This window comes from Haliotis asinina, chromosome 6 (genome assembly GCF_037392515.1).
Source record: "Haliotis asinina isolate JCU_RB_2024 chromosome 6, JCU_Hal_asi_v2, whole genome shotgun sequence".
Classification (NCBI taxonomy): Eukaryota; Metazoa; Mollusca; class Gastropoda; order Lepetellida; family Haliotidae; genus Haliotis; species Haliotis asinina.
The window spans coordinates 6,828,001-6,946,028 of NC_090285.1; the positions used below are offsets into that span (position 1 = coordinate 6,828,001).

General features: G+C 38.5%; 6 protein-coding genes across 10 annotated transcripts; 3 read left to right on the forward strand and 3 right to left on the reverse strand.

Annotated features, from left to right (window-relative positions):
• The first annotated feature begins 3,144 nt into the window (after positions 1–3,144).
• On the forward strand, positions 3,145–46,001 carry LOC137286909 (spondin-1-like). 2 transcript variants are annotated; one of them, XM_067818931.1, is made up of 10 exons: positions 3,145–3,307; positions 15,194–15,260; positions 25,082–25,207; positions 26,991–27,134; positions 33,979–34,128; positions 36,931–37,098; positions 38,933–39,067; positions 39,672–39,815; positions 41,465–41,611; positions 42,520–46,001. In XM_067818931.1, the coding sequence occupies exons 2-10, from the start codon at positions 15,194–15,196 to the stop codon at positions 42,648–42,650; spliced, it is 1,212 nt and encodes a 403-aa protein (XP_067675032.1). In that variant the 5' UTR covers positions 3,145–3,307; the 3' UTR covers positions 42,651–46,001. The 2 variants fall into 2 exon arrangements, with proteins under 2 accessions (XP_067675032.1, XP_067675033.1); XM_067818932.1 differs by lacking the exon at positions 36,931–37,098 and having other exon boundaries at positions 3,156–3,307.
• A 2,675-nt stretch (positions 46,002–48,676) lies between these two features.
• On the forward strand, positions 48,677–70,976 carry LOC137286993 (neogenin-like). Its single transcript, XM_067819068.1, has 18 exons — positions 48,677–48,743; positions 50,008–50,130; positions 53,543–53,695; positions 53,998–54,147; positions 54,513–54,692; positions 56,377–56,570; positions 57,464–57,614; positions 58,054–58,251; positions 58,753–58,842; positions 61,093–61,401; positions 61,846–61,947; positions 62,379–62,576; positions 62,906–63,013; positions 63,495–63,692; positions 64,066–64,401; positions 65,259–65,369; positions 65,685–65,891; positions 66,947–70,976. Exons 2-18 carry the CDS (start codon positions 50,031–50,033, stop codon positions 67,102–67,104), a joined length of 2,943 nt encoding a protein of 980 aa, XP_067675169.1. The 5' UTR covers positions 48,677–48,743; positions 50,008–50,030; the 3' UTR covers positions 67,105–70,976.
• A 2,660-nt stretch (positions 70,977–73,636) lies between these two features.
• On the reverse strand, positions 73,637–75,476 carry LOC137286482 (uncharacterized). Of its 3 annotated transcripts, none has more exons than XM_067818373.1 (2): positions 75,193–75,476; positions 73,637–74,697 (listed from the first exon to the last, which is right to left on the reverse strand). In XM_067818373.1, the coding sequence occupies exon 2, from the start codon at positions 74,674–74,676 to the stop codon at positions 74,287–74,289; it is 390 nt and encodes a 129-aa protein (XP_067674474.1). In that variant the 5' UTR covers positions 74,677–74,697; positions 75,193–75,476; the 3' UTR covers positions 73,637–74,286. The 3 variants fall into 3 exon arrangements, with proteins under 3 accessions (XP_067674474.1, XP_067674476.1, XP_067674475.1); XM_067818375.1 differs by having other exon boundaries at positions 73,640–74,697; positions 75,420–75,470; XM_067818374.1 differs by lacking the exon at positions 75,193–75,476 and adding an exon at positions 75,071–75,125 and having other exon boundaries at positions 73,646–74,697.
• Positions 75,477–79,066: 3,590 nt separating this feature from the next.
• Positions 79,067–84,233, reverse strand: LOC137286484 (poly [ADP-ribose] polymerase tankyrase-1-like). The gene is made up of 2 exons (XM_067818376.1): positions 84,115–84,233; positions 79,067–81,277 (listed from the first exon to the last, which is right to left on the reverse strand). The coding sequence occupies exon 2, from the start codon at positions 81,273–81,275 to the stop codon at positions 79,635–79,637; it is 1,641 nt and encodes a 546-aa protein (XP_067674477.1). The 5' UTR covers positions 81,276–81,277; positions 84,115–84,233; the 3' UTR covers positions 79,067–79,634.
• Positions 84,234–86,289: 2,056 nt separating this feature from the next.
• Positions 86,290–96,607, forward strand: LOC137286382 (uncharacterized). The gene is made up of 4 exons (XM_067818215.1): positions 86,290–87,142; positions 87,691–88,089; positions 90,016–90,129; positions 91,279–96,607. The coding sequence occupies exons 1-4, from the start codon at positions 86,416–86,418 to the stop codon at positions 92,253–92,255; spliced, it is 2,217 nt and encodes a 738-aa protein (XP_067674316.1). The 5' UTR covers positions 86,290–86,415; the 3' UTR covers positions 92,256–96,607.
• An 8,982-nt stretch (positions 96,608–105,589) lies between these two features.
• Positions 105,590–116,056, reverse strand: LOC137286847 (uncharacterized). Of its 2 annotated transcripts, XM_067818858.1 has the most exons (4): positions 115,966–116,056; positions 113,487–114,890; positions 110,917–111,066; positions 105,590–107,821 (listed from the first exon to the last, which is right to left on the reverse strand). In XM_067818858.1, exons 2-4 carry the CDS (start codon positions 114,886–114,888, stop codon positions 107,085–107,087), a joined length of 2,289 nt encoding a protein of 762 aa, XP_067674959.1. In that variant the 5' UTR covers positions 114,889–114,890; positions 115,966–116,056; the 3' UTR covers positions 105,590–107,084. The 2 variants fall into 2 exon arrangements, with proteins under 2 accessions (XP_067674959.1, XP_067674958.1); XM_067818857.1 differs by lacking the exon at positions 115,966–116,056 and having other exon boundaries at positions 113,487–114,956.
• Between the last annotated feature and the right edge of the window lie 1,972 nt (positions 116,057–118,028).

Here is a 118,028-nt window from a genome sequence, read left to right on the forward strand (position 1 = left end):
GGGCCGTGAACTGTGGTGAAATCCATTAGAATTTAATGATAAATCAATCAATCTCAAGATCCAGGTTAAAGACCGCGACTCCGCAATTTTCTAAAAACAATGACGTTTTAGGCCACCATGCATGCCAAGGATCTCGACGAATGGGGAATGTTTTTCATTACCATACAACTCAGTCTAGTCAGATGAATGTTGATAATCTAGACATTTACAGTGGAGGATGGTATTCCATTGGAACAGAGAAGAAATTCTACCTCATTCATAAACTGTTGTTGGGGCAGATATTTCACTCCTGTCTTTGACGCACGGTGTGTACTGAGAGGCAGAATATCAGGCTACAGTCCTGTTAACTGAAATGGTTATCTAAGCTGATCTGACAACTTCCCTTGTCTACTGTTGTGCACTTGAAACTCACCCTAATGCTTCTGTACAAGAGTTCCGCTTGACTACCAGCCATGTACAAGCATAAGACCTGTGGTTAGCCCACTGTGAAGTGCATGCGTTAGCTCATTGTGGTCTTGTTTAGCTCTCCGTGGTTAGCTACTTGTGAAGTGCATGTGTTAACTCATTGTGGTCCTCTTTAGCCCTCCTTGATTAGTTACTTGTGAAGTGCGTTAGCTCATTGTTGTCCTGTTTAGCTCTCCGATTTCTTCATTGTCGTATTTAGTTCTCCGTGATTATAGCTCTTTATGAAACCCATTAGCCCATCGTGGTTCTGTTCGGATTTCCGTGAATAGCCCCTTGTGAAAGGCGTTAGTTTCTTCGTTTCCTGCTCATCTATTAATGGTTAGCCCCTTGTGAAGTGCGTCAGATACTAATGCATGGTTAGCCCCTTGTGAAGTGCATTAGCTACTAATGCATAGTTAGCCCCTTGTGAAGTGCGATAGGTCTTCGTAGTCCCGTTTAGCTACTAATGATTAGCCCCATGTGAAATGCTTTAGCTCATCGCAGATCTGTTTGACTCTCCGCGAGAAGTCCCTTCTGAAACGTGTTAGCTACTAGTTGTCAAGTTTAGCTTTCAGCACGGTAATATATTACCAATGATCTTCAACTTGTATTATTTATTGCATTAAATTTCCACTCTATTTCTTAAGATACTAGCATGGAGCTGTGAGATATGTGCATTGGATGGTGCACCCATTATGTTCTCCCTTCTCAGCCCCTCCATTTTGAGGTGATACGGCATAAAGAACCCGCTTGTAAATCTTGTCTAGTTCCTGAAAACATATCTAAGCTGCTGTAACAAATAACAGACACAGAAAATTTGTTTGCTCTACAAACCCAAATAAACCTGCAGGCAGTCTCAACCCGAACGCTGATGGCATCGCTCCTTTCACTTAATTGAATTCAGTTCAGGAGCGCAGTCATAGCATTGGGCTCACGTTCCAGCACTTAAGAGCGTATGTGAGCGTGATTTGTATTTCTGATATACTGTACTCTTGGCGTTGTCACTTGATAAAGTAACCATTATTCGTCCAGTTGTCTAAGGTAATAGGGGTGTCATCAGTAACAGGGACAGGTATACGATCAGCTGAACACTTTATGCTTCACATACACGTTAATCAGTTATTTATGCCTGTAACGTCGAATTTAGGAGACTTGAGGTTTTGAACGGTCGTGAAAATATATATAATGGACGACAAGAAAGGCAGAGAGGGGTATGTGACGATATTCGAACAAAACAGAAAGTCACGTCGTTTCAAATATTTCCGGAGTTCAAAGTCCACGTGTTTTTCTTAGAACAGACATTCACGTGCCATTTTAGAATAGACACAGACCCCCAATAATATTAACCCCACCCCCACCCCCATCCCCCACGCCCCCACACCCCCACCCCGTATGACTTAGACCAATATATACATTGTAGTATACAGACACCCCGAAGTATTGTGTGCTTTTGTATTTCATGGTTGCCCTTTGTATTTTCCTTAATCCTATCTTGACAAAGCATGAATATTTTACTGAGGACATTGACATAAACGCTGCTGGGAAGACATATCAACATCCGCCATACACTCTCCGAACATTCACGTGCATCCTTCGGAATTAATGTGTCATACTGACCCTGGAACACCAAAATCCTGTACAGCCCACGCAAGCGTATACTGTTTTGTAAGTCTAGATTACGGAATGTTTAATTTCTGAAAAACAGAGAAAAGTGTTTCATCTTGCTTTTAATGTAATACTTTATTAAGATCATATAAGAACCTTTTTCTGTAAAATACGTTTATTTTAGAGGCTAGTCTTCCTTCGGAAAGTGACTCACGAAACGCCAGTTTTCCCATCGAGGAAACAGACTAACAGACAGCATTACGCGTGTGTCAAAACCATTGTTAATTTTATGGTCTGTGGCCTGCTTATACACTCCATATCGTTGGCTAGTAATTACGCAATGATGAGTGTGGCGTGATAGAGTCTAGACCAGAATTTCATCAACTATTCATAGGAGAGGATGCAAGGGTGCACACCCTACTTTTGTCCAGAAATTGTGTTACATAACCAATGAAACGGGTGAAAATGAAGTGTACACCTCCGTTTTCTCAATAGTGTGTACACCTTTCTCATCAAGCTGTAGCCGCTCCTGCTACTATCACTGATGGTCACCGTATATTCTCTAAATATAAGTGTCATGACCAACTGTAGCTTGTGTCAGTTGTTATCAACAAATATTTATACTGAAATATAACTTTTATATAATATCAATAACTTAATGTGTAAGGAATGCTTTTGGGATATATATCACATAGCCGGTGCATGTTATTTCAATACAAATTTGCGAATAGAGAATGGTGCGCAATTATGTTTCCATGAAAACACAATGTTGTTAATGATATGCTTATTGTACAAGAGGGTTTTTAATACAAACAAAATAGAGAAACGAAAACAATACATGACATGTAACAGGTGGTGACGTTTCATAAATTGCCGAGAAAAGAGTTCCAAAAGTCTTCTTTACAACAAAATGAAGTCATCATGAAACAGAAGGTAAAAAATCTGTAATTTTCAAAATTGGTGGATTTGTGAAAATTTTACTTTTCTCCTTTTTTTCCACAGCATGTTTATATAACTCAAGACAAAGTTGAAATGAATTCTCTTGTATTAAATTTCATGTTAAAAGAAAGATCCCTATTGCCATGGGCTATCGCCACCAGAGCCGTGACGTCACGAGGTGCGCGCGCCCGTTCGCCCAGCTCGTGGAGGCTATTTATATTCTGCAGTTCTCGTCTGCTTCCACTGAGCGGCGACGGAGGATTCATCGAGTTTGCCACGGCGGGTAAGCAAGTTGAAGAGGAAAACCGCTGTATACAAGGTATAAGTCGTTATTGATAGACTTTACATCCTTTGTTTCAGTTTCCTTGTGTGGTGAAACGCAACCTGGTGCTACGATGGAGAAAGAGCGATACGCTCCCTTTATTTACCTGGTGGAGCAATTATTTCCCTCTCCACACACCGACTATAGATGGCTCCTCATTTCGCTATTTGATAATTCTCTAAAATAATATTATTTTTTATTTCTTCAAGGTGAATATGACAACCATGTTAAATAAATGTAAATGGGTTTTGAAAATATTTCAAGTTCTGTTTGCTAATAAATAAATGTTCGGAAACGCATATTGAGACACAGGTCTTAGTACCGTAAATGTGGTGATTATTGACACACCGTATAGCGCAATGTCATCAACGTTAGTATTTAGTCCCAAACCATTAAATCTCATTGCTTTATAGTATTGTATACGTGTTCATGGGTAAAGTTCCAATATTGTTTGTTAGGTTTTTACACCTTTTACTTATTTACTTATTTATTTTGTAAACTTCCACTCTAAATTAAAGAGAAAAACCTTTGGTTATTTTCACATATGTGTGTAAATAGATTAGTTTTAATTTTATTTTCAAGTGTTTGATTTGTCACCTTTACTGTTGATAATTCAGACAGTATTTGAATAAACATACCCAGTATATTCTAATGATTGGTCAGTCCTTCATGCTTCTCTTTGTTTGAATTAAACCTTTGATAAGAACTTGGTTTTATGTTTTATTAAATGTCCTAATCATTGACCAATTAACACAGAAACGTCTGTTAAATACAGACTTGAAATATTTACAAAGTCATGGAGACTAAAGGGTGCTGGGAAATGTGCACTCGAACATTTCAAGAACACATTACTGAGAAAAGGAGTGGATACAAGCATAACTTAATGTGTTTTTAAAGAAAATGTTGTCCTAATGTTTGCACTAATAGCAGTAATAATACAAGGATTGTAAACCATTTTAAAGAAAATACCATGCATGGTTAAGCATGACTGTTTAAAAGAGATGATAACTTTGATAGTGGAGGGTGATAGATGAGTTTTGTGAGTGGTCTGTCACTGTAATGACTGGCTTACCAAGACGCTTTTTCTGTCCCAGTGATGATTTAAGGGAGATGTCTTTGTCAGACAGCTCCTTAAACACTGACAACACACAATGCTTCTTGATCATAATCACCAAAAAATGCGAAAATATTGGAAATGATGAGTATAATGTATTTTGATTGAGCTGAGACAGAACGATGGGGTAGCCTAGTGGTTGAAGTGTTCTGCTTTGAAGACCCTGGTTCGATTCCCAACATGGCTACTCTGTGTGAAGCCTCTTTCTCTTGTCCCCCACTGCCATACTGCTTGAATATTGCTAAAAGTGGTGTAAAACTGAACTTACTAAACTGGGACCACAGTAATTTTTATATCTCATTACCAGTATATTTGAAAAGATAGGTTCAGCCTTTGAATGAACCGAAAATATGATTGTTGGTGACATTTAAGCATTGATCTGATGCTAAACAGATTCTGAGTCAGATAAATGAAATATTTGAAATTGGTCGAAAACCATGTTGGTTTTACATTTTTGATGTTCTGAAAGGATTAGAAATAGTTTCACACCATTGTTGATAATACAAGTCCCTCTGAGATAACATTATCAAGTTCTTATGATGGGAGTCTTGTTCCTAAAAGTATTTGACTTTAAAACAGTGCGAAATGATGCACTAGTTGGTCATGAAGTTTCTTGTGACAAAACAAAATACAATATATTTTTCTGTATTCACGCGATACACTTGCTAAATTACTTCTAATGCTTTGACATTATTGTGTAAGTTGAATGTTGCAAAACAAATTGTAATAGTGTTTTAAGTTTACTACCGAAAATTGCTGTGATCTACAGGTTTTCCTGAGGAACCTAATCTAAAATAATTGTGGTCCAGTTGTTTCCACCCGATTAGATGGGAATCTGCATATTACAGCATTTATCATATTTTGACCTTTGTTTGACCGCTGCAAACTAAAGAGGTTTCCATACTATTTGGGAAAACATACTCACTGTGTTTCCAGACCAGTCTAATGAGATTTCCAAACTGGGTTTCAAGACATATGAACATATAAGTTTCCGTACTCTTTGCATTTCCAGATTAGCTGGCGTTTTGTTTGAATAGGGTCTCCAGAAAACACAGGTTTCCTCAGTAACAAGATAAACAGACAAACTGGATTTTCATACCAATAGGGTGTCCAGAAAACAGGGGTTTCCTCAGTAACCAGGTAGACAAACTGGATTTTCATACCAATAGGGTGTCCAGAAAAATAGGGGTTTCCTCAGTAACAAGGTAGTCAGACAAACTGGATTTTCATACCAATAGCGTGTCCAGAAAAATAGGGGTTTCTAAGTAACAAGGTAGGCAGACAAACTGGATTTTCATACCAATAGGGTGTCCAGAAAACAGGGGTTTCCTCAGTAACCAGGTAGACAAACTGGATTTTCATACCAATAGGGTGTCCAGAAAAATAGGGGTTTCCTCAGTAACAAGGTAGTCAGACAAACTGGATTTTCATACCAATAGCGTGTCCAGAAAAATAGGGGTTTCTAAGTAACAAGGTAGGCAGACAAACTGGATTTTCATACCGATAGGGTGTCCAGAAAACGGTTTCCTCAGTAACAAGGTAGACGAACATACTGGATTTCCATACCAATAGGGTGTCCAGAAAAAAGGGGTTTCCTCAGTAACAAGGGAGACAAACTGATTTCCATACCAGTAGGGTGTCCAGAAAAAGGGGTTTCTTCAGTAACAAGATAGACAGGCTAACTGGATTTCCATACCAATAGGGTGTCAAGAAAACACAGGTTTCATCAGTAACAATGTACTTAGGGGAAGCTGGATTTCTTTAACAACAGTGTGTCTCCCACAACCCCCACACCCCAAAAATTGAGAGTCTTTGCAGTAATGAGGTATACATACAAGCTGGGTTTCCATACTAAGAGGGTGTCCAGAGAAAAAAAAGTTTCCTCAGTAATGAGGGATACAGACAGACTGGATTCTTTACTGACAGGGTGTGCAGTAAAACAGGGTTTCCTCAGTAATGAGGTATCCACACTGTCTGCATCCGGAAAAATGAGGTTTTTTCAGCAGTGAGGTATACATAGACAAGCAGGGTTTCCAGACTGACAGGGTGGTAAGTAAAGTAGTGTTTTACTAGATAATGAGTTTAACAGCCCAGCAGGGTTTCCATACAGACAGGGTTTCAAGAAAAGTCGGGTTTCTTCAGTTAGGAGGTATACGGACCAGCTGTGTTTCCATACTGTTATCATCATAATCCCTGTAGTCATGCAGAAACTTTTGAGTTAACATTTCATTATTTACTGTCATGTTGACATGAGATTATGTTTGAATATTGGGGTCAGATTTCAAAGGTCCTTTCTTTTATTGGACCCTGTGTTCTTCTGACATTTGTTGGAAACATATTTTATGGTAGTCAGATGTTATATAGGTCAGGTGTTTCTGCTGCTAGTTTCATATTCTCTACAACTTTACTTTCAGTTAAAGAATTGTACAACCCAGTGCTTGATACATGTATCAATTGTTGTCAGTTAAACACATTTACAGTTATCTATGGTTTAGCATCAGTCACAAGGACTGCATTTGGACTGCTTAAATTTGTGGAAGAATAAATACTCGTATTGCCCAGGGTTTTCCGTTTTCTTTAAAATTGGTGGGTCATTTTGACATCTTGGCAGCAGGAAAAAAATTGGAGGCTTGAGTAAACAGACCATGAGTAACAGGTTATGACTGAAGTGAGGTCTCTGAAATGAACATATGGTTCCAAAGTTAGTTTTGAAAAATATGATATAAAGGCAACCAGACTTTGTTCGTTTTCTGAAACAGTCATTTAGACTTGCCACATACTGTAGACTTACATGGGCAATGCTCAGTATATTTGTTTCAGGATCAGTATGACAGAATATAATGGTTCTTCACTTTCAGTAAAAAATGAAATGTTTCAATTTAAGTATTGTTGTGAATTGGTTAAAATCTCACAATTGATGATTGGTTCTTTACAATCAATGAATCATTGAAAGTAATTGGATGGCATCATTTGTCAAATGTTCCTGGATATAAGTTTGTTAATGGAATGAAATGTACAAAATTATGTATAGTTCTTTGGGTTTTTTAAAAAACTGTACAAAATGCATTTGCAGAGGGATAACTATGGTATGTTAGAAACAAAAATTTCCTGGTGTTTTTAAGATAACTTCAATTATGACTTGGAACATGCTTGTAGTGCATATGAAATGTGTCAGAGACAGACAAAACCAACTTCGTGATAAATGTTGTCAAAAATTGTTTGCATTTGATTTTGAGAAAACATCAACTGTTTGGTCATTTAGTCATTGCGATCAATCTTTGATTTTTTCAGTCAGTTGAACCGCTGCTATATTTAAGGAGGAGATAACTGAACATCTTGAAGTTAGGTTTCCAGGTTACATGCAACTGTTGATAATATCCTGGATATATGCATAATAATACCCTGGCATTGTCATATGTGACAATAGGTAGAAACAAAAAGTTTCTTCTGAACTCTTGGAGCAAGTAACAGAGAAATTAGAATAGCAGTAAATCTAAATATATTCACAGACCAGAGACAGTTGATTTAATTTGCTACTTATGCTGAAGTTCACCCCAAACAATTGACATTCTTTCCTTCCATTCTAACTGTCCACTAGGCACATTGATAAGTATTTCATCGTTTCGAATCTCCATAAACATTGATAAAGACCAGTTGTTCTACAAAAGCCTGGGAGACATGCTAAAGTGTATCAGGTGCTGCAGGTGTAGTTGTGCTGTATTGTCATAATATATAGTATTCCCAGAAATTATTGAGAATCATGTTGCGTCATGTAACTCATTACGTTTATTAACTTCTGGCGTTTTACTTACATAAAGATGTTAAAACATCATCCTTTTACAGTCTCAGTCTTGTTTTTAGTACTTTGTTAGACCTCCTCACTCAGCAATGCATGCCTGAATATGCCTAGGCACACTACCCATCAAAGTTTGTAGGTAATCGTGTGACAGGGTATCCCAATATTGGACCACCTCGGCCTTCATATCTTCAATATTTCTCAGTCCCTTTTGGTTTATTCTGTCCTTCATGACTCCCCACACATTCTCAATTGGGTTTAGGTCTGGGCTGTAACTGGGCCAGTCTAAAACTTGAACATTTTCGCCCGACAACCACTGTTTTGTGTAGCGCGCAGTGTGTTTTGGGTCATTATCATGCTGGAAAATCCAATCATCTTCATACAATGTTTGTGCTGTCGGAAGAAGGTGACCATTTAGAATGTCAACGTATCTTTCTTTTGTCAAGTTTCCCGTGAAAACACACAATGGCGTCACTCCGCGAGCCGATATGCCACCCCACATGTGAAACTTCGGGCTGTGTTTTTGGTCGCTGGTAGATAGGTTTGACAGTATCTTTGGTCTAAATTTTCACACAATTAGGGAAAAGCCAAACAGAACTTTTATCCGAAAAGAAAACATTATCCCAATCTTGATTTTCATGAGCCCGACAACAGTTTAAACGTTTTTTCCTTTTGTGCATCTTTCATCAACGACGAGGGAATTCCACGTTTTTTCACCCAATTAAGTCTCTGTAATTCCTGCCTAACTGTTTCATTGCATACCTGAGGACTTCCTCTGCTAATCATTTCATTTCTGATGTTCTCAACACTTTTCAATTTGCCCCTACTCACAATCTGCCCAAGTCTTCGGCGATCCACAACACTGAATTTCCTAGGCCGACCTGCCCCTGCTTTGTGCTCTATCCCGGTTCCTGTTTGAATATTCTTCAAAGTTCTGTATACTGTAGACAGAGGAATACCATGTCTACAAGCTAACACTTTAGCATCAGCCTCATCCCTTTCAAAATCATCTGGAATGAGCTTTCTTTTCTCTCTTGCTGTAAATTCTGCCATGTCAACACAGGAAGCCATCTGCTCAGACAAGGGAGATTACTCTTGACGTAATGAGCTGCCTTCTAAGCCTTCAAGAGTTGTCTCCCTTATTTAGTATGCTTAGTGCATAGTGAAAGCCCTTTTTCCAATCTTAGCATCATTAGAAAAAAAACAAAGATTTTCTCAATAATTTCTGGGAACACTGTAACTTATGTTATACACTTAAAGAGAATATTTTACATATTGGTTTGGAATTGGGTTGTACCAAATGAGCAGTTAATTCCTGAATCACCTAAACCATAGATGTAGTGAGATGGGTTAAGCACAATGTGGAAAGGTTAGTGGCTTGCTTTGCTTGATCGATCACTCACTCACTCACTCACTCACTCACTCACTCACTCACTCACTTACTCACTCACATGGCCTTAGTCATAAGAGGACCAATGAATTGTAATGTAACTTAAAAACTAATACGCATAACATATTCAATGAAACACTGGTCATACTCAAAACATATACCAACTCTGTGAGGTTTGTGCATAATTTTTGTCCTAATAGTAAAAAAAAGTTGTTTAACAAACTACCATTACAATATTGACACAGCTCACTGTTTATTGCGAGGGAGGAGCGCAGAGAAAGGCAGAGCCAGGTGTTCAAGAAGCACATGTATAAGTACCGAGAAAGTTATATATTCATTAACCTGTGCTGTGCTGTCTCCATGCTTCCTCGCACACCTGGCTGTCCCTTTCTCTGTACTCTTTCCCTCGTAACAGATAGGGAACTGTGTCAATATTTTTAATAATTGTTTGTTAAAGAACTTTTTTATTTAAGGAAAAATATTCTGCAAAAACCTCACAGAGTTGGTATGATGTTCTGATTATGATCATCGTTTCTTTGAATATGTTATGTTTATTTGTTTTCAAGCCAGACTGCAATTCATCGGTCTGCTTTTGAGCCAGACAAACTATATAGACTTCGAATCTGGACTAAGCATTGCAGGCAGGGCAAGGCACTAGGGAAAAATAATGTGAACAAGGACTGAAACAAAGTAGAGAAAGTGATATGGTTCTGGGAATGGGAGGCCACCATATCCACACTGTGTCAATAATCTAAGTTCCTTTTCACTTACCAAATGGCTATTAATCAAGCAGTAGGATGCCATGTTAATCCTTCTTGTTCATGGACACAGATTTTATTTGTTGTTTGTCATCCTGAATGCTTATGTTGTCATATGTGTGTAGGTTGGATAATATTAATTATGTAATCAATGTCATATAATTTCAGTCTCATCCATTTTGGGGTAGGCTGACAGCCATGGAGAGTTCAGGTGTTGTCTACAGGCAGGAGCCCTAGGGCATCACCGTTATCATACTGTACTGACTGGGCACATTGTTGTTTAGATGAACAGCTAGTCTCTAAAATGAACATATTTTACAGTAAAAAAGGTTCATAGTGAAAAAAATAAAGTGTAATGAAAAGGAGCCCTGACAATTTTTTTCATTGTTAATTTGGAACCATACATGTTCGTCATTGAGAGAAGTCCGAGTGGAAATCTAAATTTATACAAGACTTGCATGGGCTTTCTTGGATATGTTTGCTTGAGGGTCTCTATAGCAAACTAATTGTTGTTGCTTTGTACAGTTAGTTGGCTTTGATGTTGGAAATGCTAGTTGCCGTTTCTCCATTTTCCTCACAATGTTGTTTATTGTCTTTTATCGTACTTAAGTGATATATTAATTATTATGATAGAGCACTTACTTGACACCTAATTCAGATTTTGTCAGGCATCCTTCTGTTGCAGTTATTGATTACCCTGCCTGTTAACTCAGCCAGTGCCACATGTTCTCACATGGCACTAATTATGTCAAGTCTACACTGAAGCAAATGGGGGAAGATACTGGTTGTCCTACTAGTCCTGTTTAACTATTCCATTATGTTTTTTCATAGTTAGTTAAACACTGACCGGTAAATATTTTTTGCTGTTTGTCCTGAGGGAGTCTGTACAAGGGATAAATTGTTTGAGGGGCACTTAAAAGGTTGGAGCAGTAAGGAATGGTAGCAATATATAGATAACAACTTCTTTATTACAGTGAGACTGACATTGTGGTTTTAGTTCTAACACTGTTACAGAGATTGGGAAAGGCAGGTGCCATGGGCCATTATGCACATGAAAAGAAAAAATGGCCCATTAAAATTTTGAAGTTTACTATTGATAAAAGGGCAGTGGCCCATTCCATTTTCAGAATATGGCTTATAATCCTGAAAATGGCACATTGTCAAAATTCTCTTTCCCAATTCATGCTGTTATGAAGCAAGGGTTGAACAGAACAAAGATTGAAAGGCATATATGCAGGTATGTGGAAGTGTTTACACAGCACAATGATAGGGTGTAAAACTCTCCAAAATTTCATCCTGATGACTGGGCTGGTTGGATGTAAAACTTGTGTGCCCTGACCAAAACTTACCTGTGCACAACTGAGTTAGGTGCTGTAGTTAATCATCCAACTGGAATTCATCATTTATTTTTATGGGTTTATATCCTGATTTATTATCCTGAAATATGGTGAATATTTTCATATGCATATTTAAATTTAGATACGACCATTTAGCAGGTGGATTTGAGACCCTGGCTGTCCATGTTGAAAATAACCTGCCCGAGCAATCAGACAGGCAGGTATTGTGAATGCTGACTATGAGCATTAGTTTGAAGGAAACCATTTATTCCATTTTCTAAAGCTGATCCAACTACAATGATATTAGTTTTGCTGATCCATCTCATTGTTCACTTCCTTTTGTGTTCGGAAACTGGTTATGTTAAAAAAAAATGGTAAATTTTCTGATAATTTATTCATTTATAAAAAAGAAATTTTATTGCAGTTGAATAAATTTTCTTTTTTATTAAGATCAGACCAATATTTTTTTTCGTTTTATGTATCTGATGATCATATTTTTTTAAGAATAAAACTAAAAATTGATTTTCCAAACTCAAAAATCAAAATCCTAATGTTGATGGTATTAGTGAAATATCATTGAAAACAGAATGAAACCTAAATTCACTCAATATATTCATAGTTGATATAAACAAACCAAAAGAGTTAACTTGGAAACTCGTGTGGTTTTTGCTTTGACTGGAGATTTTTAAAACAAATTTTTCCATCCTGCTGTAGGTTTTCTGAGGACAAAGCTCTATACAATGAAAAGAAAAATGATCAGGGCTAATAAATAAGTTAGCAGAAATTTTGCAAAATTTTGTCCTGAATATCAAAGCCATCAAACAAGACAGACATCCTGGTTCTGTTCTGACACTTAAAGGGGATGTTTGGCTTATATGGCTGAATATTATATAACATTCCTGTGATGACATGACCCAAGCTATATGAGAACAACTTGTGTGTTGTAGAATAATGTGGAATGTTATGGCGATAATAGAGCTATCGTCTACATCAAATGAATTATGATAGCTTTCCTGGAGACATGTCATGACCAGACAGTTAACATGGCCTGTACCGCACACTCAACACAGTGTTGACATTTAGCATTTCAAACAATTTGTGTCAAACCGGATCTAGCCAAAACATCAGCACAGGTCCAGACAAATAACCCAAAGTTCTCTGAACTAGTTTATTGCCCAATTTGTTTGTGGGCAGAATCAGCTGCAACATTCATTGTCAGTATGGAGGGGTAATCAGTCTTTTACCTTCATCTACAAAACTGAGACTCAAGTCGAACACAACTAATTTCAAGGATCCTCACCGGAAACATGTCTGCTATGATGAAATGAAACTATGTAACTTACTTTCAAACAGAGCATACCACATTTCTTTTTAACTGTTACATAATTTCTGCATACTGGCTTGTAATGGCATCAAAATGTTGCTACATAATGACCACAGAATCAGCTACAGCCACAATATATTTTGATCTATGTATATGATTATTTATCATGCACAATTGTGTTCCACAGGAAATATTGATTATCTGAGATCGAATGATTAATGCCCAGTGATATTATTTGACAGTAGATTTTGTACAAAACCCTGACACCATCTAATACATAACTCGTAATGCTATGACATAAAAAAATCTGATGTCGCTGTGCTATGACATCAGTGCACACAAGTCTAATGGCAGCACCATATTCAGAGATGCTCATTTTTCAGTGATAACTAATGAAGAGTGATTTTGATGAATCTTGTCTTTGTGTCTTATCATTTCAAATGTATCATCATTTGTTGATAAAAGTAAAAATACCCTTGGCAAGCCTTGGATATTTGTAACATTATCAACTCGTGATGATATGTTTAATACCAAGAGACACTTGAGTGAAATTCTCTATGCAGTTTTAAAGTTTTGCACCAAAATAATTAAATGTTACTTCAGATTCATGAGTCTTCAAGTAGTAGGATAATCAATAATACAAGCATTTACATTGCCCATAGAAAGTGTGCCCAATGGAAATTGATCAAAATAATCCCCAACTACTATTTTGTGAATATTTACAACATTTTACAATTGGGTATGCTTTTCGTAAGAGGCGACTAACGGGATCGGGTGGTCAGGCTCGCTGACTTGGTTGACACATGTTATCAATTCCCAATACGCAGATTGATGCTCATGTTGTTGATCACTTGATTGTCTGGTCCAGACTCGATTATTTACAGACTGTCGCAATATAGCTGGAATATTGCTGAGTGTGGCGTAAAACTCACTCACTCACTCACTCATTTTACAGTTGCTTATTTGGAAAAAAAAGGTAAAGTTTTGAATCTTTTGAACTTTCGGACATTCTGCAATGATAATGATATGTGCTGTACAGACAAAGCTTTTGACAAATTAACTTCTTTTCTCCGAACATACTGACAATGAAACACAGTGAGATTCTGTTTATGAAATACGGAGTTCATTATGGAATTTCTTATGCCTGATTAAAAGTGATTTGGAGTTTTGAACAGGATTTAATTAACATGGCTACTGACATAGTTTCACTTGCACATGGGGCAGTGAGGTAAAAAGGAAAATGGAAACGTGCGCTCATCACACTAAATATCCAGATTTGATTCCCCACATGGGTACAGGTGTGAATCCTATTTCTGGTGTTGCCGTCATATTGCTGTAATATTGCTGCAAGCAACCTAAAACTAAGCTATGTAATCACAGACACCTTGTTTTGCTGGGTGTCTTTGCTTCAGTTCTGAATGTTTGGCATGTGGTTTAACAACTACAGCTGTTAGTGGCTTTTCATAGTATGGGAAATATGAATATGGGGCTGAGTGCTACATATAGAGTGGCTGAGGTCTTTGTGCTATAAGTTAAACACATTCTTGATATGTGAATGTAGTTATACATCGCCATTTTAATATTGCCAGCAACCAATTGGTAATAAATGCTTGTTCATGGCATGAGAGACAGTAGCTGTCATTCAGATCAAATGTCCATTGCTAACCTGTGAATGGTAATAACACAACATGCAACATGGAGATAACTCAAGTCCAAGCAAGACACACTTAACAAGATGAATGTTAGAAGCTCAAATATTGGATTAATACTCTTCAGCAATATCTTTAAGAATCATTGTTGGAATCTTGATTGAGTATGTTTTACTCTGCTTTTAGCAATATTCCAGCAATATCAAGATGGGGACACCAGAAATGGGCATCACTCATTGTACCCATGTGGGGAATCAAACCCAAGGGACTTCTTTCTTGAAGCATCCTTTGGTGGTGTTGCTTGTGTCACTATGTGTAGCTGTAATTCCCATTCAGTATGATTGCACTAAGGTTACCTCTGTGACCTAAGATCCCATTAGTGCTATGTGAAAGGAGGCCCAGCCCTTCAGCATGACAAGCAAATGCTTCAACCATTTTGCTACCCCACAGCGCCGAAGCTCAGAACCTCCGTCACAGTTGTCAACCTGATCAGACCTTTGTTTTTTTTGTTACAGATGAAGACATTGTCGACTCTGGTGGTGTTGCTTGTGGTCCTTGTGGCTTCAGTGTCTGCTGAGCACAGTATGTAGTTTACTTTATAACTTTTGTGTGTGGTGGCAGTGTTCCCGATAGCATTCTAATTTATCGGTCCCTGGGACCGGAAGCAATAAAATATACCAGTCAGTTCTAAAGTTTTGCCGGTCCTATAACTATCACAAATAATAAAAACGTATTCATTTGCATTTACCAGTTTTATTCTTCTGTCATCGTTAGAATAGTCCAGATTATTTTCTCACAGGACAGACTACAATCTTTGTTTCTTTCTACTCTGGAACATGGCTTTTGCCATTGCCAAGTCATGTTCACAGACACTGTGCATATTTAATGTCATCGGATTGTTCAACCTTCACTCAGAAAGTCTATTTCGACTGGCACTGTGTATTCTATTTTGTACGCTGAAATCATGTTCAGCTGGAACACTGCTGACTGGTATGGATAACCCTATATGGGCCAGATTAACATAATCAGGGAAAGTATCACCATAATCCTGGATGAGTACTTTGCATGTTTGTGAAAATGTTGTGCCAAGGCCAGTGACGACACGAACTGAAGGAAATCCCACACAGTGCGCTCTCTGCTGATTGGCTGATTATCAGGCAATTCTGTGACGTCATTCACAGGACTAAAATGGCCTGACAAGACTGAGGGATTCCCTGCCATACTCTCGTAATTCGTCAGCATTTTGGAGAAATTTACTGGGGTTTAGCACCTGATCAAGTGCAAAGAGAACAGACATAGAGTCCTGTGGAAACTGGCGACGGAGAGAAGCAATGAGATCTTCAATGAAACCAGGCCTCTTTGCTTTGAATGCTATGGTAAATATCTCGTTAGCGTAAGCCAGCTTGATGTCACGAAAGGTTTCGTCAGCAATATTGTTCATAAAGCCTTGTTCAAAGATGCCTGTCTCTGTCAAGGTCTCGAGGCATGTGATTGTAGAATTAACCATTGGGTGAATCTGAGATAAGTTCAAATCGTCTCACTGAAACATTGTAGCAGAGTACTCATACAATTTGTGTAGTTCATTCAGTGTGTTGCGATATTCAGGCATAGATTTTGACAGCTTTACCACATCTTGCGATGCCAGTGCCACTCTGTGCGCAATGCAGTGCACATGTACTAAAATGGACAGTCACTTGTTCTAAGGCAAACTCCAACACCATTTCTCACACCTGTCATAATGCTTGCCCCATCTGAACCGAGGCCTACAATTTTATTCAAACTAATTCCCCTTTCAGGCATTATTTCCTGTATCTTTTCCCTGATCAAGTGGGCAGTTCTTCCACTGACAATAATATTTCCTAGAAAAACAGTTTCTGCTTTTCCACCAATCACAGCATGAACAAACATTATCAATTTTTTATCGACAGTGATATTAACAGTTTCATCTATTATTAGTCCAATGAATTTACTTTTGGAGAGTTGTTCTTATAAGCATTCCAGAGTAGCGTCTGCAAGAGCTGTCTCCATTTCATAGACTGATTCACCCTGAGAGTAAACTACACTGCTGAGTGACTGACACCCAAGTTGTTTTTGCAATTCCAAAATACTTGAAAATTTACTTGCAGGAATATTTACCTGTGCTAAAAACAGAACTGTTCTCATCATAGCTGATAATGGGTCGTCTGTCTTTTCTTTAGCCGCTGTCATGTGAGCATTCATAGTTTTTCTGTTTGAATAAAACAAACACTGCATCTCTGTGACTTACACTGTCTCTATGTTCTTTCATTGCAGACTTCTGCATATTAATGCAGCTTTTTGTAAAGCCATGTTTTTGATGCTGCCTCACATATCCTGCAGTACATTTTTTCGTTGTCCCCATAACGCAACCACTGAAACCCATTCAGCCAGTCCTCCTTGAATGTTCTTGTTTTAGATGTGTTTTTTTTTTTTTTTTACTAGACTCCTGTTCGGATTGTCCATCGATACATATTTCTGCGTCACTCTTGTCATGACTGGTTTTCCTTTTACCTGAATCAGTCCCTGCTTTGCCCCTGAAGAAAAAGTTTAAATTTGTCTGCTTGGCTGCCATGCTTGTGTTAATAACCTCAAAGCAAAGTTGAATGTATAAAGAAACGTTTTGGTTCGAGACTACACTGGCTACTATGATCTAAAAATGGTATAGTGGGAAACCCAGTTTCGTTTTCAACAAACAACGTCAGTTGAGTAATAATTTATTTTAAAACTCAGAAGCATTTTATTCAAAGAAGATTTGTGATGGATTTTTAATGTGAGCTCTCAAATTGAAACTGCTGGTTCTTGGGACTGGCGGACATTATACATACCAGTCCTTGTGAAATTTTACCGGTCACATACCGGAATTTACTGGTTAACGGGAACACTGGGTAGTAAGTCTATATTGCTTTCACCAACAGGTTCCTTGTGTGCTTAGAAGAAACTCTGCACAGCTAATTAGAGATTTATTTTTACTCTAATTGTCATGTTGCTAAAATATTGACCTCCATAAAAATCTTCGACTACCTATGTATGTAACAACAGGCAACTAATGGGATCAGGTGGTCAGTCAAACAGATATGGTTGATGTATAATACCCATCAAAAGTATAGACTCACTTATAGCACTCACCCTGTGTGCGTGTGCGGTATTGGCAGAGCCTTTGCTTTGGTATACCATAATGCGATCCAAAAATGCTGTATGTTTGCTTTACATACTTTTTATCATATCAAAATGTTCATTCAAAATAGGACCCGTGAAGGTCCCGGGGTAGAATAGGCCTTCAGCAACCCATGCTTGCCATAAAAGGTGACTATGCTTGTCGTAAGAGGCGACTAACGGGATCGGGTGGTCAGACTAGCTGACTTGGTTGACACATGTCATCGGTTCCCCATTGCGCAGATCGATGCTCATGTTGTTGATCACTGGATTGTCTGGTCCAGACTCGATTATTTACAGACCGTCGCCATATAGCTGGAATATTGCTAAGTGCGACGTAAAACTAAACTCACTCACTCATTCAAAATAGCAAAGATAATGGTTATTGGATTCGATTTTATCAAACAGTGGAAGGTTTGGCTCCTGTTGTCAGAGGGCAGTGGGATAGCCTCATGGTTACAATGTGTGAAGTCCATTTCTGGAATCCTCCGCCATAATATTACTGGAATATTGCTACAGGGTGCGCATGGGCCTGAAAAAGGCCTTAAATTGGACTGTTGCCTTGAAAAGACCTTAAATTTAGCATTGACTTAAAAAGACCTTGAATATCAAAATATTGCCTTGAAAAGGCTGTAAATTTGATCTTAAAGATATTTAAAAAAATAGATCTAATACAATATGTTATTGAAACGTAAAAGATTGGAAGTTGAACAAGAACCATAGTCTACTTCCTACTTGTTACGCGCCCCTACATCAGCATAAGTAAACTCGGGTTTACATGTAAACACGGGTAAACACAGTTTACATGTATGCATTGACTAATCACAGTTTGCTTCGTCACAGTTCGGGAAACCATGAACATTCACGGAAATACATTATAAGTTATCACATCGTGTTGAGGGAAATACAGGGTTTTATCAGTCCCGAGTAAGGTTGTATTCCCCCGGCCAGAGGTGAGTATGCAGTACACCAGTTGATTTGGGTGACCTTGAGCTTATTTTCAAGGTCACCATGACTCTTAAACCACTTGTCTAGCACGTCTGATAAACTGTTATACCCAATGTCTTCAAATTTGGTGATAGCCTACATTGGGGGATTACATAGACATCAGTTTATTTGGGTGACCTTGACCTTCTTTTCAATATGACCACGAGACTTTGTTCACTTTTCAAACTTATGTTACATATCTCATAAAACACTGCAAATGATGTCTTCAATTTTGTCGACATGATGATGTTATAAATATTACAGTCTTCTTCAGTGGCAAGGGACATTGCCACATTAGTGGCACACACTTCTTGTTTTTGTTTTGAAAATTGCACAAAATGCATTTTCAGATTTCACATCTTGAAGGACTGGAGCCTTTAAGATAAATTCATTGATGGTTTGAAACAAGCATTTAATGGCACAGACAAAACCAAACAAGTGATAAATATTGTTAATGCAAAGAAATGTTCATGAATTGTTTGTGTTCGATCATGAGGAAACAAGATCAATTGCTTGGTCATTTGGTCACTGCGACCAATCTGTGATCATTTCAATACATTGGACCACTAACTATCAGAGTTAAAATTCTTCCAAAAAAGTACTTGTGGGGAGCTCAGAATGTGACTTTTTGAAACTCATTTTACAGGGGCAATCATAATTTATTCTCATTTGGGGATGGGGGTGATGATGATAATAATGGAGTTGCTTGCACAATGTGAATGCCTTACCCCCCTTAAAATTAATGCACTGAGTAAGTGACCCTCCCCTCCTTGTCATGTAATTCACCATCATCATCATCATCATCATCACACCCCTACTCCCAGCCCCACCCCCTCACCACCACCACCCATGCACACACACACAGCCATAAATTATGAACGGTCCCTAAGTTCAGTTTTTGGCCACTAAGTAATAGAGGGACTTCAAGTTAGATGTGCATGTTTTGATGTTGTTTCATGGCATGGTAAACTGCTGTTAATGATGTGCTAATCCACTTCGAAAATGTGTTAATAACACAAGTAATGAGTAGATAAGGTAAAATGATCGTGGAATGACTGGCAGTAAAAAATATTTTCCACAAATTTAGGGGAACCTAACTAAACTTTATTGCATTCGTCTGTTCTAGCATTCAACATGTCTTGAAACTGAAAGACAGTTGTTGAAAAAAAATGTTTACATTCACTATCACGTCTTTAAAACGTTGCATCCCTTTAGCATGAGGGAAACACTTTATGGCCTCCTGGTCCACCACATTACCTTTCCATCTTGGATGGCTTGTGGGTTTCTGTATTTTCCTCCCTAGTATAGATGACATGGCCTGATAAGGGTGAAACGGTATGCTCTTACCCCAGTATGGGATGTATTGTGGTACACGGTTTGGTATGTTTCGGTTTGATACATCAGATACGATCATAATGCAGAAAATTGACTGACAAAATCGTTAGTTTTCAAGAAAATCTTTTGAAAGGTTAATAAAATGACAGTATGAAAAGCAAAAATACAGGATTTTTGGATTGCATGAAGGTATAGCAAACTAAATGCAACATCAGTGGTTCTGCCATATTCCAAATCACCCCTGTATACTGGTAGCTGGAATAGTGTTGAAGGATGAGTTAAACCCAGCTTATGTCCTCTGTTGGATGCTGTTCTTAATATCAGCTGCAACATGAGTACAGTGAAGCCAGTTTCTGGTTTGCCATGACAAACTGATAAAGATTGAATACAGCCAAGGTGGCGTAAAGCAATATTCACTCACTTCTGAATAGGAGTCTGACAGTATACCATGATACTAGTAGAACCCCAGTATTTTATATCGGTTCGGCATACTGCAATGCAGTCTAAAACTTCACTATTTTCAGTTTTTATACCGCATTTCTATCTGGTCATAAAATAACAGTTTTGTTCATTCAAATAACAAAGGTTATAGTTATTTTTTTCCATGATAATAAATGATATAAGGTTTTGCTCTTGTCACTTTTCTGCATGGTGATTTTATCTTATACAGGGTGCAGATACAGAGGGGTGCATGTTATTGAGGAAAAATGGCGGAGTTTCAATGGTCATTTAACAAATTTCAGGACAAAAGTGGGATAGCACCCCAGCACATTACACCACACCACACCACACCACACCACAACCCCCCTCTTTCTCCTCTCTTTCTCATTCCCTTCCTCCCTCTGTCTTCTCTCTCCTACCCCGACCAACAATGATGGACCTATGTCATGTTATGTCATATACCAGAGAAAAATGGAGGAGGCCTTTTACCGCACTACCGTGGTAGGAGTGTACTGTTTCACCCCTACTTCTGAATATTGTCATGACTAGTACTGTTATTGAGGTTAGTGAAAATGTTGAACTGCTTATTTTGTCAGATATTTATCTTACAGAACAAAATGTGGCACTACAAAATGAGCCAATACCTAGTCAGATTTCTTGTGTGTTGTCTATCCCAGCTTATAAAACCTGTTTAACAATCTGCTTGCTGTGTGTTATGCTTCCTTATCGAGGAACTGGTAGGTGACGGTTTAATAAAACTGAGCTGATACGGTCTGGTGAAGTTAAATTAGCGAAACCTCCCATAGAACACATTGTGGATGAAAAATAGAGATACTAAGATGGGCCAGTTGTACTTCATTTCACAGCTGTGTGCCTTGACTTCAGTTTACAACTTAAAAACAGATCAACTGATTTTTTCCAAATCCTGTAGTTAACCCGTCATACTGTCGGTAGGATATTTTGAAACACTAGTTCAGAAAATTATGTTCTCAGTGACAGTTGAATGTAAAAGTGTATATGTATGAAATAGAAACATTTAAAAAGACAATGATGAGAATGTTGAAAGGTTAAATCAACTTATGAATTTGAATTAAGAAACTGTAAGACACAATGTCTTGCTTTTTTGACAATAATTCCTATTGATACAATAAAAGACTCATTATCCCTTACACAGCTTGCTTGAAATCTGCAACCAAAATTGTGAGATGAACAGCTTCCAAACAGATAAAACTTGCCATATATGTAATGTCATTGATATCTCTGTACATTGAAAACTGTTACATGTTTCCTGGCCTGAATCACATGTTGCGTTACAAGATATTGGTAAAGAGCGTTTCATAGGGACTTAACTCTACGGGATTCGCTTGAAATAGAGTTTGGTCGGTAGGGAGCGTGAGAGTCAGTTTAATGCAGTGTTGCATTAACTTGTTTGAACTTCATAATTTCATATTGTAATCTTAATGAGTAATGAGATAAATGCAATATTGATATTTAGAGAAGTGTGGCGTGATAGTGTACCTGTAATAACAAAGATCTGGGACATTGAACATAAAAAAACATAACAATAACATGTAGGAAACGGGAAACAAAAGAACAATATAGTCACATCTTTGTGAGTTTCAGACTCAAATCAGTTCGAGTGATCTATGATTTAAGAATATTTTTGAAGTGGATATCACTTTATGAGATTTTTTTCTTATTGATTACTTTAGTTTTCATGCAATGCCCAATAGAATATGAAAAAAAAACCATAATAGATTCACAAAAATAATCTTCATTCATTCCATTCCTGTTCATATTTACACATGTGAAAGACTGTCATGTGAGAACACTTGAATAACTTATTGCCAGTATGTATTGGTAATCACCATAAATATATTGGCTGAATCTTATTACCAACAATCTTATGTTGGTTGGGGTAGAGTGGGGTTCATTATCCCACATGGACGAAATGTGTAGAGGCCATTCCTGGTGTTTCCCTGTGATTTTGCTGGAATAATGCTAAAAGTGGCATAAAACTAAAACTCACTCAAGTTGAGATAATTCCTCATAGCAAACTGAGAGGGAAACCAGCTTCACATTCTGCATAACTACTCGTATTCCTGCTTTTCTGGCTGAACGTTTTGACAGAAGACTGATTTTTAACTAACATTTTCATTTATGAATTTATTTTTTTTCTCTGCTTTAACACCAAAAATGAAAGTTCAAACATACAGCTTTATGGATTACAACTTCTTGATTAATACGTTGAGCAACGTTTCAATGTAGATTCTTACATCGTTTTCAAGCTAAATGTGAATACAACCAAATAGTGAGAAGCTTATATACATTGTATGTTGTGACAAACAGAGGATTAACATTAAGAATATTTGCTCTAGCAGCAACGACCTACAACAGGAACTCAGCCACCATGTCTTTACCAACTTCAACCAGTATCCATCTAACCTAGTCAAGAGTACCATCTCCACCACGCTCCAGGACAATCCCAAACTGAAGAAGCAAGAAACCCATTAGAATTACTCTTCCTTACATTGGCAAGACCTCCCATCAAATTAGCAGACTCCTTAAACACCAAGCAGGCATCGACACCATCTTCTCTGGATCACCAACCCTCAGGACCATCGTCCAAGCCAATGGCCGTAACCTACCCTCCAGCATGCAGCCCCCAAAAGGAGTGATTTACTAGATCAACTGTGAATGTGGCGATTCATATATAGGTGAAACCTCTTGCCCTGTGGACACCCGCATAAAAGAACACAAATCCTCTATAGCCAAGGCAGACAGCAAATCGGCTCCCTCAGACCATCAACAAAAATTCCCCAGTCATCGCATCAAGTTTGATGAATTCGAAGTCCTGTCAACCAAAAACCAGGACTTCACAAAAAGGAAACTGTTGGAAGCCTTCGAAATCCGCTGCCACAAACCTTTGACCAAGGATACTACATACCATCGGCCTATGAAGAACTGATCAAACCATAGGCTATCTAAGCATTATGTCTGTTTGTTGTTACTATTCATCCCACTCATTGGCTTCATCACTAGTGCTCATTGTTGTTTTAGTTCCCTACTGGCCTCCTCCAAATATGTACCGCTTGTTTACTCTATCACATGCTGTTGTTAATGTTAATCCGCTGTTTGTCACAACATTCCATTTATATAAGCTTCTCACTATTTGGTTGTATTCACATTTAGCTTGAAAACAATGTAAGAATCTATATCGAAACATTGCTCAATGTAATAAACAAGAAGTTGTAATCCATAAAGCCATATGTTTCATTTTCATTTTAGAATGCCCATTAAAGAAGTGCTTTAACACCAGTTGGAAAATGAGCTTGTCCACCATTACAATTGATGAATTGCACAGTGACCTCTGACCTTCATGAAATGTCACCAGATTGTGAACAGTGATTGGTCGAGATAACTGATTTGTTTTCATTTTTCACTACGGGAACTAAGTTACCTGATGCACACAATAGGAAATGACCTGTTTCATTCGGAAAATATATACCGATAAATGCTGCCATGAGTAATCTGGCAAGTTCTGTGATTACAGTATAGAGTTGCATCCAAGGCAGATTCTAAGACCTGTGAAGATCTGGGGTAGAATAGGACTTCAGCCCATGCTTGTGACAAAAGTTGACTATGCTTGTCGTAAGAGGCAGATGATCAAGCTTGCTGACTTGACCCATGTCATTGTATTCCAATTGTGTATACCAATGCTCATGCTGTTGGCCACTGGATCATCCTCCCACCACAAGGAGACTTGCCATAGTGTGATTTGAATATTCAGGGATTGATTTAGTGATTTGTTACTTGCACTGTTGCAGCCCATTATTACAAATCATAACCTAGTTCTTACTTTAACTTCCACCTGGTGCAATCAATTTTTGAATGGGAAAACTTTTGAATAGAACATCTAAATATTTGCATCTACGCATTGCTATGAAGCAGTGCAACTGGAATTTCACTGGTGCAACTAGGTTTTTATCTTAGGTTGCACTTGATGCAAGTAGGTTAACAGCTCTTAAATTGAGCTCTTATATTTTTCCAACACATTCAAAGCAATGTTAAATTCCAACTCACTCAAAAAGCAGTTGTAGGCTGAGCATATCAAAACAATTGTAGAACCTGATTAAGGTTGCTAACAAAAGTTTAATGGACAGTCAGGTAACTGTAGATAATGGAATGATGCATTGTTCTGTTGTTACACAATGCATTGTTCAGAATGTGTTGTGCTGTTGTTTTGGAATAATTTCTTGTTCTGCTTTTGAATTGTGCACTGTTCTATTATTTTAGGGAGGTGCTTTCTATTGTTTTGGAATGATGCATTGTTCTGTTTGTGTGTAGAATAGTGCATTGCTTGGTTATTGCAGAGTAATGTATTTCTTTGTCTCTGGAGAATGATGCATGTTTTGTTTTTAGGAAGGAAGTGTTGTTCTGTTGAAGAATGATGCATTGTTCTGTTGTAGAATGCAAGTATGAGAGGCAGGGAAAGTGGTCTGAATGTGAGAACGGCAAACAGACTGTGACAAAGGTCAGACAGGAAGGGTCGGACGAATTATGTCCTCCGAAAAAGGTCAAGACCCGAATCTGTGGTAGGTATTTAAAGCAGTGTTTTGTGATTCTTACTACATAACAGCTTAATAATCATTTGTTTAGACCTGTGAAGATCCAGAATACGTCTTCAGCAACCCATGCTTGCCACCAAGTGCAAATAACAGGATTGACTAGTCAGGCTAGCTGACCTGGTTGACACATGTCATTGATTCCCAGATACATGATCACTGGATTGTCTGGTCCAGACTTGATAGTCTACAGACCGCAGTCATATAGTTGTAATATTGCTGAGTACTGCATAAAAATAAACTCACTCACTCAATCAAGTTTGATTTGCTTTAATGACGATCACAACAGTTTGTAGTAACCATTGAATCATGCAAGAATTCGCTAGACTTGAAGGACTGTGTTATAGCACGTGAAACTTGTGAGAATCTTAATATAACCAGAGGTTTGTAAAAACAACTGTATTACTCATGAAGGTTCTGCAAGGAGGAACAAACCCAGTTAATTATATTCTGTTTGCAATTAAAACGTACCGATAAATTTCACTGAAAGGAAAAAAGTAAATCGAGTAAAGTGGAATCAAGATTGCGAATCCTCATAATTTTACCTTGCCAATTGTATTACAAGGAGGTATGCACATTTAATGAAACACTGAGATCAAGAAGGGTTGGTCTAAGTCAACGCTCATCATGTACGGCACATGCATTCATTCCACTGTTCCAACTACTGAACTTATCCCCTTCTAATTTAAACCAGTAATAGCAATTTGAATCCATGATAGTTAATTATTCAACTTGAATAGAATTCCAATCTTTAAATGTTCATTTTGCAAGGTAAGATTATGAGGATTTGCAGTCTTAATTTCACTTTATTTCATTTGCTTTTTTGTATAAAGTTAAATTCATCTGTATGTGTTCACTGCAGACAGACTATAATATATGCTAAGGGACTATAATTCTTGTGATAACATTTCCAAATTTCTGAACATATTATATACACTCCTGGGTACCAATCCTCAATGTGTTCGTAACATTACGAGATCAGAATTATTTTGTTTATTGTAAGCTTACATTGATGCAGTGCTCTGATTGCTTTGTGGATTGGTCCTGATAGAACACTCAAATTGTTCTGTCTTATGTTTAATTTACTCTCATTTTCAACAGCACTGACTTAAGTCCTCCAAGTGTATGCGACAGCAACTTATGGCGCTGTGATATGCTGTAGAGAACATGTAAATGCTGTAAAGAGAATATTCCTTGGACTTGGCCCATCAGTGCAGAGATGGAGAAATAACTTGTGGCACATGTAAAATCACTTGTGATAATTTTTTCCCTATACCTGCCGATTTTTTGTTTATATTTTATGTCATTAACATTGGAAAGTCAAGTGTACACTGGTACAGATGATATACAAATTTGCTTACCTGACAGAAAAACACTGTGGACAGGGACATTGGCCAATGGGTAATTTCCACCCCATGCTGTTGTTCTTACTAGCCAATGATATATTCACTCTGCTAGTTCTGCTGAGTGTAAAATTTGTAGCCATGTACACAATAGGTGTTCAGGGTGATGCCTAGTTCTTAAAGCATTTACTCATCATGGCAAAGACCCAGGTTTCGCTTGCCTTGATATTGCTGGAATATTGCTAAAAGCAGTGTAAGACCATATTATGGGTATTCCTCCACTGTTGAGGTGAAATGGTTCTACAATATTCAAATACTGTTCATGATGGCTTTGAACCCATGTACCTCACTCACTTACAAAGTTAGGGTCAGAATGGATAGCTTGAATCGGCAAATGTTGCACATTACAGTTGCAGGAGAGAAATGCAAGTATGAGAAAAACGACTGGAGTGAATGCAGTGAAGAAACCAATCTGCAAACCCGTACCATGACCCTGAAGACTGGCAGTTCGCGATGCTCACCTGTAAAGACTATAACGCGCAAATGCAAAAAAGGTCAGACAGCATTGCATGCCATCTTGTACCTGTGCTGTTCGCTGCTTTGCGCTACAAAGCCAAATTTTTTCTTGGTTTATTGAAAGTGTCTGTTACGGTCATTCTTTTGGTCAGATCATATGAAACACTTGTGATTAATCTGCATTTTGATTGGTTGAAACTGGAAACCAAGAGAAGGTTACTCAGGCTTAGCTTGTCATCAGCGTATGAGAGGAACAAACATGTAACCAACCCAAATAAGAAGTGTGCTAAAATAGTGCTTAGATCGAGGCTTCTTTTTTTGGTTGGTTGACATTTATGTTCTGCGAACTAAGAGATTCCGACTTTGCACAATAATACCATTCAGTTCCAGGATGTCATTATGATTATAAGACTCATTATGGCAAATGTAATGAAACAACATACACTCGGAGCCGTGTCCTTAATCTCAAAAAAGCTGTAAAAGATGCCACGTGTGAAGAGGAATTGAAGGACACTGTTCCATGCAAAGGTGAGACTCATGTGCGCTATTTTTTTTGTTAATGTGACAAAAGCACAGCAAATTGTTAGACAGTTCATTAAGCCATTTCAGAGATTAAAATGTTAGTGTTGGGAATTGGTTAAAATCTCATGATAGATGATTGGTTCATTCCAACCAATCAATCAGTGAAGATAATTGGTTAGTGTCATGTATCAAATTTTCCTGGTTGTTTGTGCATGCATGAAAAAACGTGTCTTTCATCGGGTGTTTTCTTGCAAAGTTTTGCAAGTATGTTTGGAACATAAATTTTGTGAATTCTTTCAGGTAACTTCAGTGATGATTTAAAACAAGCTTGTAGCACTTATGAAATGTAACAGATAAAACCAGCCTTGAGAAAATGTTGTTAATTCAAACAAGTGTTCTAAGTTTGTTTGAGTTCGATTATGAGAAAACATGACTGATTGCTCAGTTGTCTAGTTATTGCAACCATTCTTCAATTATTTTAATCAATTAGACCACCACTGTAACATATGCTCTGAAACTGCCAGGTCTACAAAGTGTAAACTTCTGTTTGATATGAAGATTTTTTGAAAGATTCCTTACACAATGATTTTTTATGTTAAACATGGCTGCTGTGGCAGCCATATTGTAATTTAATTGGCCACTGCTTATCCATGCTTCCATGTTTCATTTTGAAATTTCATGTACAGTTGGATTACCTAATGCAAAATAACATGTGGCATGTTTTGGCTTTGATCTGTTTAACCCATCTACATCCTTTGATGTTCGTACGCTTCACATGGTCAATATTCAGGTTGTTGGTCCTGACTAAAACATGTAATTTAATCAGTTTGTCTAAACACTGAGCTCAAAGTCTGATAATATTTTCAGCAAGGCAGTTGTGGCATCCTTATATTTACATTGGCATTCATATTTTCGTTAAGATATACGGTATGTCCAATATGGGCACATGACATGCTGCTCAAAAAATGTTAAGTTGCTCAACAAGCTGAATGTCCAGGTATAATGCTCCACCTTGGCACAATGTGTTTAGCTCAGTTCTGGTTTCCCGGCCAACTGCAATATTGCTGGAATAATTCTAAAAGGCAGTGTAAAACCATCTTCACTCTCTCATATATCATCTTTTAGGGAAGAACTGAATTGCTACATTGCAATCGTTTTAAGTTTTAATTTCCTGTCACTTATGTGTCTGAAGTCCTTTATGCTGTTTTTAGAGATCCATGTTAAAAGATTGAATTGTCATAACATAACAGTTGTGTTATTGTTGTTATTTTAGGAAAATGCAAATACTCTAAAGCTCAGTATGGAAAATGTGATGCTGAAAAGAAAACAAAAACCAAGGTGAGGCACTTGATCTCAGGAAACAAGGATATGTGTGACCCTGAAAGAACCCAGACAAAGAAATGCATACCTGGGAAACATGGGCATGGTCACAATAAACATGGCAGACATGGAAAACATGGCAGACATGGAAAACATGGCGGAGAGGAAACTGGAGGAGAAAACATGTGAAAAGGATGACTATACCTCTCTACGCTTCACTTTCATGATCTTTCAATACTCTCCTCGAAAATGGCCTTTCAGAAGTTGATGAACAAGGGAGAGAAGTCTATGGATATATAACTTCTTTACATAGTGAACACAGTGTTGTCACATCCTTGTTAACAGTGTTAGTATTTATACTGAATGTTGGGATTCAATGTAATGAAGTTGTTGTAGAGCCCTAGAATTGTCTCCCTTGTTAATCATACTATCTTATTGGAAAAAGGTGTGCTGATTTGAATTTAGGTGTTTTGACAAGAAATCAAGAAATATTATTTCAACAATTTTTTGTTTTTGGTGAAATTTACACGTAAGAACACCATTTAGATTGTTAACACTTCACCCATTAAGTGAAACTGTTAATGAATGAAATATATCGTAAAACCTTTCTTATTTTGTTCAGTACAGTAGAATCAAACTAAATATATCTTAAGCAGTATTTTACATGTTGACTTAATGAAATTATTTATTTTTGGGTTCTTTTGATATTAAAGCAGTATGAGAAAGGTGGCAACACAGACATGAAAACAGTATCTTAGGTGATTATTCTAAGTAGGCCATGTCTTAAGGTCAGGTTACGAAACAGTCTTTTTTTCTTTTCTTTTCTTTTCTTTTCTGTTCTGTTCTATTCTGCTGCAATAAAAATATGCCTGAACATTTGATGTTTGTCATAACTGGTGGTGTTCTAGTATCAGACATGTGCATGTCTTAACACACCTTAACACAAACATACTTGCACACACCTGGATGGAATTAAACTTACTTACAAACACAGGGAAACAATTAAGCATACTTACATGCACCTGAACACCTCAAACACATGCAGGGGTGGTAAGGTAGTCGTGGAGTTAAATCATTCGCTTGTCACACCAAATGCTTGGGTTTGATTTCCCAAATGAGTACAATGTGTGAAGCTCATTTCTGGCGTCTTCCTGCAGAGGTCTGGGCTAGAATGTCGGCTTTCAGTAACAATGCTTGTTGTAAGAGGCGGTTAACTGAATTGGGTGGTCAGACTTGCTGACTTGGTTGACACGTCATCGGTTCCTAATTGCACAGATCAATGCTAATGCTATTGATCACTAAAACTAAACTCACTATGGTGTCTCTTGCTGTCATATTGCTGGAAGATTGCTAAAAGTGACATAAAACTGAACACATTCACTCGAGCACATCTAAACATACCTTAAGCACACCTGGACATATCTGAATATATCTTTACTCAGTTGAACTTACTTTCACACACCTGAAATCATTTAAGCATACATTGATAGAATTAAGCATACCTAAGCACATATGAACAGAATTAAGCATACCTGCACACACCTGAATGGAATTAGACTTATTTAGAAACACCTGAAAAGAATTTTTCAATCAGAGATATCTGCCCAACAAAATCAGTCAGTCTGTTTAGTCTTTGTCTGACATTATAGACAATTGGTGTGTTTAGGCACAAGTGTGTCTGTCTCAACCAATCAGGTGGCATCATTGTTTCACTGACCATCCTGACGGTGACAGGCAAAACATCAGACTTGAACATCATTTGGACAATTTCATTTTACCATTTAGTCAATAATCAGGTAGGTATATTTTGTGTCTTTTGTAGAGTGTAACACTATTCCTACAATTTCCAGTTTATGAGGAGGTAAATATATGATCAAATGCCACTTTTGTTTAGTTTCAGTCGTCATGATTAAAAGCATTTACAAAAAAAAAAAATTTGAAAATATGAAAAAGGAGGCAGAAAAAGATATCCAGATGGGTTCTGGTAGTGCTATCATGGGCACCCTTGGTCCAACATCTGCATCCATCAAAACACGATTTTGCATACCTACTATCAGATGAACACATCCAACACATATGCTGACCCTCATCTTTTACACTGTTAAACATACCTGAACACTCATATTCATACCTACATGGTAGTTTACAACTGAAAGGGGTGGTAGGGTATCCAAGTGGTTAAAGCGGCTGCTCATCACGCTGAAGATCTGGGTTCCATTCCATACACGTGTGAACCCCCATTTCTATTTCTGGTGTCCCTGGGATGATATTACTTGAATGTTGCTAAAAGCAGCATTAAACTTCACTCCCTCGTAACTTAAAGTACCCATACATATCAGCACCATTTAACACATGGACCTAATCCAATGTATCTGCTCAAACTTAAACATGTAGACTGTTTGATACATGTACACAGATCTACATTAGTTATTTCCCACAAACATGTGATGCCATAAGTTAAGAGAGTATCAGTACCTATATCTGCTTGCACTGGTGCTAACCACAAGGATCTGTCATTGCAGACTGGCTCCTGTGTGTGAGTGAGGTGTGTTGAGTATGGTTTCGTATCTAGTGGGTAGGCTCTCTTAAATACTTACTCACTCATTCACTCCATAAGACATGCATCACTCATAATAAAGTTGACATTTTGTTATGTTTTTGATGTAGTGTTCAGATGGATTCTGGGGCTGTGGGGTAGTCAAGTTGTTAATGCATTTCCTTGTCACACTGAAGATCAAGGTGTGATTCCAGACATGAGTACCACGTGTGAAGCCTATTTCTGGTGTTCCCCACCGTGATAGCAACAAGCGGTGAAAAACTTGATCACTCACTGAAATGGTGTTCAAACATAACTGACCCTAGCCTTGCTCCCAGGTTGTATTGAAAAATAGGTTGGTGGATAAGAAAGAAATACTGTCCTTGAATGAGAAAAGCGGACTGTACTATGGTCACCAGTCTTAAGCAGTTACATCTTGTTTTTTATATTTATTTTATTTGGAAATTATCACTGAAATATTATTGCCCTGACGACTGGTGCACATCTGAACAGCCCCAGTCAGTGTTGGATACATGTCTAATAGACTGTGGGAAAATGGTCATCAATTCATGTTGAGACACTTCTCAAACAGGAAACTCAGAATTGTAGAATGATGCTTGAAAACTTTATTTACGTATATTCATGATTACAATAATAATATGACCTTAAATATTGAATACAGTATAACTATCTGAAGCTGAAAGCATGAGGATGTCAAGCTGGATATGCCACAGTTCACAATGCAGATAAGAGTTACATAAAGAGCATAAAGATTCTAACCTCATAGTTCGTCAAGAGTTGAATGAGATTTGCCTCTGATTATTATGTGTGGATGGTGATTGACACAGAAAGGTGTTAAGACGCCATCACCCGTCTCTCTCAAACTAAGTATAATTGTGTGCATAGAGGTTTTGGTCGTAGTCTCTGTCATGCCTAATATTGTACTGGTGCCTTTTGATAGTCTTAGATTCCTTAATAAAATATATTTGTGTGTTTTCATGACAAGTTTGACTTTGACTGAATGTGATGGTAGTGTTTTTTTCCAGAGCAGGACTGTAAAACCTTTCAATGTTTCTGGTGGTGTACGTTTGCCTTGTGGGCAGTATTTTCAATACTCTCCATCCACTTTGTCAAAACATTTGACATGATAACTAGTAGACATTTTCATGAAGACTATTTTTCCATATTGGGGGATATTGATGATATAGTCTTCTAGTACTAACCAGAAACTATAAAGGCTGTGAGGTATAACCCGGATACCCGGTAAGGGTGGGTAATGAGTTGGACCCAGGTATCCATCAAGACCCATTATTATCATGTGACTATATTATTCTTTCATGATTGAAAGGTTGTATTCCTTGAAGGTTTGGATGCAATTACAGTTACTTTTTCTGAATGTGATAGATGGTTAAGAAATTGAAAACTCAAAATTTTAGCCTCTGAGCAGAAGAATATTTCCATTTCTTTCAAAATTTGATGTCAGGAGTTAATAGGACAGATATCTGGGTAGCGTAGGGTAATAAGGGTAAAACATTTGGACCCTTCCTAACCCTAGAGACCATGTATGAGTATATATCGTCTCTATATAAACATTTGAAGATTGATCCAAAGTGTGTAATCAGATGTTGTGACATGACCTTTGTATGGCACATTTGGACATCATCGTCCATATTTCAAGGGTTTTCGTTAAAACCTGGAGCCATTGCTTGGCATCTCATCCCATCCTGTAGTTCTTAATCACATGTCACCATTGATTGGTGGTTTGTTGGGTGGCAGATAATGGGGCCAGGTGTGAAACAAGCCATTTTTTTGTCTAAGTCCAATAGATTGCAAAGCTCTATATTTCGATTGTGTTGAGGGCTTGCCCAACAGTCATGTGTAAGGGCAGGCTTTTTTTTTAAATAATGGCAGCTATGCCCCTTGGTACAATTGGAACCATCAGACGGGTTAGTGTTTGTCAAAGAGTGTAGCACTGTTTGTTGTGGGTCAGTAGGAGCTTGAGTGTGTGTGTGTATATGTTATTAGATACAGTGGGTGTTAACGGGTGGTTTAGTCTGTGGAAGTGGTGGCAAGAATTTGTGCCAAGTCCCAGAAAGTATTCATCCAGATGTGATGTCATAGCTATGTGCAAAGGAACTGACTGACTAACTGACTTAATCATCTTTACCAGAACTGACTAACTGGCTCACTTAGTCATCTTTACCAGAACTGACTGATTCTTACTCATCTGAACCAGGACTGACTGACTCACTTACTCATCTTTACCAGAACTGATTGACTTACTCACTCACTCACTCGTCTTTACAAGAATTGATTCACTTACTCATCTTTACCAGAACTGAATGACTTGCTTACTCATTTTGACTAGAACTGATTCACTCACTCACTCATCTTTAACAGAGCTGATTCACTCACTTACTCATCTTTACCAGAACTGATTGACTCACTCACTTACTCATCTTTACCAGAACTGATTGACTCACTCACTTACTCATTTTTACCAGCTTGCAAGTACCAGAAAGGAAACTGGAGTGAATGCGATCCTATGACAAAGAAGATGACTCGGACACTAACCCTCGTCAAAGGCAGCGGCCAGTGTGCACCAAGCAAAACCAGGCAGAGGCGATGCAGGAAGCGGAAATCCAGTAGAAAAGGTATGCTACCTTGAAATATTTTTCTGCTAACAAATGTTGCTTGTGCTGCTAATGATACATATTTGCATGACTGCTTTGACATTCGTAATTTATACATTGTGTGATATTTAAAGATTACAGTGTCCAATGTCAGTTTATTATATTAAAAAATGGTCATATTTTCTGTAAATAGGAAATTTTAAGTTTTAGGTTACAATGTCCACAGTAGTTGCATGTCCATAACATTTCATATTTAGGGAGTCTGGTGTCCCCATTTTGTCACAATGATCACAGACACAGATTCCACCTCTGTGTCATGCAGATGTGCCCTTAGTTTCTTCACAAAATAGGGCGGTGTGATAGCATTGTGGTTAAAGTGTTTGCTCGTCATACTGAAGACACAGGTTTGATTCAGAGGTACAGTGTCCAGTAATCCAGTCCTTCAGTTGGATATGTCATGATTATAAGAGTTAGCAGCCATGTTCTGACTAGAAATATCAAAGGATATGATTGGCTAAAATTGAAGGCCCCGAAGTGCAGATCGAGAACATCTCATTGGCTACAAATACAAAGTTTTCTGTTTTAAATTCGCACTTCATGTGACACATGTTTTGTTCATGGGAAGTGATAGCATTAAACATGAGGCCTAGATGTGAATTAAAGTTGATCTAAATTTCCCAAAGCAGAAGTGTAGCCATTCAATTTGAAGAGTGTATTACTTTCTTGTAAAGGTTGCTACAGGTCTTTCTGGTTAAAGAATCTTCCTGAAAAAAATATTTAGCTCTTGTACTGGGGATAAACTGACATACTTGACTATCTGACCATGCAAATATTCCACAAGGAACAATTCTGAGTCAGGCATGGCACAGTCCTCTACAAGCTTTAACAAATGGCCTTGTGAAATTTTTATCTCACTTCTCATCTGCCTAGGCCCATACATTCCTGTCCCTATGTAGTCAGCGACACCTGTCAGTCAAAGTGTGACGTGAAAGTCCACTCGGTCAACACTGAAACAGTGATGAATGTTTTGGGGATACCTATCATCACCATTAAAACAGTTTCAGTGTCAGTCTACACAGCTTGTCACCTTAGAGACATAAATATTGTGTGTTCAGTAAAGAACCCCTTCTCATCCAATTCAGTTTAAAAGAAACATTATCATCTTCTCTCTGTGCTTGATGCTTCTAATTATCTGCTTTTCAGCTGTTGAATTTGACACTAAAGGTTCCAAACTTAATTTTTTTTTTTTCCTTCTATAGTCCATCCTCAATATCTCCAGAGTATACGTTCCAATAAATATCCACTATGCCTTAGATGCATCTGTTACTCAGCCTGATCATTTCATTACCTCCCTTGGCTGGCTTTTTATCCAACCAGGTGTCAAGTTCAGCGTACCAGTCACAAATCACTTTTGCATTTCATACAGTCAACGCCTCATCTGCCTGTCCGTCAGTACGTAATCATTTTGTTTTCGGCACGCAACTCAAAAAACATTCAATATTTCAACTAAATTGGCGCATATATCAAACAGCACCTTTTGCTATTTCCAGATTTTGTCATTTTGGTTTTATCAGTTTCCATTTAAATGATTCAGATTTAGGCTCCAAACTGAAGAATGGCTCCTGTTTCAAGAGCACAACTCAAAAACTATTTGATATCTTTCAACAGAACTTGGCAGATATTTGAGGCAATCCCTAAAGTGGTGCCTTTTGCTATTTGCAGCTGTTGAAAATTTTTCTTGGTTTGAAGAAACAATTTGGATTTAGTCTCAAAAGGGAGGGATGGGCTCCATTTCCTGAGCACAACTTGAATACCAATTGATATCTTTCAACTGAACTTTTCAGATATATGAGGCAGATTTTGAAGTGGTGGCGTTTGTTCACTGATATTTGGCATTTATATTTTTCATGATTTCCATGAAAACGATTCAAACTTAGTCGAAAAATACATCAACTAACTGATATGTGCTTCCAAAATGTGGGAGCTAGGGGGATATGTCATCTTCTGATGACTCTTCTTTAAGTGTTTCGGATTTCACAATTAGTCTGTGTGGTTCCCCAAAATCTTAGTTGCACTGCGAACAAACCTTCATAGCTGCAACTGCTCTCTTTGTTGACACTGGCAAGCTTGGTTGTAATGGCGGCTTAGCTGATTAGCTACTGTGAGAATGTGGAGCTAACAAAGGAGGTAATAAAATTATCAGGCCGAGCCGTAGATGGATGCAATGTAGGACTGAACGGGTTATGGTGGAGATTTATTGGAATGTATACCCTGGAGATAGTGAGGATGTTTATAGTTTGTTTGCTGTGATAAGATACTAATGAATTTCACTTTAACTGAAGATGTAAATTAAATGGAGTAAAATTAAGATTGTGAATCCTCATAATTTTACCTGACCAGTTTAACAGTTAAATCTCAAAAGTTTATTCAACTTGGGATAAAAGTTGCTTAAAAAAACAATAACAGTTTCAAATCGCTGTTTTGTGTTTGTATTACATTACATGAAACACTGAGAACAAGTTGGTTTGGTCTAAGTTACCACTCATAATGTACTGTTTGAACTACTATGCCCCTATTTGGAATACAATTGAAATGAAAATATTTGACCTCTAATTTAAAGAGAGAATGAATCAAGGGTTATAATTAATGACTGACAGGTTGGAACACTCTCATAATAATCAGTGATAAAAAATATCACTGTATTTTCTAAGTCTGACAATACACTCTTAGTCACTTCCTGTATATATGTTAACTAATGCTTCCCTCCCAGCACTTACACATCTGTGTGCTTATCCCTTTGTTTGTACCATTGCTTGATTGCAGCCTGTAGGTATAATCGGGGCCCTTGGAGCCAGTGTGATCCAGTTACTAACAAGATGCAGCGCACGATGACCCTTAAAAGAGGCGACCGAGATGCATGTGATCCAATCAAAAAGGTCAACAGAGACTGCCATCATAGAGCAGCTTTGTCTGCTGCTAGAATACACACGAGTAAGTAAAAACAGGAAAATCTACACCTTCCTCCCATGGGATTGAATAGACCCCTGAACACTGGTCCCTTGTCAACAGACTAAAATCAGTTAATTAGTGAGTATGATGTTATGTCACGTTTAACAATATTCCAGCAATGTCATGGACACCAGAAACTGGCATCACGCATTTTACTCATGTTGGGAATTGAACCTGGGTCTTCAGCATTATGGGCTGATGCTTTAGACTCACAAATCTTTATGTTTATGGATTTAAATCCTAGTTTGTGCCGATTACAGTTAGTGGGTGTGTTGGTCACAGATCTTGTGCTCTTGTGTTTCATGAATGTAGTAAACTTTCAAAATCTGCATCACATCAGAGATGACAGGTCATAGAACCCTGAAGACTCACTCACTTTCTCTCTAACCTTTTCTAACACGTTACAAGATTGTTTGAAAGGGTCCTTGTTTTTAAATGATGGAATGCAGTGACGACAGAGATGAATAGTTCAATAAGCTGACAAAAAGATTTAGTGCATCAAGCTTTCAGACCAACAGATGTATGCACCCATTACTGATAGGTTTTCAGAAATCATGTACATTGTGTACATGGTGTCCTTGTTGAGCTGTACATTTGATGTTATTGTTTTTAGAATAGAATAACCGATCTACATTTATGTTTTTGGACACTTCCATCTTTATTCACACTAGCCTTCATGCAATCAAAATGTGCATGACATGTGGATGGGCTAATATGTTCATAACATGATCCACCTAATTTGCATGCCAGCGTAAGTAACATGTTTGTGCTAACAAACTGGTTGTGATGGTGTAAGCTTGTGGGTGCTAGGAGGATATAGACTTGTCTCCCTTACATTAAAGGCAATAGTTGCATTTTTATGAGTTTTCTTAACCCTTTGCTTCAGCTCTCATTACACTTTACTAGGTAGGACTGAAACGGTTAATGTGATTAATACTGTAGCAAATACTGCTATTTTATGAACTTACTTTAAAAGCAATCCATAATGTAAAGTGGAAGGCTGTTGTATGACTCTGTACTAGTCTTTTATGGTGACTTCAAGTGAAGGCGATCTGTTTTTGGTTTGGATAAATATGAACCAACAGTGGGACTGGCTCTGTGGTGCGTGCGTGCGTGGCGTACGTACATAAAATTGTTCAATATTTTTTCACCAAACATTGCACATAGATTTGGTGGTGTACTACATCCTCAGTATCTCCAGGGTATACGTGCCAATAAATCTCCACTATACCCTGGATGCATCTAAGGTTTGAATTTTACCCTAAGGATTTCTGAATTAAATATTTTTGTTTCCATGGCAAGAAGTTCAAATGATTTTGATGGTGAGCAGGAGCAGAACTATAAAACCTTGTAATATTTCTTCAATAAAACTTTGCAGATAGATTGGTCTGGTGATATACTAGTGCCTTTTAATAGTTTTTGAATTCTGAATAAAATATTTTTTGTGCTTCCATGCCAACAAGTTTGGCTTCAACTGAATTTAGTGGCAGTGCTCCTTTCTGGAGCAGAACTTAAAACCTTTGAACACTCTCCTTCCACTTTGCCATATACACACCAAAACATTTGACACCATCATAACTTGTAGACATATCCATGAATAGTGTTTTGTCTTTGCGGGGGAATATTGATGTCTGTGTCTTCTTGTTAGAAGTCAGCCATGGGTTTATCTGCATCAGATACCATTTTATCTGTTATAATTATTGCAGTGCTACTGATTACAAGTAAACATACAAACTTAACTTTTTACATAATCTTTTCTCTACCCACCTGTCCTCTCTAGTTTATCTCACAGTGTTGTTTTTTTTTTAATTTTCAGAATGTAAGTACGAGTTTGCAGACTGGCAGCAGTGTGATCTACGAACCAACACTATGACCAGGATAATGAATCTGGTCCAGGGAGATCCAGAAAAATGTGCTCCGACAAAGGAATTGAAACGCAAATGTAGGAAACGTAAGTATGCTTCAGTTATTTGATCTTTTGCCATTATTTGGGAAACAGATAATTTCCAAATTAATGTTTCATTGTGAAAGCTTGCAGTTCTGTAATGAGTAAGGGTTGAAATTTCATGAATTAAAGAACCTTTAATCTAAAACTGAAGATGAGCAGGGGTTTGAGGGAGGTGGATGGGTGTCAGATTAAAGGTGAAGAATGGGGGATTAATGTCTGGGATGTTTTGGTTTCTTGGAGGAAGGGGGAGGAATATGTCTGAATGGGTGGGGGAGGGATTTCTCCTGGATTCCAGCAACCCAGGCTTGTTGTAAGAGGCGACTGATGAGTTCGGGTGGTCAGGCTCACTTCAGGTGGTACATGCCATTGTATCCCAGTTGCATAGATTGATGCTCGTGCCATTGATCATGGGATTGTCTTGTCCAGACTGGATAATTTACAGACTGCTGCTATTTAGTTGGAATATTGTTGAGTGCAGTGTTGAATATTGCTGAGTGCAGTGTTAAACAACACACCAACCAACAAAATGGAAAGGACGTATTTGTTGTTGTATATGTTGATATTGCTTTGTGGAACCGTATTCTTTCATGTCTCCTCACTCTTTCAGCATGCAAGTTCCGTAAAGGGAGCTGGTCTGCCTGTCACCCCACAACACATCTTATGACAAGAATGGATACTTTAATCAAAGGAGATAAAAAGTTCTGTTCAAACAAACGTCAGATCACTAAGAAATGTAAAAAAGGAAAGAGAAGTAAGTGTGTATGACAGATTATCTTTACCGTATTCAGTTTACAGGGGTCCAGATGTACTGTAGATATGTACAAAATACATAGTGTCAAGTTAATTGATGTAAGTGCTTGCATGCCGACATATGAACAGTATGAAAGCGAAAGTAAAGAAAAGAGGCTGTTTGTAATTACCAGCTTGTGTACCTGTATATTAGTCATAAGAGGCAACTAACGGGATCGGGTGTCCAGACTCACTGACTTAGTTGACACATGTCATTGTATCCTAATTGCCTGAACTATGGTCATGATGTGGATCACCAGATTATTTGGTCTTGTCACAATTTTACAGCCTGTTGCCTTCAGCTTGAATATTGCTGAGTGAGGTGTTATAAAAAACAAACAAACCTGTATATCTGTATATGTTCAGTGATTGAATGAAGGCAACATGTATGATTATAACATGTTGCAATGAATATTAAACAAAAGTGACACATTTTACTGAAATGGTATGCCACATTATTTTGTTTTCAGGTTGATACACTGAAATTCCCTTTCAAAATACGGTACATTCTGTATGTATTGGATGAACAAGATTAAGTAAAGGCACTTTCATTTGGGTCCCGATTCCAAGGAGATTTCTTCTTGCAGCTTTAGCCAAACTGACAGTGCCTTTCCACAAAAACGTTTATCCTATTAAATTTTGTTGTTAATGAACTGAACTGAATTGTACGGAACCTAGAGCTACGTACCACGATAGGTACAAAATCATGGCATGGTGTATGGTTATATACCTATTCTCTAATCTTACCTATAGTCTGTGAAGGTCCAGGGTTGAACAGGTCTTCAGCAACCCATGCTTGCCATAAAAGGCGACTACACTGGGTCGTAAGAGGCGACTATCTGGATTGGCTGGTCAGGCTCACTGACTTGGTTGACACATGTCATTGGTACCTAATTGCACATATCAATACTCACGCTGTCGATAACTGGATTGTCTGGTCAAGTCTCGATTATTTACAAACTGCTGCCACATAGCAGGAATATTGCTGAGTGCAGTGTAAAAACGCACTCACTATCGTATCAATGGACTTAGGAGAGCTGTATTGTCAATATGTATATTGTGAGTGATAACCAACAGTAGTCTAAATGTGGCTCTTGGTCTTCACTTGTCATATGCCCGTCATGTCACTTTGTTACCACCTGAGGCAAGTACTGAATTTCCACGTTTTTCTTTTATGATGTTTTACAAATTATTAGGTATCCAAGTTGGACATCAAATGAAGTTTTTTTCTTTTCAGTTCACATTTGATGGACAATTTCTTACTTGCTTGACAAAACTTTGAAAGTTCTTCAGGAGTTGCAGATTAAACGACCCGCTTGGAATTCTGGGTACACTGCAGTTGTGCTCGGATCTCCAGCAACCATTGAGAGAAATGGCTGGATGGATTAGTACTTGGTTGATTGTGTCACATTTTGCCCTCACAGAATGGGTTTCTTGCTCTCAAACCAGTGTAAATTAGAGACAAATCATTGATCTGTTCATGACATTCTTGCATTACATTATCTTATTTGTTCGTTTCAGTTTTACAGTTAAGATAATGTTTAGAGGGGTAATGTTTAGTCACATAATTGATCACATTAGATGAATGTTGAGTATTGCTTTCTGTTGTAGAATGCCAGTATGATATAGGTGACTGGAGTGAGTGTGATGCCACCACCAACAAGAGAACTCGTGTGAAAAAACTGAAAAAAGGCGACCTGAAAGTGTGTAAACCTGAGATTGCCATGACTAAGTCATGTAGCAGACCAAATGGAAAAGGTAAGTCATGATCAGCAATCTTTCGGCTATGACTGTATTATAAGATGGGGAAGTTACTTTCACCAGACAACTATGATCATTTGTTGTGCAAGGTGATGCTCTTGCTGACGTGGTTGACACATGTCATCATATCCCAATTGCATATATTGATGCTCATGATGTTGATCACTGAATTGTCTGGTCTAGACTCAAGACTCAGACTGTTGCCATATAGTGGAATATTGCTGAGACACTCATAGATATGTCTGAACAATAACATGTAGTTCTTGGCATTAGATAACCAACCATCAACGTTATCTTAATGCTAAGTCTGATTCCTTAGCATTGCTTATGACAGTTTTAGCAGTCAGGTTGCTTCGTACAATTGCACCATGGGCCAGGGCTTCAAAGATTGCCTAATTTTTCTGTATCATCCTAACCACACCAATATTTTCTCCTGCAAGGATAAAGTACAATTATTAGTAAGCCCCTTTTAGTCATTACATTAGAAAATACTGTGCAACTTGTATTTACTGCCATATATGATCATCACTCAGTAAATTGTCTATAATGAGCATCAAATATCTCAAATAATACCCTTACTGTTATTGATAAAGGCCCCACAAGAATGAGGCTACTGGCATAGAATCGGTGTTATGGGTTTTATGTTCACATTCATATCATGTAAACAAATTTCTTTCTCTTTCTTCCTTCACCCCCCTCACTTTATTACTCACTCATTTGTACGCGCACACACACACACACACACACACACACACACACACACACACAGATCGACAAATGGAGTGTACTGTGTAATTTATGATGACAGTTATATTCAGTCAGTATGTTGCGAAACTGTGTATAAAATACTCATCTGTACATATAAAATCTTTTGGAAATACATCAAATGTTACTTTCCATTCCAGAGCGATGCTTCTTTGGAAAATGGGGAGAATATCTTCCATGTATGAATGGTGTGATGACTAAAGCAAGGGAGCTAATCCAAGGTGGAACTGAGTGTGAAAGGAAGGCTGTGAAAACCAAGGCTTGCAGTTGAGCCACTTTGTAAAAGCCCCAGTGGCCTGGACATTTGCCAAAGACTTGACTGTATTATCTCCCTTCGAATGCTCAGCTTTGCTATAGCTGCTCAACCAATAGGCTTTCACCTTTGCATTCCTCTTCATCTGCATAATCTAGGTGCAAGGGAATATAAAAGAAATATTGACCTCACAGTGTGATACAGGAATCTTTGTATGCTGTTTTCTGCCTGATCATGTTAGTCGGAAAAGCTTGACTTAAAACATATTAAAGTGTGACATATTCCTTATCAATATCATATTTCTAAGTGCAGAAAGACTGTCCAGTCAAATAGTTCATTCAGTATTACATGGATGGCAAGTCAACAAAAGGTTTCTAACAAATTAATTCTGAAATTATACAGTTCTTCCTAAACTACAGTCAGAACTAACTTGCTGAAAAAAACATGATAGTCAAAGACATTGCCTCATTCTGCATATGAATATGGTTTGCACTAAATAAGCAAGATCAGAGACACAGATGCCAATAGCTTTTGGAGTTTATGTGTTGCGAGCAGGGTAAATGAGATGTTATAAGTCACTGTTTGTATTTAGGATAGGTATGTTCATTATTGTGAGTAAATGTTCTCCTTTTACAGGACATTTCAGACTGCTGTTACTTCAGGAGTTTCCATTTGTTAAGCAGTGGCTTATTCAGACATTCAAAGGTTCTCTGACATCTAACCAGTCGTTTCACCTTATGAAAACCTTATTGTTGTTAGGAAATTAATTATGTGAGCGTTTTCACCCCTCGGACCTTTGTTCAAAACCACTGGCCATTTCCTGTAGGATGGCATATTTTGTAAAGACGCGATCAGACCATTGAACAAGAAATATTTTATGTCCATCTCAGAAGAAATTAATTGATTTGTTGTGTCTTGGTTCCATTGCTTCCTTCCTTCCTTTGTTGTTTTGTGAATGAATGTTTTCTAGTCATCCATAATGGTTTCAGCCTGGTGCTTTGTCCATAACAGCATTATATGTGAGCTGCAACCTCCAGTGTTGATTATACATGATTAGATTTATTATATACAATATTAATGGTACTTTTAGATAAGTGTATTCATTTCTAACAGAGACTATATAACAATATATGGTCTCTGTTTCTAGTTTAGATATAGATATTTTGCTTTTATAAAACCTGTTTGTGTTGAGATATTCTGCTTATCCTTCAGCTGTTAATGCTTCAGTTACATTGTTGAACATTTATCTGAATGTTTCCATTTGCTGTCCATTTAGTCACTGTCATAATATGTGTGTATATTGGCATGCACATTGACAACAATTTACAAGGTTGATTTACTGAATAATTTAATACTACATGTTTTGGGTATATTTTCGCTTAATGTGATGTGTTTGGACAATGGCCTCTTCAATATAAGTTTCCAAATGTACATGGCAATACTAGTTATGTAATCATGCTGCTATAGGTATTATACTTCACTTGCAAGTCCTGCTGGAAATGTTCCATATATTGTTAAAAACATGCATGATATATATTAACTCTGATTTCAATCTTTACGAGTCAGATTTTGTCGTAATTTTGCTGGGTGTTTTTGTTGTTTGACCAAAAGCAAGTACTGAAGTTAACACTCTTAAAATGTGTAGACTGCTTATTGCACCAAAGATCATTTTCTACAGGAATCAAGGTGTGTGTGTGTTCTCACTGTGGGATCATTTTATCCACAACCTGGTTGTATAAGGAATCAAAGGGTTAAATAATTTAGAAGTCATATTTCGTGTGTTTTTATTGTGTCAATAATTTTTACATCTCCCAACAGGTCTAATTTGTCTTAGCACTGTTGCCATATTGTGTCAGTTATGAAACTATTTTACAGCATGGTTGCGTCCCTGTATTTCATATGTTTATTGATATAAATTTGCATTTCTTTTCAAAAGACAAATTCCATAGAATACCTTTGTCATTTAGTGTGTGAGTTGTACCTCTTTACCTGTATTTATATTGTGCATTAGTATTTTGATTTGTGTTTGTCCTACAGTTTAAGGATTGTCAAGTGTCTTCAGACTCTCATCATGAAGCCGGACTGTGCTTGTTGATTAGTTTCCATAGAGTGTCCACTTACTGGACACTTTATATAAGTTTAATAGGTGCTAATGCTTGAAATGTATATTGTTCATGAAAAACGATTCCCATGTTAAACCTCAGCTGAAAAATATTGGGAATATTCTTTTTTGATTAAATATATGGTGTTAGTTTGTTTAATATAAGTGAATGCTTTTTCTTTAACGAATGTGATCCTGTTGGTCCAAACTATTTAATTAGCAATAAGAAAGATGCTGGGCATTATAAGAATCTTGTTTAAGCTTTTATTGTAGTTTTGGCTTTAGTATCTTACGAGATAAACTTTCTGGAAACACATATTAGATATGTGTTAGCCATCATGACAATAGCACATTGACCTGTGTTCTGACTGACTTAAAGGTTTTATGCCACTTTCAGCAATATTCCAGCAATATCACGGCAGGGAACACCAGAAATAGCCTTCACACATTGTATCCATGTGGGGAATCAAATCTTGGTCTTTGGCATGATGAGGGAATGTTTTAACCACTAGGCCTCCACACCGCCCACATGTCTATGTTTAAAAGTCACAGACAGCTCCGATAAGCTGCTAAATTGAACAATCAATGTAATTAACTTAAACACAACACATACATTTACTTTAAAACCTCTTATTAAAAACTAACATTTGACACCAGATTTTGGTTGTTACTTCAAAAAAAGTATCAGTATTATCAGGAAAAGTAGTCATGACTCATGAGTCAATGTGCAGTAAATAGATTTATTACCTCCTGTTCTTTGTTATTGCATCTTCCAGTATAACACACTGCGTGGCACAGTCAGAACATCAATTGTTACTGCACGTCCTGACCATAGACCGTGTTATAAATGTTTATCCCCATGGTCACAAATTTACCATAGGCATAGCAGAGTGATATGCACTGTTCAGATGGTTCAAGGTTATCTTTTTTTTTCAGATTTGTTATCTGTTAGTCACATTCAACTTGAAACCACGAAATGACAATCATACATCAGTCAAAGGTTTTGAAGTATATATTTATACAATATACATACAAATTGAGAATTTTATTCAACTTGTCTTCCATATTGGTTCTTTTTTTGTAGCTCAATTTTCTGATTTACAAACACATAGCATTATAATTGTTAATAGATATGTGATGGTCAGAGTACTTTGTTCAGTGATATGTTCCATAATAGATTGTTCCGTTTAGAGTGTACCCTAGGGTTTTTAATTATTAGTTTTAATTGGAACATAATGTTTACATTTAAAATAAAGTGTTATAGTTAAGATAATGTATGGTGTTGTTTTTAAGAATTTCTTTTCAATGAAAGGGTGATTGAGAGAGTGAGAATTTAACTGTGGAATTGATTATCAGGGTATTGTACAATATCATGTTAGCAGTAACGTGCAGCTCCCCTACCTTAACACAGACTTAGCCCTAGGGTTGATCTGTACAACAGCACGTATATAGCCATTGCAGTCTTATGTCACACTTATAGGTTGCTGTGGTTGGAACAGTCATGAGTGTGGGGCACTGAGCGCAAAGTGTTCCCAGGAAATATCAAGAGAATTGAATGAATGAAAAGAATATTTCTGTTTATCCTGGACCTGGGATGCATCAGAGTGCATTACACCTGTTTCCAATAGAGAGCACCATGGAAGCAGATGCAGACCACGGCACACAGAACCTTTGTGAGTGCATGATGTACTTGGGAGGTTGAGGGCAGGGATTTGAGAGGGAGGTCTCAGGGAAGGCTTGTGTGGCATTATCTGAAGTAATACAGCTGTACATCTTTACCTCACATGACTTGCACAACTTGAAGGTCAGGTCATTCCAGGGATTGGCAGGAAATATGATTATAAACCTGTGTTATGTGACAAACAGCAGATTGTGAATAGATGTAGTTCCCTCCTTATAGTTATATATAGTTACTATACCTGTTTAAAGGTTTCATGAGGAGGAATCACTCTGCCAGAGTTGGTGGGCATGTAGATAAATACTATTATACTAGCATGAACTAGGGAAATATAAAGATACGCACCTAGAAAGGTGTCACAAGAAGGGGACGAAATCACCAATCAGTAGTATATTTTTTCGTTATTCGGGCCCCTCACCAGGCAACCCAAGACAGTTTAAAAATATAACTGTTCATGTTACATGTAGCATTTACCTTAGTGTAATGCTAGCCAACACGAAACATTGGTTTCACATAAGCTGGAACAAATTTACAAATGTCAAAAGTACTTTTGTAATATTGTAATGAGGCAAGACAAATTTCTAATAATTCTGTAAGTAATTGTTTTTACATTGTCCGTGTTATTCCATGACTGAGACTAGGGTAATATTCATCTATTGCTTGTAAATCTTGATCAATAACAAGATGTTGCAATGCCCATCTGAAACACCAATATATAATCGGCAAATGCAACATGAAATATTCAATATTAGGTAATGGATAATCTACTGTTAGTCTCAATGGTTTGGTCTACATGATCGCAAGGCGCGACTGTGTCTTGCAACAAGCTTATTAATGACAAAAATCTGAACATGGTTCAAACATAGCCTCGGGTTAACCCACATGATGTCTTCGAAATAGACATTTCACAGCAATGGACTTTCATGACACCTTTATCGGGAAGAGGGTAAATGTCATATATACATTCCTGGAAAAGTCAGACGCTTTTCAGATATTAATGAGCACGCAGAAAATGCTTGCAGACATATCTAGTACTCTACAACTACAATACGATCAATACACGATCAATTTCTTTTAGACACCTGCCTAACATTCTGAAGTATATGCCTTAAGATGATATGAAAGAACTCCAGCACAGCATATCTAAACACTGGCGTTTTGGTGAAGATGATGAAGAAGTAAAGTAAGTAAATATGCTCCGGAAGGTATTTGACATCAGTATTTTCTTGTGTATCAAGCTTAAATGTCACTCGAAGGTTGGCATTATTATTAGGATATTAAAGTGAGTGTTTCAAATACATAACTTTAAGGGAAAAAACGTATTTCCGAAATAGGTTATCAACGTGAATCCCAGACCAACATTTATGGTATCAAAAGGTCCATCCCTTTCAAGAATACTTACCAGTACTTAAGCCTCTGCAAAACACAAGAGAAGACGAGTGAATATTTTATGCTCTTTATGTGTCCTTAATACAGAATACCAGTTTAAAATGGGGTTCCTAGGTCATAACTCGTCCCCAGTGGATGGGTAAGTGAATGAGTGAGTGAATTAAAACAGCTTGAATGTATTTGCATTGCCGTCTGTATTCACGATCTTTTAAGATATAGAGCTGAGTGTAATTGTATTTCTAACGTGAATCGGGTATATATGTTAACGCACTACATATGTCAATCCGCCTATCTTTTCCGTGATCAAGTTAATCTGACACTCTATCTATGATAACTGTAATAATGACTGCCCCAAAACACGATCCGAACATTTTACCGTGATAGAAGTAAGGCTTAACTGAACGGTTGTGGTGCCCTTAAACGCACAATGGTCTTAACTGCACAGAAAGCATTAATATTCATCAGAGGGACCACTGTGCATTTAAGGCCACAACAAACGGTTGTAATTCCGCTAAGGAACTGGGTTACAGAGACTTGTACAGTTATAAATGCTTGCTTTCCAAATGATTTGTGACCACATTAATGACGTTTTTAGGTTTTGAAACATGACGGCACGTTTAGTCTGACGTCATGAAATACATGTAATACTGAAAACTGGATATCTCGATTATCATTCAGTACTGCATAATTATTCCCTGAAAACAGTCACATTGAAATTCGATGCTGCTGACTAGAATGAGGGCACATTTGTTTATTTCATCTGAAGTTAATGGTTTTAACCGCGTTTCATAGCACGGATGTATTACTCTTCATAACGTTTCTCCTGACGGTGAATTCATTGTTCTTTTTAGCGGTATGTATTGATGTGTGGAGAGCAAAGTTAGTTCCCTTGTTTACGGAAGTCGGAAGTGTAAACAAACTCCTGCAATGGCCAGATAAACAGGTGCGTTATTCGAGCAGTGATCTAATCTAATATTTGTAAAAAAAATGGAAGGGGAACGTTTGCATTTGAATGATTCACAAATTATCTTATAGTAAAGATTAAAGTGACATTTTCAGTGTTTGTATTAAATTGGACAAAGGCGAAGACGGGCAACAGGCTGAACAGTAACTGGGGTTCCCAAACTAGAAGTGGAATGAATTTTACGGTTTTACTGAAGTTGCCCAATCAAAAACATTCCTGTTCTGTACAAAAGGAACCACAGTGTAACAAAATAAGGATCAACGTCTCATGAAGTTCAAATAAACACCATTGTTTTGAATTTGATAGTCCACAGCAAAGTAAAGATGCTTTTAGAAAAACAATGTTTTGTTGGCCCCACGTGGAAACATTTGTTAATGTTTTGAACACCTCGGCGTGATTGTAGTTTATTGGCCGTAGATACACAATGCTGGTTCACTGAAATCCTACTTGTTGCTGTAACTTCACTTACCTCCCATACCTCTTGGGTCGTTAGGGTTAGGTGTTTTTAGAGTTCAGCTTCGTATCCTCAGCCTTGGATTTTCTTACCTGTCAAGTATTCCTTTATGATCATTCAGTATAAGTATTCTTTTCTGGTCAAGAACCCCCTCCTATAAGTTAATCATGGTGCAAGCACAAAATGGGTGTTCATGGGAAGGAACAAATGACTACAAACAAAGTATATTTTTTGAAGCCTATGAAGGTAGTCAAACTTGTAACATGGTGGTAAAGATTACATATCATAGACCCGTGTTACAACACAATGAAAACAGGAACAAGTAATTCCCATGAATGCTCTCTTAATAAAGGAAATATAATGAGAATATGTCAACTTAAACAAGGGAGAATGGCACTGGCACCATAAACATAAACTTTTAGGTAATGAGACAGGCTTATAACAAACAAGAGAGAGTGGCTGAAACTTATTGACACTTGTCATGACACATGGTCAATGTTTCAGCCATTTAGCATGTTTAGCATATAGTACCAGTATGTAACAGGTAATAGAAATAAGTATGTATGCCTAATGCAAAGTGTTAAAAACACAGAATAAACAGGAAAAAGATGTGCTCCAGCCTAAATACAGTAAATCACCTAAAGGATCTGCAGTGGGCAGATTGGGTATGAAAATGGTTTCATAGCAACAACCACTGACCGGTTTTGACTTATGTTAGTTTGGATTTTGATGATAATGGATTAACATGTCTAGTTTGCTTGTTTCATGTACTTCATGTGATTGTTTCAGAAACATTGCCAAACCAAGCATCCATGATGCGGGCTGGTAGCCTTATAGTAGTGCTGGTACTGTTGCTAGGTAACACTGACCATGTGGTTGGGAAAAAGAAGAACAAAGACTTGCCACTCACAGGTAAGTATTCAGGGTAATGCTCTCATTAACTACACTATGTATACAAAAGGCATGGGCTGGGTCCAAATTTTTTACTGGGGTACCCCACCCCCTATTACCTTACCCAACCTGAATACCTGTTATGTTAATTCCTGTCTTAAAAGTTGTAAGAAATGACAGTATATTCTTCAACTAAAATATAGAGTTTTCAATTTCTTAACCATGTATTATATTTATAATAGGTAACTGCAAATTATCTCTAAATCTTCAAAGCCAATACAACCTTTTAATCATGAAAGAATAACACAATGCATTGTTAAAGGGGCACTGATGCGGAGCAATTTCCGTGGACTTGTGTAAACTTTTGTTATTGTTTTTCTCCCGTTAGTACCTGGATGATATCCCAGAATTCGTGACTGGTTCGTGACCTCTGCTGCGCAGTCCGTAAGCGCAATTGTTAGTTTAATTATAGACAGATCAACTGAGGTGAAGTCATTTGTACTTCATTACAAATGTATTAGGAAAACAAATGAAACACTTTGAAGGTTAATCATCTGTCAATGGTAGAAATGGTAAAAAACTATTAGGACGGAAAAATAACGAAGCCAATGTACGTCTCTATATTTTGTCTCATAACCCTACTTAGTTTATTGTCATATTTGTATGATTCTGAAAATTAATAATAGAGCACACGATTTGCTTATACTCATAGTAAATTTCTAACATAACAGCAACATTTATACCTTGTATAGATTGCCAATGTGGATCCTATTTCACACACTTACGCGATCTAAGTGTGTGTTTTCTGTCATACAGATTCTGCTGAATGCTCCAACAAATAAATTAAAACAAATTGCAAATAATGAATGTAAAACAGACTAATTTTATAGCAACAATGTCAGGCTACTACCTTGTTCAGGAATGTATCCCTCAATATCCACGTAAAAGAAATCGTATTCCATTCATCTGCAGCTGGTAAATAATCCTGCTCTGTGTCGCGTGTCTTACAACTGTCTCATTTGTGAAAAAGTAACACATCGTTTCACATCTTTCGTTGGTGAAAACTAGATAAACCTCTCATTGGTCTCCCAAGATAGCACACCTGGCAGCTAATTGTATGATGTCCACTATTCTAAGTAATTTAGTTAACCAATATTGAGCAATCAGTCAATCAACGCAAGGGTGGTTAATTCTTTGAAGGGAGGATGTTGTTTTTGCACTCACACTTTACGACAGGGTGTAGTCATCTACACACAAGCCTTTTGACAAATCCGCTAGAAGATAAAAGTAATTAAACAATCAGTGTGTTATCGGTTAATCCTTTGATCGATGTTTGTTTTTGTAACTCAGCTGATAAACCCTCTTGCATCACTTACATGCACATATTACATAACATACAATACATTTGCCATTACAGACCTTAATTTATAATGTTGAGTATTTACTCCAGACAGGAGAAATGCCAAATAGGAACCTTTGTTGAGTAACCGAAGTGGTGTTGCTACTAATTATACCTGTTATAAATTCATGAATTGACCATCAAGAGAATGATGACAAATAACACGTGTAGGTTTACACCATCAAACGCGAGTTACAGCAAGGAAGATGTAATCTCTGTGTCGCATGCAGCCTGAAAACACTTATGGGCCGAAACTGTTTTGAGGATACCAACGGAATTTCGTTACATAAGGAATACATACAGGCATTTGCTGTGTACTTGGGTAAATAGGTGAAATAAGTTTTTTTTTACGTAAGACAATTTTCAGATTTCTCTACCAAAGGCAAAGTCATCGGGTTTTTTTTGTTTACGAATTCAAATAAATCAACTGTGTGTTTTATTATCATAAATAATAAACCATTGTAGCGACTATAGCTACCAAAAGTTACGTATGCTATTTGCTATCACAGCTGAACCAACACTCAAAACTACCTAAATATAAAGCTTTGCAGTCTTCCGTACTGAAACAAATGGGTTGCTACGTGCCTGTAGACATCATATTTGCATGTAACATGATTAAATGTCGAGGTTAAAAACACAGAAATAGGATCAAATTGGATCAGTAAGTATACCATCCAAGCATCCGAAAAGAACTACACTGCTGGGATATTTGGTTACGATCAGACAAGGAATACCATGGATATTTTAAACAAATGGCTTGTGATGGGCATCCAGCCTCCTGACTGTTTAGGTGAAGAAATTCTGCTAATATGGACAGGAGCCCAGTTCCTTTGTCCGTCACGGTCGAAGGAGTGGGCGCTGACCAATTTGCGGTCTGTTTTCGTAATTAGACCATTGGCGAGAAGCATTATTCGCTCCACATCAGTGCCCCTTTAAATCTATCAGTCACATGATCATAAACATTAAACATCCATCCAGGGTATCTGTGTTACCCATTACAACCCCACTATAGAACGATCAGGTAACAATGTTGGAGAAACTAGTTTCTTCAAAGTAGAGACACCACAAGAGGTCCCCATCCCATATGTATTGCCCTCAACACAAAGGAGTTTGGTATGTTCAGGGAAGTGAGTCAGTATAGCACCAATGTCCCAACAAAAGCATGGAATAGGACACTAGAAATACCCTTTGCACATTGTGCCCATGTGAGAAATCAAACACAGGTCTCCGACATGACAAATGAATGCTTCAAACCACTTGACTACCAACCACCCAGGTATGTGTTGGCTCCTACTATAAGTGATATATGCTGTCTAATGTCAAAAAACAGGAAGATCTGGATTAATCAGTTCAAGTAAACTGACTCTGCAAAATGCAAAGGCTAGTTAAAGCATAAATACCAGCAAATATTATTAATTCATTTCATACATGTATACAATCATCATTGATAAAAAGTTTCAATGGCAGTGGCTCTGCATTATTAAAAACAGTGGCTCTGCAGTATTAGTCTAAAATATGTTTGTGGAGTGCAGTGGGCGAGCTGGCTAAAGCGCCAGATGGTGGCCATTTGAATACGTGCGTACACTTAGTTGCAGGTACAGCAACATACAGTAAACTTGGACAAAAGTACTGTGACTGTGTGTCCCAGTCCACCTAGCTGTTAATTGGGTACCTTGTTAGGGTGAGAGAGCCACAATACACTCAGTACGCCTTATGGTAGCAAGAGTTGTACACTTCCCAGGGAGTTGAGATTGATAATACGATGTGATGTTGAGATTTACGTCTAATGATTGACGGAAACAAATACCAGCACCTTTAGCAAGCACTAGTTGCATGGATATATGCACTATATAAATATCCAATAATATCCTATAACAATAAAGTCTTCTTGTTACGTTAAGAGATGACACTGAAGAAATGTTTCATCAGAAATTCACTTAAATATTCATGTGTAATTGATGGATTTTTTGTTTTGTGCTACATGTTTTTGAAATTTGTTATGATATAATTGCCATTTGCTTCTGTTGTTGACAGTTGAGAAGCACGCCAAGTGCAAGTATTATAAGAAGGGCCATGTTGGGGTCTGTAGCCTTGCCACAAACACCCAGGTCAAAACACTGGCTCTCAAGAAAGGGGGAGATAACTGTCCCCATACCAAGAACATAACAGTGTCCTGCAACACTATGAGTGAGTCAAATTCAAAGTGCTCTGACATTTTTTATTTCTCGGATTGAACAGATTGTGATTAACCTCAGTGATAGGGATCATTGTCCATTATTTGATATTTTTAACCTGTGGCATAACTACAGTTAGTATGACAAGAGGTAGTTTAATATGATGACATTTTAGAGAAGTTGAAATAATGGAGAAATGGATTTCAGCTCCTTCGTTCTTTCAGAGTGATGTTATTTAGCTGACTTTCCAGATATTGTGTGTGTTTGATGTTGTGAGGTTTCCATGTGCAACTCTAGGGATATGTTTGTGTGTAGCATGCAAGTACCGGTTTGCGGGCTGGGGGTCCTGTAATAGAGCTGACAACACCCGAGTGAAGTTGTTCAAACTCCGAGATGGACAGCCAGAAACTTGCCCAACAGAGAAAAGGAAGTTTCGTCAATGTAAAACAAGCTCTAAAAAGAAAGGTTGGTGTTTTTCTTTTCTCCTTTTCACATAGTTAACAGAAATTAGATCCAAACTATCTGCCCACCATGCAGAGGGGTACACATGTTTATTATAAAGAAACTTTGTTATGACATTATCTTTTTATGACAGGTCAGTTCTGTTGATGTTAACTTTAATTTCAAACAACAAGGGAGCATGGCCTCCATTAACGTTCGATAGTTTGATTTTTGTTCTGCATGTCTTTGTAAAACAATTAATTCAAGCCCAAATATTGTACATATCATATTGTGATCATGAAAATAATTTACATTTTAGAAAAATTGTCATTGAATCATTGTTCCATTTTAACTACTATCAGCTGATGTCATAGTTTTATTACTTACAGTTGACTGTAGATACAAGAAAGGTCATTGGTCCAAGTGTGACCCTTTGACACTGATCAAGACCAGGTCTTTGACCTTGAAGAAAGGGGACAGATCTGAATGTCCGAATGTGAAAACAGTGATGAAGAAATGCTTGTTAAAAAACAAGTTAGGCACTAAATCTAATGGTTTGCCCATTTCAGGTAGGTGGCAATTCAGAGTTTAAGACTTCATTAGTAAATTAGCTGTTGATGTATGTGTATTTTTTGGGTGGTTCGAGTGCTGGAGAGGAAATGAGAGTAGGATTGTGTGAGAGGCATGCACATGCGCAAGGGGCGTCAGTGAGTAGTGAGGAGCCATGTGTTGGCCTGCATGGTTGTGGTGGTGGTCACTCAAGCGAGAGGAATAAAGTACATGACAACTTCGCCGTGGTGTTTTATTACCATGAGTTTAACTTACACATAACCTTGATCATTGTTCGGGGCTCTATTTTGTCATATGTAATGTGATATAACTGTCTGTTTTCTTGAGAATGTGTGTTGTTTGAAAGCATATAGCTGTGTACTGGTGTAACTGTAATCCTATGCAGTTCTAGTACTTTTACCCATTATCTACCAAAAGTGTGTTTTAGGGGTCTGCATCATTCACGTAGTGCAATAACTTAGCACTTATGAGTAATTTTATTGGATAGCTAAGTATTGCATGGTGCTAATTCGGTGGCTTACCATTCTGAATACAGTCCCATTCTGCCAACATGTTAAAATAGTATTGTACGGACCAGTGATCAGGTAGTAGGGTTAATGTTCTGACCTGTTCTACCTTTACTTTAATGAACTTGACCTAAAGTCATCTATAGGCAATACAGCGAAGATGACAAAAAATAGTTCTGGCTCAAAATGGCAGTCTTATAGAGAATGGTATATATGTTATTCTAGACAGGGGATAAAATACTCTACATAATCAAGGACGTATAGTTATGCAAGTATGAAGAGGTGATTGAATTTTCACTCAAAATGACATGTAAATGGAAAACACTTGCATTTAGCTTATTCTTAAACTTTTACCTATGAAAATGTCTGATTGCTTAGATTTTTGACTGGATACCTGTTAATGCTCAGCTGAAACAGGAAAGTGTGTTGGGACACTCTTTGTTTTATACAACTCAATAACAGTAACATTCAGATGCTGGTTTTATTTTGAAACAAACATTTCTCTTTTTTGTGAGAGAGTCAATACAAATTTGCCCATTCAACTGTCATATATGTTCCAGATTACATGAATGTCACATTGCTGAACATGACTTGTGGTGTAAAAGCTGTTCAGTTTGGCCTAAATTAGAACTTGACCATCTGCTGAATCATATATTTGTTTCATATGAATTAAAACATCACCATGTAAACAGCAATATCCATCGCCTGATTTTTGGTGCCACCTATGAAGCTTGATCAGATTCTTTGGATAAAAGACACTTAAAGCTGGGAGATATGCTTTATTGAGATCACTAATACAAGAGTGTATTCTGCTAGAAAAAGACTTAAAGAACAGTTCACTGTCCTATGTTTCCATTTTGTACACATTCCAGGGCACACAAATGTGGAGAATGGACACAGAAACTCTAAAATACTGCATCCAAAGAGAAACACAAAATTCCCTACATACATTAGGAGAACATGTCTGTGTCTGTAATTGCACCTATCAGTAAAGAACACTGTCCATGTGACCACTGATTCATCCCTGACTATGTTACCTCAACATACACTACAAAATTTCAGTACTTCACAGGCCCCGCATATTATGGCAGGGACCAGTAACATTTATCGATGCGGGTCCACAGGTCCCCCACTTTTGTAAGTCAAGATAAAACTGTGCCCATGCTTCTATTTTTAGAGACAGCAGTTAACAATTCCACAGAGTCAGTGTTCAGCTTGAGGCTGCCTGAGGCGCCGTCTCAGCCCCAGGTGGTGGAGTCGGACGTTACTGACACCAGCGTGAAGCTGACATGGATGCCAGGACTCCGTGCACAGCAAGACAAACTGCTTGGCTACATCATTGAGTACTTTAGCATCAGTGGGCAGAAACATGTGAGTGTGTATAGTTACCTTGCAAGATCAGGCATAAAACTGGCCCTCAACTTATGCATGTTGTAAGACAGGACTTATGGGATCAGGTGGTGCCAGACTTGCTGACTATGTTGACACAATGTCATGTCCTAATTGTATTGGTTGATGCTCATGATGTTGATCACTGGATTGTTTGGTAGTTATAGACCACCACCATGTAGCTGGAAACAAAACCCTATTGGATGATGGACCAAATTTTGCCGAATTGCAAGCCTGACACTGAGAAGTATGAACATAGGTTTGAAGCTTGATACAATAGGGGTTTGATGCACTACATCCAGATATCAAATTTTCAAGATTAGACTCATGGTGACAACAAACATTATTGTCCAAAGCTTGTTTGTCTCCCCTCACCACCACCATATTTATACTGTTCCGAAATGCAGTGACTGCTGATTTTGGATGCTATGACTGCTGTTTTGTACGCTCGGTGTCTGTTCTCAGGCTCTGTTGTAACTGATACATGAGTTTTGTTTTCACTTCAAACGATTAGTTTTCCGTTATATACAGAGCGTTTGTTTGGTTTTAGAGGATACTGTTGCAGTTTTGGAAGTTTATTTCTTATTTTGGTGATTTTTGTGCTGTTTTGGTCTATGTGAGTTCAATTTTGATGATTTGTTCACCATTTGTATGGTAGGCCAGAACCAGTTGAATAGAATTCAAAGATGAATTACAGATGCCTGTGTATTCACTGAAGACGAGAGAGTTGAATCTTACAGATTTTGTTCACAAGCATCACTTCATACTTCTCATAAAATATCATGCTGGTTCATTTATGTATGTTCTTGATTTTCGTAATATGTTTCATGGTTGTAGCTTTCGTTAATGTTTTAGCCTCATTTTTGATTGTTTAGGATTGGGTGACAGCATCCAAGGAAATCACAGTGAACATGTACACTGTACAGAACCTGCAGCCAGGAACATCGTACATGTTCCAGGTCCGAGCCAAGAACGAGATTGGCATCAGCCAGGCCAGTCCTCCCTCAGACACCATCAGGACACATAGTATGTAACATCACGTTATTGTGATTTGACCTCTATGACAAATTTTTAGTCGCTTCTGATTTAAACAGAGACCACCCAGCTTGTGACGGTGACTGTAATCTGATGGATGACTCACCTCCAAGACTGAATGTGCTTAGATAGGCCCACTTGCCTTTAGTTCAGTAAACATGCAGCTAGAGATAGTTGCTATGTAGATGAGAAGTTAAAACACCATTTGCAATATCTGTAATGCACATGCTTCACCTGGGTGATTCCAAGACTAATATTTGTATGAGCATTGAAGACTGTCAAGAGGTCCTTGTCATAAACTCAAGTATTAAAGAGTATCTTTTATATTAGAATAATATAGCAATGAAACAATATGAAGGTTGATATGAACACTGTCTGAAAATGTTACTTCAGACAATTTAAGCTATGAACTGTTTCGTGCCTTTTTCAGACAGGGTCTACAGTGCTCCGTCCCGCCCTACTCATTTACGTCTGAGGCCAAGTAGCAACAGTGTAGTTGTTGACTGGGCTCCGCCTCCACCAAGTGACCTTGTGGACGGTTATATCCTCAGCTACGGGAAGGGTATCCCTGACACCCACAGCACAGTGGTGGACAAGCATCATCTGTCATATACCATTCATCAACTAGGTGAGCGTCTGCTGTGTTACTAACCTCATTCATCCACAGAGTTCTCATGGGCTTGAGGAGCCTGATATTTGGACATTTCACTATGAAGAGGACTGGAATTTGTTTTAGCCAGTGATTTGCCGAAAATGGGCAATGATTTGCAAAAAATGGCCCTATATTTAGCAGGACATACCTAGCAGAAATCAGCAATTTCTCAGAATAAATAATTGTACCTCGAGATCACCCAACAAAAGGAAAACTATGTTCATTATGATTCATGTGATGTGATTACACTTGATGTTCTGTATTCTTGTCCAACTGCAGTATTAGTCTTGGCTGTATTTTGTATATTCAGAATTCTGATCACATTGACAAACATGAATGCCAGAACTTACACTCACTTTAACATAATCATCATAGTGTAGAAATGCATGTTGAGTCTACTGAGGCTTCAGGAACGTCAGTCATCCCTCCTGTTAGATCTGTAGTCAGTCAGATGTCATCCATCTTTGTCCTCCACAGAGCCAAACACAGAGTATGTGGTGAAACTTGTTGGCTTCAACAAGATTGGAGTGGGTCAGCCTCTTTATGATGCAGTCAAGACACTCAAAAGTGAGTTTTGTGAAGAACTAACACTATCTGTTGTATAGTCCATCTTGTTTCTTGTTTTCCTGATTTTCTCCATGTTTTGTATTATTTTGTTTGTTGTTTGTTATTTAAAGCCTCAGTCATACAGCTATATGATGACAGATTGCCTATATGCCTGAAGCAGGCAATAGTTGTGTGAATATTTGACGCCTGACCCCGCAGAGTTTCGGCTTCCGGGCGAGGTGTTCGCTCTGGTGAAGGTGGCGGATACCCGGCTCCTCATAATTCCTTCTAATTTGGCCGATGTCATGAATCCTCTCCTGTCGGGGTCTCGATCACGGTTCGATTTGCCGGAACTTGATCGTAGATACTTGATTGGAGATCTCGGCTTATACAACCCCCCTGTGGTGGACCACTGCATTTATGTGTCGGTCACCCTGGGGGGTTTGTCCGGCAGTTCTCTGCCAAGCAGGGGCGTCGTTTACCACCATTCACTTCAAATGTTACTGCCCTCAAGTCTGCGTATCGATCTTTTGAGGAGCAGTATCGCAATGCTGCACAGTGTCTCAAAGTCACCATTCATGCCACGTACACTTTGGTGTTACAGCGCCAGCTGGTGGACAGTGAGGGGGACGAGGGGGAGTGTGCCCCCTTGACCCTGGCACAGCAGCTTACGGAGGTGCAGTCTCATTTGCATCTCAGATGATGTCTGCTGTCATGGCCCTCTGTAGGCTTTGGCTGTCGGTGGCCCGGTATTCGCCTGCCACACAGCAGGCTCTCATAGTGTTACCGTACCGGATGGTTTCTACCCTGTTTCCGGGAGCGGCAATGGTGATTCGAGAGGCCGCGGAGGCTGTCTCCACATTCAAGGATTTTAAAGCCTTGCTTGAGCAGCCCCACTCGTCTCGTACACGTCCCTCGACCCTTGCCTTGGCATATCCTCAGGCTCCGGCCAAGGACACTGCCAAGTGGATGCAACCATTACAGGCGCGTAAGGGCAAGGCTGCTGGGCTTCCCAGTAGTTTGTCCTCCGGTGCCCTTGTTGACCCCGAATCAAGCAGTTGGAGTACTGCCGACGTCGGGGGTTCATTGCCTGTTACTGCACATCCCTGTGGGTGGCTGCCTTTCTCTCTTCCTGCTGGAATGGGAAAAGGTTACATCCAATCCCCAGGTCCTATCCACACTCAGGGACGGTCACTTACTGTGGAAGCGAGACCCACCTCTCTTTTCCGGGATCCGCTGCACTCCAGAGCCGGCTGTTCCAGAGAAGTCCAAAGTGCTCTGCGCCAAGGTCCTGTCATTACTTGTCTAGGCGGCGAACGAGGTGGTTCCAAGGGGACAGGAACAAGAGGGATTATATTCCACTTATTTCCTAGTCTCCATAAAGGATGGAGGGTTCAGACCTATTCTAAATCTAAAGGGCCAGGAATGTCCTCCTTGGGGTACGGTCACCCACCTACCCACATTCTGTCTGATGAGTTCAGCATGAAAAGTGAGGTACAAGGTAGATGGTGAGAGTTACCTGCTCTTGGCTGTTAGGGGCCCTGTAGGGGTGGTCTCACAAAACAAAAACGAGTTTTTTGTTTTGTAAAATATTTATTCAATATTGTTACAACTGTTGTAGGCATTTTAAAATTGACATTTTATTGCTATATATGTACCCCAAGGAGGACATTCTTCAAAGAATTCATAACCTCTACAGGTTTGTATAAATTTTACTTTGTAATAACTACAATTTGTTATAAACATTTCAGCTAAATTATATACCAAGTGTGTCCAGGACAAAAAGACAATTTGTTACATTCTTCTGTTTATTGTGACTGTGTTTGTGGTTTAATGTGTTAGAAACATTGCAGTTGATGCAGCATAACCCTGGTGTCTACTTTGCCAAGTCTCTTTGTTCCAAATTTGCCTGTTCACCATGAACAATGTGACCAGCCCTGCATACGAAGTTTTGTGGCTGTATACTCCCCAGGGAGTTGAGAATGAATACCAACTTCTCCCTGATTCTTTGTCAGGTGAAACAGTTGGAGGACTTGGAGCATACATATGGATGCACTACAGCTCTGTTTTTTAAAGCTTGTTTTTTAATGCTTATACTTAAGTAAAACATTCTCAACATTGGGTCCTTCAATACTAAGTCTGAGGATCTATATTGTAAATATTTCAGCACTGAAATATTAATTTAAAAAAAATAGTATTATTGACTTGCCCATCATATACTATTTTCGAGCACTATGTTACAATATATTACTGTGAGGCTGTTCATTTTAGAGTGGCGCCGGAACAGTGCACTAACGCCACCAGTCGGGATACACGGCAGCGCCCAGTCTGAATCCTCCATCATAGTGGCGTGGACCGACGGGAACCAAAAGGCAGGGGTAGAGCTTCCTGACAACTACTTGTACCTGGTACGATACCGTCACAAGCACGAACAGTACCAGTATGTGGACACTTCTGACACCAGCGTACAGATACACAAACTCAAGCCATTCACAGAATATGAGGTGTCGGTCCATGTTACAGATGGAAGGGAAAACTCTTCATGGAGCATGTCATCTCTGATTTTGACCCATGAATCAGGTATGGTGGAACTCATTTAGCCACATTTACAAAATACTGTGTTTGTTAGTCAGTTGTTATCAGTAATTGTTAAAAGTCATTTTTGTTAAATGCCAAAGAGAGTGAAGCCTTCTCTGACAGAAGTATATACTGGTTATACTATATAACTTAAGCTTGCTATACTTGATTCAAAAACAATTGGGTAAACTTTATAGAAATTGTTGATATTTTTACTTAAAGAGATATAGCATTTATTTGATCATCCAAAGTCCTTCATACAACCTTTTGAGTTTGTAAACAGTAAACCTTGTGTCAAGAGTATAGACAATTCTGCTGACTCTGTAGTGGTTTAGTGATGTCATTTGATTGTGATGTCCTGAATCTGACTTGTCAAGAAGCATTGTCATGATTGTGGAGATAGCTCTTGGGAGATTTTGCTTTGGATGAAAAATTCAATATTTACAGCACCTGCCACACAACCCACAGACCTCACTGTTCTCAGCGACACACAGGACTCCATTGCCATTTACTGGCAGCCCCCAACCCAGGCCAATGGGGTCATCACAGGTACGGTCATCTGTCTAAGACAGTAATCTTAGTTTGAATGGCATGACAATAATGCTGTAGAAATATATTCAGGCCTTTGTTAGAGCTTCCTTGTATGTAGCCATGGTAACGTAATCCATAAATTATATATGCTCAGTGTGAGATGATCAGAGAGAGTTTACAGATGGAGTAACTGAGTTCTTTAATCCATGTTACCATTGTGTCACAAATTCATGAAACACTGTTTGCATACATTTATCCCTTGTATGTAAAACCTCTGATTGCATGGCAGATCTCTTCTTTTCTGAAGAACTGGATGTTGACATATGGGATCTGTTGAAACATGCAAGATATTGTGATGATCATGTGTGGTAAAATTATCACTCAGAAAATACATGCTCATGTAATATAAGACCCAAAATGTTTACACACGTGTGATCTAATCACCTCAGGCTACACAGTTCTCTACACCACTAACAAAACATTGGATGACAGAGATTGGATGGTGATGCAGGCGCTAGGCGAAGATCTGTCCACCCGCCTGAACAATGTGAAGCCAAGGCAGACGTATTACTTCAAGGTGCAGGCTCGGAACAGGAAGGGTTATGGACCATTCTCTAATGTTGTCGCCTTCACCACCTCGGCAGCAGGTAATGTTTAACAGTCCTTGATTTGTATGTGTATGGCTTAATTTTCCCCTAGAAGCTCCAGTAATAACATTTCATGCTCATTGTCAGTGAGTGAGTGAGTGAGTTTACTGTTACGCTGCCTTTAGCAATATTTCAGCAATATCATAGTGGAGGATACCAGAAATGGGCCTCACACATTGTACCTGTGGGATGTATTGAACCCAGTCTTGGTGTAACGAGTAAACACTTTACCACATTGGCTACCCCAGTGGTGATGTTGTAACTGATGTTGGGATAAGTGTTATATCCAAGCAGAGTTAGGATTAATCAAGTTGTTGTTTGGTTCCCAGCTCCAGGCACAGCACCATCAGACATCACTGTGACAGTTGCAGATGACAAAGGTGACACTGCTCTGATCAGCTGGCAACCTCCTGCCATTCCTAATGGCATCATCACAGGTAACTATGGTAACAAAGGGTGGTTCAAGACTGTGCATGTCAGAATTACCAGGGAAGTGTACAGCTGTTATGAAAGCAACAAGCACTGGTATAACAAACCCTTCATTCAAAATCTTGAGCAGGAGATCCTGGTGCTAAGAAGGGAAACAACTCCTGTGATGTTTTTTTTTTTGTGTTTTCAGAGCTGTGTAAGGTAGTGTTGTCTCTGTTGCCAAAGAGATGGTTGTGGTGTTGTCAGAGAGATGGATGCGGTGTTGTGAGAGAGAGGGATGCAGTGTTGGGAGAGAAATGGTTGTGTTGCCAGAGACATGGATATAGTGTTGTGAGAGAGATGGTTGTGGTGTTGTCAGAGATGGTTGTGGTGTTGTGAGGGATATGATTGTGTTCTCAGAGAGAAAGCTTTTGATGTTGTCAGAGAAATGTTTCTGGTATTTTCAGAGAGATGCTTGTGGTTATCTCACTGAACACACCTCCATTGCAGGCTACCTGATCTACTACTCCACGGATGATACAAAGCCGGACAGGGACTGGGTGTTGGAGGGCGTGCTGGGTGACACCCTGACCTCCATCATCACCGACCTCACTCCCTGCACCAAGTACTTCTTCAAGATACAAGCGCGGAATGAGGAGGGATATGGACCTCTGTCTCGCTCATCCATGATCAGAACATCTGGCACAGGTAATCTCTCCTGTAGTCTATTGCTTGATGCTTCTCATTGTCTGCAGCATATATATATTTCCTCAGTGCAACAAGTATATATACACCGCATGATTTTAGAGATTTACAAAAATTCTTTGTTTACTGCTAGACACAATTTCTTTAGTACAGTGGATGGAAGGTCAAACATACCGTCGATCAAGTATTTTGAAAATATCTTGAATATTCAAAAATAGTCTTCTATTTTCATTTGAGGCCCTGCATCATGTGTGCATATGAACTCCATACAAGGTTGTTTTATGAAGTGTGGGAAGCAGGTGTCAAATTTGGTGGTTTGCTGGGGACAAATTTGAACCCATATCTTCACACTGTTTTGTCCAAATGTCCTTTATAGGGGATGTAGTCTGCTCACCAGAGACAAGAGCCACGTACAACAAGTTACCTCCAGTGGGTCTCAAGGCCCGCAAGATTACTGCTGAATCAGCACTTCTCACCTGGAAAGACACTCAAAAGAAGGGACACCACAAAGAAAACATTGAATACATCGTCCGGTACAAGAGTGTAAAGCCATCGCTGGACTCAAGCTTTAAGAACCTATCTGTTCATGACCCATTCGTTGTGATTGGTGAGCTTGAGGCCAATACGGAATATGAGATGTCTGTCATGTCGGTACGGTATGGTGAGCACAGCCCATGGAGCATGACGCTTGCAGTCAAGACTAAAGAAACAGGTAGTTACAGCATATATTTCTATTATTTATGGTATATATATATATATATATATATTTGGCATCATCTGTGAGCGAGGACATTCAAATGTCCATCCTTCAGTGTGTCGACATCCTGTCTGATTAATTTTAAGTATGAACTAGGAAATCTACATTTTGCTGAATGCTCCTTGCAAATCTCAAAAACAATTAAAATTAGATGAGAATTAGAATTCCTCCTTTTAAAACTGCATATCAGTCACAAACGAAAACACATTCAACACATTCTAAAGTTATATAATCGTGTGATTATAAATTCAATTTCCCCCAAAATATGATAAATTTTTATTGTTTCCTGAACATTTCAAATATACTCTCTGCCTTTTTCATCCGACTGACAAAAATTAAAGAGCAATTCAAATGTAATTTTAGAGATAATTGTTCTGTCAGAGTGAGTTTGATTTACACATACATCTTGTAGGCTGTCCTTATGAATGTGTGAATATATACAGCATGTTATATATATATATATCACAAATGAAATTGCACATGTCAAATTACCTGTGAAACATATTTTTAAATACCCATACTTTTTTTGAGCAGTATATTCACACATTCATAAGGACAGCCTACAAGATGTATATATAGTTTTATGCTGCTTTTTAGCAATATTCCAGCAACATCATGGCGGGTAATACCAGAAATAGGTTTCACACACTGTACCTATTTGGGGAATCAAACCTGCATTTTCAGCGTGGTGAGCGAATGCTTTAGCCACTATGCTATCCCCCAATATAAACATGGAGCATCAGCTGGTACCATTACATGCCTCGAGGGTGATATGTCGCAGGAAAATTTACACAACTGACCATCTGTTGTAGCACCTGGAGGTCCACCGGAAGACGTTACTGTGACAGCAGTCTCAGGGAGCAACCATGGCACTGTGATTGTCACTTGGCAGCCACCAGCCAAGACTAATGGTTTAATTACAGGTAGGGCAACTGTACCACAGGTAGTGATGGTGATTGATGTTGTATGTGGCTCTTTAATCTTTAAGTGTTTTATGACTTAAAAAATTCCGTGCCCAGTGATGGGATTTGAACTACAGACTTTCTGATCAGGATCGGACACCTTGTCCACGTGACCAAAGAACTTAACAGAGCAAACTGACAAGATAGGGAAGTCCAACATGATACACCATTGTCTAATCTGTATCCATGGAAACTGTGCATCTGCAGTTTTTTAGGGGTTTTTACGTGATGCTCCTTTGTTACCATGTTGAGTTACCATAGCAACTGTTGCTCCAGGGTACCTGGTGTACTACACAGCGACAGAGGATGCTGAGACACAAGACTGGGTGATGGAGGGGGTTGGAGGGGATCGTCTGTCCATTGTGATCAAGGACCTGACCCCTGACACACAATATTACATCAAGGTGCAGGCACGAAACAGGAAGGGGTTTGGTCCGATGTCAAAGGTTGTCAAGTATACTGTCTCCGAAGCAGGATGTACAGGTGAGCCAGTAACAGCATGTTATTATTGCTATAGGATATTTATAAAGCTCACATATCCAAGCAACTATTGCTTGCTCAAGGTGCCAGTATTTTGCTTCCCTGGATCATTGGATGTAAACCTCAGTGTCACATTGTATTATCAATTTGAGCTCCCTGTGGAATATACAACTCTTGCTGCCACAAGGCACATCGAGTGTATTGTGGCTCTCTCATCCTAACGAGGTACCCAGTTCACAGCTGGGTGGACTGGGACACACAGTCACTGTTCTTTGTCCAGGTTTACTGCACATTGCAACTAGGTGTTTGCATGTATTCATGTGGCCACCATCTGGACATGTATCAACAGATTCGTAGGTTCTTTCAAGTGCACAGGGTTGTGTACTGCATACTAGTGGCTGTGACAACTTTGAAAGAATCTGCACACCAAGTTGACTCCAAGTGGGCTTGATCCCAACACCTCAATCTTGCTGGATCACAAGCCTGGCACTTTAACCACCCACTGCTTGCCCACTGCACCCCCCATATAAGAATGTACTGTTACATAAATATTATGTGAAATGTGTGTGCATGCGTATATCTGTCTGTGTCCTTGTGGGTATTGGTGTATGACTTTGGGCAGTGGGGTGGCAGTGGGGTTTCCCAAGTTGACAGATATGGGGTATCCATCATAGAATGCAACGTGCATGTGTACATGTCACTCTGCATGCCTATATAGTGTAGTATGTGATGACATTAAAGCAGCCATATCCTTGGTCAGTCAGCTCTGATGATGACAAACAAGCATACTGCCCAATGTGCGTTATGGGTTAAAGTGGTTCCTCAGCAACAGGACGTTGTGGGAGCTGTCTACATGATCACCTGACTTGGTGACTGGATTGATGATGTGTCCTATAAGGTTATTTCTTAATATATAGATCACTGGCTTAAAGACTGGCATACTACACCTGGAACAGTAGTCAGGAAAACCTGTATAGGGACCATAGCTAACCTGGCTAAGAATGTTTCCAGTGTTTGGCAGGATCACGTTCTTTATGAAAATATTTCTTTATCTTCAGAACCAGGATGTTCGCGTCCCACAAACCCTTGCAAGAATAGTCCTTGTCCTCGGGGTACTACCTGTGTCACCATGGAGACTGATGATGCCAGGTATGTTTGTGTGTGCAGTGATGGGAAGATGCGCACAGACTGCACTATGGAAGATGGCCTGTTGTAGTAACCACCTGTCTAGTACAGGTCTCCATCATCTCACAAGGGTGGTCAGACTACTTAAATTATGTGTTCAAATGTGTGAAGCTGAAGGTTTTATGTTGACCTTTCAAGCAAATGTTCTTGCATGAAATCTCAACTATCAGGGGACATAACTCTTGTGTACTTAAATTCAACGTCTCGTTTTGTTGGTCAGTGATGTTTGTTATGTTTTTCAGATATATTGTTGAACAAATTAAAAAGTTCTGTAAGCAGTGTATCTGATAAAAAATTCAGTTTGAAAATTTAAGCTTTGTAAACATTCCATGTCTGAATTATGAAAGGTTGGTAATTTTCGAACAAACAAGCAGAAAGCAGTCGGTGAATGAAACATAAATCATTTTGTGAAATTATTTGCTCTGAGCATTTATAAAATAAGTGTGCACTAACATTTCTTAATTGGTAACTAAACAAGTAACAATATTTTTAAAAAATTCTTATGATATTTTTTATGTGCCATAACACCAAATTGTTAACCATCAAGTGTCACAACCAAGAGTTTGTCAACACATTGTCAACAGTTAAGGTATGAACTCTACCTGGGATGTCCCTGGTGTTGACATCATTGTCACAAGTACATTTATGGATCATAATAATCATTGATGTATCCCTACTTAACAGGATATATTGCTTTTATAGGTGGGACATAGCAAGTTATTTTTGTATTGTTTATATTACCTTCTATTATTTCATTTACCTGTGTTTATATACTGATGATATATGATGATATACTAATGATATATCAGGGTATAGAACTCCCAAAGATTTCAGCCAGACCACAGGGCTGGTTACATGTAAAACTGGTCAGCCCTGACCAGAACTTACCTGCCCACAAAACATGACTGATATACAAGATAAAATTTTATGCCAACTCCTGGACAGATACATTTGAGAATCTGGCAATCCTGTCTGGCCGATTTGGCAGGCAGGTATTTCGAAGATTGGATATATGATGATTTACTGATGATATATGATAGTATACTGATGGTATGTGATGATATATGAAAATATATTGATATACTGATGGTGTATGATGACACAAGAAGATATATCAATATGCTGATGATATATGAAGATATATTGATATACTGATGATATATGAAGATATGTTGATATACTGATGGTATATGATAATATATGAAGATAGTTTGATATATGATGATACACTGATATGTGATGATATGGGATTATGTGTTGTGTTATCCATTGTCACATGTCTGTATAATGTTGGTAACAAAGTCGGAACGTAGGACGTAGGTGTTGTATGTGCAAGTATACTCTGTACCTACTTGGACACATCAATATTTGCATATTGTGACAATACTCCTGTTATATATAACTTTCCAAAAGAGGAGGCAGTAATACTTGTTTTTATTCTTCTATCAAAGCGATATTTGAGAAGATGAATTTGATCAATCATAAAATTAGAAAAATCAAAATAAGAAATCAATCTTGTTAATCAGTTCTAATCTAATCAAAATATATTCTCATCCAATCAAAATGCACTGTTGCTGTGGATATGTGATTCTGATGGATGTCACCACACTTTGCTGTTGGTCTTTTAGTTGCCAGAAGTTGAATGACAGATTACTGCATTGGCTAAGACAGCAACTGTGTAAGACTTCTGTTTTGTAACAGCAAGTTGCTTTCATATGCTGTCAACTTCCATTTTGTTAATTCCTCCTACATTGTATGATCATTAATCATATATGGGCATTGGATATTATAGTGTTTTAGCTACAAGTAGTGTCAGTACACATGTAACAGTAGCTTTCACACACAGGGGTAACATACAGCCTTGACTGTTGTTTTGGTGTAACTGTGTGAATATCACTGTTAACACTGTGTGTGTGGTCGTGACACTTTCCTTGTAGAAACCTAAAAATCTCAGCTTGCCAAAACATTTTTATTATGTTGAAATTGCTTGCAGATTAGACTGGCTTTTGTTTATATTGATTTATATTGAATTACATGTTTATGTTGTGATGAGGAGAACTGGAAAAAACAAAAACAAACTCGTTACAATCTGATTTGTTACTCGGATGTCATTCCCCTTTGTAAAGACCTGAGGAAACCTTCATAGGAGGTCATGTCAAGTGATCTTTCCAGTCAGCCAATCAGTGATGAGACCTTTTATTTCCAATATGTGCCAGCCATGAATTCACTTTTTTCAAAAACGAAAAGAGGTCAGAATACATTGTGAGTTATGCAGATGTAGATATTTTAAGCATCTGGTTGCTTCTGAGTCTGAAGGATCAACACCCAAATTAGTTAGAAAGGGGTGTAAACATGTATTTTTTAAAACTAACTCTAGGGTGAATGAATGGGTTTAGTTTTACACTGCCTTTCGTAATATGGCAATGGATCTATGGTGTGTCAAGCAAACAGTTTAACCACAAGGCTACCGCACTGCCCCAAACAACAGTAGGGAAATGAGGCCATGTCATCTGACTGGCTCAAGAACCGATGCTCCCTTCGTTTTTACAGGTGAGTATAAGTTTGTTAATGTCCACCTGATACAACTGCCAGAAAATGGTCCTCAGATCATCATTTGATGTCTGTGACATTGCCAAATACCATAAACACAATGTTTATAGTAATATTCCACACAATTCCATTTTAGGGATGTCAGTACAACATTCTATAACAGATCTGAAACATTTCTTTGTCCGGTCCTTGTTGGTAATACAAAGAACCAAGTTGATGTACCGACAAGGTTTTTAAATGCTGTGATGTTTCTAATTGTTGCAGAGTATGGTAAAATATCACCTCAGACATTCTGCTATTCTCGATTATGAATAATTTATTTTAATGACTGTGGACATCATATTACAAGATGTGGTTGTTAAAAGTTTAAACACGATGAGAAAAGTTAGTTTACGATACAGATATACAGAAATGTTCTTACCGTTCTCTCTGTGTTATGTGTGGCTTGTTATGTAGGTGTATCTAGCAAAGTAGAATGTAATGCAGTGAACAAATATATTTTTCATTTGCAAAACAATCTGTTAAAGTTTTCCATACAGAAATTAGTTATTTGGAAAGTTTAGAATCTTGTCTATAGAGAGTTCAAAATGTCTTGTAATATCAAATATATTAATATGAGTCAATGATGGTTTCAAACTCCAAGACCCTGATGAGGATTGTTTAAGATTTTGTACGTAAGTGTTGATATATATGTATTTGATGGCAAAATATATGAGTGATTTTCCATTCATCATCCAGATTCATTCGCCCAAATTATCAGTTTGTAAACAATAATAAGCAGGGTTTTGAGTGTAAAAAGAACAGATAATCTGTTTCAGTGGCAAAGGGGTGAGTGACGTCATTTGATTGCGACGTCAATGTAAACAATATCACAATCATGTGCAAAGCACTGTGACAAAAGTTTGAATTGTGGGAATATATCTTCCAGGAGGTACCATCTCACCCAAGCCATATCTCCTATGGAAACCATTTTAGGATGATGAGAGGCATCTGGATGTTGACTTAAAAGTTATTTTGATGTTGTCAGCCACAACCTATGGCAGTAAATCAGTACTGTTGAAAGGTGACATGAAACATTCCTTTTTCTAAATTTTGTTGCAGATAGTCATGCAAATATTTACTTTCAGAATGATTCCCCAATAAAGAATATTGGCAGACTGGTTATATGAAATGGTTGTGAAACTATTGAGACATATAATCTTTTCATAATTTGGTATTTTGATGTGATTTTTACATACCAATTGCAAAAATCTCATGGTGTTCAGAGATGATTTACACATACTTTGTTTATTTGTTGATATTTTCTATTGTTTTGTAATAAATATATCAATAAAGACATCTATTAACACTGCATATGTGTGTCTATTGTAATGATATACATGTCTTCTTTCATTACCCTGGTTTTAGTGCCAGTGGTGTTTGTTGTTGTTGTAGTAGCAGTATGGCTGAGACAATAGAGTGTCTTCATCATCCGATAAACAATCAGTGTATTTAACCTCCCTGTCACAACACAGCTGTACCTTCTACCTCCCTGTCACAACACAGCTGTACCTTCTACCTCCCTGTCACAACACAGCTGAACCTTCTACCTCCCTGTTACAACACAGCTGTACCTTCTACCTCCCTGTTACAACACAGCTGTACCTTCTACCTCCCTGTCACAACACAGCTGTATCTTCTACCTCTGTCACAACATAGCTGTACCTTCTACCTCTCTTGTCACAACAGATCTGTGCCTTCTACCTCTCTGTCACAACACAGCTGTATCTCCTACCTCTCTGTCACAACAGATCTGTACCTTCTACCTCCCTGTGACAACAGGGCTGTGCCTTCTACCTCCCTGTCACAACAGGGCTGTGCCTTCACTCCCTCCCCATGATAGAACAGGGCTATGTCTTTGTGTGTTGTCAACCTACCTGTCTGTGTTGTCAACCTCCTTGTCACAATGAGGCTGTGTCTTAAATTCCCTAACACAATAAGGCTATGTCTTCATCCCCTGTCATTTTAAGGCCATGTATTCAACCCCCTGATACTATAAGGCCATGTATTAAACCACCCTGAAACAATAATGCAATGTATTCAACATTCATGACACAATAAGGCCATGTTTTCAATTCCCTGACACAATAAGGCCATGTTTTCAACCCCCTGACACAATAAGACCATGCCTCCAACCTCCCTGACATAGTAAGGTCATACAATAAGGTCATGCCCTCAACCTACTTGACACTACAAGGCCATGTCTTCAACCACCCTTACACAATAAGGCCATATATCTTCATCCCTTGTTGCAATAAGGCCATGTATTCAATCCCCTGACACAATAAGGCCATGTTTTCAGCCCTCTGACACTATAAGGCCATATACCTTAATCCCCTGCAACAATAAGGCCATGTATTCAACAGCCTGACACAATAAAGCCATGCCTTCAGCCTCCGGACACAATAAGGCCATGTCATCAACCCCTGACACAATAAGGCAATATATTCAATCTCCCTGACACAATAAGACCATATATCTTCAACCTTCTGATACAATAAGGTCATGTATTTAACCCCATGATACAATAAAGACATGTATTCAACCTCCCTGATACAGTAAGGCTGCGTCATTAACACCCTAACCCAGTAGAACTGTGTGGGCATCCTCCTGGACACCGTAAGGCTGTGTTTTCATACTCTCTGACACAACATGGATGTGTTTTTTGTGCCGCCAGACAGTTTGTTCCTGTGTTTAATATCCCTGACACTTTGTTTGCTCTTCTAGATAGATAGATAGATAGATAGATAGATAGGATGGATGAGAGAGAGAGATTCATTGCATCACAATACTCGAAGTATCACTAATTGGATCGTTAGTAATTTTGTAGTGTCAACGACAGGCACGTGCATATTCAACCAACGTTACGATAACAGTAATGTTATTTCATCCACTTCATTTTTTAATTCTTTCACTTCTAATATAGTACACACACTCTTGCTGTCCCGGACTCAAAATCAGCGTTGTACCGGACCATGACGTCATGACTACACAGAGATCGCATCGTCATATCCTTTGCCGTCCGTTACGTGGTCATGATACGGACATCTCTGTGTGGTTACTCACAAGCACCCAGTTACACGACGCAAGGCGGAAATAATGTCCTTAATCACGAAATATGAACGCATAGATACGATAGTGTTATTCCTCGAATGTACGGCAATTCAACATGCTGATATAATTTTCATACGCGGACAATAGAGTCGGTCGCTGTTTATTTCCGTAAGCAATAGAAAGTGTGTACAGGACATGTGCTTGGCTTAGTTAGGGTTCAGGGCCGCACTGAACAGTGATTGAGCTTACTTGTACGCCTCTCCCAGAGTGCTCCCAGAAACGTGTTTTATTGCTTGCATAATAATGATTGACTGACTGAGTGAGTGAGTATGCTACTGCACTGCTTCCAACAATATTCCAGCAATATCACGGCGAGGGACACCAGAAACGGGCTTCACACGTTGTACCAATGCGGAGAATCGAACACAGGTCTTTGGCATGATGAGCAAACCCTTTAACCACCAGACTACCCCATCTCCCACGCACTGAACAGTATTCCAGTTATACTGGTGGCGTCAGCTTAATGTGGTAGGAAGAGTTGATGTGGCAGATGTGCACCACCTTGGTGATACCCACAAATATAGGTCTGGTGCTGAAATAACTAGAAACACGAGATTCAACCCACGATCACACGTTTCTGGCGGCTCCAACAATGGGGTCGTCAGGCCATCAGAAATATTCCATTCATATGGGTCAGCCTGTATATGTTCAAGTCTAGACCAAACAACCTAGTGATCAACATCATGAACATCAATCTACGCAAATAGGATTCGATGACATGTCAACCACCCGATCCCGTTAATCGCATCTTAAGACAAGCATACACAGATGAAGACCGATTCTAACCCGGATATTCACGTGCATTATATGACAAACCGTATGACAAGCAATGGGTGCATCCAAAAAATAACAAACCTTAATTGTTATAGACAAATGCATGCTTTTATTATAAAAATGACAATATCATCAGTATATTCAAACAGTCATGAATCTATATCACATGTGGTAAATGGTAATGTAGGCTTCAGCATTCTTGACAGCAGAAACTGTAGGACAAAATGAATATGGTTGGCACTCACGGTGATGCTACCACAAGCCAAAGAAATCAGACTTCAGATTTCGGTAACATTCGTTCTAAAACGTCTGTTGGTGGAATAATGTCATGGTCGAACATATAGGTTCAACTTCAGCAGGCGATGACATCAACAAGGCGTACGATTGAAAGCTCGGACGGAAGTTTCAACACGCAGGGCACCATTTATATGTACAAAATAAGTTACATTAACATGCAGCCATAGCCCTTTGTGTCAATGCCTTGTTGGAGTCGACCTAAAATGCATGACACAATAAGAAACTCATGGTCCAAGTATTAACGTCGAGATAACCCGAAGTTCGACATGACGTTGATTTACTTATGTCTGCATAACGATGTTGTTCCTCTGCTTATTCTCAAACTTGTTCCAACGGCATTTGTCATTTGTCCTAGTTCCTGACCAGCAGGACATTTAGGATGGCTACTGCCTGGATGGGAAGCCTTTCATTTTTGTTCCACGCTCCGCATCTTTCCCCATCACAAGATGTTCCACTTGCCTCTCGTTCTGTACGACGTGAGGGCTTTGTGGGCCTTTCTCCTGATTTCCTTGTTGCTGTCACGGTTGAACACCTCCAGAGCTTCCGCTACGGCGAACTCCATGTGCTGTGGAGAACCGTCGCAGAGAGTGTGCAGAACCTGCATTCGGACATTGTCTGCCTCGTCGTCAATCATCTGCACCACTCGCCGCCAGAAATCGTCAAGGTCCTTCTTCACGCGGCAAGGACACATCTCTTTCAGCGCCCTCTGGCGGACTTGAGGGTTGTCATGTTTAGACAACTCTATAATAACGTCAATGTCAGTAGTTGTCTTGCACATACGGAGGGCTTCTCCAACAGATATGGATGTCAAGGAAATAGAGTCCGACATGTTGAGATCAGTGGACGGTTTCTGGAAGGAAAACACATGTTCTCATTTCAAGACGTGATCATACAGATACGAGCGCGTGCATTCATGGATTAGAAAATCATGACTTGTTTCCAATTAATCCAATTATATATTATACAGAGTTTTCACTTCACGGACGTCCGACATAAGTAACTAGTGTCGTCGTGAGGCAAAAAGACATGGAGAACGAGATCCGAATGATTCAATTCCTCGCCAAATACCGAATTTCAGACAAACTGAACGTGAACTAAACCAGTCCTACACATTTGCCTACATTCAAACAGTCATAAAACAACATTATTGCTTGCGACCCCTAAATATTATATACATGATGAATGGAAGTACAGGATAAAACATTAAGTGAACTGTCACTCACGGTTTAACTGGGTCTTAGTTTCCCTATAAGGCATATTCATGAGAGCATAAAAATAAAAGCCAACACGGTACAACTTCCCTCAGTCGAAAATAATTGCAAGTCGGATATGCAAAGATACGTACCAACGGTATATTGAAGATATGTTTAAATTAAAACATTCAGTCACTCCTACTGAGAAAGTGAAAGTAAGATGGATTTCTTGAACAGACTGTCAGCGGCCGCTTGTGTTGCCTCACATCCTGTCCCCCAGATCCTGTATGATGATGTTGGGCTTTAGGTGTATATATACAGCTGCCCTTGCACAACAAGCCAACAACACCCTTGATGGAAACACTTTATTGAGCCTTACCGAGAAATCGCCGACTTGCCTGTGATTGTGAAATCGCGCAAGGGAGGTAACTCCAACCCAACAACGACTTTTGAAGCGCTATTTTAAGCTCAGTGTATACATATAAACTTGTCTTTCGCATTACGAATTTAAGTTTATGTGTGTTGGCTGAACAGTATTCTATTCTAAAATTTAAAAAAAAAGTTGTTCATTTCTGCGATATGCATAACTGGGTGGATGGATAAACAAAACCGTGCCTTATGGACTAAATGTAGGTCAATCGATGTAAATCCTCACTGCAATGTGTAATATATTAAAGGTATGTTTGTGTTTGTGTGTGTTAATGTGTGTGTGTTAATGTGTGTGTGTGTGAGTGTGTGAGTGTGTGAGTGTGTGTGTGTGTGTGTGTGTGTGTGTGTGTGTGTGTGTGTGTGTGTGTGTGTGTGTGTAGTATAACATTAGTCGCCATTAATTCAAGCATACAGTGGCCTCTGTGTATGTACAGCAAAGTGACAGTCTATCGTGAGTTCTTTACGATTGAACACAGCCCTCCTTCTGCGAAAATATAATACATGCAATATATTGGAATATACACCAACAGCCTTTGCGGGATTTTTGTTATTTATACTGTGTGATTTGTTGCACGAGAAATGTGGTAATAATCATGACGCACGTGCACCAAGCTCCGTCGAGTGTTGATGACACTCGTTTATAAAAAAAATTATTTCAATGTCACTGTGCGTGTGTTGACCAGACCACAGGAAAAATAGATTTCTGAATACGGAGATAAAGCTATTCTTGCTTATATATTTAATCATTTTTGCTGTTATCAAAGGGTTTTATTTCTATTTCACGAACCAAATTTATTATAATAATTTTGGGATATTCATTCGAGTCCTCGTATGTCCGGAGGATCGATAGAATAGTCTAGTGGGTGATGCATTGGCTCGTCACGCCGAAAACTCGCGTTCGATTCCCCACATAGGTACAATATGTGCAGACCATTTCTGCAGTGCCCCGACTTGATATTGTTGTAGTACTACAAAAAGCGACTCAAAAGTCAAATACATCACTCAAGCGTATATGTAAAGATATTCATTTGAGAGTCCTTAAGAAAAAAATGTCCATCCTTGAAAGAAAGGTCATGTAAACAAGAGTTAAAAGATAACTTGATTTAATCAAGGGTATTTTTGCCTAAGGATATCCTGACTTTCTTTGAGAAATGCGACAACGTAACAACAAAAGATCAGAGGCCCTCGTATTTCCGTGTCCCTCCTTTGTAATAATGGCAACCACTACAAAAAATGTATAGCACACAGGGAATAATCAAGAAGGTGACTGTGTCTCCGCAGTTGTTCTGGTTTATCCCGCGGCAGTTCACGAGGCCGACCATATGGTACCTACGAGGCCACGCGTCAACAAAGGGTTTATTACTGGGTGGCCATGATTGCTTGCGGGGCCTTGATGGAGAGGGTGATTATCGCTCACTTACCGCTCAGCGTTAATCTGTGGCGTGACGTCATTAGCTGCGAATCAACAACAGCTTACGTCAGCAACGCGTCAACACCGTGAGCTACGTGATAACACGCTAGCTGTTTGATCTCGGTTCTTCATATTTGACCTTGCATGTATTGCGATTATACATACAGGCACTGGATCAGGTAACGCGCAGTGCTAGCAGTGTCAGCTGTTTGACTGAAGACAGAGCATGTATATATATGGAAACGGGTCGCAACACCCCACATTATAGGTAGATCTAGAGAGGGGAGGGGGATAGTTTGCAGGGATGCGCCTCTTGTCCCGAAACTTACTTAAATGACCATTGAAACTCTCGTGAAAACGGGTAAAAGTGAAGTGTGTACCCTCTATATCTCAAAAAGATGTTTCCGCTCTGATAACAACAAAACGTTACCATTAACCGTAGAAAATCCATAGAAACCTCAATTTAAGCTATTATCTGGATACACTGATACTCAACATCTTTCCCTGCACCCCCACCCCAAACAACAAATAAACAAACAAACAAACAAACAAAACCCAATCAAACAAAAAGAAAACGAACAAACAAAAAACATAAAACAAACAGTACAAAGCAAACAATACAAACAAAAATATACAAATTAAAAAACAAAACAAAAACAACAACAGCATCAAATAAATTAATGGAAATAGATCGTCTCTAGGTCCGGTTCACAGTCATATGTGGGACACCCCACACCGTTAATTAACCCCCGCCAAACGGCACTTGTTCCACGATATACACTTGTGTACATACATTGTTTCTGTGATGCTAGGGGCGGTGGGGGTAGCCTAGTAGTTTAAACGTTTGCGTGTCACGCCGGAAGACCCAGGTTCGATACTTCACATGGGTAAATTGTGTGGAGCCAATTTCCAGTGTATCCCCCGTGATATTGCTGGAATGTTGCTAAAAGCGTCGTAAAACTATACTCACTCAGTCACTCACTCACTCACCCACTCTTTGATGTCAATAGTCATGGACAACTGATATCAACTTTCGTCCGACTAATGGCGTTTGCATGACCTCTGATTCCGGTGACGTCAAGCTTGACACTCAGCTTGTCCTGCTGCTTTGTGGTCCAAGTAAAACAGGTAGTCTAGTTCTACTCCCTGTCGATTTAAGGCCATTTCAGGTGGTTCTGTTAGACAAACGACGATGTGGAATCCACTCTGTTTTTAAAACGCCATTACACATAAACGGATACAGTGTTGTGAGAAGGGGTGTATCCTCCCGAAGTGTTGTCACTCGTGGTTGACCTGAACGCTAACGGTCGTTAGTTTACTGGTATTTTCTGGCCAATCGGCAGACAACCAACAAGTCTTGCATTCCGCATACCTTTAGCTTACTATATTTGAATGGTTGCCATTTGATGAGGCTCCATGTTTACTTATCGACAACCGAATCAAATGATTTTCCATATTATAGAGCAGTAAGAACAGTTTACAGAAACTTCATATTTGCTTGGTGACTGGTACACGTACTGCACGTGACGCTCACATGTGACCGTGGCTATGTGAGATCGGTGCCCCCGTATGGTCAGAGGAAGAGGAATCACACAAACAACATATTTCTGATTTGAGCATACATAACCATATATATATATATATGTGTGTGTGTGTGTGTGTGTGTGTGTGTGTGTGTGTGTGTGTGTGTGTAATCACGGGTGTTGCGATAGATTTTCTCGTGTATATACATGTCCTGCATGTTTGTTTAACGCATGAAACGTGTGTATCAGCAGACGCTTGCTTTGGTACGTCATGGAATATCTGCATCGAGTGACTAGCGTTTGATTCTGTAGGTCACGTGATGCTTATGAACCTGAACATCTACTTGTTTCTGTGTGTCATGTTGCCATCAGCAGGTTGTTGCATCTATATATAGTGTAACGATACATTGTGCAATACTCATGAGCAGGTGCTTGTCACTGTACAACACGATACCAACAAACTGGTTTCATTTCTGCACGCCATGTTACAGAAAACGTTAGTTTCTATTCGTATGTTCGCTCGAAGACTTGACTGACTCTTCACGATGTTGATGACTAAATTGTTGCAGATTCAGTCAACAGTCGTCATAGAGCAGGATGCAGCGTTAACCCCAGACCAGCCGTTCCTACAGCATGTTTACCATAATGACAGGAACAAGTAGCAAAGGATCATTTTGTTTAATGTTTTCAGTTAGACATGGTACTTTACAATTTGATCTTTGGCAGAATAGTTATAACATGATGAATGATGAATGAATTGATATCTTACAGGATTTTCCCTTGTGCCCCAAAGTAAGATATTCGTCCTTAGTACTCCCAGAAACATGTTCCATAACCTGCATGATACTGAGTGCGTGTGTGAGTATGGTTTGACGTCGCTTCTAGCAATATTCAAGCAATGCGTGGGACACCTGAAATTGGATTCACACATTGTACCCATGTAGGGAATCGAACCCGGATTTTCAGCATGACGAGCGACCTCTTTAACAACTAGGCTACCCATCCGCCCCGCACCAAAATGTGATCGGAGTATAGCCGCGAATGGTAAAATTGTTGTTCTGTAACGATTAATGACCATCCAATATATGGCAATAGAAGCCACATTACAACCAATAATCATGACTGGTCGGAGAATACATACAGACAATTTGCTAATAACGTCAAATGGCACGACGTCTCATGTAAATTTAACTTTTTAAATTTGTGGAATTACTAGAAAAGTGATAAATATTTACATCACCTCCGCGAGTATGTCTGTCTTCAAAGCTAACGGCAAGGGGAGACAACCAAAGTTTATGACCTTCCTGCCAATTTGTGCCCATATTATTTGCATGCAGGACCTCTTCAAGCTCCATACGTGTCTAGTATAGGTCTCTATCTCCTCCAAAATTACGCCCAAACAGGCATTCCCACATGAATTCTTCTCCACGTCTTCTTTCAGCTGCCGGATATATTGTTCAGTTTCCTGTAAAGATTTCATCGTCATCCCTTTCAATAAAGGCTCCAGTCGTCTGCTGTCTGCTAGTTTCTGAAAGGTCGTGTCTTTGGTCAAATTCGTCACGTCGCCATAGAAAACTTCACAGAAGTAGCTCAGAGGCAAACAGTCTGTGTGTATGTTCGGATCCGCGCCACGACGCAAAAGCAGATGCAACGTCTGCTTGTGGAAACCAAGACGTCTGCTTGTGTCTGCCAGTGCGTGGAGACTGGTCCCGTACCGGTTCTGTCCAGTGTTGCCTATGTAGTTGACGTCTGCACCGTGATTTAAGAGGATCTCTGTACTTTTATACATGAACTTATGGACGGTGTCCAGTTCACAGTCATCGGCTACATATGTGGCTAGAGTGTCAAAAAGACTGTGAAGCGCAGATGGGTAGGCTTTTCTACCGAAAGCAGTTTCATATTCATTTTCATTCACGAGTTCCTCTATTTTAATTTCATCAAAATTGGGATCCGCTCTGGAATTTAACAGAAGCAGCAGACAAGCTATTCGATAAGGTGCTGATCGCTCGAGGTCGTGAAAGTGGGTGCGGCTCAGGAGGCTGTAGAGAGGAAACGTCCTGGACGGGCGAAACGCGTGAACGGAGTGTCCATGACGCAACAACACTGACGTCACTGCCAAGAGAGACTCGTACCATGTCTTATCAAAGGAATAGCTATATGTGAACAGTACGTGGAAGAAATTCATCCCGCCAAACACATCCTTTTTATCAATGTCATGACGAAGCAGTGCGTCTAGGCACTCAGGCCGAGCCATCTTGAGCGCAAGAGCAACCGCTTTTTGTAGATCTGATCGAGAGGGATTCTCGCACAGAAGTAAGCGAAGGGCACTGGGAGAGTCCATTTTACACGCAAGATCAGTATAGCTCTCTGATTTTTCTTTGCTGGTTGTTTTGCTTCCTGTCTGACTGAAATCCAAAATTGCTTTCACACACATGAGGTGACCAGCCTCTGCCGCCACGTCTAGGGGCGTACATTTCTTCTGCTCATTATCTGCGTCTACACAATTTACACTGTGACGTTCGTCTCCTGGAAAGTGGAAAAGCGCTGGTTTGTTGTCGCCTGCTCTCTCCTGAAGCAGCATGATGAGGAGCGATTTGTATCCAAGGTGACACGCAAGATGGAGGTAGGGGTGACGGCCAGGTTCGTGTGGCGTTTTGAACAGACCTCTGGAGAACAAAGTACCCACTGCCACAACGTTGTTGGTCAGTATGGCATGGTGAAGAAGGTCGAGGCCACTACTATCACGCCATGACTGCAGAGCTCCAGGGGAACACGTGTCTATCGAGCTTCGGAGATTAATGCTGTCTTCGTGGTTGAGGATAGAGCGTAGAACTTCTTGTGCGTGCCTCTCCTGTTCGGTGGGAGTGCCCATATCTGAAAGAAGACATCAAAGGTCTTATGGATTTTCCCGTTATGTTCACATTTTTAAAAACACTTTCGTTTTTATGACGTCATGGTGACGTAACAATGCCAGTGACATCGTAATAGTCCTGCTTGACCCTTCCTTGCCACTTGCACCTGGGATAACACGAGCGGTTACGAAGTAATTAGGAGCGTCTTCCATTTGGCTATAATCGTCCGTTTCGAAACCCTCGTTCCGAGTGTTCGTATTGTATTCATACAAATGAATGGTTTTATACTCATACAAGCGGATACAAACTACCACGAACGTGCGTGACTTCGTATTATTAATCGTTCGAGTGAGTAAAAATAAATGGTGTGTAATGCGGCATCGGCAGTCGTTAACTTGTTTATAAACACAGCCCTGATGCTGGTCAGTATTAATGCCTACTATATGTAAATTAGTGAGAAATGAACAAAGCATCTGTCTCTGTATAGGGCACAGTGGTTAGCAACTGCTTTGTACTCGCCTTTTCACCAGTAAATTATTTTTTAAAATGTCGTAACCATAGAGTAGAAAAACGCAACTGCTTATAATAGAAAATCTTTACAAAAATAAATAAATAAATACATAAATAAATAAATAAATAAATAAATAAATAAATAAATAAATAAATAAATAAATAAATAAATAAATAAATAAATAAATAAAGTTAACAACAAGCATGTTGAAATGTGTGCTTTCATCAGTTCGTTATTGATACATTGTCCTACAGGCAGACCGGTCTACGCGTTTTGAAAATTGTGTTGGATGAATTGGTTGTATATCAAACATTGAACAGTTGAGGAGAAACAATTGGACAAGACATATCTCACTGATGAAGAGTTCTTTATTCTTGTATATATGATGCGACGTTTCGATATAAATCCTAAGAACCTTGTCTCTATTGCTTGAGAACAGTATGACATGTAAGAATCTATACCGAATCATCCCCTCATGACATGACAGTCTGTCATCCACACAATATCTGTCGATTGGTGCACGATTATTGTCTTTGATTATTGACATATTTAGAGATATCTAGGTTTGATAATTATGATCAAACTGTTCTACACTTCCAGTGAGTTATGTCAAGAACGTGGTGGGAATACATTGTGATATCTCCCAACATGCAGCCTTCAGAGTAGTATCAGACTAGTCTGTTTTCAATGCAATTGAATATGTAAGTGTGCCTTTCTGTGTATGTTGCCTCAGTGGATGAAAAACTGTCAGCAAAAGAAAAGGTTATTTCAATAATTCCTTGGAAAACTGTACAACACCCACACCTGTTTCTTCTTTTTATACAGTTTCTAAACACTGCAGGTGAATGTCCAAAATCTAGATGTGATGTGTCCATTCATTTCTCAGTTAGAGGGTAGTTGCACATAAACCACTGGTGTGTAAAATTGTTTGTTTAAGACTGTGGACAAAAGTCACTGCAGGCAATATTAGACTGCCTCGTTTTCAAAACACGTGACCATCTTTCAAGAAAAAAAACGTACTGCAGCTCACTTGCTTAAATTTTAAATCCGCCTAGTTACGCCCCGCGCCTATATAATAACCATGTACGGCGCTTATACCATATACTTATATGTTTAAAGATTCAGGTTTATGTATTACCAGCATAAGTTGGCGCTGGGGTATATTCTGGGAATTCTGGTTCGCTATTGCATCATATTCCATCTTACTCGTCAGGTTGACATATCATACTGGCAGTAAGTAGCATTGTCATGCCACCTCGTTTATCCAGAGCGTTACAATCCCATTCTGTTAAATTACATACTCTTGTCATGAGTCCTAATTCAACAGACTCTAGTAAAATTGCACACCTTCGTCCAATCATTGTGGTGTATATTTTACACGAAAAATATAACTTTTTGTGAACTTTAAATTTTTGTTGACATACTTTAAATTAATATGTTATGTAGATCGAGTCGCTTTGCTTCAGAAATAATGTTGGAATAAATATATGCAAAGAAAACTGCCCTGTTCCCAGTTTCCATCGTGCGTGCGCTGATATAAGTACTCTTTTCATCACAGGATCTCATTTCATCACATGATACATTTTCTCGCCGAAGGGGAAAATTGAGGTAGGAAAATGTTTTCTTATTCAACATCAGGAAATCAGGAAAAAAAAATCAGGCTGGGATGGAGAAGGTAAACACGGGGAATTAAAATATGGCCAGGTCTACATATTTCAACCTGTAAAAAAACCCCAAAACACACACAAAACAACAACAAAAACAAAAACAAAACAAAAACAAAAAACCCAAACAAACAAACAAACAAACACAAACAAACACAAACAAACAAAAAACAAAACAAAAACCAAAAACAAACAAACAAACAAAAACAACAAAAACAAACAAACAAAAGAAAACAAACAAAAAACAAACAAACAAACAAAACAAACAAACAAAAAAACGTAGCTAAAAGCACGTGCGGTCCAGTTATGTTGCTGTCATATAAGCGAGAGAAGAGTTGTGCTGTCAGAGAGGAAGGGGTGGTTACGTCACTTCCCAACCGAAACTAATGTACCCTGGGTTTATTTATAGACATTTGTAATACACTGAATTATCGGTGTTCACAAAATCCGTCGAATCAATCATACACGAGGGAAATCGTAATCAATGCAAAGATAAAAACAACACAATTCCACGCAGTTGTTATATCGACATTAAGTTACGGCACATAACACTCAGTGTTAAATATCATGGTCGCAAACATCCCACAACATCACATTTATATATTCATAAAGCTAACATGCAACAGGTACACTGCCTTTCGGACCATGTGCTGTAATTATGCTTCATCGATAACGCCAACTCACCTGTAATTATTGATCATGCGCAAACCTCATTACTTCAAAGTGTAAGCAACGCTAACCAAACAAACCCATGTTCCTCTTCGCCGGGCCGCCATTATGTATACCATTCACTGCAAACAAGTCAGAACTCGATTGGTGTGTTTGTAGAGAACGAGGCAATGTATATCGACCAGGCAGATATACACAGGGTGTTCACCAGCTTTCTCGTAGCCACTCACTCCTATGTATTCACGGGGTTTCAACTATACCTATCTCCCACTAATAATGATCGGTTAGCGTAACCAAGTCGACATTTACAGCTATACCAGATGTCAATTCTGACATGTTCAGTACGTCAAAATTCTTTTATCCTAATCTTCTCTCTCTCTCTCATTTTTAAAATCATTATGTAATATAAATGAATATAAAATAAGTATTGCTATGACTTTGTTTTGAAAGATAAACAGTTCGAGAACTGAGGGTAACAGCTTTCTCCATAACACGCACTGGCGGATCCAAGTCGGTGGTTCATCAAACAAACCACCTCATACCCAACCCCCTCAATCCAGGTTGACATCAGAATGTTTAGTCAAGGATATTGACTACAATGAGACTTCTGTTTCTAACAATATTGAACAGGTACTCTGATAGAGCGCTGATTACGCTAATAGCCCTCTGACGTCAAAACCCACGTCATTGTGACGTCAAGGGATGAGGTCGAACGTCATCGTCGTCCCGTCAATAAAATACTCGGCAGAGTATGATGTCGTCTGTTGATACTTGATGAGAGTTCTTTTCTTCCTCGTCGTGACCTTGGAGTCAAAGAAGTTGAATCTCACCAAATAGATGGTCAGGAGTAAAAGCAAAATGAATATATGCATGAAACATTTATTAAACTGAAAGTTCGTCTAAAATATAAGATTTTGTTGTCCATAATTATATCACATCTCAACGTTTCGCATCTGTATGTCAGCCTGAAATTTGAAAGATGACGGCATAAGTATATTTTAAGTCTGCGTAAGTTTAGAGTTGGTTACAGATGCCCGCCAAACTGGTTATATTTGCAGTTACTATCTCTTAGCAACATAACATTAGTGCCTAGTGACCGCGCGAGTGATGACGTCAGACCACGCCAACTGACGTCAATACTAGGCGCGTCTGTAAATGTCATTTGTCGCTGGGATATTCTCCAGGCGTTTGGTGAATATCGTTTGATGAATGCGTGTCCCCTAAACTCCATTCCTTCTACATGTCCAAATGTAATAATAAGATATCTACAATTAGTTCTATTAAACTAAGTCAGCTATGCAGCATTTACAGAAATGGTTCAGTTCCTGTTTATGTATGTTAGCAGGCTTGTCCTGGAAATTAGCCCAACGATGAAACCAGTTTATAGTCTTGACATTTAGATAGCATTCAACGAATAGTTTATAAAGAAATCACAGAGCAATATATTCATTTCCAATGCGTGACTGCAGGTTATATATCAGTAAATATTACAATATTACAATATGGTACACACAACGCTCTCGTGAAAATTCCATTACGTGACACCAACAACACGTGAGTCTCCGAGCACATCGGAGCACACAAAACTCAATCAATAATTTCCCTGCCTGCACGTTGACGTGACAGCAGTGACATAATCAATTCAGCGAACCGTATCCAGTAACGGGGAAAGAGGAAATACTATGACACACCGGACAAAAGCTGTAAGCCATATAAGTTGGCAATAGTAAAAACCCAACCCCAAAACGTAGCGGCTCTCAAGATATAGTAGGTACAAGGTACTTCAGTGTCCCACCACTGATCAATGATAAAGCCGGTCACAAGCTGTTTGTGTCAGCTTTCTGCTCTGACGTCAGAACAAGGCGAGCTCCACACGCCGGTTTCGATCACGTTCACCTACTAAGCGCTCTCTCTATTTCTAGCCGTTGTCAAGTGGCGTGGCAATGACGTCATACTTTTGTTAGGTCGGAGCTGAGCTGTTATGAGTTTTATTCCCCCGGAAGTCGGTGCGCGCTGACTCATACTACTGTGACGAATTGAAACACTTGCGTAGTTGGGCCAGTCCATCGTGGGAGGGGAGTGGGTACACTCAACCAAACCACATTAACGATCTACTCGATGTATCAGCGAGTTACAATTGTGTGTGAACTGTTATCGGCAGCGTTGAGGACACCATATATCTAGGCCTTCATTCGAAGAGATGACATTTTGTTCTTAATTCATTATTCATTCACTCGATGTCGGTGTTTCTCTGAAAACACCTACGTCAGACCCTTCCATGTTTGGATCGTGTGACGTCATCATCTGAGCAACAAGATGGCTCAAGCAACGACGAGTAAGTTCGACTTCAAAATGGAAAAGAGACAACACTCGGGATCACTGAGCAGTCGTTCATCCGAGGACTTTTCTGAGACTAGTTTTGATGGTGAAACGGAAAGCCTCATAGGTTCGGCGACCCACCAGTTAGTGTTATACGCTATGACGAAAGGACACACCATTCATAGTGTAACACACATGCCCCCTCACCAGTTGTCGGAGTTTCTCAGAGATTTTTATGGTAAGGTCAGGACCAAGCTTGAGGAGGGGCCGGTCAGATCAACTGTCAGTTTGAAAGATATCAGGCTCGGTCTGCAAAAATATTTCATGAAGGAGACCGGCTTGGACATTGTCAAAGACAAAAGTTTTGAAAATGCCAATGCGTGTTATGAGATGGCAGTTCGAATGGGACCACGCAAGTGTCATAGACTTAGAATAGAAATGGATGATTTGAGGAAAATATATTTCAGTGATGCAATGAAAACCGACAACCCAGAAACTCTTCAAAATAAGGTGTTTTTCGATGTGAATTTATACATTGTCAACAGAGGAAAAGATTGTATGAGGGCCATGACGAAAAATGATTTTGTTGTGTCGACTGAAGTTGACGGAAGGAAAAGTGTTTGGTTAAAATACCACCCTAAGTTCAACATCAAGGAGATGGGTGGCTATGGAGATGTAGATCATACTGGAACAAGGCTAGGGGAGAAGATGCTTGAGAGACCAGGTAAGTCACTAACATTTTCTTAATATTGATGTCATAAAAGTTTTATAAATCTTTTCACCCACTGCAACAACTGAACCAGTGGGTGACTTGATCCCAGCCTACATACTATAATGTCATATGTAGAAATAATAATGATTAAGTGTGTATAACTGAGTGATATTGTGAAATAATCAAGAAATATAGTGTGACAGTGTTATTGAGAAAGAATTCCACCCACACTCCACACCTAGGACATGCTGTCTCTTAGTAATAACTAGGTTACACAGGTGGGTGTATTGAGTGAAGGTTGTACCGCCCTAATTATAATGCTGTTATGTGGTTGACAACAGAAATCATCAAATGTTATGACACTTTGATAAATTTTATGTGTTGTACAATGTGGATTCTAATTTCTAATTAGTATATACATAATTACATGTGATGGGAAAGAGTATTTGATTTGAAAGGCAGTCTTATTGACCATGTATACATAACTTCAGTTTATATCAATATGATGTACGACTCTGTTATTGCTTAATTGGTGTGTAAATGATATAACTGTCTTGCAGGAGATCCTCGTTGCCCTGTAGCATCGTTCTTGAGGTATCTTACCCATCTCCATCCCATGACTGAAGCATTCTGGCAACGTCCCAAGCGGAGTGTATCTCAGTCTGATTATGTATGGTTTGACAATACCCCACTGGGAAACTCCACGCTGAGTAAAATCATGCAGAGGATATCAATTTCAGCTGGAGTTAAGGAAAACTACACAAACCACTCGATTCGTCCATCGTACATTCCTCTTATTGAAACAATATGCACAGATGCTTTGAACATTGAGAGAACTGTGCGAGTGCCCAGTGTATTGTCACAGGAAGATTCATTTGCCGATGATAATTCGCTGGGAGACAGTTCGTCGCTTGATTCTGAGTCCCCAGATGATGACCCAGTGGATGAGAGTGTTGTTGGTAAGCTTGCCCAAGATATTGTCATAATGGCTCAATGTTCCTTAAAGAAGGTCACATGCAATGCAAAACACAACTTTTGATGCCTTTTGATATGGACTTACAGAAACAAATTATAAAAAAAATGCAAGTTCCAGTTATAAAGTTGATAGAAAAAACATGATGGAAAAAACTCAGTGAAATCAGAGTTCAAATGATTCACTAATTGCACCCCAGTGCTGGGGTCAAGAGCTGGTTTCAACACCTGTGCTGCCCTGTGCCCATAGCACGTGATCAGTGATTAGGTTTCGTTCAATCACTGACCACGTGCAGTTTGAACTTATCCAATCGTACACCTTAAACAAAATGTATTGATTTACAGCTCATGCACATGAGTTCTGTCCCTGACACATTATATAATTACACAGACCGGAGAGTGTGACACTTGTACACATGACATGTTCTTATGTCTGCGGGTTGCAAACAAACGGCATCCATTTTTCTCGGATGACTGGATTGGATGGACACTGGAGCAAACTCAGATGGTCAGTTCCAAGTCCTGCTTCTCACTTGGACGAATGACTGTTCCCAGCCACACAGTAGTTCACCATCTCAGTATTTGTTGATTGAATTGAACGCAAGTGCGAAGAGCATGTATTTACCTAACCCAACATCTCTGTATACAATCTTTTTGGATAACAACTTCTTCACAAGCAAGAGTGACAATGGCTTAAAAATCCATACCAAAACATCTCATCATATACAGTGAAAGAAGTTGTTATTCATTGAGAATCTTACTTTCTTATTACCCACCTTACTTCTGAAATGCCAATCAAACAGATCGTCTCTATGTACATACAGTGAGCCCTTAGTGTATATGCAAATGAACCAGCCAATGGAAGATGTCGTTACACTTGCGCTCACACTCGTCTGCTCTGACTGTTTTCGGTTTCTCGGGTGCTTCATTTCGATTGAAGTAAAGCAAAGTACAAAAGCTTGCACTTTTGATTTGCGATTATGTGCTTCTAATTTTGTTTAGCTGCTTTTCACAACCAGCAATCTATATTATTTGTCATGAATAAGTGATAGTTTGCTTTAAATTATGTTTGGGTTTTTTTTTGTTGCATGTGACCTTTAACTACATGCCAGAAATGGAAATTAACCTGTCTAAGTTAGCACATTTCTGTCACAGGTAGATACTTTGCTGAAACTGCTGGTCAACAGACATGTATCTGTTACATTTTATTAAATCTCTCTACAGACCTGCTTCTGGAGTAATTGTCTTTTTGTTGCATTTTTTATATGAGACACTTTAATATATATTGCATATGACATTTTGAACATTCTTAATTACTAACTTTATCACTTGGTATGGATATTTTATAGCCTGCCTCGAGAATCTGTTAGCATGTGATTGTCAAAATACAAATTACCCAGATGCAGATTTGTGATGTTTACATATCTTGCCAAAGAAGTGAGGTGTTTTTAAGGCAGCCCATTGGAATACTGTACGCCCTATTTTACTACTACTACTACTACTACTACTACTACTACTACTACTACTACTACTACTACTACTACCGATTAACTTTACAGCTTCTTCAGTTCCCGTCAGAAACCATCATTATTGCATTGAACACACTGTTAAAATATCTCACATCTTGTGAGAATAAGAATTTAGGAAAGTACCAATATTTACCAAAATAAGTTTGCGTGACATGGACACTTAGTTGGGATTTCCAGATAAATCTGTGGTATTTGTCACATTTTGTGGGAGATGCTGACTGGGTTGTATTAAAAAACTGGGTTTTATTAAAAATGAACCAAGTTTCAAAGTGGTTGCATGACAAAAGCTCTTGGATGATTGTCACTGTTACAAAATGGTTACCATGTTTTTGATTGATGTTGTTATTATGTTGTTATTAATCAGCATGGTGGCCATTGTTCCAGGTTTGAGGTCGGCCAAGATGAAGGTTTTGGAGTTGATTCGTGGCCTACTCGTGAAGGACATCAAGAAATTTGCTGACTGGCTGAAAACTGTTCGGGTGGAATACCACCAAGGAGGTAGGCAGGATTTCTGTGTCATGTTAATAATATGACCAATGAGAAACATTGCATACCAGTTATATCGTGTATGTAGGGCATATAAGAACTAAAGTGTTTTGAAATGCGAATGTCCAAGCTGGTATGAGATGTTATCTTTGATATGTGATATGTGTTTATCTTTTGTGAGTTCTAGATTAGAATAAGTCCCCAGCAACATATACTAATCCTAATAGGCTATCAGATGATTGGGTTGTCAGAGTCATTGGTTGTGTGCACGTCATCGTCCCCCAATCTTGTTGGTCGTTGTAGTCTCCCCTCTTGTGGTTCATTGTGGTCTCTCAATCTTGTGGATCATTGTTGTTAGTGTTTGGAATGGGAAACCAAATCCACTATCAATTATTGGTTGACTTGTTGTGAACAATTACCGATAATCGAAACTTTTAAGTGTAGTCACCATTTTTCACCATTATTTTTTCTGATTAATTATTTTTCTAACTAATACTGAAATGCAATAAATGTAAAATGTGTTCACAGACAGGTTACAGTACTCAGTATTTATCATAGTGCTGAAACTGAAACTCTGACTTTTTCACTTGATAGTGATTTTGTATCCCTTTGTCAATTGATTTTTTAATTATTTTCAAACTTCGGAAAACACCGCTAATTGTAGTCCCCCAATCTCATAGGTTATTTTGGTCCACCAATCTTGTGGATCATTGTAGTTCCCTGTCTTTTGGATCATTGTCCCCCAATCTTGTGGACCATTGCACCTCATCTTGTGGATCATTGTCCCTCAATTATGTGAATCATCCCCCAATGTTATGGATCATTGTTATGTCCAAATCGTGTAAAAATTTTGGTATGTCAGTCATGTGGATCATTGTTGTATCCTAATCATGGAAATAATTGTTGTACCCTAATCTTGTGGATCATTGGAGTCCCCCAATCATGTGGATTGCTGTACCCCAATAACTAGATGCCATTATTTTGCAGACTATTTTCATATAGCTGGAATATGTGGTTATTGCCATGATTAAACCATAAAAAATAAGGATGTTGACTGCAGTTGAAAATTGAGACACTTATCTTAAGATCATTTTGCCTACTGATCATGAAATTGCTTGAAGCATCTCTGTACCAGTTTGTGATTTTGATTGTTTGTTTCAGAGCTGATTGTCTTGTGTAGCCCGGTCGACCAGGAAGATGTGGCAGTGGAAGGGATGAATGGTCAAGGGGGAGACAACTCTCAGAGCAAAGTCAGTGATCAAGAAATGACCTCAATAAAAGAGAAGTTCAAACAAAATGGACCCGGTAAATTCTCATCTGCCAGTTTGGATTCACCCATGCAGAAGAAAACTGAAAAATCAGCACGAAGCGACAAGCAAGACAGTTTATCATTTATGCAGGGAATTTCCATAAAGCAAGTAGAGTTTGACTCGGTTGGCGGAACCCACTGCTCTGCCAGTGATATCTCCCCGTTAAAGGTGACCATTCCCTCAACAGACGCACTGCTTGTGTCTGGTTTGAGTGAGAACATGCAGCTGTTGCTACACAAGAAATCCAGCAAAGAGCATCAACCGGTCCAGGAAAAACTACCAGACAGAATATTCTACTCAGAGAATGACATGGATGTTGCTGAAATTGCTGCTCTACTAGGTGCCTGTGACAGTCTTAAAAAGAATCCTGAGAAATCTGAATCAACAGTGGCTGAGATCAGTAAGGCTCTGCCTCATGCCGGCACAAGAAGCCCGAACCTAAAAGCAGACTCGATGCCAGAGATGAGGAGCGGTGCAGTTAACATTCAGAGCACAACATCCTTTGGTGGAGAAAACAAGTTGATAACTATCGGCGACAATAAACAGTCATCATTGAAACCAACAAGTCCAGCGTTGAAGAGACAGGCACGGGTGGAATGTGCGGAGCCGGCTTGTGACGAGCCTCTGAAGAAAAGACTTTGTAGTAGTGCTAGTGTGCCTACAGGAGCAGACCACGGAATGGCCTACCCCAACTCTACCAACATTCCGAAACCACCATTGCAGTTCAGACCAGCTTCGTTAGATTCGTCGCCACTTATGAAGAAAAAGAGAGTGCGCTTTGGCAGTGGAGTTCAGACGATAACTGTTAAAGCAGAACCGGTATCATGAAAAAGGAGGCAACGTTTCTTGGGTTTTAATTCTCATATCACTCGCAAGTGATATTTTGCCTCACGGCAAGCCAGTTTTGCAGTTGTGCTGATACGCCAACGCAACCCTATGTATTGTAAGGGTTTGCAGGTGGAGATAAGCAGAGGGCGACAACTAAGCCCATTTGAGCTGTTACCGTGGAGATGAAAGAGGAGAATTGTGGGTAAAAGAGCCCATGCGTTCACAGGTGTCTTGTGTTCAGAAAGTCAGCTAGTTGACACAAAGATGACATGCAATTACATCCGGTGATTATGATGTTTAATATGTACATATGGGATATATCATAGAATGTTGTGATATAAGATTGTACATGAAGTCGCACCTTGATGAGTGCTTCTGTTCCATCGGTGGTGCATTAGCTACAGGTGGATTAATATGTGTGTTGTGTAGCCACCTAGTGGATGATACTAGCTTTCTTTGCCATACAGACACCAGGTATCTGAAATGGTACCAATATTTGTCCATTTTGACATTTTTTAATATTGCTAATTATACATAACATAACAGCAACAGAGTTAAGAAATGCACCTGTATAGTGGGTTATTTCTGAATGTTGTTCGTGAAAAAGGAGGTAATCCTTGGCACTGTCCATCCTGCACATAACAATATTGTATGGATACAACAATTTGGTAACTGTGTTTATTTTTTGTTCCTATGATTTTTCTGTTGGTAATCCTGATGTGTGCTTGAGTGAGACCACAGGTTAGTGTGTATGATAAGATGGACTGGCAGAAAACTTGAGGGACATATCATATTTTGTTTGTTGTGGATAAAACAAACCAAAATTTATGTTTTGTTAACTCTGATGTAAACATCATGTAAGTTATAATTACTTTGTTTGGTCTCAAGATATACTTTAGATGCTGTCATATATTGTTTTTAGTGGAGTTCGATGTTTGACATTTTACTTGTTAATAGTATTATCCAAATTATCCATATTGACCTGCTTTTTAGAATTCTTAATACCAATACTTAATCTTTTAGCATGTTTAGTGCAGACTTAAGCCTTTGGTTACAGATTAGGTGGTCAGTTCACTATGAAACTAAATAATCTGCTAGCTCTGTCACATATTGTGTAAGGACAGGAATTTGAAAGTCTTCAGAACGTGTTTGAAAGTGCTGTTGAAATATTTGAATTTGTTATTGTGATAACTAGTGTATTATTTATTAACGACCATTTGATTTAACATTTTTAAACCCTTTTGAACAAGTTTGTCCTTTACCAGAATTAACAAGTAGACCAATACACATTAACAAGTAGACCAACCCAGTTGTATTTGTTGTGATGTGGCCATGCTCACTTCAACACATACACGTCATGTTTTAGTACCTTTATGTAATTATGTGATCAGAAATTGAATTTAAAGTTTTTCCCTAGAAGAAAATGACAAGACAGTCTACTTTTTTTCTCATTGCCATATTTGGCACCTGATGATTGGCATCAGTGGATGCAGCTGTTGCTGTGGTGATGACAGTTTCAGGAAATGTTCTCGCATGCATTTAACATACATAAATCAATGAACTAAAAAATCCTATTTATTGAAGACATGTGAGAATGAAGATGTAATGTAATCAGGCAGTACAGATAACATAAACCCACATTTTCTTTGCGTTATTTGACTACATACAGTACAACTTATCATTCTTTAGGTCTAGACTTTTGTTAATAGTTTAGTGATGTTTGTAAAGATGTTGCTCGAATGAAGTAATGCTGTACAAATTTGACACATTATCTAGTTGCTTGTTACATGGCACTGTATTTTATTGCAGTTATGTCACTGTTCAATACCAACCAAAGCCATAATATCACCAGTTATTTGATTTCTAATACCACTCAAAGGAATTTATGGACCATCAGATGCTTTCATGTTGGACTGTTGTGGCAGGGTTGATAACAATATGACAGAATCAGGTGTTTCTAAACATTTCGTGAGTAGTATACGTATAGATCTGTCTGACTTAAGTGTGGCCTCACATGCCAAGCCTATGCATTATGTCGTTCTGGTTGGGTAGCTCAGAGATCTGTGTGTTTGCTTACCACACCATGAGTTCCAGTTTGGTTCCCATAACTGGTCAGTGTGGGGAACATGGTAATGCAAGTTCTGAACCTCTGTGATAACAATGTGTTTAGTTTATCTTTAGTGCAATTGAACGTTGCTGTGTTAACCCTGAGGTAAAGTTTTGATATTTTCTTTTTGGAAACAAATTGCCTGTGTATTTTGACCACTCTTCACGGGTTATACTTACAGAATAACAAGAAAACAAAAATATTGTATTAAATGTAGGTATCACACATTTGTTCTCGTGGAGGGGTATGGTTTAAGGAGGAGAAATAGCCACTTAAGTACTAATATATCCTGACACTATACTTCATCCCTACTTGTCAATAGAAGGGTCAAAATGGGTCTGGGTCTGGCTAGGTCTAGGTTGTAGTGACCTTAGCGATCTTACAGGTATTTTTAGTGTTGCATTATTACATGGCCAGCAGGAGTGGAACACTAATATACAGTGGAAGCTGTCTAAACTGGCACTCATTGGGACTGAAGAATTAATCCGGTTTAGACAATATGCCGGATTGTAGAGCTGGTGATAAATGTACAAGCCACAATGGGACTGAGATTCTATGCCAGCGTTGACAACTTGCCGGATTGGACAGATGCTGGTTCTGGCAGAGTCCGCTGTAGCTTTGTTGGGGTCTATGGCTGAATGCCTGCCGTTGTGGTCTGTGTCCATTCCACAATGTGGTCTTAGTGCTGTGGCATCTGTAGGTCATATATATGACAGGCTTTCTGTAAGTCTACCGGATGCCCATTCGCCATGTTTGTTTGATGCTATCACAGCAGTATGGAATAGAGGGACTATAATGGAATAATGCTCAAACAAGAAGGAAATATGGTTAAACACATTTAAACCTCAAAAAAGAATATCAAAACTATTTATAGACATTGGAAATTGGGCATGGAAATTGAAGTTCCATCATGATGTGTGGTGACATCCATCACTGACACATTTCAAGAGATACAGACTATTTGTTTTAACTTTGGACACTAAGAATGAATTTATGACAGCAGATATTTTGAGATCATGATACTAAAAGTTTCGTTCATGCAATCAAGAAATGAAGAAACTAAGGAAGGATTTGTGCAAATTCCTTATCAGTGTGCTATTCCTGATTTTACGAAATTAAAGCAAGGTGTCAAGGTGAAGGTGATGTTTGATGTAAACACTTGCTGTTGGTTGAACTGCCTTGTAAAGGGGCCAGGTAGAGGTCCATGTTCACCAGCCACCACCACGCAGCAATTGTCCACCCCACGCGTCTTGTTTTGTTAGCAACTGAATATTTTTACATTGTTTCAACTTTCAGTTTTGTCTGGCCATATTGTTTATCACGGCAGAAGTCAACTCAACTGATCATGACCATTTTTGAGTTGTATTTATTTCAGTCAGTCTGAAATAGGTACGACAACTTTGTTCATTGAAATCCATGAATTTTGATCATCTCCTTACAAGTTACTCATATTAAGATGTTTAATTGCAAACAACATGTCTTCTTCCTGGTTCTCTGAGATAGTTGGGTATCATGTATGTCCACAGTGGAACAAAGACATATTGGCTTAAAATACTGGCAGTTTTTGCACAGTCTGATTGTATGGATCTGAATTGTAGGGTTAAAACTTGAACTGTAGAAGGAAAGTGCAAACACATATGTCAATGTGTCATTTCCATGCATGTCTGCGATGGCTAATTCCATCATCATAGTGTCGTGGAAGAAGGGCAGGAAATGGTAAAGGGTCTTTGAAGGAGCCAAAGACTTTATAAACCTGAATTTGTTCTGTAGCTACAGGAACCCGTAATTTAAATATACTAAGGTTTTCAAATGAGACGTGACTCCTCGTTATTCTATTCCGAAACTTGATTTCCAAATACATCTTGCTATACCTCTTGTAGACCTCTTACAGATTTTGACAACAGAAGTTACTTTTCTGAAAGTTTAGATCCTATTAAAGAAGAGGTTTTCGACTAATGACGTTAAGACGTCGTAGTGATAAGCATTGTTTGCCAAAGGCCACTGCTTAGTTTGTCCAAATAATATTGAAACATTTGCTAGGTGTACATATATGGTGATGGGAAGTTAAAAGATTCCAAAGGAGTCATTGGTGTAAGATGCCGAGGTTGGGTTGGTATACAATTGTTCTTTGTTTCACTGTGGACAGCTAGAAACTAGCTGGGCCAGTGTGGTTCTGAGCTGTTGGAATGAGTGCTCTCATTCATTACTTTTTCAGTTGTTACAAATAAACAATTTCTTTATAATGCCTCATGGTTTTTGTTGTTATTTAGGTGTCAGGGTGCCACTGTATAAAGTAATCTCTACAGTGACCATAACTCTCCTACGTCAGCTATAGTGGTAGCATGAAGAGCACCCAGGCCAATAAACATGGTAAAGCAGTAGGAGTTCCCACTGAATGGCTTTACTGCATGTTTCAATGTAGACACTTCACCTCAAACTTGCTTTGCCATGTTTGTAAGTGGCCACATGATTGAGGGTAACTTTGTAACTTGCTTGGTGTTTACCTTGACCAGGATCTTCTCAATTTGGATTTGAATCACACATTTGTTCAGATTTTTAAGAATTATACCGTGACTCATTGGTTTCAAATCAACTTGTGTCGATGTTGGAGACATTCACCCTCATATTTAATTTGTTGTTTAACGCAGCACTCCGCATTATTCCAGCTATGTGCTGGTGGCGTGTAAATAATCGAGTCTGTACCAGACAAACTGTAATCAAAACCACAAGCATCAATCGATGCCATTCCAATATGATGACATATGTCAATGAAGTCATGGAGTCTGACCAACAGATCCCATCATAGCTGCCTCTTACGACAAGCATGGATTACTGAGGACCTGGATATTCATGGGTCCATGTGTAATATATGCTTGTTTCCAGGTCACAACCAAAGGCCTTGAAACTCTTTCATCAGTTTTAACTACTCTCAGCAACCAATGGTGCTAAACTTAACTTATTTGATCACGTGTGAGTTTAATTTTACCTGTAATTTAACAACATTCAAGCTTCTTAACGAGGAGACACCAGAAATTAGCTTCATGCACTGTACACATGGACACAAAGACGAAAGACAACAAAGAACACATTTCTACCAAAACCAACAATTCTTTATTTTTTGTGCTGAAGAATAAACATCTTGGGTATATGGCAAGATATCTATTACCCTCTCCCAGTAATTTAATCTGCTGTGTTTATAAAAAAAAAAAAAAGATTTTTTTTTAGTTTAATATATGTCCATAACCGGTAGCTGTGATATACAAAATGTACATGTACAATAACAACAACATCTTATAAACAAGTCATGTACGTTGTCAGAACAAATGAGTTCACGGTTCTACTGATGACGAAACATTACTGTCATTTTCAATGAAAACGCATTCGCAAAGCAGTCTTGTGACCATTTGGGATTATCACACTGTTCACAACACCACGTGTTTGAAGAAAATAACATGGAAAAGAGATTTCATACAAAACATAGCAATACTTAAGGATGTGAACATAGATATTCCATAAATCACTGAACAGTTGACAATATGCAAAGAGGCAGAACATCATCATCATCATCATCATCATCATCATCATCATCATCATCACCATCATCATCATCAGTGAGATACTAGCTTCTCACAACCATTTACATGACTGCAAATAAATATGACATGTTCAATGATGGGTTTGGAACAGGCACACTATAAGTATACTTCAAGGAAAACTGAACCTTGATTCTGTACACCTATCTGACTACTATGTACAGAAAACACTGATAAACTGCCTCTCATATTAGCAATATCTCACTGATGATTCTGATAAATTGCTTACTGGCATCAACTACATAACAGCCACCAATAATAATAATCATAATAATAACAACAAATATCTAATATCAGTTTCAGTCATGTGTCACTGGTGACTTGTAAGTCAGATATGTATCTTACAGCAAAAATCAGTTGCCGACAAGCTAAGTACCACACAAAGCAAAGCAAACAGGACAGTTCTAGAACATTTTCCATTGATAAATTAACAACTGCCAAGCAGTCTATATTATTTGGAAGACAATTTACCAACTAAAATATATTTTCACCCTTAACAAATGTGATCCTGTTCACCATACTAGTCTAAACATGTAAAGGATCACTTGATTCTTTTACATTAGAATAGTCTAGCAGGGTCAGAATTTGTTTTAGCAGTAGACTTTTTAGTAGAATAGTATCCCTCCCAAACCACTCAATACCTCCATGAGAGAATGAGTGTAGTTTTACACTTCTTTTAGCGATATTCCAGCAGTATCATGGCTGGGGACATCAGAAATGAGCTCCACACATAGTACACATGCAGGGAATCAAACCTGGGTTTTCAGCATGAGCCAGTGCTTTAACCTTTAGGCTACCTCACAGTCCCAGATACCTCAATAAATATCCAGGGTATGATGTCCTCACTCTATCATGATAAATATCCTGAACACATTTGTTTTGAATTGAATTTAGAACTGCTAAAACCAGTCATACTTCACTCATGAAAGATACATCCTGCGGTGAGTTAGTGAAATGGTGCATCATGATGGTGATGTAATGAACCCTTGATGGTAATCAGGCCAAGTGAGTGAGTGAGTGAGTTTTGTTTTACGCCGCTTTTAGCAATATTCCAGCGATAGCACGGCGGGGGACACCAGAAAATGGGCCTCACACATTGTACCCATGTGGGGAATCGAACCCGGGTCTTTGGCGTGACGAGCGAACGCTTTAACCACTAGGCTACCCCACCGCCCCGTAATCAGGCCAAGGATGATTATCAGAATATAACATATACCTAGGCTAATCAAGAACTTAATGAAAATATGTTGTCTGACTGGTTTGCTTCTTGATGCAGAATCGTCCTCTCAAGTACATAATTTGAACAGTTTCTTTGGTTTTATTAAGTACCTTGCGCCCTCCATTATGTAATCATGTCCTGACTGAACCACTGCCAGAGGAACCATATTGTAAAAAGTATTTAAAGGTCACATGTGACCAAAAAATCATACACAACTAAAACATAGTTATCACTTATTCATGATATAAAATGCATTGCTGATTAAGAAAAAACAAATAAACAATATTATAAGTTGTATAATTGCAAATCAAAAGTGCAATCTTTTGTACTTGGGTTTACCTAAAAATGAAGCAGCCGGGATACCAAACCCAGTCAAAACCGGTGGGTGTGCACTCAAGTGTAACGAAGCCTTTTCATTGACCAATGGTTTATTTGCCAATACGTTTAGTCAGCTCTTTGTTTATGGCTTATTAGTGGATAGGTGTTAATTTCAAATTGCATGTGGTCAGTGACTGAAGGTGTACATAGCATATTGTCATTAGCAGACAAGACCGGCAGACATACAGGTGTCAATAAACCAGACACTGAGTTTTCTCAGTGACAGAGTTTGCTTATCACAATCCACGTTTTTTATGTAACAAGTCGATTATTTACTTGTTTGTGTATGCAACCAAGATTAGACTGTTGATCATGACCTCATACTCTGGGCAGGCATACTGTTTCACACTCCGCGAACCTATTCATTAGGCATACGTTAGGAATGCAGCACAACGTAGCTGTTGAAACCACTTTTTCTGCAGTGCTGGTGGAAAATTAGTGAATAATTTGAACTCTGATTTCGCAGGCTTTTTTCATTGCATTTTTTTTCAACTTTGTATGTTGAATTGGCATTTTTGATGACTTGTTTTGGTAAGTGCATACTGAAAGGTATCAGAATCTGCAAAAGTTTTTTTACTTTACATGTGACCTTTAATGAACACAGCTATTTCTGAACTACTGTGATACTACAATTTCTAGTCGTTAGTGATAAAAGTTTAAAGCGTCAGTGTTACTTTTTTAATAAGATACAACTGGTCACTAAGGTACCAGCACATTTATTTTTCTGTGTTCCTGTGGGGCTTTGGTGATCATTAACTTGAGCTCTCTGAACAAAGGCTCAATGAAACTTCAAAGATATGAGCTGGTGTAAATTCATCTTTGATGTGGTGCAGTTCTCAGACATGTTCTACCACAGTGAAAACTACTACCACAAGCCTGCTAAGAATCTTTGTGAGTCTGGTTATTTATTTATTTTTTGCACCTATGATATCTGGCTTGCCCAAGGGACACAACTCTACACAGTAAACTGCTCAGACTCCGACTACTGGGCTTCTAAGTACTAACTGCCTTCATTTCTTTGAAACTGTAATCTTTCACCCAACACAGATATCAAGGAGTTATCCCATATTACAAAGCTGATTTATGAAAATAACAATACACACAATTAATGAACTTGAAAATGAACATCCATTCAATTATTGTGAAATTAAGTACAGATAACATCATAGTTTACGAACAATTTTGCAACATTAACCAGATAAACTCACTGAGACCTACCTACAGACCATAGCAGGCCCATTTACACTCACTATCATTACCCAAGAATCACACTACTAAAACAAGTTGCTGTGTGCAAGCTGCTCTGTCAGGGATCCATCATTTATGATAGTGATGTTTGATCATAATGGGAGGGGCACAAAACAAGTGACACAAGTGGGGAGGGTCATGAAAGAAACATACAAAGACAAATGGGGAGGATCATCCAAAAACATGACAAGCATCAGGGTAAAGTAATCATTTTCAGTCTGTTAGCAAATCAATAACCTCTGGACCCCTTTGTAATTAATGACTGGTCCCTTCTTATTCTAAAGTAACATAGCACTAGACTACTTAGCATCATAAAGCAATCGTACAGGGTCAAAAATGTTACTATGAGGTATCAAACTTTTATCATATACATTTCATGTAAGCACCAAAAACTGACTAGAATGTAAAATATGGCAACAAGACAAAATTGTAAGTTGGAGAGAAATGTCTACATGACATAAGTACATGAGGCAAGAAACGTGTACAGGGAAATACTACAGAAGAAAATGTCTACATAACATTAAAACAGAAGCAGCCCCATCACCTGCTTGTTTTTCTAATGTAAAAAGATTTAGCTATCCATAACATATGTACATTATTACATACATTGTAAACTGATTCAAAACAAATATTGACGCTATGACACGTCAAGCTCATTTTATGGATACGTTAGTAATGCTTTTGATGCATTTGTTTGTTTTGTTTCAGAAAAAGGCAAAACAGATATATACCATTCAAAAATTGTAGGGGATATGCCATTTTGCGAGCACACCAAAAGTAAATGCCATTGCATATACAAAAAAGTTATGTATATCCATACACATGAAACATTTCCAAAGGAATGGAATGAATTGTCAAATTTTTCTTTAATTTCTCTTTACCATCTCTTTCCTCCTTGGCTTCATCATTTGCATTTCATGCACCATCAAAATCCAATAGCTCCTACTTCGTTTTTGAATGGTGTATGTTATACAGTATGCAAAAAGAAGTATGTGGTATTTTGTGAATCTACAGGAACAAAAATTAATGTCTGGAAATAAAAGATAGTGTTTTCTCTGATGTCATTGTGTGTTCGGTACACATCATTTCAATCAGAGGCATCAATGGTGTTGGGAATGTCGACACCAGGATGTTGGGATTCTGAAGAAATGAGGTTAACTCTTGACTTCCATGTTCTATAAGATATGATCATAAAATTCCAAAGGAACAGAAGATTTGTCAAAACGACTTGACTTATCCCCTATATTTTTGGCATGGTAATAAAACTTAATCCCTTGGCAATTATGATCAAGGGGGCAAATTATCTGGATAAGTTTAGTAACTAATCTGTCAAAACCAATCACATGAATATTACATCCAGAATGACATTGAAAGTTATTTAACTTGTCTTGCTGATGACCTTGACCTTAGATTGAGGTAACTTGTCCAAGGGGGTTTTGTGCTTGTCTCTCCGGACAAAGTTTCATTCACCTCCAGTGAATAAGTTGTGAATTGTTATGTGAAGTGCTAGTTAACTAGGAGAATAACTTTGATCTTTCTTGTGAAAACTGAGTATGGAATCAAATAAAAACAGCTCTGACGGAATTTTAGCAAAAACCACTTAACTGAGGTGTTTAGTGTTACAATCAATATATGGCACACATCAATTAAAAAGGTCACATTGACCTAACACTTGTACTACACATATCTAAAAATACATCTTCAAACTTAATAACTCAAACTCAAAAAAAATAACTAAACAAGCATACCTTCAAAAATGGCCTTCAAAGGAGACATTGGTAACAGTGAAAAGCATCAGCTGTGTCAAAATTAATTCAAACTGTTCGTAAGGAAACAGAAAATAACAATCTCCATCATGTGCCTTGTCTCATTCTTTTCAAGGTCCTCAAAATAAAAATATATCTGAAACTCTTAGACAGCCCTACAGGATAAGGGTTCCTGGATCTGGTGGCCAGTGCTGAAATGGATGTTGTCAGGATGTTGCATGACAAAAACTGGCATGAAATCTAACAGTAGTCAAGCAATACATTGCAAATAAACCCAAAGAATTGGTTATCACCAGTCACAAAACAATCAATCCTCTTGAAGCAACATAACAGGAAAATAAATGGTTTTCCCTGAAATGCTAGAGAAGCTTGTGACAGAACCTGGAAGCCAATACTATAACATTATTGTAAAAGGATTACTGTACCCCCGTATCTCACTTGAATAATTTTCACAAAATGGCTCCAATTTACTGAGCAACAACTAGGTCACTGTAGGGTCCTGTAACTTGATATGTCGTTCTGTTGCCAAATGACGGGCTGCTATCAATCATAATATCATGTGACCTTCACAGTTGTATACTAACATAAGCTGTCTGTTTTGACTCCATTCTGTTGCCTGACGTGATTGACTGTAATCCTCATGAGACACATTTTGGAACTATTTTGGTGGAAACATTAGTAACTTGGATGAGCTAACACTCAGCTTTTCCAGAGTGCAGCTTTTCCACAGACCGAGGTTCTGAACTTTCTTGCAGATGTAGGAATCAATCTGAGCACTTGTCATTGCTTTCCTCATAAAACCTACCAAACACTGAAAATTTATTTTCAATTAGCTTACTACACCATTTTACACTGATATTGAGTGCATCCGAGAGCAAAAGCAGATTAATGTCGGGTGACTTCTATTTAAAATTGACTAACATAATGCAGTTTATTCACTTGATTTGTCTAGGCACTATCAAATTGGGGACAATAACTTTCAACTTTAGCTGTATCAGACACACTCTTTTTCAAGGCTGTCATTTGCAGAAGTCTGTTCTCCTTTGTCAAACAACCTTTTCTGGGTACTTTTTTGGAAAACTGACATAACATGATCTAGGGGAGATAATTCAGTACAGCTTGTGAAACTAAAATTAATAAGACCAGTAAAATCAATACCTGTTACATGGACGACAGACACAGATATTTACAGAAGTTGACAAAGTGTCTGAACTAACATCAAAGGACTAAAGATCTCTTACTTGAAATATATGTCAACAAAATATTTAATAATAAATAAATAGAAAGGAAACACTACTGGAATCAAAAATACAACTTATGTGAGGAAATCTAGACTTAATAAATTATTCTACGCTGGAGTTAGATTTAAATTAATTTATTCCCAGAGTCTTGGAGACTGACTAACACAGTTTCATGAAACAGCATAACACTGAGTGCTTGAAGAAGATGAATCTATGAAATCAGAAATATATTTTACATCTTTTTATACAATATAGGTCCGATGTGTTCATCTCAAGCTGACAAACTGCTCGTTACAAACTAAACTAGTCTTAGTTCCCTGGACACCTTTTCACAAAACTCTCGTAAGCCTAAGATCTCGTAAGTTTTCTCGTAGCCATTGTACCTCCTATACTGTAACACAGGAGCTATGGATGCTATGAGAAAAGTTACGAGATCTTCCGCTTAAGAGAGCTTTGTGAATAGTCTGTCAGAAAGCATTATTCATTGAAGACTTAGATACTTCTAGAAACTCTTATGTAACATGTAATATATTTGAAATTACAGTGACAGCAAAAACTGGCCTGTATTAATTTAGTGGAGGCATGCTTATTACTTTGGAACATTTTTCAGGAACTTTCAAAAACATTGTGTGACAGTATGTTGAAGAAAACACAACATGGCAACCATTTCTGTTTACAATAATGACAAGGTGACTGATGTACAGACATAAAATATTGACAGACACTTGCACATTTTGTAACTGTATGTTAGCCATGTAAGTTAAACATTCCTGGGCACTCTAGTCCCTACCTACTATAGCCATCATTCAGGTATATCAACATCGAAAACGTTAGATCTACCTTCATTCTGTATATTCAATGAAAAATAAGTTGAAGACCTTAATGTACTTCATTATGATTTCATGTGTTTAAATGAGAAACTGAGAAATTAACTCACGTCAAAGAACAGTCATATTATATATTGTCTGGCAAAATACCTATTTTTTGCCATGAAAAAAAGAAATATATTTCTTCCAGATTATGTACCCACAAATGTATGATTGTGCAGTTCTCATGACGTTGTACGGTGCTCCAGTGATTGTGTATCATGTACACTTAATGTATAATGGGCCTGTGGCCCTCTTATTGAACAAAGCTCTCTCTCTCAATATTAGTGAGTGAAAACATCGTGCAGAAGTCTTGTAAAGTTAAGTAGGTGTACTTCACAGCAGTGAAAGACTATATCATTATTCATGGTATTGATGGCGGATGGTCAGGACTTCATGTTTCAGTGGTTGAACGTTTCAGACTCCAAAGGCCTCGGTACTAACAAATAAGTAGTGTTGCACAACTGTTTGTCTCAGATAAAATAAACAGCAATAAACATTTATTACCTAGACAGTAGTCATGATGGGCAAAACCTGTGACATTTGTGAACCAATGAAGAAACATGTCACAGTAATTTATAATTTTGTATACATACCGTTATAAATATAGCGTTCTTGCCTAAAATTCACAAATATGCCATTTGTCTGCTCTCATTACACTGAGGTGAAATAAGTGACTCACAGACATGTCAGTCATAAATACAGATGAGAAATGGATGTCCACAACATATTCATAACAATATTAACATTAATTATTTGTGTTGCAAATGAATCTTTATCAACTAAAATGCTGATTTGAAAACATGAAAGTACAAACATGTTAAAAACCTAAATAAAACAAAATTAGGGAAATACTCAGATTTTGTAGAAAAATATTCTTTAGAGTACACACATTTCAATGATATGATTTTTCAAGTTTCTTTTCTTCTAACGAAAGGTTCTGATATATTTTCAAATCCTTTCCATGTTATATAATGGATTTTTAAAATGTTATTTTCTGGTATACTGAATTGATACATAAATGTCAATACACAATTTTTAAAAAATATATGTGTAAGACAACAATAACAGGAAAAACTTTATAACAATACAATCATGGATTCCACCTACGTTTTACATAGCAAAAAATAGTGTCATGTCACTTCAGTTCACCTGGATAAGTCAACAGCGTCAAATTCATCAAATGTACATCTGCTTATCAACAGTAGCTGTCTGCATCGACATTCATATAAACATGGAGAACAAAGACCTATTACTAAAATAGACCTGAACATGCATCATGATAGAATTTTAGAAAGCAAAGGTAGTAATATCAAGAAAAGTATACAGATATTTGAACCCACGAGTAAGTACACGTGATTTCACTACATTACAGAAAAGAATGGTGGAGTGATACCCAGAAGATTTCAGAATGGTCAAAGTGTAAAGGTCAAACTAAGGTAAAATTTTCAGATATTGACAAAAGCAGTACATACACTTGAATCCCACTTTTTACAACACATACCTCAAATTTAAAAACATTTTGAATGAAATGACTGAGTAATGGCCTACAACAGTGTACAAACATGCCACTCTAGGCTTTCAGCTGTAATGAACTAAGAATAAACTGAAATATTTTCCTCAGCAATTTCCCCCCATTTATCAGCTGAGAACATTTTACAAACACAGCAGTAGGGAGGGAGGGATACTGAATTGCCAAGTGACTATCATCTGGTTCGGTTTCATCACATTTTAAAATTGCTTGACCCCTGACAATAATTATTACTTCAGTCAATATTTTAAGTCCCGAAAGTGATTTGTGATGGAAGCTGTAACAACTAGACCCCATCAGTGTACAAATGGACATTGCTTCATCCTAAGTGGAATGACTTGTGATCAATTAAACACATTTAAAAATCAATTCATCCCAATGAGAAACTGAACAAATGTTCTTCAATCTGCGAGATAGTACTCAACAAATGTATTTCTTATCACAGAAATGACATATGTTTAAACTTGTAAGATTCATAAGCCGCAGGAACTAAACATTATACATCATCAACCTCACCACAATAAAGAAACTAACTGCAGATCTAAGTATATGTCTGTATATTCCCTGTATACAGAATAAATGCATTATGGACAAGATCACTTCCAACAGTGCTAATAATTACCTATCCGACTGGATCCTCTCACCCATCAAGATCCATCCATCCTACAAAAACCATCCACCCATCAAGATCCAACACAGCTACTGCCCTACATCATGAATACATGTATATCACTGGGTCAATAATAATATCTTTATATAAATATGAAAAAAATCGTTGGGTGTTGACTCTTCAAATGGTTCTTTTGGTTACATGTGAGCAAATGATGAATAACTATGAATTGGTGGCTTCAGGACTAGATATGACAGTTGTGACTTTCATTCAAACTGGTTCAGGTTTGGGAAAGACCGGTCCTGAACCGGGTTCTGGTATAGGAGCTGAATGCCCATTGGTGATGCTGCTTGTAGGCTGGTGATACATGGACCGTGACAAGTACTGAGAGAAGTCTGCCTTGGCTGATGGTCGAAGGGTTTGCTGCAGGACTGTCTTGACTATGGAAGGTTCAGATCTGTGTGAGAGCGTGGAGTGGTGGGAGGAGTTGGCTGGGCGGCTGCAGTTACTGGACACAACGGTTCCATACCCTGAACTCAACTGTTTTAAGTAACTTGATCCTCCCCTGGCTGTGCTGCTGTGGGTATAGAGTCCGTCTCTTTTTGCCACACCTGGTGAAAGACGTGAATATTTCGTTGTACTGCTTTCTGATGTAGCGTTGGGGATGATATGAATAGGATACACTGACTTAGCTATCCCAGATGGAGTGCTGGGTTTTGTGGGTGGCAGTTTGTCTTGATTCTTGTTCTGGGTTGCACCATCATCTGGTATGTCTGTGACTGGAGGTGCTTTGGAAGTGTGGGCGGTGACAGTGACTGGTCCCCCTCCCAGAAGAGCCTGTGGGGTGAGGGAGATGTTGAGGGTGATATTGGTGGACTCTTGTAGACCCTCTAACTTGGTCTTGTCAGGGCTGAGGTCAATGGCATCAGAATCGTGACTTCTCTTCCGCGACAGCAGTTGACTAACACTCTGCATCCCTCGTCCATCTTCTCGAAAGACTATCTCACCTGTAAGTACAAATCATTTATTGATGCAACTTATATACTGAGGTAATACCGAGGTAATACTGAGGTAATACCGAGGTAATACCGAGGTAATGCTGAGGTAATAAGGTAATACCGAGGTAATACTGAGGTAATAAGGTAATACCGAGGTAATACTGAGGTAAAAGAACTGTGTTCCAATACAGTGGAAGCTCTCAAAAACCAACAGCCCTCCAATCTGGCATGCTCTCAATATCTGAACTACAATTTGGTCACGAGAGAAGCTAGTTAATTAATGAACATTTATATGCTTTCTGATCTGGTGTCAGTTAATTCCATATTTTGGCACAACAAAGACTGTCCAATTGACTGTTTGTACTGTAACTGACCATCTTGAAACTGGTATCTTGGGTCTCCTGTTCAATGGCTGAAAGTGCCTAATAAATTGGGTATGGATATGTATTAGGCTGAAGTAGGCAAGGTATAATGGTGGGTGAAACATGTCACATGCATTAAAAATTAATTGTTGTCTCATAATTTGGCAGTCGGTCACCTGCATATGCTACTGACATGTGGAAGATCATTCTCATTTTGAAAAGGGAAAAGTTCTCTAAATTGGGACATCCTCTATACTTGCATTTTGAGCTGGTCCCAACGAATGCCTGCTCAGAAGGATTCTACTGTATATTGTAATACTGGTACTGTATACCAAGAAATTTTCAAGGTACCAAAATTTCAAGGTTTGAGACCCCCATAGCTTTCGAGGTGATTTAAATTTTAAACTGCGAGGTTTGGGGACACAAAGTTTCTAAATATTTTATCAAATTTAATTTTGAGGTTAGAGAGAAACAGGCCAGAAATATCTCTTGCTGAACAAATACTCACTGACTAGCCAGTGATAACTGCTGTCAGCCTGGTATACCAGTCCATGGCAGCAATACTAATAATGAAAACAAACGTTTGATCCTTTGTCGTGATAAATGACCCATGAAACACTCTGTCGGCAGAGTTCAAACATGATGCCAATATTTCTCATATGATACTGTTTTCTTAACAACTATCGCCGATACAGTCCGTTTGGTAAGAGACTGACATCAAGTGTATTGACAGTTAGTTTGACTTCACATGTTAGACACTCATTGAATTACCTACTTTTTTTGTAATGCATGTTATTCTGGACCAATAAGTACAATTAAATTGGCCTGACAGCGCATTTCTGTTGATTTTGTTTCTTACAGACCGTTAAGGGTCATTGAAAGTTCAGATTAGTTGTAAACAGGCATTACAGAGTTAATGTCAGAAAGTCATTGGCTGCCAGCAGTTGAAATTCTTATTGACAGGAAATCTAACCCAAATGTTTATAGTTAGGAAAACTTCATGGATACAGTATTTTGGAGGATGCTTTACTAACTTCGAAAATTAGATACCTAAAACATTTACCGGTATACAGCATCTGTATCGTAATCTTATGTCAGCAAAAGCTTTTAGCACTGATTGTACATGCAGATCTGATACTATGCTTAATACATTTTTACTACATCTGGAACATCAGTTTGGAAGAGAAAAGTCATTTGCGAATGAACTTCCCCAAAAACGTTTGGTGAAATGAAACAAATAATTTAACTTTTTATAAATGTTTTACAAAATAAACTGGAACACTCAAAAGACATTGCAATACATTATGTTTGAAAACCAAACAGCCCTAGTATAGATGATATATATAGAGAGAATCTCACCCAAGTGTCTACTGATATCACTTGTATCAACAGAAAATTGATAAAGTTACAAATATCATTAGACACAAGGGTGAGATTCTATGTATCATAAAAAATCACTGTTCAATAGTTTACAATGAAAAATGTACATCTCTCTACCCTGTACTACCATAAGCATAGCATCATGACATCAAGTTCATGACGGCATAGCATTGTCAGGACACTGCACAAAATCTACCATCAAAATGAGATATCATATGATCTCACATGAGCAATGTCTCCTGTGGAACACAGCTTTAGATGTTAAATACATATATGAGCCACACAAATTCCATCAGGTATGATTGCTATACATAACGTAAATGCAGTATTGTGAAAATAATTAATGTGCAGTGCTCCAGGATTATTGTGAGTGTTGCCAACTGGCACACAAACTACTAAAATGTGTCAATGCAGTTGAGGATTTTGCCATTCATGGTAATCATGGTACAGAAAACCAGTGGATAATATAAATACAGTCAGACCTCATATATGCGAACTTAAGATATTCGAATACCTCGGTTTCCGAACATTCTTCACAAAAAACAAATTTTTCTAGTGACAATTTACCTTGTATATCCGAATGTTTGGTTTCCGTATCCAAACGGTCAATTTTGCTAACGAAACATCAACATGTGTACACATTTGCCTCGTATATCCGAACACCAAAGCTGACATCGGCCAGATGTTGGATGTTTACCGCTTATTAACAGTGATCACTGCTTTTACCTTTGTTGTCAGCGAGACATCAAAACACGAAGTCTATCAGGTCTACCGCTTGCCAATTCATTGTGTGTCTAGCTAGTTAATTTATCATAATGAAGACATGTATTTATCACCGGGTGTGTAGGTTAATTAGAGAGGAAACAATTGAAGTTTGACACTGAGGTGACACTGAGTCGATTTGTTGATTTTGTAAGCATAAATAATGACGGCTGGGGGTGTCAGTCGTTATGCATTTGAGCAAGATGGCTAGCACACCTGATAAACAAAAACAATCTGCCATTAGACATGTTAGAGCCGGGGAAAAGATTTTACATTCAATAAAGAATGTAAATGCTTGAATGTTGTTTTGTTTTCACGTGTAGCCGACCGCCTAGGTCCTGATTCAGACATCCGAATGATTCGTATAGCCGAACAATTCAATAAAAACCCAAAGTGTTCAGATAAACGAGGTCTGACTGTAGTCATGCAAGTGGGTACGCTCTTAGCATTGATAAAAAGTGCCATTGCATATTTTTTAGTGTGAATGGGGCAATGGTGCTGCCTGGCTCAAACACTGAATGTATCAACTGAATGTATCAACTGAACGTCACGTAACCTGTAAAGGGTACTCTTGTCTGACAACATGAAAGGAAACTGTACCTGTTGCAGTGTCCCGACCAATCTTCATCTTCTTTAACCACTGGTCAAATGCTACAAGATCCAAAATGTCCATCCTTTGCAAAATGCCAGACAGCTGATGTTTAGCTGTTGCTAAATCAATGTACTCTGTATGCTCAGGATGGTGAGGTTCTGGAAGAAATATAAACATATCCAGTGTTGGAAGTAAATGTAAAACATATCCTTTTCAGGCTAATGTCAAAGCAGAGTTTTAGATGGTCCCTGCATACAATGCTCTAGCAACAAAGCAAGAGTTACGCAAGCCATATAAAAAAAACCCCCAACAAACTTGACCAGTTGGATATTCTGTTTATGATCATGACAGGTTTCTCACATGATGAGACATTTTTAAACTCCTCATCCTTGTCATGTGTTTCCAATATGTATACAGTTCAGATATTTTAATGGAAAATATCCTAACCTCTTAGAATCAGTTACTAGAGTACTGTTGGAAATGGAAAGAAGCCATGTTTTCCAGCTGTTACTTTGTATCCCTCAAATGTACATAACTACAAATGGGACATGTCGAAATAACTCACTTTGGCGTAACTGGGCATTCAGTGGGATGTGTAAGAGGATGTCCAGAAAAGCATAAATCAGGCAAAAGTCAGGAAATATATGAATATGAAATATGAATATGAAAACAATAGATCAGACTAGAGATGGCAATTACATCGCTCAGTCATAACAACGGAGAGGTGACTGAGTCACCTGGCATGAAATGTATGCACTACCTACATGCACAAAGGGTCATCTCATAGATATTTTTGTTTTATATGTGTTGAATATGCAACATCTATTGATTAACATCTTACGTGTCTATCTCTTATGAAGTTTATGTTACGATATGTAAAAGAGTAAGATAATTGATACCTGATACCCATAGAAAAGCACTGTATCAAAATATATAGGTGGCATGACCAATCGAAGATCGATAGGACTGAATATTGCTATTTATGTGAGGACATACAGTGTACTTCTCTATTTTAATTCCCCTGTGGGACTATCATATCTCAGCTGATATCTCTATCACCAAGCCCGATCCAGCCATCATATGGTACACATGCCATGGTTTTGCTTTTGAGATGACCCATTCTACCTGGTTCTTTTTATGATAGTGACTATGTGAGACTCCATGGTAGCTATATCCTTAACAGTTTCAGCATGAAAGAGTTATTATTTTTTATATCAGCTATCGTCTTTTTCAAAAAGACATTTAACAGGTGCCCTTTGTAATACAACATTATTGCACACTAATTTACATAAAGTCATGGTCTGTTCCAAAAAAGTTGGACTTATAAAAATCTATATTGCTCATTTCTGCACCAATCTCACCTCAGTAAAGTCCTTTTTTAACATTTCAAATCTCACTACCACTGGAACTGTACTTAGGCCAAACCTATTTCAAAAGATTTTTCGGATTTTTGCACTGTCGCATATCAACTACATAAATTGTAGAGATAAGGTGAAAGAAAAAACAGTTTTTCTTCTATTTCTGACAGTACTAAATGATTAACATGCTAATAGTAATACAGTGCACTCTATCTAATTTGTACAGACTTAAGGGCTGATTAAAAAGTCTTAATTAGACAGGCTCGGATCGTAATTTCAGTCCAGTTTACACAGCAATCCAAGAAGGAGAGTCCAAGTTGGGCACAGTGCAATGTAGTAGTATGATAAATTAGAAGTGTATCTGTTTTGTTAAAAATTCTTACTAGTGTCACTTCATTAGTGCCTAATACTATATACAACAATAACATCAGCGCTTAAAGGCCACATGTAATGTAAAAGACAACACTGCAGAATCTGATATCTTTCAGTAAGCATTTACTGAAACAAATCATCAAAAATGCCAATTCAACCAATAAAGTTGAAAAAAAAAAGTGATGAATGATTCACTAACTTTCCCCAAGTGCTGGGGGGGGGAAGTGGTTTCAACAGCTGTGCTCATAACGGATGCGCAGCAAATAGGTTCGCGGAGCTTGAAACAATATGACTGCTCAGACTTTGAGGTCGTGAGCTATGGTCTAATCTTGGTTGTATACATAAACAAGTAAATAATCAACTTGTCACATAAAAAAAAACATGTTGATTGTGATAAGCAGATTCGGTCACTGAGAAAACTCAAAATCTGGTTAATTGACACCTATATGTCTGTCTGCCTGTTTGCTAATGACAATATGCAATGCACAACTTCAATCATTAACCACATGCAATTTTAAATAAACACTATCGGGCTTATATGCCATAAACAAAGAGCCGGATAAGCGTATTGGCAAATGAACCAGTGGCCAATGAAAAGGCTTTGTGACACTTGTGTGCACATCCACTGGCTTTGACTAGGTTTCAGCTGCTTTGTTTCAAGGGAGGTACACCCTAGTACAAAAGACTGCACTATACGTTAATAATTTTGTTTCTTCATCTCTACTTAATCAGCAATGCATTTTACATATCATGAATAAGTGATAACTGTGTTTTAATAATGTTTGACTTTTTCATTGCATGTAACCTTTAAACAACCTGACTGAAAAAACTGACAAATTTATACTTACCATTACCAAAGTTGTCATCCGTAGAGTAGCCTGACACAGTTCCATGGCAGTTGTCAGGTTGATCAGCAACGTCATCCACTACCTCTTCATTAAATGAGAGGGACTGATGGGATAGGCTATCACTAGAGTCCAGTTCTGAATCTGGCTGTGCAATCACATGGTATGCAAGAGCATCAGACATCTTACTGTCTTGTCGACCATAACTGTCATTCTGACTTGTGTTCAATTCTCCCTCGTCATTATCAACTGATGAGGCATTTGTTGAGTCACAGTTTGAGTCTCCATCACCAGTGACAGCAGCAGTACCCTCTAATGGGGTCACTTGGGCAGTCATTCCTGTAAGGTCCCGAATCTGTCTCACCATCTCATTAAGTTTGTTCATACCCAGAGCACAAGGGCGATACCAAGACTGAGCTGGGGCTGGCTGATTAACATTTACACCTAGGTAGAATGGAGAGTATCTGTGATTGGCAGCAATAGGTCGTTTTTCTGCATATAGTTTGTATAAAGCCACAGGATCTTGTTCTGGTATCTCTGGCTTGCTCCATATCATCTGCCGGGATTGACGCAAGTGACTGTTTGCTGTTCTGTGCAACATTTGTGGAGAAAACGCAAGATATTCTCTCCCAGACTCCTCTTCTACTCCTAACATTATGTCTCCCCACAACAATTTCTTGTGTTCAGTTGCTTTTCTCATTTTCAAATTCACAACAAACACAAAGCACAGAGAAAACAGCACAGACACAGGAGTGTAAGGTCCAAATTCTTGAGATTTGCATAACTGTGACAGTCTCTGTTCCATGACATGTGATGTTGATGATATCTGTGACTTCACACCTTTACCCATTTGTTTCAACATCTGCTGCTTCAGCTTCAATGCAGCTCTTGTCTTGGCGAAGTGAATATCTCTTGTCAATGATGTTGGGTAGCATTTTAGTTTCAGGTATCTCTCAATACTAGCCAGCATTGCCCTTAAACTGCACGGTTCATATTCAGCTCCGTCAAACTTTCTTACAACCATGAAGAAGGAGGACAGGTATTTATCAAGTTCAATTGGTGGGATGCACTCTGGTGGGCGCTTTTCATTCAAAGATTTTAAGTAGCTAACAAGAATTTTCATATCTGCACCAGTTTTCCTGTTTGTATTTTTATTTTCCATGAGAAAATTAGACTCCTCAGGTGTTGGTATGCGTAACATGCTTGAATGCATGGTATCAGATCCACCGTTTCCCGAACTCGAGCCGGGTACCATGTAAATATCATCGCGATCTTCGTTATCAACATCGCCGTCTTCCACGTTCTCTTCGCTGACTCCAGTGTCATGGTGCGCGTCTGAGTCCGCGACCGGCGACTTCTTCTCATTATGAGGTGATTCTTCACTTTCCTTGCTGGTAGGGTCCATTTCTTAAACATGAAAACACAACATCACCACTAAAGTCATAATCAACACAATCTATTCAATGATTGACAGCCATGATACCGGAAGCCACCTAGTGTCGGTAAACATTGAAAGAGAGACAACTCTACAGCTGAAGGAGTTTGCTTACCGATAAAAAATGTGTTGCTTTAGTTCCAAAATGTGTTGTTCTAACACAAACACCGTTGCGAGGATCAAATATACTGGGAAGAAACGATGGATATTACTGAGCCTGTTATGATAAAGTGGTCTCGTGTCGACCAGCCTCAGAGAGAGTATCAGTCGAATACTGCCTTATCGGAATGTTCCACGATATATGAGAACAAGAAGTTTGATATACACCTGTTACTAAAGTTAACCAACAGCCGCAAAGCGAATTATCGGGAGTGTGATACGACTAGTTATCTACCGAATTTAGTTATTTCTGGAAACGACCGTGAGAGTTAAATATCCCTCTCCATATGCTCCCGTTCTTGTCACATCTAGGTTACTTCTCGCCACTTCCACGTATTGTTTGGAACGAAGCTGCTTTAATCAGTAACAGATATCCGTGAGCATCTTAGGCCTACTAGTGTTGAAAATACTAGCCATAACACATCTTACACATTTATTCAATGGAATCCTACGATGTGAAATTTGATAGATCTGTCTTTGTTTAGAAGCGTTCTTATATTTCACCGAATTCACGGTATGATAACTGAAAATTAGTCAGGACAGAATTAACTGTAAATTATATTATCTTTGAAAAGCAAGATTTCTGAGACTTTTTTAGTTTATATGCGTTTTACCAAGTTCAATGTGCAATAACTGGTAATACGTCAAGATTGATTAAAACTGTTAACTAAAACACTTTTATTACACATGAATTTACTGGTTTTTAGCATTGAAGGGCAGGTCTGAAAATGAAGTTTGCATGAATGTATTTTTGTGTTCAACTAGTTTGTTTCTGCTGGATCATCCTTTAGCCTATAATATCTTGCCTACGTGCACATGTTATCTAACTGTAACACGCTTTTCGTTTTTTCCGTTTCTTGACATTGGCCGGCTCAAGATATTACTTACATATGTTGAGTTCTCGTCCTTGACTCCACCTGCGGGGCGAATGGTCATCTATATCACGTCTGCATCACTACAAGCAGTAGTCCAATCCTACTGGTCTTAGTTCCGTAAAAGGGATGGAGTCAAGCCAACACAGGTGAAACGCTGTACTTTCTCAAACGGGTTGTTTTGGAATGATATAAGAAAGCAAGATTACAAGTTATGAGATCTTAATTTAGGGGAGGATAAGAGAACATTTTATAAATATATACGGTGCAAATTGAAGGAAGTGAAAGTGTATGAAACGTAAACACCCAACGAAAGTAATGGTTTAAGATTCTCGATCTTGTACATCAACATCAGTAAATGATTTACATTTACCTCGGGAGTTAGGATCCAGGCTGCTGAACACAATATTTACCTGATCTTGTTGACTGTAATGAGCACAAATAACATTCGCCAAACTGATGATAAAAATATCAGCAGTTCACAGGCAATATACAATGTTATCCGTTAATTTAACGAACAGTCTTTAAATTTTTTGGGTGAAAATCACAGAAGTGTAAAATGCTCGTCATTAGGGTGATAGTGATTGTGTAATACCAGCTTTGTGTCATCTGGTTTGGTAAAGGAAGATATTTTAAAGCTACCCATCATCACAGGTGTGCCGATGTATAATTGTCCAGATTGGGATTATTGTGTTCAGTAAAATAAACAGGCCGCAAACAGCCCGAGATACACGGGCCAACGTCACACCGACAAAATACGTGCATCAGCTGACGAGATAAGCAGACAGTACACATGCGCAGATGGACTGAATGACCAACGTTTCCCTGTGATCAAATGGGGTCTGGTCTAGCTTCAAAGGGAATGCATTCTTCGTCGTCTGTATTTGAACATCCTGACGTTTCATTAGCATATTGTTTAAAATGATAAACAACTGCTACGTTTGTGTTTAAAAACCGCACCTCGTAATGTTTGGTCGTGGCCTGTAAATAATCGAGCCTGAACCAGACAAGCAGTAACTAGCACCGTAAGCATCGATCGACGCAATTGGAGGACATGCATCAATCAAGGTGCCTCATCACCTGAAACCGTTATTTGCGTGGCTTCCTGAAGACCAGTTGTATCATCCATTATCATTCTGTTGTTACTATCAGGGCGGTTGGGTAGCCTTGTGGTTAAACCGTTCGCTCGTCATGTCGATTCCTCGCAGTGGTACGATGATTGAAGGTCATATCTGGTGACCCGACCGATCTTGCTGGAATGTTGCTGAAGAGTCGTAAAAGTATACTCACTCACCCTCTTGTAATAATTACCACACGCAACTTTCTGCGGCCGGCAATTACGCAGTTCTGGATCAGATAATACAGTGACTGACATTATGAGCACTGTATGGCGTAATTTAATACGACGATGTGCAGAGATCCAAGTCGCCAAGCCCCGCCATCCACTTCGATTAACAGCCTCTTACCATCAGCACACGTTGCTGTGAATCGATGTTCTTACTCAAAATCCCCTGTATTCTTCCTCATTTTCCTTTCTTAATGGTGAGAAGAAAGAAACAGTTAATTGAAACCAACAGTTCCATAATGTATTAATGACAGGGAGTTAATATAACAAAAATGATTTTATTTCAAAATGCAATAAAACAACTTTGCAGTACCACCAACAGGGAAGCCCGAGGGTAGAACCACAATAAACTAACATGCAAACCAGAAAGGGAGACAACCGCAGGCGAAAAGTAATAATCAAAAACGCATCTGAAGTGATCATATCAGATTAATATTGTATATGTTCTGTATCACTTAATCTTTTCGATAGTGTATTCCATGTTTAATTCAGATAAAATATTTGATGAAGTGATAATGTTTTCTAAAGAGAAACACTGGTAACCTGAATACCTGAATATTTCAGGGATGCAGTATTTGTCATAAGTAGATCAAATATTGGACCCGTGGTGTAGATAGCAGATTATGCCTAACTTACTTCCGGGGGCAAACTATAATTACAAATCAAATTGAGGAGTTTTTTTTGTAATAGAGGAGCAACAGACAGACACAATTTTCATTTGGATACCATTCAAA

Coding starts and splice junctions, on each gene's coding strand:
- LOC137286909 (XM_067818931.1), top strand. CDS start 15,194: ATGAAGACATTGTCGACTCTGGTGGTGTTGCTTGTGGTCCTTGTGGCT. Junction 15,261..25,081: donor TTCAGTGTCTGCTGAGCACA/GTATGTAGTTTA, acceptor GTTCTGTTGTAG/AATGCAAGTATGAGAGGCAG. Junction 39,068..39,671: donor GAAACGCAAATGTAGGAAAC/GTAAGTATGCTT, acceptor TCACTCTTTCAG/CATGCAAGTTCCGTAAAGGG.
- LOC137286993 (XM_067819068.1), top strand. CDS start 50,031: ATGATGCGGGCTGGTAGCCTTATAGTAGTGCTGGTACTGTTGCTAGGT. Junction 54,148..54,512: donor AACAAGCTCTAAAAAGAAAG/GTTGGTGTTTTT, acceptor TATTACTTACAG/TTGACTGTAGATACAAGAAA. Junction 65,892..66,946: donor CTCCGAAGCAGGATGTACAG/GTGAGCCAGTAA, acceptor CTTTATCTTCAG/AACCAGGATGTTCGCGTCCC.
- LOC137286482 (XM_067818373.1), bottom strand. CDS start 74,676: ATGTCGGACTCTATTTCCTTGACATCCATATCTGTTGGAGAAGCCCTC.
- LOC137286484 (XM_067818376.1), bottom strand. CDS start 81,275: ATGGGCACTCCCACCGAACAGGAGAGGCACGCACAAGAAGTTCTACGC.
- LOC137286382 (XM_067818215.1), top strand. CDS start 86,416: ATGGCTCAAGCAACGACGAGTAAGTTCGACTTCAAAATGGAAAAGAGA. Junction 88,090..90,015: donor AGTGGATGAGAGTGTTGTTG/GTAAGCTTGCCC, acceptor CCATTGTTCCAG/GTTTGAGGTCGGCCAAGATG. Junction 90,130..91,278: donor GGTGGAATACCACCAAGGAG/GTAGGCAGGATT, acceptor TGTTTGTTTCAG/AGCTGATTGTCTTGTGTAGC.
- LOC137286847 (XM_067818858.1), bottom strand. CDS start 114,888: ATGGACCCTACCAGCAAGGAAAGTGAAGAATCACCTCATAATGAGAAG. Junction 111,067..113,486: donor GGATGACAACTTTGGTAATG/GTAAGTATAAAT, acceptor TATTTCTTCCAG/AACCTCACCATCCTGAGCAT. Junction 107,822..110,916: donor TGGTCGGGACACTGCAACAG/GTACAGTTTCCT, acceptor TTGTACTTACAG/GTGAGATAGTCTTTCGAGAA.